The sequence below is a fragment of the Apteryx mantelli genome, chromosome 1, assembly GCF_036417845.1.
Source record: "Apteryx mantelli isolate bAptMan1 chromosome 1, bAptMan1.hap1, whole genome shotgun sequence".
Lineage (NCBI taxonomy): Eukaryota > Metazoa > Chordata > Aves > Apterygiformes > Apterygidae > Apteryx > Apteryx mantelli.
Window position 1 is genome coordinate 47,856,005 of NC_089978.1, and position 144,179 is coordinate 48,000,183.

A 144,179-nucleotide genomic window follows, 5' to 3' on the forward strand; every position below is an offset into this window, starting at 1 on the left:
TATTTAAGACATTGAGGGAGTATGAGATGGTGAGGAAAGGTGTGTCCAGGAAGATCTCCTAATGTTAATAGAAGGAAAGGGTTTTCTGTTGAAGGATGAAAAAAGGGAAAATAAGCAAGTTTAAACCTAGTTTGCTCTCCTGGTGGATGAATCTGGGAGTCAAGAAAAAAAAAAGAGCAGTACTTGTGGGGTGAGCTAATAGCCTTTATTAGATCAAGTGATTTAGCTGGAGAAAATGAACAAACAACTGTCTTGAAATGCAGGCAGAAAGTCCCAAGGCTATTTTGAGCAGTCAAGGCAGGGAAGAATCCATGAACTTTCATTTTATTCTTCATTCATTTGTATGAGGTGCAGATCTCAGAAAGGAGTGAATTTTGAGTCTCTACAGACCTTGTAAACTCTGTTTTAGAGACATGAAAAAGAGAGGGCAATGAAAGAGGAGGATAGAGGACTCCTCCGTATTCTCTTCCCTAATGCAGAACAAGGATGAACGTGTCATCTCATCTTACAATACCTTTCTGATTACATTACTTTGGCAACAGTTTTGTTTCATGTAAAGCTCCAGGTATTTTGTGCTGCTCTATGATTTGCCTGAACAAAGACACTCCTGCCGCTCTTTCTGCTTGTGGTGCTTCTGCTCATAAGTTCTCAGAGGTATGTTAACCCGAATAGCTTTATAAATGAGAGGTCTTGAAGGAGGTCTCTCGGGTAGTGCATAGGGCCCAGGAGAATGCATAGGCAGCCTTCTCCTGTATTCTCTCTTCTTCTAGCATAGAAGTTCCAATACTAGCACTTTCCCAGGGAAAAGGAGCTACCATTCCTGTTGTGCCCTAGGGTGAGTGACACATCACCCCACTGCTCCTGCTTTCATCATGCACTAGTGCTTGTACAATATGCTAAAAAGTACATAATGCATAGTCAGGATGTAGCAATACAGCTGCAGTGCCTCTCATATACTATGTTTTTGTGAATGAGACCTGGAGAGGACTTCGGGATTTGAGCAGATTTTGGGAGCTGAAGTCCAAAGCAGGGGAAAAAAAACACCAGGACTCCTACAGTCAGCACTTCCAAATTTCCTTAGGTGCCAATGTTTTGATCAGTAAAATTCTCTTGATCTCATCTAAAGATGTAAACTTCTGGCCTGATATATGAGGACCTTCAGACAAGCAGCTAGACAGCTAGACTTTGTCTGAGCTCCGTGGCAAATAAGGGAGGTGCCTGAATTACTGGAAGAGTCTGGTCAGCAGGCATGGTCAGGCTTCCCAGCTCCAGCATAAAAAACAGCAGTTATGGCCACTGGCATTTAGGAATATTGGTAGTATCTAATTTTCAGATACTATGAGGCCCAAGTTACATAACATAGCAACAGCTGGGATCACATCAAGCAGTATTCTGTCTCAGTCAATAGCTGAATAGCTTAAGGAAAGCGATGAAAACATGGAAAACACAGTGATACTTCCCCAAGTACTCTCCAGATTTTGGTGGTCTGTTGCTCAGTGACTTCCACAGCTAAGATGGTGCCTTTCTGTTTAATATCCTTCAGTTTTTATTCCATTAAATTATCTAGATGCTCTCTGAAATTGTATAAACTTGTAGAAAGAATGTTCGGTGGCAATGAGTTTCATGGTTTAAACGTGGAGTATAAAAATACCGATATTCCTCTCTTTCTCTTACAAACTGTTGTAGACTATTCAGAACTTGTCTGCCTGATTTATTTTTCAATTCCAATATCATCTGAAAGCAAACAAATCCTTGATACTAAAGTTTGTGTATAATCCTTTCACAAAAGTATTCACATTCATGTAGTCTTATCATCATACAGAATCCCCTAAGAAGATTTAGATTTAAAATGATCCAGAAAGAGACATGATTAGACCTCTAGCCTAAACTTGATCTGACAGTGTCATCTTTCCCTGCAGAGAAGCACAGTACTCCAAAATGTCATCTATGACCATGAGAATAAAAGTCTCCAGGATTTTCAAGTTGTTACTTTTCATGAGTACTTGTTTTGCCCCAAGCAAAGCAAAGAAATGCATTTCTTCTATGTGCAAGTAGCCATGCCAAAAGCAGAAACACAATTCAACCAGGACATATGGTGCAGCGGGTGCACTGAGATTTGCACTCCTCATTAATATCTTGACTACTACAAAGCAAGGAAGTGAGAGATTCCTCAGGCAAGAGAGGGATGCAGCAAGGAGGCAAAAGATGGCAGTTGCCTCCCTATGGAAGAAGGCTGCTGGATTTTTTTGCCTCCTTTAACAGGTGGCAAAGGGAGAGAATGCAGCTGTTTGCAGCGTGCCCAGCATCTACCCATCATCTTTGTATGGTGGTTATTGAGAAGAGAAACAAAAATAGTTAAAATGTTTCAAATGGCATCATTGGACAAGGCTTGATATTAAATCTATTGCAGGTGTGGGACTGATTTATTCAGTCCTTTTCTCCATGGAGCAAATCCTCGGCCAACTGCTGCAATGCCACCAGTGCTGTGGGATGATGTTTTGTGTTCATTTTATTCAGTAGCACTGATTTATAAATTGCTGACACTGTATGTGTAAGGCCCAGTATTACTAAATATTTACCCCAATTATTACCCCAAGCCTTCTCCCACTGAGGCTGTTTGAAAAGCTCTTATTGGTTTAAATAGGAACTCTATTAAGCCCTGTGATTGTACTGGGGAGTTAGGAATATTTTACGCCACCTACTGATCAATCAATAGTCTCAGGTGGTTTTTCTTTCTGTTTGGAATAATAGAACATAGAAGACTCTATTTAAAATGGTTTTACTGTGAGACTGCTGACTGAGATTCAGGTATGTGGAGTGTTTTGTGGCATTCTTATTTGATACTGGATGCTACTAATAATAGGACTTTCTGGTACCTTGTGCGCTTATTAAATTCTTTGAAGAACAAAGGGATTTGAGCTATATATTTGTGATGTTCCTGAACAATCTTATTTAAAACAAAACAACAATGTTTATCAATAATGTTAAACTTCTAGGAAAAATTCTGTCAGGTTATTTAAGAGAAAATTAAGGTTTTTCAGAAAAATGACTTTATTTTGATTGCCTGAAGTTCTACAGCTCTTCCATGAAGCATTTTAATTTGGCACTTAGCCTACTTTTCCAAAATCCTTCCTTGTTCTGAAAAAAAGAACAACCTAATCCAGTAGTTTCCCACATAAGCATTTTCCCTCCAAAAATATCTTATTGACTCATGCAAACTAATGCTATGGCAAAAATGTGCTTTAAAAAATCATCCTATCTTAATGCATAACTGTTGAGCAAGGACAAGAAAAGGTAAGGAAGTCGTAAGTGACCGAACGAGAGTATTGAGATGGCAGACAAGAGCTGTGTGTTCAATACACAGTTCTTTTTCAAGGACATTTCCTGACTGCATGTGATCAGCACTCTTCCTTGGCTCCTGATTGCTTTTTCTGCTTCTTGAAAGTCTGCCGAGGTATTCCTTTTTTTAGGAAGACAACTTCGATTAAGCATCATAGGAACGCAAGAGCACAGTGGTCAGGCAGGCTCGGGCCAGCAGCCCCTCTCGCTCGTCTCTCCTGTGAGAATAGCAGTAGTCCCTGCCTATTCCCTGTTGTATCTGTCTATGCATGTATTTTCCATCAATATGTCTAATCCCTTTTGAAGCTGCTGATACTACCTGCCTCCACAACCTCCTGTGGCAACAGATTCCAGAAGTTCACTGCCTGCTTGGTAAAGAAGGACTTTGCCTTTACATTGGTTTTGAAACTGATCTCTCTACTTTCAGTGATTGCCCCCTACTTCTAGTATTGCAGGATTTGGCAAATAAGGTTCAGCAATCACCTTATCCACTGCCTTCACGATTTTGCAAACCTCATTCACATCTCCTCTTCAGGCTTCTCACCTTCAGATTGAAGTCTCAGCCTTTTCAGCCTTTTCTCACAAGGCAGGTCCTTCATAACCTAACTCATTTTAACTGTCCTTGTGGTTGACCTTTTCTAACGCCATTATGTCTTTCTTAGGAGGTGGAGAGTTCTGTAGGGTTTTTTTATTTATTCAGACTGAACTTTAAAGACAGAGATCCCTAAATAAAAAAATTACTATTTTTTCTGAAGGAGGAGGTTTTTTGCAACTCCTTGCAGAACACCCTTCCACTGATGGATCTGGATCACTAAATAACAAGGATGACAGAAAGCAGGGCTGAAGAATAAAGAGAAGAATCTGAGAAGATACATAAAGGTGCCATACTTTTTGCTGCTTGGTTTTCAAGCTAGATTCAAAAGATGGTTCAAAAAATCCTTTTTGTGTATTACTTAGTGGGAAAAAAAGTTGGCAAAATGTTTTGTGACATTTTTTCCTTCCTTCAGAAAGTACAAGATAGTCAATCTTCTTTACTTAGGCATTTTGAAGGGAGATTGTTGTCACCTTACTACACAGTGTGTTGTGATCAGCAAAACTGACTACATGTCATATAAAAATGGTGTTCAGTTATGAAAGTCTGTTTTTATTTGTGTGAAGATATCCTTTTTTTTCTGTTCCCTATTCAGTTGAAAATTTGTTTGGAATTTTTATATATATAATGCACTGGTGATGAAAGTCGTGATACAGTTTTGGCTATCTAATCTTATTCTTTGTTTGCAGAAATCTACTATACTGCTTAAAATCAAATCAAATCCTGAAATGCATTTTTCTCTGAGCTATACATGACCAGAAGACTCTTTTCATTTGACTACTATTTAACTGACTATCAAATTACCACTAATTTGCCCTCCAAAATAATTCATAGGATTGGTACGGGTGTGCCTGAGTAACTGTGCACGTGTCTTGGAACACAACCATTCCCTGAAAAGGAAGCATATTAGACAAGAAGCAAAGATGATTTGAGGTCAGTTATAAGCCTTTTTAGAAGGTCAGTGAAAAGATTTTGGGGCTGTGAATGAGATTTTGCTCACTTTTTTTCCAGTCACTGGTGATTTATTCTGCCTGAATGCAGCACGCTGCACTGGAAAAGATACTCCTGTAATTCAGTGTGTTCAGCTAAACTAGCCTTCCAGTCTTACCTTCATCTGAACTTTCAGCTTCATATGCCACAGTTCTGCTTAGAGTAGTATGGCCATAGTTACATTGGTTACTGAGCAGTTATGCAGGTTTTCTAGCATTGTAAAGGAAAGTAAAAGTTGGCCCAAGTTGTGAAGGCTGCATTTCAACCACTGTCATGAAAATTGTATTGAACAGCATGCATCCCTCTCAGCCCACTGACAGATGAAGGAAATAGCTATAATACCGCACTTTTCGCATTGGGAAGGACTGGTGCTGTGTCAGGTAGCCCTATAGATCAAGAGAAAAATAAATCCCCAAATTTATTTTCAATAAAATGCTTTTCTTGAGAGGGTGTTTTATAACTAGTATTAGCAAGCAAGCTGCTGTACTGTTCTCCTCAGCATCTCATCAGAGAAATCAGCTCAGGAATACCAGTGGAACAAAGCCTGGAGGCCTTCACTCTTGCTATCTGTTGTCTCAAAGTCTGATAATCTTGCTCATTTCAGAGCACTAAGTCCACTTTAAAAACAAAACTCTTCAGTATGCCAAATCAGCCTCTGAATCCTTCTGTGATTTCTTCTGGAATTAAGAACCCTGCTGTTAATTAAGTAGGGCTGATACTCTGTTCTCCAGTGTTTTGTTTTTAGTGAAATATTGTTTAAGATCTTTGTGCTGAACAAACTAGTTACCCTATAAAGATCTGTTTCTATGAATTATTCAGTGAAGATGTTACTTTTTGACTCAGAAGGAAAATACACAAAAATCATGTCATCAGCTAGATGACATGTATTTTAGAAAAAGCTAACAGATCATGTAAGGTAAGCTAAATCAGTTCTCAAACTCCAGCTCCACTCTTGAAGCAAGAATTAATTAAATTCAGCTTTCTAGGATAAACAGTTGTCTGTGACCTTTTCTGTAACCATTGTAAAATCTCAGGAAATAACAATTAAACTCTTATGATGTGTGTGAAAAAAACCTCTTGTCAGCAGAACACCTATAAAATAAAAATAATCTAAAGCAAAAAAGTTGATTTTTGAGAATAATTTATTTTTCAGTTTGAGAGTCAGCTAGCCAGCTGTGCCAGTAAAATTTGGAGGGGGTGTGGCCTCCACCCTCTGGCCACCTCGCTCCCAAATATTGTGGTGTATTTGGTGTGAAATACTCCATTTATCATAGTAAAGTTTTCATTCTGATACTTTGCAAGAAAAACATGGAAACGAAGTGGTAGCTTCATAAATTGTTAACAGACAAGCTTGCTCTCTTACAGAGTTCCTCAGAAACGGGAGCATTCATCCAGGATGTGAATCCGCCTCACGCTGCTTGCTTGTGCAAGTGCATGTTATCAGATGCCACTATTGATAGCTCAGTATGACGGATAACATGTTCTACAGAGGGAAGGTAAGGGTAGGAGGCTATGTGCCCCTTGTGCGGAGAGGCTGGGGAGATGATGGGGAAGCGCTGGAGCTGGTGCTGAAAGAGGGAAGAGAAGGGAAATGTCACTTCCTTGACACACTCTAGCTCCTTCTTCCTCTCACCTTCTCCCTTTGCTATGCCCTTGCTTCTTCTTTTTGCAAATAAATTTACAAATGAAACAGGAGAACTGAAGCGCCCTTCCTATCTCCAAACTTGGGGGTCAAAATCACACTCTTGCTCATCCTCTCAGGGGCTACAGGATTATTCTAAACACAGTGGAATAGGTTAAAAAAAAACAAAAAACTATCGACTCGTGTAATGACAGCCAGCTAGGATGCTGGACAACTGTGTCCAACTATATGTTTCAATCAAAGTTTAATTATTTATGTGAAGTAAAAAGCATCCAACAGAGTCCCCCTCAGCTCAGTGCAGTGCTTACATGTCTCAGAGGAGAGACATGAGTTTAAATCTCCCAAGGTAAAAGGTGGAAATGAACTTGGTTCTTCCAAGTCCCAAGCAAGCACATTACTTGTATTTACCTGCAGAATAACAGTAGACTGATGCCTTATCCACTTTTATTTTTTTGGAAGATTTAATAGTTGTGTTTTGGACTGTGTCCAGCTGTAATTATAAATATGATGGAAGTGTAATGCATTACTTTTGTCAGGATCACTGAAATGCTTGTAAATTATGAAACCATGCACAGTGTTACTACAAACATTCAAGCACACATTTAAGTATTCTGCTGTGCTGCATATGGATTTTACACCAGAATTTTATGTTCTGAGTTTGAAAATTTCATCATAACTGGTGCAAGAAACTCTGAATCTGTCTGAAATTAATTTAAAAAAACTCCTTATTTATGGATTCAATAGGAAAGGAATGTAAAATAGAGTACAGACAGAGATTTGAAGACTTGAATAATTATCTAAACATGGAATTACAGTTCTGTGTAATTAGCAAAGAATAAAAGAAGTTTTATTTACATACTTACACTTCCATAAATCTAAAAAATATTACTGTGCTGATAATTTACATCATGTTTCCCCTAGATGGATCACTTCATTCAAAATGTGATTTAAGTACTGCTGAAAATACTGACATACTGACTCTAGTAAGTCATGTTTTCCTTTTCTTAATCTTAAAAGTTAACCTCTGAAGCATTAATATATTTGCAAAACTCTAGTCTGACTATTGAGGTTCGATACTGTATTTATTTTTATGAATAATTTGTTTTAACTTTAGTAAAATAAAAACATGCATTTATGCATTAGGAATATGTGTTTGACAGTTTAATCAGGCATTGTCTTGAAACATTAAGGCAATGAGCAGTTTACTTTGACATTGCTCAGGTACAATTCCCATTCAACTCAAAATTAAGGTCATGAATCCATAAATGTGAGGAACTAGTAAAAACAGAATCACTACATTGCTTTGCAGCTATACGAATTATGTTTGGCAGGTGGCAGTAGGTGGCATTATTATACATAGTCTGCCAAGCTTTTTTCCTAGCCTGCAAGTAATTGTTGGAGTTGGGAGAACACGTTGTCCTGTGTGTTTTACATTAAGTAACATTCCAGCTGTGACCATAGTCTTTGGAAAGGGGCTATGTAAGCAGCAGGAAAGTTTCCTTTCTTCTTTAGAATTTGAGAAAATTCTCAAATGTTCTCAAAAATTCTCTGAGAGGTTCTCTGCATACCAGGTGTTGTGTAATGACTGTGTGATTGATACCTGGGAGGGAAATTGGTCTCTTGCTGTTCACAGTCACCGTAGTTTTACGGGCTGCTGTGATGTATGTGTGCATGTAGATAGAATAAGCGAAGTTTCAAGTTTTTTCACACTATGTCCTTGATTTCTCCTCCACTGGGAAATTCATGTACAAGTCCCTGGAAGTCTACTGCTGAGCAATGAGGCAGGACCGTCATAAGAAGGGACTACTGACGCTGAAAGAAGAGTGTCTAGCATACAAGGAAAGCTAATCCAATTAAATTCTTACCATTGAAGTCAGCTGTAACAGATTAAAGTTGTGACTGATTACACCTTTCTAGGAGAAATCTTCAGATTTATTTGGAAATATATATTTAACACCTTTTTAGTTTTCCAGCTAGCTAAATAAAAAGGTATCCTCCACAGTGTCCTCTGGCAATGTTTCAATAAGTATTAAAAAAAATCTGTGCAGGAAACATTTTTAAAGAACTATAAACCTCTTTAGAAAATATTTCAATAAGCTATTATTCTGTCAGTGTGAAGCTTATAAACTACAACCCATTCCAACCTAATGTATATCTGTATCCCACACAGTCACAGTTATTCAGTAGCTTGCACTAAATTGGTAAAAGAAACAATGGTAGAGACTACAAATGCATAGAATGTATAGAAAATGATGAAACAATTAGTCATGAGAATGGGCTGAATATGTAGGGAATACCCTGCTAAGCCAAAGGGGAAAGATATATCTAGTGGACAAAATGGTTAGCCTCCAAATGTATGTTGGAGAAGAGATGTTTCAGTAAGAATCACAGATTCACAGAATGGTTGAGGTTGGAAGGGACCTCTGGAGATCATCTAGTCCAACCCCCCTGCTCAAGCAGCATCACCTAGAGCACATTGCACAGGCTTGCGTCCAGACAGCTTTTGAATATCTCCAAGGATGGAGACTCCACACTCTCTCTGGGCAACCTGTTCCAGTGCTCTGTCACCCTCACAGTGAAGAAGTTTTTTCTCATGTTCAGATGGAACTGCCTGTGTTTCCGTTTGTGCCTGTTGCCTCCTGTCCTGTCCCTGGGCACCACTGAAAAGAGTCTGGTCCCAACCTCTTGACACCCTCCCTTCAGATACTTGTACACACTGATAAGATCCCCCCGCAGTCTTCCCTTCTCCAGGCTGAACAGGCCCAGCTCTCTCAGCCTTTCCTCATAGGAGAGATGCTCCAGTCCCTCAATCACCTTAGTAGCCCTTTGCTGGACTCACTCCAGTAGCTCCATGTCTCTCTTCTGTTGGGGAGCCCAAAGTAATTGAAATAAACTTCTTACTAGTATTCCAAAATATCATGAGCTAAGTGAAGTCAGGATTAATTTCTACTAAAGGTGAATGTATTTTCAGTGGCCTGCATTTCCAGTATTAACTGGGAACTGAGTAGGGAACTTGAATAGGGAACACTGCCACTGTTAATTGCCAGACACCGCCATTTGCCTTGAGCTCTGATGAGCAGCACCAAAAATTTGCCTGTCAAGAGTATGAGTCCAGGACTTTCTGTCAGTATTGCCCCTAGTGCTACTAAATACAAGGGGTTCTCTGGTCCTGAGTTCGAATAATGTAGTGCAGCCACCATCCATACAACAAAACTTTCTCTATGCCCCAAAACAGAAAAGACTATTGGCATAAATCTCTACTACAAAGCTCTTTGAATGTACATGACCACCTAAAGATAAACTTTGCAACTGCATAATAGTTAGATACACTCACCATGTTGACATAGTCATGAAAAAAAGTACATTCATGCATTTTACACCCAAAAGATTCCTGTCAGAACAGCAGCCACTGAGAGGAATTCGGAAAGCACAAATCTGGGACTCTAAGTTTAGCAGCAGTGATGGCCAACTACAATTACCCATTTAGATACTGGCACTCAAAGATTTTGCCCATCTTTTGCAGATATTAATTTTCTGATGCTTTATCAGGATGACAGTTAATGCTATCTAGGGAAAATGTGTCAGTAATTTACTGTTTTCTTCTTTCATAGAGACAGTGGAACTGAAGGACCATTGGGAACTATGTGCTGTATTTTCTTGACAAATATTTATAATTTACTAGTTGAAATTTACTGCTAGAAAGATCATTTCCTGAGTAAGTCTCATTTCAAGTTTGTCAGTATAATGACTAGAAAAACTGAAGGCTTTTACTTACTTTGACAGCCGAGTTGCAGGGAACTTAGAGTCCTACATGATAATAGAAAGACAATAAATTCACATAGTTTCAGGTTTAACACTCTGGTTTCAAGATAAAAAAAGAGCAAATAGGAGAGCAATGTTTCGCTAACATTTTGTTTGTGGAAGTAAATCAGTTTCAAACAAAATAGCTTGTCTTAATTTGTGCCAGATTTCAATGCTTGTAGTAGTTTCTCATAATAGGCAAAACTCCTTGAATGAGATGTCACTCCACACACAATACAGCCAAAAAAGTAATCTTTTGTAGAAACTCAGCTTTTGGGTTTCCACTGACGGCACCAGAAGACTCCTAGGAGAAACTGGTTGTCTGCATCCTTGGCATGATGTGCAACTCATACTCGCTGGAAAGAGCCTCTTTCAGCAGCCCAGTCTCAATTTTCCTTACAGTCTCTGCTAATGAATTACTAAATCTTGTGGGGATCTCCCCAAGCTTCCCCTACATTCCTCTTTTTCCCCAGAGTATTTTCTGTATTTGTGAAGCTGTAAGTAGGGGGAATTACTGCAAGGTACGGCGAGCTCCGGCAGAAGTCTGAGCATGTCTGACCCTCCTGCGCTGATGATCTCCCATGCTTTAAATAGCCCTGATCTGTGTATTTGCAAAAGGAAAAGGGAGGATAATCTCACAGCAGGTTGCTGTTAGGAAGTTAAGAAGGATTAGTGTTATTTTACTGAATTTAAACCAGTTTCATGTATAGAAGGATATATTTTGCCAGAAGAAAGAGTAGATAAAATTAAATCCTGTGCAATACATTTAACTGTGTCTGTGTAAATTCATTTGAAAATAATAACACGCAACTACTATGTTTAACATGTAATGTGAGCTGAAGCCATAAACCAAACTTCACATCTCAGGCTTTTCCTTTTGTCTGTAACCCAGTCTTCATGAGATAGTCCTTTGAGTCATTACACTTTATCGTGTCTAAATGTACACTGCTAAGGACTTTAATCCACAGATTACTCCCACAACAGACTAACAACTCCAAAACATGTACTTGGCTATTCAGAAAACTTTAATCTCTAGTGCTGTGCTGTATTTAAAAAGCAATATATTGTATAATCCTGTAGAACGCTTTTCTGCATGCACATATTGCTGCATGTCTGTGTGCTAAAATCCTTACAAAAAATACTCCAAACCAACCTGTTTACCATTTGTTCTGCTGCAGTTTTCAATAATTAGGGGATCAATTAATTAAAAGATCAAAAGCATTAAATAGTAGGTCAATTATGATTTTCCTTTTAAAACATATTTTATATGCTTCTATATATAAACATAGAATAGCTGTTCAGATTGAAGCAATTTTGGGGCTTCAAAAGAACAGATGCATCTGAAGCCACATTTACCATTTTTTTTCTTCATTTTTGCCATACATAATTTTTAAATGAACACCAGACTTGACACTGTTACAAATTAAAAGCCTCTGAGTGCAAAGAGGCTGCGTGATGGCTGCATGTTTCAAAGTAAAGCTCTGAGACTTGTTTGATAAAACCTTGATAGCGCAAAACAGTTGAAGAATATGCAGGCTTGTAAGGGGGGAAATGTGTTTAAAAGCCATTTTTTAAAGTGCAGGGACACATTCCTAGCGCTGTTTGTTTTTGTTAGAAAAGAGTGTCTTTGACATGGCCAAGCTGCATTATAAATTTTCACATAGTCAGGACCCATCACCATTCACATTCACCCATCGTCCTGCTGTTCCCAGCTACATTTCCCCCAGCCGCAAACTCCCTGTTTTCCCTGCTGATACCATACAGCTTAACCCCCCCCCCAATCCTATTTTCTATGCCCCACATCCTTGCCCAGCCTCCACAAACCAAAACACCAACTGCAACACCAACTCCTTGCACTGTACCATCCCTACCATGGGTTGATCTGGAAATGCAATTTGTGATACTGATTGAACTTCTGTATTCCTGCAGGTTTTAAGCAGCCAGCAGCATAGCAGGTGGGGCTGGGAGCTTTTGCCATAAATCACTTTATCCTCAGAAATTTGTTGCATTGCGAAGGCAGTAGCCCCCCGCTTCTTACTGCAGCTGGGACACTGTTGTCAGGAATGAGCTCTGTCGGCATCCCAGGCATCAGTACCACTATTTGGTCAATGGGCTGCATCTGAACTGTTCATGAACAGCAGTTTGAGCATTCCTGTGCTGCACAGTCATGTTCCTCCTAATGGGGTTTGCAACTTGCGATGTGGCTTTTTGCAACAATTTGGACTTTTGTATAGTTCTGGTGCCTGAATACTTTGTGACATTTACCAAACTGGCAAAAAGCTGTTTATTTCACTCATGTTCCCTCATGTAATTAGTTTTCCTTTCAGCAGCTTTCTGCTTGGTCTCTGTTCCTCTTTGTTCTTGATCCATACTGTGTTATATATACTCAGAAAATGAACTAGAAAATTAGCACTCTGGGGATAACTAAATCATATTTTTCTGTTACATTTCTTCTTTCCATCCTTCCTTAGCAGTTTTTTCAGGGAAGTCTGTATTGCAAACGGAATTTATTGTTGGAATTCACTTTGTTTCATTATCCCTAGCAGACAGAAAATCTAAACTAAAAAGATTTAAAGTATCCTAACTTAAATGCTACTTTTTTTCTAAGGATATTGCTTTATAGGAAAACTTGTTAGAGAATACCCATTTAGGAGGGTTTTCTTTCTTCTGTTGAAATGCCACAGTGATGAGGTTGCATTCAAATACCATTCCATAAAGCTATCAACAGATAAATGCCTTGATCCAGCAAAGCATATGACTGTACAGTCACACTTCTTCAAAGCTAAATGTTAAGCACCACCACAAATGTTTCCCAAATTCAGACTGCAACATGGAATATGTAGGTAAGATGCACTGAGAAGAGGTGTTTATAGAACTTCTCTTATTGATGTTGTTTTAGAGAATCTGAAAGATGAATCTGGTATCTGTAAGTCTACTAAAGAAGAAGGAGTTACATCCACACAAATAAATTAAATGTTACCAGGGAGCATTACTGACCACTGGAAAATGTTCTGTATAGGATTAAAATGGTATGTTTTAGACATGGGCCAACTAGCATTCTCCCAAATGACTCCCGGGCACGGTTTGGAAGTTAGCGTGGGTGATGGACTGTTTTTAATAGTCATTTTGGAAGTGACCACATCATTTCAGAATGTAAATGTCTTTGATATTATGCATTCCGTATTATGGGCTGTTCCATACTGTTGCATTCAATGACAGAGAGTGGTCCCAGACCTGTTTAATATGCTAGTATAGACATAACACAGGACTCCTACCACTGAATTGAGAAGTCTTTGGATCTAACCTTAGTTTTCAGAGATGGAAATAAATTATAGCCACCTTAATTCTGTTGGTAATGAGAAATCTTTTTTTTTTTTTTTTGTAACCTGACATTATATAATCAATCCCTGAATAGTTCCCCAAATTTTATATGGTTATTACCCAATCATAAATTCAGCCCTACTTGCAGGCACTTTTGTATAAGTGCTTTTACATTTTTTCCCCCCAAAAGTATGCTAGCAAAGAAAAAGCTGTATGTATGCCTGTCTATATATATACATGTCTTGTCTTTTCTGCCTGCCCATTCCTTGCAAAAATTGCGGATCACACTGATCATCTCTTTTTGACGTGTGTTGCACAGATAGTGTCTTTAACTAAGTGCATTAGGACCTTGGATTTTTGTGGGATTTTTAGCATTATCAGGAGCTTCTAACCTGACATCAGCCATGAACATACTCCCACACTGAGCCAAACTGTACAAGAACTTTGCCAAGATACATGTGGATCACAAAATAATGCAAAATCATCATGTTGTTCATAATCCCCTCTGCCCGCCCAACAGAAAGCATTGCTAAATTTGGGCAGTAATGAAAGCTATGTAGTTACAAGGCATGGGGAAGCAGCAGCAGCACGGAGACTACACATCTCATCAGCTTTGTCGGTTAAGCTCATTGTGAACAAATACCATGTCTCCCTGTATTTCATCATTGTAATCTAGCAGCTCCCTGTCTGCCATCCCTCTGTCCCTCTGCATTTTTCTCTTGGCAGGGACAGTGCCTGCGTCCTATTAGTTGTTCTCTCTCGGTGCCAAGAACCCTCTTAACTGTAACTCTGGGTGCTGCCTCATCCCCTCTTCCCTCATATGTTCTTCTTCTTCTTTCTCTGGGTCAAAATCCTGCTCCCACTCTTCCCCAGTGGCAGGGAGATCCATGGGCTTTGTCGTTTTCCTCGCTTAATTGAGACCAGACAAGACCAGTTTGTCTGCTCAGCCCCCAGTACCATGTCTTATTTACTGGCTCATCCCAGTTATTTCCTCCCCAATAGCAGCATTCCTTATTCTTTTCCCAGACCAGGACCTGTGTGTATTGCCATGGGTCCCATTCTCTAATACTATTCTGCATCCATCTCTTCTCCCTATCCCGGGGGCTATTGCAGCCTTCCCCCCACACACACCCCAACCCATTTCCCCTTCCTGTTCTATAAACTATCATTTGTTTGCAAAATACCTTATTCAATCCATTCTGTTCTATGAAGGGAGGGGAGAGAGGTACTTTGCAGTTCAGGATAGCCTTATCAAGTGTAAAACGGCGCAGTGTTGGAGCCACAGAGAGCTGAAGTATTTGAGCCTGGGGTTGTGCTAAACAGGCAGCAAGGAATGCATGCATGCCCCTTTTCCACCTCGCTTTTTAAATGCCCCCAATCAATATTTCTCTGTCCATGAATCATTAGGATATTCCCTAAAATTATGGATATGATTGACTATAGTCTTCAAAAGTGTTACTTCATGGGTAAGTAGACAAACTGACAGCTAATATTTAAAAAAAATATGCAAAACTCTAAAACTAGTGCTAGTAGGACTATTCTACAAGTATTTTCAGCTTTCCCGAAATCCCCCTATCTTCATAGTTCATATTTAAAGGTATAGCTAAATTCATTCCTTTCCTGCTGACTCTTCCTCCCTTTGGAGCTATATAGCTTAAAGGTGTATAAACTGAGAAGAGTTCTCATATTCACCAAAGAAAAGTGGTTTAAGGATTTGTTGAACCATGTACCCTCTGAGATAAAAGTGTACTTGTCAAAAAATACAAAATATACCAGAAAAAATGTGTTACCAAGAAGAGAGACTTCAGTTCCTGTCTTAGCATATTCCCATATTTTTTCTTAACAGTTTTTTATTTTTTGTTACTAGTTGTATTTTGATAATGACCATCAAATCTACTACATGGACTTAATCTTCCCATTATGTATAAAAGAACAATGCTACATGCTTTAGGTTAATTAGAGCATGATTCCCAAAGGAGCATACATATGCGCTGGCGCTAAAATGAAAACTTTAAGCTGGTTGGCTGATTTTAATGCTGCTTTATCATTTACCATCTGTCAAATACACAAACTAATAGGCTAGTGTGTTCCCTTCTGACCCCTTGTACTGATAACACTCACTAGAGAAACACATGATTTTATCAGAAAGACTTGAATTGTCACCCAGAAAGTGGAAGTATAGGCCTAGTTTTGCAAAACGTTAAGTACTTCATGTAAGGTACTGAGCACCTTCACCTACCATTTGGGCATGAGGTTTCACAGTACTTTGCAAAACTGGGTACATTTAATAGCTTTCTGTAATTTCGGTGATAAATTTCTGTGTAACTTCTGTGCTAAACTGGCAGCAATCTGTATTCTTTTCAATAAGTAATATTGCTTTTCCTTCAGTAAAAGCTGTGGCTCAGAATCCCACATGAGCAGGGAGTATTTAATACTTCGGCAAATTGCCTGCAATAAAACTATTTTGAGTTGTCTTATAGACGATCTGCCCTTTAGATTAGTTCAGGTTCACACAGCTGCACAGCGAATAGAAATATTTCACAGCTCAAAAAATGGGGCAGCTGGTATTTTGATTCATCTCAGAGCAATTTCACTGGGAATCAATAAAATATAGTGCTCAATTTGAACAAAAGAGCACGTTTGATGGGATATCATCATTGTCATCATGGTCAGCTTTTAGTAGCCTAGAGACGAATGAATGTGCCTCTCAGAGTCTTACCTTTTCTCTTCTTAATGTACACACTGGTGTTTTACTTCCCTATCAGTTATTAGCTCACACACATTTGTAACAAAAAAAAAAAAAAGGGAAAGAAAAAAAGAAAAAGAAAGTATTAAGAATTCCTTGTATGGAAAACAAAAACTGGCTGGAGTTTCCCCTGTTTCCTGGGAAGAATTACTGTCTTTTGGTTACCAAATATTATCAACACTCCAGCAATGCCCAGCCACTTTAGAATCAGATTTCCATATTATATTTTCAGCTCAAAGGTGACAGCCTTTCTGCTTTCTGCTCTGTTTTTAGCCTGACGTGTTTTTCACTGGCCAGTGCCACTCCTATCTCCTTTTTTAATGTTTTAGTTCAGTGGTCTCTGAAACAAGGCTCTAGTCAGTGTCAAAAGATGTATCTTGCACTTCTGTCCAAATAAATATTTTTTAAATATTAATTTTCCTTTTCAGTTTTCTGTGTGCTGGTGATATTTCCTATCTTTTCTGTGAGATGTTGCTTGAAAGGCTATTGACAGCATTTCAGAGATTTCTTTGTTTGGGTAATGCAACAATAATTCATTTGCTTTGAGGAGATGGAACCAGGCACCATCTTTCTCAATAAAATGTCATCTGAAAGTCACTGAAGGCCGTTTCTCTGGCTATTCAAGCTCAAGATTGCATTTCTTTTTAAGCAAATGTTTATCACATTTTTTTATTGTCTTTCCCCTCATCTGCTCCCTCTGATTTAAATAGATGTTCCCTGCATTTTTTTCTCAAGCCTAATTTTCATAATCATAACTTCTGTTAATGCATAATATAGCTAAACTTGTAATTCAACCTCTGCGATGACACAGTTTTCACCCATATCTCTTTTTAGCCTGAAATTTTCTGTGCTTGGTCTAGCCCAAAATTATTTCTTTTTCTGAAACATGAGTTTATTCATCCTGGCACTTCAGAGTTCAGACAACAGAACTTGCTCTTAAAAATTTTAAGATGATTCTGTGTAGGAAACAGTTGATCACTGAAACCTTGTACATAGCTGAAGAATTTTTTCTGAGTAAATAAATTAGTAAATAAGAGTTCGAAGCCCTTTTTTTCTTACTTGATATAATTGGGCATATCACCAAGAGAATACTTTGCAAGATCTATGTTGGCCAACTTTTCTTTTTATTTAAAATCAAAACCTCACAAATCTGACCTTGATGCTGTGTTAATATCTCATCTCCTCATCTCAGTCCATTTAATGCCTTGTCTCTCAGAAGATCTATTAAGCCAACATATTTTTGAATACTGTGTCCATCACTCCCATCTCAAACAAGTGGAGGATTAAACAGTCAGTGAATTTGGCCTTTTGGCCATTGCTGATGGTATTACTGAAAGACACTGTAGATGTAGACAGTAAACTTCATTTTTGAAGCCAGACTCTTGAAGAAGGGTATATATTGGCAAGGATTAGAAGATTCAATACTCAGGATAATGTGCATTTTAGAAAAATTAGGGGGAAAAATTAAAAAAAAATCAGTGTTCCATCCTCTACCAAGGAAGCTGTAGTTGGGGCGCTAGGCACAAGCCCACTGGTTTAGAGGAAAGCCAAAAGTATTAACCAGGGGTATTTTACTTTTGTGTAAGATGTTCCCATTTGTACCTTTCTGCTTCCTCAACAAGGGGCTTGGTTTCACCTGTGGACTCTAGGGGCTATTGAACACATGGGGCACACAGCATATAATTTGCTGAGTGTCTTTATCTAGTCTGTGGTTTCCTTACACCAACAGAAGAGAGTTGTGTTGCTCTGTTCTGCTAGAAATTTCATATCACTGTGATTTTGTCAAAGAGTAAGCAAAAATATTGTGGAAAACCAAGTGTATTTGTTGCACTGAAGGATCTTTGTCTAATGTATTATTACCAATAGGAAAAAGGTTCCTTTTATTTCTCAGAAGCCCTTTCAGCAGCAATTTTATCTTGATTGTCACTATTCCCCATGCCCCAAACACTTTCCATTTTCTAGAAGGCATTTTGCTGACACAGTTAAATGTACTTAATACAAACAAACAATACAGTTGTAGGAGTAGCCAGCAGCTAAGAGAATAATATTTTAAACCTATACATGTAGAAAGGAAATACTAATTTAGCATGATGTTAAAAGAAATTAAGTCCCCTGGGATTTTCCTTTTTTCCGTTTTTTCACGATTGAAAGAAGGCCAAGAATCTTAAAGGTATTTAGGTGTCCAGCTGTCTTTGAAGCTAGTGTTAGCTGACACTGCAAACATAGGCATATAAGCCAAGCTAACTGTCTCGATAAATAACATCTATGTTTAAGAGGTAGTCTGTTTGCAGCTCAAAAACTTTTGGACAGAAGCCTGATATCTGGCTTTTCTCATTTTGACAGGATTATGAATTCACTATTTCCAGCTCCCAGGAGAGCAATACAAAGCTGTAGAAAAGGCCAAGCAAGTCTTCTCTCCTGTTGAAGCTGTGTCACTTTGTAGAGAGAAATGCAGGACTCAAGGGCCAAAAGAAAGCATTAGAAGAGGCAACATGGTTCTACCCAGAGGTGAAAGCGCTGGCTAAGAAGAATCTATAACATCTCTAGGTTCCACCTGGAAAAAAAACCCACAGCTCTCCTGATGGTGGGTCTGGACCTACAGCCAAAAAAGTGGCAGCATGGTGGCAAACTCCTCTAAGCCTTCCTGTTTACGCACCATCACTAACTCCTTCTTGACTGAGTTGAGCCTCAGCAGCTTCTCTTCATTTGGGATCTGATCTCATCTGACATGTGAATCATTAATGTTTTTAGTTGTAGTCAGTAGCAGACAAGCTTTTGCAGGAGAGATTTTATTCTAGACCTGACATTGCATTCCTTGTGTGCCAGGGCTTTCAGGGGAAGTCTTACCTGCACAAGGAGTTCAACTCTACATTCATAAATAGCCCAAACACACAGTCTTGATACATGTTGCCATAATTAAAAATGAACATGTATGGCCATTTAAAAACATTAAATTCCATGCATTTGTATTAGAGCCCCCTTAAAATATAGTGGGACTTCCTTTGCCACAAGTCACTAAGAACTATGTTTTTTTAACCTCTGGACTACAGCTTATCATCCCTGGGTTTGTTTTTTAAAGTGCTCTTTACCCTGGGGGAAAAAAAAATTAGGGACCTTCACACAGAACATGGGAACAATATAGTGGACTTTTTCCCACTGTCTAAAATTTAATATATAGGAAATTACTGTCTACTACTGGTAAGGTGGCCAAATGTATGTTCTGTGCAGCCACCAACCAAATATGCCTTTAGTTACCAGCAAAAATATGCCTTTAGCTATGAAAGAGAGAGAGAGAGAGAGAGGCCTGCTTAGTGTGACTTCAGTAGAAAAGCAATATAGCTGCAGTATAATTCATCTCACTGTATTTCAAGGACCTTTTTTTATTACTAGACACAGAAGATCAAATCAAAAAAAGAAATAGGCAAGTGTTTCTTCAGCCATTCTGTATTTGCTTTTAAAAAAATGGCTAACTTTCTGAAATTGTACAGCCATTACAGCAGGATATTGCAGCAGGGTATAGGATGTTACAGTAGGATGGTACATGAGGATATTAAAGTAAATCCAAGGGATAACTACGGGACAGAAAGCAGGTAAAGCAGTTAAGATGGATGACAAATTAGGTTTTTCCTATTCCTGCAATTTGACACATATATATCACCTTCAGTACGTGATGTCTGTGTCATCTGTAGTATGCATGCAATTTTTATATTGCTATAAATTCTTATGATATCTGAAAATGCTTTTCCTGTAGGCCTAATTCTCCCACTGGGACCACTGGCAAAATTCCCGGTGACTTGAGCGAAAAAGAATAAAATGCAGAATAAGGGAACAGGGCTTAAATCAAGAGTGTAAACCAATTAAGTATTTTCATGGTTGACTTTTGAGCTTCTAAATATAATGTCTATTGTTCTGTTTCCAAAGGTACCAGGTCTGTCACCCTCACTGACACCTTCTTCAGGCCAGCACTGAGGGTTTTTACTTTCATGCTGAGATTTCAGCCACATGCAAACTAGTTGCTTGTGTGCCCTCTTTCCTTCAGGCACCAATGTTCTTAGACTCGTTTTTTTAATCAAATGTTTTAACAGATGATAAGAGCACAGAACGTATGCAAAATATCTTAGTGAGGTGGATACTAAATATCTGGGTCAGCAAAATAACTTCCAACTACTGCACTAATTGATCTCTTATTTGTGACTCATTGTCAACTGTATATTTTTGGAGTGCTGACAGATATAGCTGGCATCCAGCATCAAATAATGTTTCAGTGGTCTCTTACAGACTTGGATGTAATTTAAAGATGTCAAAGACTCAAAATAAGACATGGCAATGTATAAACACAGACAGATAGAAATATTTTATTCCATCTTAATTACTTCTTTTTATTTATTTTTTATTTGGCTACTTCTGTATTAGAAAATTGAAAGTGTAGGATATCATGCTCATTTGTCATGTACTTAAAGATGACCTAAGCTGTTGGCCCTTGCTGAATGATATGCATTAAGCAGAAATGTTTGTCAGAACTATCCTCATTACACAGCAGTAAATGCCATTCACTACGTCTAGGCCAAATCTGTTCCCTGGGATGATGCACAGTTAAGTAGATTCCATTATTAAGTGCATCTGGTTAAGTAAGATGTAGAAAGCTACCTATGAATCACAGTTCCATACTTTCTTCACCAAACTTTCAACTGGCTACAATTTTAGGGAAGATTTTCCTCCCTGCTCTGTGGAAATTATTCTCAGTGAAGCAATGAAACACTCTGAGAATGTGCACACTAGAAATATGAGACATGATTAGATTAGACAGATCTTTTCTGATGAAACCGAAAACCTACTCAGGGGTCTTAAAATTGCTTTACGGGGGTGGGGGGAGAGGGGTGGGGATGTTTTTAATAATACAAAAGTACTGTGTGGATGCTGTGTCTTTAATTCAGCCTTTAGTACAATTGTTTTGAGTAAACAATCAGAAAATAGAGTCACTGCTGGAATGTTCTCCCTAACTCTTCTTATCATGCCTGTGTATAGCACAGTCGATGCCAGGCATTCAAAACTAAGTTTTAAAAGAAATAACTTTAATGTCCTTTTTAAACATATACATTACTAGCCAAAGAGCCTGTCTGAATAGCCCTCACAGTTGGATTTGTGGCTATTCCTCCCACCAGTGAGATAATTTCTGTAATAGCACGAGGGATGGAAGGAAATCCAGTAGGGGCCTTCTTACTGAAAATAAATATGTTTAGATAATAGTTATGTTAAGAAGAGATAGAAGTAGGCTTCTTCAGAAAAGATTCATGACTTTGAAATGAAATTAATTACAACAGTGAAAGATGAGGAAAACCTGTCTAGCACGCATAGCAGTGAACTCAGGGAGGACCTTATCAATACCTCCCTGCAATTCACAAAGAAAAGAGTCTGCAGGTCTAAAAGTCTCCATTCATCCTTTCTCTGGCTAAAGCTGTTTAGCCTTTTTTGTCAAGTCTTCAAATCAATCATTTTTATTTGGTTAATATTTGCAAAATATAGGGCAAAATTAGTACCAATATGAGCCAGCATTCTGCTGGTATGCAGCTTCCATTTTTGAGACATTTAAGGTTGAACTGATCACATCTAACTTGAGCCATCTAAAAGCTGGACCTTGCCAAAGCTAGTTGATATAGCTCCTTTTATAGTCAATGGCAGGAAAATATCACTTTTAAAATATTACTCATCCTGTCTTAAAATAAGTGCCCAAGACAAATGCGATGAATCTCCCCGAGGATTGCCCATGTCTCTTCACTGATTACAGAGAAAGCCAGGATAGCTGGCTTACACCAGAGTCAAACTGATTCAGTTAGCTGTGAAGAATCACACCCATGGAAATGCAATCATCTCTCTCAACACAGAAAGATGCCATAGTTCTTAATTTCTATCACTTGGCAATTTTAATCACAGAGTTGAAAGTTAAGTGGGTAGGGACAAAATGGTGAAAAAAGATAAAAGTGTATTATTCTTATGAAAAATGTTTCACCAAAAACTGTGTTTTACAGTATTAACTTCTGCTGTTCTACAGTAACATCCACTTTCATGAAAGAAAACTAATAAAAGCTATTAGGAATATTATAAGGATTGATTAGCTAACTTAACAGCATTTATTTTTTTCAAAATACAGGAGAAAGAGAACAGTTACTGGCACAAAGAAAACAGCCCTCACAGATAAGGTAGTTGTATATTCTGCTGTCCTTCAAATCACAATAGTTTTCCAAAGCAATCATATAGCTGCTGATGCAATTTCTTTAACAAACCTTTGTCTTTTCATAACTTGCCTGCACATGGATGGTGATTTTTTCCAAACAAAATGTTTTCAAAAGTGAAGGTATTTGGATAAGAACAAATTGACCATTTTTTTTTCCTTTCTACACAGCAGCATGATGATTTTCCACTTTGAAACAAGCTGCATCTCCCTATGCTATATCTAAATAGTATTTTCTATATGTTAAATAAAAGTTGTAGATAGAAAAGAAAAACCTTTTCGGAGAGCTGTCATTGCATCTCAGCTTTCTACCAAAGCAGCTGACATCCTTTCCAACGCCTATATCAAAGACATTTTCTGTTTTAAGCACTAAATACAAACCCTTAAGCACTTTGTCAAGAAGTTTGTTTGCCTTAGGGGGATTTTCAGTGATGTGAAACTTGGGCAACCAGACAGTATTTACTAACAGAAAGCAAATGTTGAACTTCTGTTCAAAGAGACCATCAGGAAACTGTTTTTATCTCCTTTCAAGAACTGACAGATAACACCCAATATCTTATTTATGCCTAGAAAAATATGGACTGTAATTCCTCTTGTTATCTGTGAATCCTGTAAAGAATTAAGAGTTCAAATGACTAAGACTTTCCAAAATGTCGAAAGTATGCATTTCCTCCTGCTTTAAATACAGGTCAGCAAGAAAGGTTGTAAGTAGTCTGCACAAACAAAAGTAACTAATTTTAGATACTGTTGAGCTTTTGTAATGTCCTATCATGTTTACCTGTCCTCAGTGAAAACTGCTTTTCCTGAAAGAGATGTCTAAACTCAAAGACAAATATTGGACCCTGGGCTATAAACACAGTGGAGGAAAGTAAAGGTTTTTAAAGAGAGGTAATGTGTTTAATTAGATCTGCATAGTGTAGAAACATCAGAGTAAAACAAAGTAAATCAATATGCATACAGTCACTGTGAAGGTTGAATTAACCATCAAATGAATATGAATTCTAAAATAAGGTACATATACTTATCACTCAAAAAAATAGAGAGAAATTTGTCGTCCTCATAGTAGGGCTAATACAACTGTTTTTTTCCTTTTCCTCTGCAGATTTAGGTTTTGGGAACTTTCTTGTCTAGACACAGGAAAGAAAACCTGATGGTGAATGACATGATGTGGGATTCAACAGACTAGACAAGGTGAGATAAAAAACATAGGTTTCTTCCCCACAACAGTCACGCTTTCCTGTATTCCTTCCTTATTCTTTTTTGTCCATTAGTTTTCACATTTCCTGAATATCATTTCCTTCTTCCCCAAACCAAAGCATCCTCTGAAGAATGGGAAAATGATCTCCTTCTAATGGCTGCCTATGGCATTGACAGGTAGTTGGTGTGATGATACTGGAGATGTGCAGTCTTCAGAAATCAGCTCCAAGCTGTCGTCCCCCAAGATTACAATGAGCACCGCCAAGCCAATCTGCAGTTTTTGCAAAGGAAGATATATCTTGACTATTGCTGTAAGGAGAAACATTATTGACTCCTGTCTTTCTTTCCATGCCTCTCTTTCTACCATATTCCTTCCTTTTCCTATGCCCCCTACAGCATGAGTAAATTTGCAGGATCAGAAGTGGTAAAAGCAGGGTTATCTTTGGGGACAGCTGGTCTCTGTTCCATTTAAAATATCAGTAGCCCTGGGATATGAACTAAGACCATGGGTTTCAGAACTATTGTTCCCCTGAAGGATTGTTCTCATATCCTCCTGAATTCAAAAGGATGCCACTGAGATCAGATTCTAAGAATTCTTCTTTTCTAAGATTTCTAAATGCAGAAGTGTGTTTCATAACACAGCTTGATTTAAATCTACACATTAAAATCTCCTTTGTTCCCTGTAGAGTTTTGCAAATTAACCCCAACCACTGCTGGATTAATGACTGGTGGCCTTTTCTGTTCAATGTAGGCACAGAAGTTCAGGATCAGCACCTGGAGTGGGTTTTTTTTGACATTTCTGGCCAGGTATCCACACACAAATTTGATGATGGTACATTGTTCCTTGGCACTGGATACTCAAGTCCCCCTGCAAAGATGTCATTGTTCCTACCTGCTGACTTGAGAATGCCTTTGGTCCAAGATCGGCGATTGGTTTAATTGAGCAGCCTATGTTGAAGTGAAAGTGCTATTAGTTCTCCAGCACCCTCTCATGTGCCACAATGAAGTCATGGTGACACCTTCTTTAGCCTTAGAGTCACATCTTGATATTTATGTAAGCCTGAACAGCAGAAAAGGAATCAGTCACTATTCACAACTACCACTAACTGCCAAAAAGATATATTTGTATTGCAGTAGATGATGGAGAATCTTTAAGTACAGGTGAGTATGAAAGTATGTATAAGAAAGGGCTTGTTAAAAGTTCTCTGCGTGCAGGTCCGGAACATACATGGGATTTGGAAACACATTAAACCACTGAGGAGAATTTCTGCCTGTTCTTGGGAACAGGGACACACAGTTGAATTGGAGGGAGATACTCTTGATTAATTAGCAACAAGGTAAAGAATTACTTTTATTCAGCAAAGTATATCACTGTTGCCCAGAGACCATGCTATTCAGTTAAATACAAGACTTAACTGGCTATATCACATCAGGAAAGAGTGAGGATGGGCACTGGCATCTGGAGTTTTAAAGACATTAAGTGCTATTAAAGTCAGCACTGAGTCTGGCAAGGTTCCCATCCACTGTGCTTCCCCATGAGCCTAGAACTTGGCTAGCAGTGTGTAAAATCAGGGTGTCCTGTGTGTATTCCAACAGTAGAAGTGTCAGAACAACAAATACCTCTGTGTAGGTAGACTCCTTATACCTTCTGACCCAAAGCAAGCAGGAAAAAAAGTATTTTTCAGACTTTTGCTATCATGCATCTTCAACTTTGGAGCTCCACCATTCAGAAATGTGAACTTTAGATCTTTACTATATAGCTGCTTGTTTTGAGATGTGCTTAAGTTTATAAATACATTTTTAAAAGCCTAGTGCTTTTAGCGACACAGAGGTTTCAGCTGCAAGAAATGAGACTACTTTCACGATAACAGTCTGCTTGGTTTTGGTTTCTCTGCATTCCTTCAAAGCTATATATATATATGTATCTGTCTTGCTTTGATTTATTCTCCTTTTCATTTTACGGAGGCCTCATTTAGTTTAACTACATTTTTTATTTGCTGATAAGGTGATTCCATAAATTATCTTACTGAAGTAGGTTTTTTTAATTATTTCCTCCTTAACAAGCTGCGGTTTTCAAAATTCCTTATTTCCACTACTGGGAGAAATCTTTTTTTATAGAACTTATGCTGTCAGAATTAATTTAAATATTATTCATGCTGTGCTCTGATTTTAATGCTTTATTTAAATATGCTGACTTATACATTTTCTAATTAATTTTGGGGGAAAAAAGGCTATTACCACTAACTGTGATTCTTGAATAATACTGCTGTTGCATATTCATACTTGTGTATATATTCATATTCATACTTATGTGTATTCATACTCATTCATACTCAAAGAGCATTGAGCTTTTCTAGGGAAATAGGCCCCATACTAATCAGATGAGCACTCCTCCCAAATCTGAATGTTTATTGCTGATATTATCAAAAGCTGTGAGATTCCCAGATATCCCCAATATCTCTATTAAATCCTTGGGCACTAAAGAAGGAAATTCTATGGATGCCTGAGAAGTGGGGAAAAGGGACCAGCTATAGATGGGAAGATGTTGGTGCTAGGGCACTCTGAGGCCAAGCCTACGCAATGAAGTAAAAGCATGTCAACGACTGGTTTGCATCTAGACTGCCTAGGAGGAGCACTCATCATTGCAGATTTGTCTTGAAGAAATTTATTGAGAAAGCCCCAAAAAGAGAGAGGGAGTAAACTAACAGTTAACCAGTGTATCCATAGAATAAACACATTGTCCCCAAACCAGACAGACTTCAGAGAAGACCTAAATCTCAGCATTTGTGAAGGGTATAACTAGCTATAAGATCAAGAAAGCTAGAAGCAAGGCTGTTTCTGACTGCTCATGGCCTTCCCTGGACTCATGACATTTCTTCTTCCACCGTATTATAGGAGCAGGTGCTATGGGCCTTGCCATGCATTCGAGTCTCCTATGCTGAAAATGTTCACTTTGATATAGTCACAACTTTATTTTTCATGCTTTATGTTTTAATAACTATTTTGTAAGTCTACCAATCTATGGTCACTAGCCCTAAAACTGTAACTGGCAGTGTCCCTTTGAAGCTTCATGGTAGGGGAGAAGTAATGTCAAGAACTACTTTAGGCCAGAAAAACAAACACCATCAACTGACAGGAGATGTCTCCAAAAACAGTGGTGGGGATAAGAGAATGTATTTTGTTCATTACAGCATCTGTTTCAAATAACCTCTATTCTCTCCTGAGGGGGGTGAATTATTTAAATACTACATTAGAGATACTAATCATGTTTCCAACCCTTTTCAAGATATTATATTTGTATTTTAATAAGGTCTTTTGATATAATAACAAAGCTGCATTTCTCAGAGGTTTCTTCTTTAGGGACTGTTTCAGATTATGATTACTTGTTTGCCATTTAACATTGAGCAGAAAAACAGTTTTGCCAGGGTGATTAGTAGCTGTAATGCAGGTTAATTTCCTTTGTTTCATTTTCCTGTAGTGTGATGAAGATCGGGAATGTTGACATTTATTTTATGGCCTACGGTGAGGGGGCAGAAGGCAAATTCACCAGTTTAGTGAGGAGACAGAGTCTTTCGGGCGACTTGCTCCAATTCAGTCCAGAGTGGTTTTGAATGAAAGTCATGATTATCCTCTATAAGAGCCAGGCCCAGAGCGAGGCAAACAGAGGCAGCGAACAGAGGCAGCAGTTTGCACAGCAGTGTTTGGGCTCTGACTGGAACTTGAGGATCTTGTTGGAAGTTGCGGGCTTTCTGAGGACCCCCGAGGAACTAGAAGGTGATTGCTGTGAACAGGAAAGGGGAAGCTAGGCAAGGACAACTGCAGGTGGCCTTGACTTCTCCTGGGAAAAGCTCTAGCTAGGAGTGGCTGCTGCTAACGAGCTCTTGGTTGCCCCTGACCAGAGGGAGTTGGGGCCTTTGATCCAGGTGGTGCTTGATTAGGGTGGGTCAAGCACCCTCTTAGCCAGTGCTAGGGAGAGGCCTAGATAAGAGCCAGGCCTAGAGTGCAGCTCCCAGAGTGCAGTGAACAGAGTACAGTGTACAGAGGCAGCAGTTTGTGCAGAAGGGTGCATGAAGGTACCTTCGTTTCTGTTCCCTGTGGTGTACGCTTCCTCAAGTATGGTTGTGACACGCTGCAGAGCGCGTTCCCCAGCGGCTGTTGGAGTTGCTGTGTCAGAGGCTTGGACCCAGACAGACCCTCTGACAGCAGATGCAGCCCTACAGGTCTCAGGCTGCAGGGAGTGCTTGGGGCCTCTCCGGGAGGCCTGGGCTGGCAGTCAGCTCTCCCACAGGAGGTGCGCTGCTGTTGACAAGTTGTGTCGTCAGGTAAGGGAGTTACGGGAGGAGGTCAGTAGGCTGCGCAGCATCTGAGAAGATGAGCAAGAGATAGACAGGGTATTCTCGGAGACTGTGCAGCTTTGGGAGTCCCAACCCCCCGCAGCAGTGGAGTTGCCAGAGGGCTCTGTGCCGTGTGAAACGGTACATCATAACACCATAGAAGGAGGCTGGAAACTGGTCACTGCTCGTGGGAGGAGAAAGGCTCCTACTCCTCCTGAAGACTTGCAGCTGAAGAACAGGTTTAGTGCCCTCCAGGATGAGGAGGAGATGGGCATGGCTGCAAGGGAAGTACCTGGGACAACAGATCCTGTGCCCTGCCGGAACGCCCGGAAGAAGCGGTGGGTGATTGTTGTGGGGGACTCCCTGCTGCAGGGGACGGAGGCAGCTATCTGCCGACCAGACCTCATGTCTAGAGAGGTTTGTGGCCTGCCGGGGGCTCGTGTGAGAGATGTCATGCAAAGACTGCCAAGGCTCGTCCATTCTTCGGACTATTACCCACTGCTGCTCTTCCATGTGGGCGCCAATGACACCAAGGGCAAACTGGAGACCATCAAGCAGGATTTCAGAGCTCTGGGGATGGTGGTCAAGGGTCTGGGAGCCCAGGTCATCTTCTCCTCAATCCTGCCAGTGAGGGAGATGGATGAGAGGAGGAGGAGACGGACTTTCCAAGTCAACGACTGGCTGCGCCGCTGGTGTTGGCAACAGGGTTTTGGTTTCTACGACCATGGGACCCTGTTTGAAGATCGACAACTGCTGGGGAGAGATGGGATCCACCTCATGAGGTGGGACATGTGGGTCTTTGCCAACAGGTTGGCCAACCTGGTAAGGAGGGCCTTAAACTAGGAAAGATGGGGGAAGGGGAGAGTTATAGTGCCAGGGTAGCTGGCAAAAGACTGCTCAAGTCGGGATGCCTCCAACAGGTGAATGCAGCCAGGGAAGTGCGCATGGGATGTGGCTATGGAGGATCCTCTTGTACCCCTCCTGGGAAACCTGCATGCTCGATCACCTCCCTGAAATGCCTGTACACCAATGCACGCAGCATGGGGAACAAACAGGAAGAACTAGAGATGTGTGTGCGGTCGCAGGGCCATGATCTCATTGCCATTACAGAGACATGGTGGGATAGCTCACATGACTGGAGTGCTGTCATGGATGGCTACGTGCTTTTTAGGAAAGACAGGCCAGGAAAGCGAGGTGGTGGAGTTGCTCTTTATGTGAGAGAGCAACTGGAATGTATTGAGCTGTGCCTGGGGGTGGATGAAGAGCGAGTCGAGAGCTTAAGGGTAAGGATTAAGGGCAGGGTAGCATGGGTGACACTGTTGTGGGTGTTTATTACAGGCCACCTGATCAGGATGAGGAAGTCGATGAGGCCTTCTACAGACAGCTGGAAGTAGCCTCACGATCCCAGGCCCTGGTTCTCTTGGGGGACTTCAACCAGCCTGATATCTGCTGGAGAGACAACACAGCTAGGCACAAACAGTCCTGGAGGTTCCTGCAGAGCATTGGTGACAACTTCTTGACACAGGTGGTGGAGGAGCCAACAAGGAGAGGTGTGCTGCTGGACCTGGTACTAACAAACAAAGAAGGACTGGTGGAAGATGTGAAGGTTGGGGGCAGCCTTGGCTGCAGTGACCATGAGATGGTGGAGTTCAGGATCCTGCAAGGAGGCAGCAGGGCACTAAGTAGGATCACAACCCTGGAGTTCAGGAGAGCAAACTCTGGCCTCTTCAGGGACCTACTTGGAGGAATCCCATGGGTTAGGGTCCTAGAAGGGAGGGGTGTTCAAGAGAGCTGGTTAATATTCAAACATCACTTCCTCCAGGCTCAAGAGCGGTGCATCCCTATGAGTAGGAAGTCAAGCAAAGGAGGGAGGAGACCTGCATGGATGAGCAAGGAGCTCCTGGCAAAACTCTTCCAGAAGAAGGAAGTATACAGAAAGTGGAAAGGGGGGACAGGCCACTTGGGAGGAATATAGGAACGTTGTCAGAGTATGCAGGGATGCGACGAGGAAGGCTAAGGCCCGTTTGGAATTAAATCTGGCGAGAGATGTCAAGGACAGCAAGAAGGGCTTCTTCAAATACCTCAGTAGCAAGAGGAAGACTAGGGAAAACGTGGGCCCTTTGCTGAATGGGGCGGGTGCCCTGGTGACAAAGGATGCAGAGAAGGCAGAGTTACTGAGTGCTGCCTTTGCTTCAGTCTTTACTGCTCAGGCCAGCCCTCAGGAACCCCAGACCCTGGAGGCAAGAGAGAAAGTCTGGAGAAAGGAAGACTTTCCCTTGGTGGAGGAAGATCGGGTTAGAGATCATTTAAGCAAACTTGACACTCACAAATCCATGGGCCCTGATGGGATGCACCCACGAGGGCTGAGGCAGCTGGCGGATGTCATTGCTAAGCCACTCTCCATCATCTTTGAAAGGTCCTGGAGGACAGGAGCGGTGCCTGAAGACTGGAAGAAAGCCAATGTCACTTTGGTCTTCAAAAAGGGCAAGAAGGAGGACCCAGGGAACTACAGGCCAGGCAGCCTCACCTGCATCCCTGGAAAAGTGATGGAGCAGCTCATCCTGGAGGCCATCTCCAAGCATGTGGAGGACAAGAAGGTGATCAGGAGTAGTCAGCATGGCTTCACCAAGGGGAAATCATGCTTAACCAATCTGATAGCCTTCTATGATGGAATGACTGGCTGGGTAGATGAGGGGAGAACAGTGGATGTTGTCTACCTTGACTTCAGCAAGGCTTTTGACACTGTCTCCCATAACATCCTCATAGACAAGCTCAGGCAGTGTGGGATAGATGAGTGGACAGTGAGGTGGATTGAGAACTGGCTGAATGGCAGAGCTCAGAGAGTTGTGATCAGTGGCGCAGAGTCTAGTTGGAGGCCTGTAGCTAGCGGTGTCCCCCAGGGGTCAGTCCTGGGTCCAGTCGTGTTCAACTTCTTCATCAATGACCTGGATGAAGGGACAGAGTGCACCCTCAGCAAGTTTGCTGATGATACAGAACTGGGAGGAGTGGCTGATACGCCAGAGGGCTGTGCTGCCATTCAGAGAGACCTGGACAGGCTGGAGAGGTGGGCGGAGAGGAACCTCATGAAGTTCAACAAAGGCAGGTGCAGGGTCCTGCACCTGGGGAGGAATAACCCCATGCACCAGGACAGGTTGGGGACTGACCTGCTGGAAAGCAGCTCTGTGGAGAAGGACCTAGGAGTGCTGGTGGACACCAAGTTGAGCATGAGGCAGCAATGTGCCCTTGTGGCCAAGAAGGCCAATGGTATCCTGGGGTGCATCAGGAAGAGTGTTGCCAGCAGGTGGAGGGAGGTGATTCTCCCCCTCTCCTCAGCCCTGGTGAGGCCACATCTGGAGTACTGCGTCCAGTTCTGGGCTCCCCAGTACAAGAGGGATGTGGCACTACTGGAGCAAGTCCAGCGAAGCGCTACAAAGATGATTAGAGGACTGGAGCATCTCTCTTATGAGGAAAGACTGAGAGAGCTGGGCCTGTTTAGCCTGGAGAAGAGAAGGCTGAGAGGAGATCTTATCAGTGTGTACAAGTATCTGAAGGGAGGATGTCAAGAAGATGGAGCCAGACTCTTTTCAGTGGTGCCCAGCGACAGGATGCGAGGCAATGGGCACAAACTGAAACACAGAAAATTCCAGCAGAACATGAGGAAAAACTTTTTCACTGTGAGGGTGACAGAGCACTGGAACAGGTTACCCAGAGAGGTTGTAGAGTCTCCTTCTCTGGAGATATTCAAAACCTGCCTGGATGTAATCCTGTGCAACGTACTCTAGGTGACCCTGCTTGAGCGGGGGGGTGGTACTAGATGATCTGCAGAGGTCCCTTCCAACCTCAGCGATTCTGTGATCCAGTGGATTCCAGACATTGGTGGAATAACTGCCGATCTCAGGGTAAACTCCAGTTGCTCAGGAGGAAAGCCATGAATTAAACGTATTTTGAGAATGTACTGCTTTCCTATGTCCAGGGGTGGGCAGTAGAGCCTCAGTTTGAAAGAGCAGTTCAACGATTTAATTCAGGAAAGGATTAGTATAACTGATTTCAAGACATATGATGGGCCAACTCACATGCTTAACACTAAGCATATCCTCAAGGATATTTTAATTTTTGACATCTGGAGTCATGTTAGGGTTAAGGCACTTTCATAAGGCAATAGAGGAAGTTAATGTGCTTTTCCCAGTGTATAAACAGAGGACTTTGTTTTGCATTGATAGCAATGAAAAATTTTTTGCAAGCATTAAACTCACAACAGAAATGCTAGGAGTAAAGGAATAGTAGTGTCTAGAGGTGGATTATCTAATGACAAACAATCCACCTCATATTAGGTGTACCTAAATTGTAACTAATGTACCCTGGCACTGCAGAAACCAGACAAAAGGAAGCTATGTAGCACAAAATTGCTTTAAACATCTGTCAAAAGCAAACTGAGTTGACTACATTCTGTTTTGATTTGCTTTAAACACAGAGGTTAGTTTCTGAAAAACAATTTCAGAGATGTAATCACATTTCCTTGACACTGTGAGACAAAGTTCTTTGCTAATATAATATAGGAATTAAGTGGGCCCAAGGAGGCCTTGAGTAGTGGTTGGAGCACAGAAACATTTTGCATTTGTGCAAACAGTGGTATGAATCAGTTGAAAGGGGAGAAGTAGACAGGTGTGGAGATCAAGTAAAATAGCTAACCTTCAGGGAGCGACTGCCAACAACAGATCTCAAGGTGCTTTGTAAAGGAGGCAAGTCCCAATATTTCTCTTGGGGAAGGTGAAGGACAGGGAAGAATAAGGGCTTTCTCAACACTGCTCAGTAGAAGAGTGACAGAGCAAAGCTTTGCTCAGTTTGAGAGCCAGGTTTTGTCTACTAGACTGCAAATGAACCAAAGGAATAACAAAACTGTCACAGAGAGATGAGGGTATCTCTAGTTACCATGAACTAGAGTTTCCCCTCTGTGGTGGGAAAATGCCAGTTTCTCAAAATGTGATCTGAATAAAACAGTTTCAATGAGCAAGAATGACAGAGATGTCTCAGGACAGCATTTCTGGCCTAAAGTAGTCAGAACTTTGTCAAAATAATCAGTAAAGAAATGATCAAAGTATTCAGCTGGTATGTGGAAAACAGTTTTAAATTTCTGCCTTGCTGTTTGCTTGCATCGCAAATGAGGGCCTGAGTTAGAGTCCATTCCTCCTTTTGTGCTCCTCCATTTCAGTTAAATATGTAAATATAGATTAGTGAATGAGATCTTGATTCAGTAGTCTCCACAGGCTTATCGGAAAATACTAAATCCTCGCCTGATTATTTGATTATCTTAGAGCCCCTGTCTTCTATATCTTTGTGTGCCATACTCTCCATTTCTTTCTTCTCTGCCAAATATTTCTCAGATTCAAGACAAATTCTGTGCTCAAAACCTGTGAGGATTATGTTAGAATAGTCAGTGGCCTGCAGGAAATTCTATGCATCTTAGATTAAACATAGAAATAGAAAAGCTTAGAAATATTGACTTGAAAAATTCTTTTGAAGAATGGGAAGATAGTCTCCTTCTAATGGGGAGCCACAAAAACAAGCCTGCTCTTTCATGATAACACAGTAACCTGACATCAAGAAAGCATGCTCAGATTGTGCAAGTGTACAGGCTTGAAGAACAGAGAGAAAGAGCTTTCCTCCAGACTAGTGACTCTTTGCACAGGGCCCTGTCTGTTTTTGAGCAGAAATGACAAGACACAGTTTATATCATAATACTGAGCTGCTGCTGAGGTCAATGTTTGCCTTTTAAAATCATGGTGAAACACTCAGAATTTCTCTATACTGATGATAATGGAAGTTGTAAGAAGCTTACAATATGGACTGACCTTCAACCAAACTTTGTTGAGATGAATCCAACACATGGAAGATGTAAGGATATGTAGGAAAGAAATGCAAGTGAGGAAATATTATAAGCTTAGTGTTATTTTGCCCTCAGTGGAACAATTTCCATTCCTCCATGAGGCCCAGGAGATGAGTTTGAGGATGAAAAAGAAATTGATGGTATTAGATTCATTCTCCTTCTAATATTCAGTAAGTACTTATGCTGTAAACCACCACCAGGTCTGCTGACCTTGAAGGTCAGTTGTTCTATATTTTGAGCAAAAGTTTATTCATTACCTTCTAAACAATAAAATCCCCTATGCAGTACAATTTAATGAAATGATTAAAAGGTCCTCAAGCTTTTTCTACCAACAGCTTCCTATTCTTCCTTTTGTTAAAGTGGGATGTGAAGATGAAGTCCACGCTATTTGGTCAGTTTTCCCCTGATATATATTAGGAGATGTCTAGGGCAGTAGTGCAAAGAAATGGTCTGGAAAGTGAGATGGCACCGACTGTGACTGCCTGGGCAGAGCTGTGGGAGTGAAGGCAGGTTTGGATCCATGCCATGTTAAAGCAGCCCTCTGAAATTGTAGCTTTCCATGCTCTGACGCACGGGAGTCCTCCGAGTATGCTGCCACCACCCCTGGACTAGAATTACTTGTGAGCGTGAAGTCCAGCACATTTCAATGCCCCTGCTGAACTGGTGCCCAAGTGTTTCTCAGGAGTATGCATGCACAACTCTCAGTGGCAGTGCTCAGATGGACCAGCCAGACCACCTGACCGACAGTTAAGTGTTTTATCAACTGTTGTCTGTTTACCTTCTACCCAAACCACCACAGACATCCCTTGAAGTTTTCAGAAAGGAGTTTCCATGGGAGTTTTCGAGAAAGCATCTCTATCTTGTAGTTAAACTTTCTGAAGATAAATAGCTGGTCAAGGGAACATCCATTTGGTTTCCATTACAAGTGGAAATAGCCTGGAGAATCAGCCATCGCTGGTGTTTGAGACTTCCTGAACAGATCCAGACATCCACAAGTTTGCACACATCTTAGTTTTGCAGCATTGTCCTCAGTTAGGATCTGCCTTGAGAAGTAAGTCTCTCGTGCTTCTCTCTGACATCTGTGGACATCTTACTCTGTTCCTGTGTTCTACTGTGGATATCTTTCAAAAAGAAGTCAGAATGTGAGTTATTGCAAGCAAATTTGGTGAGACAATAGCTGTAATGTTACTGTTTACAATATGTCACTTTGGCAGCATTAAAAAGTGCAATTCAGATGAGGCTGATAACTAACACACAGCAACAGTTTAATGCTTTGAATTTTTCAAACGTTAGTCCCCCCCAAAAAACTTGTACATTAGGCTACAGACAGATAAAAGTGGGACAGAGATATTTGGTTACTGAAAGGATCATGTTGCTGAAAGTATGTTCAGTTTTTCCATTCTGCCATTTGGTCTAATGCAAATTATTTCTTCCTAGAAAATTTATACCTCTTAATTTCAGATCATGCAGAAAATCACTGACAGAGCTGGTATAAGAAGTAAGGAACTTTTGGCAATCATCCCTAAGTTCATACATGCTGAAATCTCATTTTTCCATAATGTGTTTATTTTAATTTTCAGCTTTTAATCACAGGGTTCTTATGTAAAAAAACTATTAGTGTTTCCATTCAAAGTGGTATAATCTCCCTCACAACCTTTCAGTTGGCTTTTTTTCTGCTTAAAATAGAAGCAGTTAGTTTAAACATATTCTAAAAGCATGATTATAGTACTTTTTATAATTGGAGAGCCTTACCTGAAGTAGTATTGAAATACTTCTGTGACCACCATGCATTATGAGGCATCTGGAACTTGGCTGGCCAGGGAACTACACTGTTGAATGAAGGAAGTAAAACTGTAAAATATCAATAAAACTATCCACCCTCGGCAAAGGGTGACCAGACGCAAAGGCAATCTCCCACCAAGAGTGTCTCGGCCAGGTTGCTGTAGGCCTTCCAAATCTCACAAAAACTTTGCTACTCTTCTGTTTATGTAAAGCAGGGAACAGCTTGTCTTTTTAAGTAATTCTACATTTGTAATCTTTTTTTTTTTTTAATAAAGTCGTCAAAGACAAATTTGAAGAGGAGACTTGAGAAAAAGGAATCTAATATCTTCAATAGATCTAGCTATAAAACAGTAAAAAAAAAAAAAAACCCTTTGTTTTGATTTGCTTTGCCTATCAACTGTATCAACAAATGGTGAAAACACATAGAAATGCCCTGCTTTATAAAGAGATCATGGAAGCAGTTTTCAGGATTTAAAGGGTTCCAGTTAGGTTTTGTATGAAACAACTCAGGACAGTTTATATGAACATTTTCCCCATCTAGCCTTTATAGTTCACATTTGCAGACGGCATTGGCTATGAGGATACTGTAAAACCTGAGTACTGAAGTGCTTTGAGTGCAATGGCTGAAGTCTCCTCACCTAATCACAAACCTTTCCTCTACATATTTCTTGTAAATAAATGTTCCTTGCAATTTTTCATACTTTTTTAAGCCGCTGTGCCTGTTCAGGCACTATCTTTCTGTATAGCATGTGTGGATACATACCCGCGCTTATGCTGACACTCCTCTGTCTCAGTGTGTGATATGTAGCCTTACCCCTAAGCATCAATTCCTTCATCTAAAGAGTGAATGGTAAGTTTTCTCTGCATACCATTTATTTCTGTGATTTTCTTGATACAGTACTTCATGGATAGCTTCAAACACAGCTGGTTTCACTTAAACATTGTTTTTTCTCTACAGATAATATTACTCTCTTGATCTACTTTCCACCCTTCACTTTTTCTCTCCCGCACTCCAAGATCTGGATTGTATGAAATCTTTAGACTCAGATTTTTACACCAAAATCTCAGGCAAAGAAACCTGAACATTCTTCTGTACAGTCTGCATGCCCTGTCCAGCAGAAAGGTGGTTCAGACAAGAAATGCCTGGCCAATATTTTGAATCAGTTTGTTGTGAATAGGCTTGAACTCAAACAGAGCTTTCTTCACACCTATTCTGTAAACTCTCAATTCATGTGTAAGACCTAGTAAAACAGGAAGCTAGACTAATCTCCAGACACTGCATTTTTTATCTACAGTACTTCCACATGTTTGTACTGCTGCCAATAACTCTAGATGATAGATGAAACAACCTATGCAGACAGGTTTTGCAAAAAATGCAAAGTATAGCAGATCCCTCATGGATGCTTCTCAATCATTACTCATGCCTTTCTTTTTTTTCTTTCAAAAAATAATTTAAATTAAACAGATTCATTATATGCAGCAAAGTGTTGCCATGTGAGCCCTGAACACTTTGTTCAAGAGCTAGGAGGCCAGCCAACTGCTTTAGTTCCTTAAAGAATAACAGATGTGTCCTTCCAAGTCTCATGCTAATGGAATTTAGGCTGTGGTAAAGAGTTTAAAAATACTGTCAGTTGTCTGCAGACTCTGCTTTGACTCTGCTCTGTTGGTTAGCTTGTTTCAGGCTTCTATTTTTTTCCACTTCTTTCAGAATCATCAGATGAATTGTCCATTTGAGTTGAAACCATTAGTAATTTACTTTCACTGACTTAAAACAAATAATTAAAATTAAAAATCTGTGGATTCAAGTTGTATATGCTATTGCTTCTACTAGCCTGACTGTATAACTACTGCATTTAAAATATGTCAGGTGAAATGCTCTCTCTTTGTTTGTATACAATAAAAATTGTAATCTTTATTCCTTTAGTACCAGTATGTGTTTATTTGTTTGCCTCAAAATATTAACCATAACTGTGTAACCATGTAAAAGTGAATCAGAAGATTTGGTGTTAACAGGCTTAAGCAGATAATGTCAATGAATCGAAAGGGGAAGTGAAGCGAGGTAAGAGATCCTATGCATTGCAATTCATGTTTTGGATGTTGTTAAGGCTCTAGGACCTTTTTCTCCAGCAGGAACGCAGTGACAATGCTGGAGAAAATGTTCTTCCACTGCCAAAGCTCTTACAGCTTTCTGCACTTCAGCTACAAGTAGACTAAAGCGAACGCTGCTTGCTAAAATTTGATCTGCGCTTATCTCTCTTGTCTCTCTGGGCTTGAGAGTGTAATGGAGAGGGCTCCTGAAGGGAGGAGTGCTGCAAGCTGCTGTGCTCAACTCTCTGGCTTTTTATTATCATCATTTAGTGTGAGTAATGGGAAGCAGGAGATCTGGTGGGTAGGAAATGGGAGGAGAGAATGGAAGAGAAGAAGCTGGTGGCACTGGAAGGGGCTGGGAACAGGAGGCTCCTGTATGGCAAGCACTGAGAAAGGAAGTTCTTTATTTTCATCTTTTCCCTTTGCTTGTTCCCTCCTTCCAAGCTTATCTCCCTTACTCCCTCTCCACCAACTACTATTGGTGTAGTGTCATCCACTACATCTTTTTTCCATACACTGATTTGTCATCTCCTGCATGCTAGTCATGTCTTCTTATGCTTGTGCTTTTCCTCTTCCTTGTGTGGTCTTCAGTGCTAGCAGAGCTCAATCACGGGAACACAGAATCACACAGGCTTTTTCCTCACTCCACCTCAAATCCCACTAGGAGAGATCTAGGGAAGGAAACAGCCATCTTGCATCTTACTCCCTCTCTAAAATTGATGTAGAAACAGTTTTTTGGTCTCTTTATCTCATACTCCCTTCGAGAGAAAAGAAGAACTGGAAACCCTGGAGCTCTTTGTCTGAATATCTAGAAGAGAAGAAAGATAGCCATGGGTTGTCTCCTTCCTCCACCACACCAGGTGCTCTTCACAGAAGAGCATGTGATCTGCAAGGCTATATTGCCCATTTTTATGAGACAACACAGGGAAGTGATGCAATATGTCACCTTCCAATACAGCCTAACTTGTAAGAGCTGGACAAAATCTGTCCTCAGCTGACAGGAGCTGAGGGAGAGGGCTGGTGGGAAGAGAAAAGATAGTCAACGGCTGATGATGAGGAAGGGGAGCATATAGAAGATTTTGGTGAAAGGGTATTTAACTAGAAATGTGCTGAGTGGCAGGAAAAAAAGATGCAAAGAGCGGCTGAAAATGATAGATTTCTTCAATAGTCCCATCTTACTTCCTTAACTTTACCTCAGAATTGCCATTTCCTAAAAATTATTCCTTCCCCAGTCACCATCCTGTCAGAATTCTTCTAAGCCAACATTCACACTCTATTTCCCATTTCTTTCCTATTCTATCCCCCCCTTCACTACTTTTTATTTCCTTTCACATTTTATCTTTCCAAAACTCCCAATAGGCTTCCTTCCTTTGCCCTCACTTTTGTACCCTTTCCTTTGCTAAAACTTTCCTGTTTCTGACTAACATGCAGTGACATGCTCACTTTGCATTCCTCTTCAGCCCAACTCACTTGCCTGTACTTCTTTCTCTCTGTATTGTTTATTCTTTTTTCTTCTTTGCCACTCAGAAATGTTCTCCATTAACAGATTTTTTTTTTCTTCTTAAGCCTCTCTATCACCTGCAATTTATCCCCTGGGAACTCCTTCATTACCCTTCTCATGCCTTTCTCAAGCAATTTTTCTTTAGACCTATTGTTTCGATTTTTTTCTATTTATTTTGTTTTCTTCTGATCTTTTTCAGTAGAGGAAGCTGTGCCTAACGTGGTGGAGCTATGCACAACTGTTTAAAAATCAGCAGAAAGCACAAGGCTTTCAAAGATATGTGATTTTTTGCTGAAAATGCTCTATATGAAGGTTTCTTTGAGCAGAGCTTGGCTTCCTTAGCAGCACAAGAAAATAAGCAAGAGCAGGAATCTTTGATTAGAGATATATATTTTTTGCTCTCTGAAGCAGGATACTGCAGAACGTGGGTGTATCTGAAATTCCTTTAGTAAGCTAAAAGACTGTTTTCAATCTGAGAAGGAAAAAAATATGTATGAAAAAGTAAAAATGATCGGGACCTATTTGGTTTCTTGGAAGGTTTTTGCAAATGAGTATACCTGAGAAATCTAATACAAGGATTCCCAGGTGCTACTTTCTTGCCCAAATTCTCTGATTACTCTGACAGTAAGTTTTTCAAGAAAAATACCGACGCTATTACAAAGATACCAGTGCATGAGTACCAGCCTCAAAAGAGCGTTTATGCACACATAATCATAAAAAAAACCTAATAATAATCTTCCTATAATCAGTGTTTGTGAGCCATCTGAGACAGATCATGGAAGATAAGAACCAAACATAATTCTGTTTACTTTTACATATATCATTAACAAGCAAAATAAGTTAATTTGAAAGCTTGCTTTCTTCTGGAACCCTCTGAACCTCTGCCTTATCTTCCTCCCCTCTATTTTCAAAGCCACAAGGGGGGAAAAAGCCCTTGGTTAGGTTTATTTCTGGATGATTCCAGTGATTAAACTGGAGTATGAACTGCTTTTAAGCCCACACTTTTGCAGACTTGTCTTTTCCCTGCTCTCAGCTGGCAAAATTTTACACAGGCAGTAGAGCTGTGCCTGTGCCTGCCTCCTCTCTTACTCCAGCCTCAGCATGTGTGCAGTAATCCCGGATCATTTGAGCGAAAGACTGAAGGCAATAGAGACCATGATGAGCTTGGCACTTCATCCCTGCTAACAAGCTTCTTATTTGATCTGTAAGTTTGCTACTAGGGGTTACAGATGTGGTGATATTTTCCTGACTTCTGGGAGTGGAGAGGACATATCAACACTTGCCGAGTTGATTGAAGAGGCATCTGCGAGGCACTTCTGCTTCTGTTGAGTTGCAGAGCGGAGCAAGCACCGCTGAAGAAGAGGCAGCAGTAGCTTTAGTCTCCGCTTCCTCTCTGCTGCTTCCCCCTCACCATCCTTTGCTGTCATCTTGTGTGGGACTGAACCAGCTGGCGGTGGGGGAGCGGACAGGGCTGGTGATGTTAGTCAAGTGTTAACGCCATTAAAAGGGGTCAATTGCAAAACAAAGGTTACTTTGATGAGTATGACATCAGTGTGATATTATTAACTGTCAATATTGCGTGTTCCCTGTGAGTTTCTTTGTAAAGGGCTCTGGCAAAACTCCATGATAAATAACTGCTTAAAAGTTCCCTAAATAAATAATAAAAAAGAGTAAAAGGCCTATTTCTGTGATTCCAGAATCAATAAAAAGGAAAAAATACTCCAAGGAGGTCAGAGGGGTGTAAAATGATAGAGATCTCAGGAATCTCCTTACTTTAACTGGGCATTAAGTCAATGCCAACAAAGGCCTGAATTTATATTTCTTTAGTCTGTCCCACCAAGACTTGCTTGTATTAGCAGCTGAGAGCCTAAAAGAAAAAGCTATTAAGATCTAGACTCAGACAGAGTACAAAATAAGAGGAAAGCATCTGTATTTTCTGCCAATACACTACAAACGTGTTCCTACCAACATTTGGGTTTTAAATCTAATAGACAGAGAAAGTTCGAGATGTTAAAATAACCACTCTTGATCACTCTTGGAAGCTATTTATATTTTTCTATTTAAATATCCTATTTATTAATAGTGTTCAATATTAGCATAAAGAACCCCCTGCATTCCCCAGTCAGCAGGTAGCAGACATCTCATGTCAGCTATTTTTTGAGCAGTATAATTAGCAAGGCAAACTGTACAACTTCCAGTTTGATTCATTTGCTGATGCTTATTCTGATTCATTTACAATTATGCCTGTAATTGGCATAACTGTTTAGATGTATTTGGAAAACGTCCATAAGCGGGTATCCTAATTATAGATTTATCCCAGTGGCAGAGATTCACATTGTATAACAACCACTTTCTTCAACTATCAGAAAGTGCCATGCCGATTTCTAAGGTAGGAAACTAGTGAAAGCTGCACTCTATTAGGCATTGTGGACACAACAGGAAAGCTCAAAAGAGGTAGGACTACTGGACCTCTGAAGCTGAAATATTAGGGTCCATTCAGATTCCAGGTGCTGTGAAAAGCAAACTCCCTGCCAGCTCCAATAAAAGCTGACAAAGCCTTTTGTTTTCTTGTATTCCCACTCAAATATATGAGAGAAATCCAGGTCCAGTGGAGCTTAGATCAAAGCCCTCTGTACCACATCCAAAGGAGCAGTCCTCAGACTAGCGTCAACAAAATGAGGTAGTAGGGACCTGCAAGGACTTAAAACTCCAGCATGTAGGGAGCACCCCAAAAACCATAAATATCCAGTTTTTAGCCAGACCTTACTTTTCAGACACCTGTGCATGATCTCCCTGCTTTTGCATCCTTGTGTTTCCCTGTGGGCAATAGGATTTGGCTGATAGGAACCTGCCCCTGGCCTGTCTTTACATGTGCTGGGACCAGGTGACTCCTGCTGCAGCACTGTCCATGCATCTCCCCGCCCCCATGGATGGGGCAGTGCATGTGTTCTTTACAGTGACCACAAGAGAAATGGAAGAATATCTGAAGCAGAAGATGGCACTTGGCACTAGAGGACTCAAGTCACTTTGGAGTAATGGTTAGACATCTAACCTGCAGGCAATATAAACCAGCTCTTTTCATGAAAGCTGAATTAGTGAACTAGTTAAAGACATGATGACTGACTTTGACTTTGAGGTGCTTTAATTCACTTCTGATTATCAGAAGTCAGGACTTTATTAGCTGTTTCATGAAGAAAGGAGTTAAAAGGGATTTTTTTTTCCTTTATATCTCAAAAGATCAAAAAGCCAAGAAAATAAGCGAAACAGCCCCTCCAGTTCTTTAAATTACACCAGCCACTTATTTCACTGTAGATCAGCTTTTGCACAACAGAGATGCTTAGAGATGTTTGCCCCTCCAGATAAGTTAGAGAAATGTCTGAGTTAATGTTTCCACCAGAAATAGTTTTTAAAAAGTCAAAGGGAATGCAATAACTATTTTCCTATAACTATTTCCAAATAACTATTTGATAGAACATTCTTGTCAGTTTAAAAGCAAAGTTATGTTTGTCTATCCTAGATCCAAAACGGCTCTGTAAGGACTAGCTTAGCACTTTCATGTCATCTCTGTACATATCTATACATAAGATAATCACAAATATTTGTCATAATTTTTCCTTAGCTCATTCTGATCTATTAAAAGTGCTGCAGATTTTGCAATCAGCAACATATATTTGAGTGCTTCCTAACTAACCCATACAACATTTTGTACCATAGCATATTTCCATCTTTTTCTCCTTTTTTTATAGTGAATGAACTTTGTAAAATGAAGAAAAACTTTGTCATCTTAGGAAAGAATGGTTTTGCTTTCATGAAACAGGAAGAAAGCAGCTTCATTTTACATAACACAGTGAACTGAAAAATGTAGGTACCAATATTTGATGTGTCTTTCACTGAAAGTCAATAGTAAACTTTAAAACTTGTTTTAACTTCACTTACATCCATCCAAAAGTCTAAACCACATGTTTCCATTGCGTAGCTAAAGCTATTTCCTGCTGTTGATTTTTTTCAACTTCATTTCTACAAAATGAAACAGAGATAAAATAACAACTGAATTTATCCAAGACCATATAAATGACTGTCCCTGAATTCTAACATACTTTGCCATCTTGTGGCTGTCCGTATTTCATAATTTCATGCACAATGTAAATTACGTATAGCATCTATAATGTGACAGTTTTCTCTAAGGGCTCAAAAGTATCTTGTCCAGAAGAGTTTACAGACAAAGTGTTTCTGGATTCTGAACTCGTCTTAGCCATGGCAAAATTCCCATTTGATTTTAACTGGAATGTAGTTAAGTCCAAACTGTAAATGCACATATAGTTAACACTTTCTCTATTTTGTGCACTGAGGTCCATCATTTAGATTTGTCAATATATCACACGTTTTTGGAGATAAACCCTCAAAAAAAAATGGCTCCTATCTTCAAGGCGATGGATTCTTTTTTAGAATTCACAGCCACATGCTGTGGCTTATGTCTTGCATTATAATCTGTCAACAGTTGTAGAGAATGAAACTGTAGAGATCATTGAGACTGTAACAATGGTTGCGTAAGGATATTCAGAAACAATGTTTTCAAGATACTTTATTTATCCCAAATCATAGATCAGGTAGAGAGAAGGGTTAATATAGAAAGAGAAAAAAAGACCATCTACACAAGTCTTATCTACATTGCAATTTAGAATATCCCTTCTGGCCTTTCAACTTCCACAGTCTCTAGCTTGGGAGAGGTAGGGGCTAGGTGCAATTTGTACATGCCTTCCTTTCGAAGGCTTATTCCAGTCAGTGCTGATAAACCCACTGAAGAATAAATCTTATGCTTTTAGTTGGAACCAAGCAGCCCAATTAATAACTTCTGCATTGTCCTCATTGATTTATTTTCTCCTTGTTTCCTCCAACAGTCTCCTCTGATTTACTTCCTTGCATTTAGGATAATATCACACATGTAAACTGAGGTACACATAAACAAAAATGCATTTAACTCTCTTATTTCCCCCCACTCCCAGCCCCCAGCCCCAGGATCCATTTAAGCATCCACAACAATTTTTACTGATGCTACCAGCTGTCGTCTTACCCTGCTTTCACTATTCTTTTGTGTGTCTACCCTGTCATGATGTGTATTTTTTGTCATAAACCAGACAGAATTCAACCCTTTATGGCTGTCCAATGGTGAATATGTAATATGAGAACAGCTATAGGGAGCACTCAAGAACACCATGAAAATTATGATCAGAGAAAACATTATGTTCTTCACTTACAAAAAAATTAAACAAAGCAGTTAAGGTTTATATACCTTTTCCTCTGCCACAAAGCAACTCTTGGTTTAAACAGAATAATGCATTTTTTTTATTGCTTATTATTGTTTTATTACATTGAGCTACATTTCAATGTATTATAGATTGTCAGTTATTGTGCCCACAGGCCTTTCCGTAATCTAATAAGCTTCATTTTGTCTGGGGAATTTTGTCTGAAAATTGACATCCTCTTTTTCTCTAATTCTTATTAATCTTTTTATTCTGAAATTAAAATGCAAAGGAGTCTCTTTTGGGAGTTTGCCTGTAAAATAAACACACACACCTGTTTCTTCTGGTGAATACCTAATTCTCCAGGAGAGATTTTTTCTTGCAAAAAAATAAGTTATTATGAAGAAAATAAGTAATTTATACTATATAGTCTTGTGTCTTTCACTTTCTGTCTCTCTTGCTTTTGCCTGCAGTAAAATTCTTAAGGTAAATCTGTGAAATCCTTAAAGGTAAACTTGGCAGGCATTTCAAAATCCTGTTTTTTGTATGGAAGCTTGTGAAAGAAAACTGGAACGGAACCAGGGCTGGGGCAGCTGACAGATACAGTACAGGGCCTTGGCAACACAGTGTAAAAACTTAGATGCTTCATAGCCCTAGCAAGAAGAATTAGCTTTGTAGGTAATTAATGGAAATATATTTAACATATTTGCTAAAGTTTTGCTATTGTTTTTGCTACTATTTCTTATTTTGCTTTTACATTCGCTAAAGTTAGCACATTACACTACTTGCAACAGGTAACCGTGGCGGCATGATGATATCTAGAAGGGACCAACGTTAAGAATGCCTGATTCAGCCCAATATGCCTCGGTGATTCTGATTTCCTTAGATTAACATTATATCATGCTTTGTGCTTTGGACCTTATTTCTTCTGAGTTATAGATGGCTAACAGAGAAACACAGGTCTGAAGGAGTAGAAGACACATACCAACAGTTGTGGTATTTCCCATGAGTCCATAGGTATCACTATGTTCACATCTGTCCTGATCAAGATAGAGCTCTTGCTTAGAGATAAATTAGACAAAATAACATTCCCCAGAAAATCTGTTATGGATTTTTTTTTTTGAAAATTGAAATTGAAATTGCTTCCATCTAAAAATTCCTATTTAAATTTAATGTCTTTGAAAATATATCCTTTTTTGCTCTCTCTAGCAAAAAAAAAAAAAAAAAAAAAACCTCCCCCCCAAAAAGTTGGATTGCCACTTGGAAAAAATGATGCACTTAAATATTATCCAAAGTCTAAAACATATGAACATATACATTAAAAATAAATGTATTCATAGTATTCACAAATGGACACAACAGAAGAAAAGTGATAGAAGAAAAGGTCAAAAGAAGGTCTGATAAGGATTTCTTCATTGAGAAAAGTTTCATTGGAACAGGGTAGTTTGTCAAACATGAAACTTTTCATGAAGATGTGTCATTTTAGGCAAACCCTCATTGGAAAGTCTGTGTAGTTGCAGGATGAAAGATGAGGAGAGGAAAACAACAGTTTCACAAATTTACTGATAGGAAAATGAGAAGGAAGTGTCCCGAAGGTGTTGAAGAATTATACGCAAATCCCCTGCTGTTTTGGATCGATGGGGAGTACTTAATCCTTCTCAATCCCTTCTGTTTAAACTGTTCTTCATTATTTATTGCTCCCAATAAAGAAACTAATGCTATAACCTGCATGCTAAAGCGCTCACTGGCGATGTGGCATGCCAGCCCTGAGTCAGTTAGATCTGGGAATTGACCCTTGATCTCCCATGGTTCAGGCGAATGTTTTAGCCGCAGTATCATGGTGGCATCTCTCTCTTGGTTTTTCTTGTTTGTTTTGTTCTTTTTTTTTTTTCCCTAACTTGTTTTCCCCAGGGAAGAATTTGGAAATATCTTGGCTCTATTTCAGTGAAGAGTAAAAACACATTTTTGAAAAAGTAATTTACTTTTCTGAACCACAATTTTTGTTGTTTTCCAGACTTCTGAAATCAGAAGTGGCTAAAATCTGAACACGAGGCAGAGACCAGCTCAGGGTCTTGTACTGCAGACTGTCCAAAGCAAAGCTAAAGAGGCTGAAGAAGAGATTGTGCCTTTGGCAGAGAAACCAGTAATTCAAGCCTTCAAGGTGTTCAATCCTTCTTCTGTTGATGATTGGAGACTTCCAGACTATCAGATTCGTGCTTATTTACACCAAAAAAAATTAATATTTTCTAGCATCCACATATCCTAATTTCTTGGGTTGCCGTTTCCAAGAACTTGCTTCACTAAATTCTCCTTTGACTTACCTATATAGTTGTACTGAGACAGAAATGAAAATATTTAGTCCAGACGTTAAGAGAGCCCAGACACATAGCCCAGACCCTTCTCAAGCAGAGTTCACCAATGTCCAATATAGTACATTACCAGACTTTACACCCGCCAAAAGTAACCACAGACTGTCATCGCAGCAATTAACTGCTGTGGTTTCATCATGATGAGTCAGGTATTAAGTAAGTTAGGGTTAACTTGAGAACTAGATCCACTCTGCATTTCAGGAATCCAAGAGCTAACTGCTAAAGTTACCTTTTCACATAGTCACTTTTAAGTGATTCATAATTAACTAAGAAGCATTCTTTTGTTCTTTTTAAGTTTTGAAAGTTCTTGGCAAACTCCCATTGCTTAGCGGCCCTGAAAGTTTCCCCAAGACTACACTGGAAGAACGTGCCCAGTTATGCAGCCATCCAGCGACGCTCTTTTAGTATTGCTGAGAATCTTCCAACACATGATTCCAAGGCTTTGAAACAGTTTTGTTTAAATAAAGACATATTTTATTCTTGATTCCCCAGTGACACCTCCTTTCAAAAAGGCACCAGACAATGTTCACTCTTTGCATATTTATTAAACACTTTCCACTCATTTAAATGGATCCCACAATTCACAGGGAAAATATTTAATTAGTCTGGAATGCTCTTGCCCAGAAACTGTGACCTGGGAAACAAGCAGATCCTGCAGATACAGCCCCTGTGCAGTACAGCCATAATGGGGCACAGAGCACCAATTATTTCCTCTGCAAGATGCATCAGGACATTGTGCTGTGTACAGTACCCACGTGACTGAGACACAGCTTTGAAAATTGTCATTGCTGCTATGAAGTTACCCTTTCAATTAAGGCTCAGCACATGGCAGAACTAAGATGGGTATCATTTGTCTCCTATAAGTATATGGATTATGATACAGTTTTGATATGTATGATTATAACTTCTTTTTTCTATAGGATGCGTGTTTCATTGTATGCACAGGATAGGCAATGTTCATTGAGGGTGAGTCTTTCTATTCTACTGTATGTATCAGTCATTCAGTGTATAGCCATAGCTACTATGTAACATGACAACTCTAGGCATTTCTGTGGTGTGGACTCTAACCCTCTATCATGCTGACAATAACCAAAATAAATGAATGACTTCATTTCTACACTAAACTTGAGAGATGAAGAAATAGAATTATCTCTAATTTTCAGTTAGGGAACTATAGCAGGGAAAGAGTAAGGGCAAAATTATCTCCGTTACTTGCCTAGGATCACATAGGAATACTGTGACAGAGGAAGGGACCAAATTCAGTTCTCCAGGATGACTTATTACCGCGTATACCATAAGATCATTATTTTTCTTCTTGCAGTCCTTGCTTCATTCACCAAATTCCTGGCAATCTTTGTAACAAATGAGGCTGTGTCCTAGAGACAACAACTTCATTTGCTGTGCAACTGATTCATTCTCTGAGCATGATCTGCTCTGAGAAATAAATGAAGTACTGTGGAAAAGAAATATGTGTTTGGAGGGGTTTGGTAACTCTTGCATGCTTGACTTCTCTGCCTTCAGACTCCAGGTATGATGAGGGGTCAACACAAAGGTTTTACATGAATTGTCAGAATCACCAAAATAGTTAGACCTGTAGCAAAGAATCAGTTGCTTGAATTAGAAGAGTAAATGGCAGCCTAAGCAGGCTATTATTTTCCATGTACACCAGATTACAGTGCAGAGGGAGATGCGCTCATTGCCCTTTAATGGGCAATGGAGAAATGGAGAAAAGATAGGAATGAGTCCTATATTTCACTTGGATGTTTATATATTCTTATCTCCTTCTATTTCAACTTCTCCTTTCCCTCAGCCTCCATCTCTTTTTCCCATTTCTCCATCTATTGTTTGTGTCTATTTTCCCCCAAGTTTTCTTCATCCTACTCCATTCTAATCCTAGGTCACTTTCTCCTCCTGCACTGGAAGGAGCACTGTCCCACTCTCCATCCTGACAGCTGGCACCACACAACCCCCGGCAGCCGCAAGCAGCACTTGCATAAGAAATTCCTCTCCTGTTTTCTTCCACATCCCAGCACCAAACTCCATCCAAAATAAGTGAGATCCAGAGGACTTGCCTGTCAAACTAAGAAATCTCTGGTGATCAGACATGGGCTGGCATATTTGTAACCAAAGTCGAGTGGATTTCCAGTCTAATGCTAAAAATCAAATCCCTATTACTAGGGCGGGAGCAAATGCCTGGTCCGTATTCCAAAACACAGAGGTACCTGTTCTTCTCTATGCAACAGCTGAAGTGGGGGGAGGAGGGCAGAGACGGGATAGGTACGTATATATTGTTCAACCTGTTTTTGCCAAAAGATACAAATACAACTAGGTGAACATCTCATGCAGAAATAATTTGATAATGCTATAAGCAGCCAAAGGAATTTCTTAAAATTAGAAGGTGTTGGAGAACTTTAACCCTATGCATTTCTACTAGCACTGTGTGTCTATAGCCAGCATACACTGTTGCATTCTGATGACATATGAGAAAGGTTCAGGTGCATAGTCCTAATGTAAGCTCTTGTATAGGGAAAGTATCCACTCTCTTGGGGCTTGCTGAAAAGGAGACAAGAAATTGGAATCTAGAAAAAAATCGTGGTACCATGTTTCTGCTCCTCATCTGGCCTTGAAGACAGCTTTAACATGATGGAAAATATAACCTCTTTAGAGGTTCCACATAAAAGGGCCCTTAAAGCACAAAATGGAATTCCAAAAACCATGCTGGGCCTCCTCAGGAGTGAGTGATTAATCCATGTGATACACTTCCAGATAGTCCAGATGTCCCATCATCTGTAGGCACACCAGCTCCTTGTCATGATCAAAGAAATAAAAGGTGGGTTATAGATCGTAGGGAAGTATTAAATACTTGTTGCTGAATCTTTGCAAAGCATTTCCATTTGTAACAAAGCATAGATTTGAATTTGAGCAGTTATTCATTATAGGATCATTTTATTCCCAGAGAGCCACAGAAGTTGAAAATATTTAAACTCTAATGTATTACTTTATCTTCAGTGCCTTGAGCATCTGCTCTATCTGTTCCACAGTTTATGCCGCATCACTTACTGAAGTCACTAGGCAAAGGTCATTCAGTGACTATGATCACTCAAATGACCAAGATTATCTAGTGCTAGAGGTGACCAAGACTTTTTCTTTATGGTGCTCTGAAAGGGGTTTGGCGGAATATTCAATGCTTTCTGCAGCCTGACCTTAGCTGGCCAGCCAGTCTAATAGGTACCCTATATATAAGTATTAAAATCTATTTAGCATTTACATCTGATGTGTTTTTCAAGTATTAAATAAGCTGCATAAATAGCATAATTAGAATAGATAAGGGCTTTACCTGTATCCTCAGTAGTGGACCAAAACATACCAAAACGTGGAGAACTGAGGATAATTGCTCTAGATTAAAGTAGGAACTGATGGAAGGAAATGAATGAGGTCTAGGTCTCAGCCTCGAGGACAAGGTCATCTTTTGAGGCCAACTGGACAACGTGTTGATCTGTGCAGTTTCAGTAGCTCAGTGGGTGTAAATGGCCGTTAAGGTTTGCCCACTGCAGCAATGAACATGGTTTGAGGGGTAATTGGCACTGTTTGTAGGTTATTTTCGTGGAAAGTGTCACTAGATGGCACTATTACAAGCACTTTCACAAGGTCTTGTGGGTGAGCAGCAAGCAGTCGCTATGTGCCTCAGGATTTTGTGCTCTGGTTGATTTGGTGGTGGTAGTGGGTGGATGGGTGGGAATGTAAGTGCTGAAATGGCAAGGAAACTTGTTTTGTTACTCTTCCTAATATAGTAGGATTATTTATGGAGGCAGAATTACCACCTCTAGGCAGGTACTGCTGTCAGCTGAGTTCCTGAAATACTAATTTGCCCGTGACTTGACTGTGCCCACCTCTGTTCTAAGGTACCTCTGCTCTGTGGTAAATACTCTGGATAAAGAAGTTACACTAAGGATGTGTATTTTGAGGATTTGTACAGGAAGGGTGCTACTCATTTCCCCTCTAATGAGAAGCTGCCTTGCAAGGCAAGGCACCCAGAAATCAGGTGATGGCAACGGTATTTCAGTACGCAGATGTCACCTAAAGGGGATAGCTGTACAATTAATTGCACAGGCATGTGAGAAACTAATCTGTGCACTAAAATCTGTCCTGTAATCCATCACAAACCAAACTTATTCTGCCCATTCGAACAGCTAGCCTAAAATATTCCTCTTGGTGGGTTACAACACCCTTTTCTTTTCACATATGAATTTTCTGTCAGTCCCTCTCCCCCCAAAAATTTTGTTTTAATGTAAACACTGTTCTGGAGTGAGTCAGTATTCAATGAAGGTCTGATATTTTATCACAGAATCACAGATTATTTGGGGCTGTCAAGGACCTCTGGAGATCATCTGGTCAAATCACCCCGCTCCAGCAAGGTCTGCTAGAGCAGGCTGCCCAGGACTGTGTCCAGGCAGGTTTTGAATATCTCCAAGGAAGGAGACTCCATAACCTCTCTGGGCAACCTGTTCCAGTGCTCTGTTACCTTCACAGTAAAGAAGTATTTTCTTATGTTCAGGTGGAATTTCCTGTGTTGTATTTAATGATCTTTTGAACTAGGAAAAAGACCGTTTTTTAACCCCGGGATTGGGCAACTATGAAATGACACATAGCTTTCACTTTTAGCCCTGAGACAAGCTCTTGAAATCTGCATACTTGGTTAGATAAAGCAATTTTTTGCCATTTTTGGAGGTTTTAATGTTTTCCTCTGAACTAGAAACATATTTATGGCACACGTCACAGTGTAAGCAAGTGGAAAAAATAACTAGCCCTAAGAATGTTTTTGAAATTCCTAAATTTGTTTTTAATAACTCTAGAATAAATCTGGTGGTATAGTATGGTATAATGGCTTTACTGTCAGGAATTTGGGATGACTGTATTAGCACTATAGCAAAGTCAGAAATGAATTGACCTTCATAATCAAATATAATTAAAACCCTTATACACTTGCCACATGCCATAGATAAAGTATGCTGGGTTTTATACACTCTCTTTGAAAGTTTGTTACTTAGACTTTCTTAGAGTTTTTGGACTCAGGATGGTTATTATTAAAGCAGCTTTCTTAGAGGTCTGCGCTTCAGAGTTGTTGCTCTGAATGATCTTTTGTTCATCTGGGGATGCAGCTTTGACAGAGTCAAGGTGAAGCAAAGTCTTTGTTTTAGACACGGACTATTCAAAGTGAGCAAAAATCCATTTCTAAATAAATATAAAACAAGACAGCATCTGGAAAATGCAAAAAGTAGCAATGCCTGTGTTCTCGGATGGGGAAAATGATGAACAGTGTTATTTCTACAGTGTTTTGCCTTATACTGTATACATGCTGTGCTAGAAGACTTGCCTCTTGAGCAGATCACAGAAAGCGGAAAGAAAGCAGATGCAAAGGTCAAACACAGCTGAAATCCCTGCTAGTGCACCTGAGGTATATGGTGAAAACAGCAGGCAGGGACTAGGCTAAGCAGGCAAGAAACTGTAGCCCCGTGAAAGGTGGCTGTTTCCCCCTGTGTTCGGGAGGATTCCCAGTATCTGTTGATCCAGACCTGTATGAGGATTTATGCACAGCTTTAAAGAAATGACGCTAGTTCACATTTACAATTTCCTCCAAAAGGAGGAGACCCTTTTTCTCTAATTCCTAATCATATTAAAAGAGTGAAGTTTCATTGTTTCTAAAATTTACTGGAGAGTGAATCAAAATCTCTTTTTTTGACTCTCTAAGTATTATTCTTTTGCTTCATTAAAAAAATAAGTAAAATTCAGTTGCTGGATGTGTTGCATTTTCAAACACTTTCAATTTCCAAAGCTAGTCACAGACTGGATTATTCCTGTTTCTCACTGTTGGTAAAATTTCCCAGTCATATATGCTTCTTTTTTTTCCACTTCACTCACTTTGGTATTTGCACACACACAAAAAAATCCAATATAAATAAACAATCTTTTTCTTGGACACTGACACAAAAATGATTTGTACATTATCAGCTTAGAGTGAAATACATCCCATTCCTGGTTACTAAGAGCTATATCCCTTAGCAGATATCCAGAACAAAAGTGAGTATGAGTCTGGTCCCTTTGTCTGGAAGGGATGAGATTTGGACTCCTGTCCCCACTTCATTTAATAACTATGCTAAAATATTTTGTAGACTTAGGTCATACAGCAGCTCTGGCCCTGTTACTAGTTAGGCCATGCAGGCAAAGTGAAACAATTACAATACATCCCATCCTACCTACTTTCTCTCTACCCTACTTTTCACTATCCTTAGAAGAAACTGTAACCATAAAAAAGGGTATTTTCCCAGAAGCTGGGAATTACAGATTCATGTTTCTTAGAGAAGGGCCTAGCTTAAAAGAAGCTTAAAAGAAAAGATTGCAAGTCAGAGTACAGGAGATATGTTACCTTACTTCTGCCTGTTATTGGTGAAAATAATAGATTTCAGATGGCTGCTAAAAATAATAGATTCAGTTCTGGCAAATACACCAGAAGAAGGGCATTGAATTGGTCTGTGTTCAAAGAAAATCTAGAAAAAAAATGAGTCATATTTTCTATTAATTCTAATTTCTATTTCTATTCTTTGGTAAAAATCTCTAGGCACTCTAACTATTTAGCATACTGAAGGTAAAGCTGTAACTTAATCTGAGTAAGAATCAACATGATAGAAGGATTTTTGGTCAATCAGTTAAATATATAACAAGATCCAACATTTGGAATTTGAAGCCAGACAAATTCAAATAAAAAATAAGGTGAATATGATTCATTGAGTGGGTATCTGACCAGCCAAGCCATTTGCCAAGGGCTACATGGATTCTCTCTCACCTTAAGTTAAGATGGGATATTTTAATAAAGGTAGCTTTCATCCAGATGGGAACACATTCTGTAATGCCTCATTGGGGCAGGTGGATTGAGGCCAACAACAGCTCAGCCAGCTCTGTGATCCACATACAATAGAAATGAACTTAGAACTGAAGCTAACACATTGCATGTCAATGTATTAATCTCTTCTTGATAGAAAGGGCAGGTCTCCTTCATTTTTTGGAAGAAAGGTCCCAGGTGTCTAACCTCAGGAGCATGTCCGAGCTGCTTCTCTCCCAAATGGAGAGGAAAATCCAAGTCATACCACTGTTTCTGCCATGCTTTTCAGGGCCTGCAGGCATGATCTGCTTCACATGGGTGGGAAAAGGTGGTGTGCCACCAACTGAAAAGGTGGGAAAGAGAAGGACAGCCCATCTCCAGGCCTTCCGCTCTGCTGGGCTGGCCAGCGAGAAAGAGACAGTGGTAGGGGAGATAAGGGAGACCCAGAAACAAGTCTAGATTTTGTGATATTATCATCATCTAACCAATTTGACCTTGTTTTTGCATAGAATCAAAATGGATAAATTACCCATTGGTAATTTAAATTTACCTGACTTTTAATATCTTTGGACCTCACAGAACATTTAGATATTCCTAAGCCTGGGCAGGTTTCTGAAACTAGACATATCAGGCATGATCTGGAGGACTTCTCAGAGGTCAGATACAGGGCATGGTCCCTGACTCAAGCAGGGTCTACAGTATCATTATATCTATTCCTTATGTCATTCCCCTATAATGTTAAACTACACCCCCACCTCTGAATGCTTCTGCTCCAGGGCTTTCAGGCCCAGCAGTAGTAAATGACTTGCATCCCCACTGCTCAAGCTGTTCCCCTCCGAGGCAGACTGAGCACAACCGCATTGCATGGTACAGGGTCTTCCACCTTCCCTGAGCCCAATGCACTGCCCCTCTGGGACATGTTCTTATTCTGTGCAGTTTTTCAGTTCAAAGCATGACATAATGTTAGAGCTCTGTTGCGGCCCACTGGACAGTTTTATAGCATGTTACTGAGAAAAATATGCTCCTTACCGGGGTACTGGAGGGTGCATACAGGATAGTGTTGGCTAGAGGGAGCCAAATGTACAGTTTGGTCCACTGTGCTTTTTGGGAGCAGACTCTGTAGTGAACTGTTCCCAGAACTGTACCTTGGTTTTGTGAATTGACATTTGTGTTGTGTGAATCGTCAGGATGCAGAAGTGAATGGGGAGCTGAGAGACCTGCCTCATAGGGAGCAGGAAGGACCTGTTTTCAGTAGGATGGGCCTTCTTTCTGTTGAAGCTCATCCCTTTTGTATTAATAATTAAATATTCATTAGAGCCAGGACTTTAACAGGGTAGATTCACATCACACTTGACTTCTCTAACCAACAGGATATACAGTTAATTTGTCTCTCTCTTCTACCTCCTCTTTCTTTTTTCATCAGCTCAGTGATTCATGTTCATAATTCCTTGAATTTTTAAAAGTCTAGCTTTGAGTCTTTAATAATTGACTTCTTTTGTCTCACTGGATATATTCTGTGAGCACAGCAAGGGCTTATAACACCGGTCAATAAACAATTCAACACTCCAAAGTGATAAACTAGAAAAAATAAACCAACTCTTTCTTCTGTGTAGAAACCTTGTTTTACTGATGTCCTTAGCTCATTGTAGCTATGACAACAATACCACAGAAACTGATAACACCTGCAAATGCATAACTTAATGGAGCTAGTCATTTTTACCAACTGAGATCAAAGTTATTTCCCCAAACTCACGATTTAATTTCTTCTACCAGAGTACTTTCTGCTTGTAACTTCTAAAGAGTTAAGTAAACTCCAAGAAAATCACATATATGGCATTAATCATACTGAGAAACTTGTAATAATCATAATATTCTACTCTCCAGATAAAAGTTCTGGAAGTAAATGAAGTACTGTTCAGCATATGCATTCACAGGTTCATTCTGTGAATAAATCCAAGTAAACTTGGCAATCCTCTTCTTAGGAAAATCCTAGATCCTCAATACTCTCTTACTTAAGAAAGAATCATCTCTCACTCTGAATTTAATGAATTCAGTGAAATAAATCATAGGACACTATACAGTGTAACATAAATACTATTTATTAGACTAAGCTTTCCTGGCTATCATTATGCCCTTTCTCCAAACTCCTAATACTTGCAAAATCAGACTCAGAACAAGTTTGCCTATATTCCTGATTGAGGCCAGAATCAGTAACAGGAGAGGGAAATAGGGTAAGAAGAAGGGAAAAAATATTCCCTGCATTGTATACTACATATTTTTTCAAATAAAATGCAAAACAAAACATAGTCACATTCCTGCACAGTCACTTGGTTAGCTGTCTTGTCAGGTTTATTGTGACTCATAAGCAAATGTCTCAGCAGACACTTAGCAAGAGCTCAATGAGAGACCTAGCAAGAATTATTTATTCTCTCTAAATTTCCTAATCTGCAAAAAATAAAATTAACAATATTGTTTTTCTGTCTTCTGATGATAAAGTCCTGACTTGACTGGAAGTATTTTGAAACCCCTTAAATAAATCTTGTTATTAATATGGTATGGGAACATAGGCAGATGCAAATATGCATATAAATCTTCCTTAGCTTTCAGTTTTCCTATAGGCTGTGTTTTAACTTCTGATCATTTCTGTTCTATCATCTGGACTGTCTCCAATTGAGCTATGTCTTTGTTGAACTTTGGTACTCAAGGGTGGACACAGCCTGTCAGCTATGCAGTTACCATGTTGGGAGCATGGAAAGGCTCCTCCAAAGTTTAGGCAGCACAGGGAATTCCAAAATGTAACCATCTCTGCTTATCAAGATATTTTTTTATGAGTTGAATGTGAGGTTTTGGGAAATCAAACACAGTTACTTGTATCAGCCTGTGTGTCGCATGCATCCACACCAAGGTAGGGTGACTAAGTGGACACTAGTCCTCACCTTCCCCTCCCTGGGCTCCAGTCAGCGCCACAGCTCTTGGATGGTGTAGGGTAGTCACAGTTGTATCTGTCATAGCACTCTTTAAAGTTAGAGACACAAACCTTTTGCTATTGGTAGGGATCAGGCCTCCTACTTCTAAATGGGCGTTCTGCTGCTAATTGCCTCATCTCTCTCTACAGTTAATGGAGAGTAATAGATGTTTCCAGAGGGTGATTCAGCACACCTATCTTAGACATCCACCTTGGGCGGGATGAGTCATCACTGCGAGATACCCATGTCTATTCACTAACTGTAGAAGGAACCTAGCTATCTAGTTTACAACCTAGATGACTAAGTTCTAGATGGCTTAAGTTAGATGAGATGAATCATTCCTGGTAACTGCAGAAATAAGTGAGTCTACGTATAACAGCATTAAGAGGGAGAATTTTTTCATTTAGATGTACTGCTGCTGTTTGACAATCTTTGCACAGCAGCCATCTATGAAGGGGTTGCTCCCCAGAGTTAGCTGCTCTTCTAAAAGGGAACCTCTAGTCTGGCAGCTCCAGGCCTCCTTTGGGTGGGAGACTAGATGGAAATCCTACACTTCCTTTCCTCCTGCTGACCAAAGACAGGTCAGCAGTGACCTTCACTTCACGGAAGGGAAGATTATCACTCCAAATCTGTTTTCAATCCTGGCCAAACAAGGTCAGCAGACTGGCTGTAGGCCACCAGAGACAATCAGTGGGCACTATGATGGAGCTGCAGAGACCATCATGTAGAGACTGACAGCAGAACTGGCATATTTTGGAGGTGCTGCTATTACTGTATGGAATTGGCAGTAACACAATGCAAATCCCCAGCCAGGATTGACTCCAGTTTGGCCAACAGCACAGCAAGACTGTACAGGAGCTCAAGAAGTGCAGTAGTCCTGACCTGCACTACTACCACGAAAGGCAGGTGCTAGCCAGCGTAGTAAACCCATACTCTAAGACAGCACTATAGCTAACCACCCACAACCACTGCAAAAGTTGGAAGTGGCCCAGTTTGGGGTGGAAGGACTTGAAGACTCTCCAGGAGGAGCCAGTCTGAAAAAGTCATGTGATGAGGGAGCTAATGTTGCTTGGTGTCAACTGGCCAAATGCAAATAGGGGATAAGGCAGGGCTCTCTGTTGTTCAGTGCTCACTCAAGCAGGGAGCCTGTCAAGGCCACCCCTGCCAGCGTCTGCGCTCTCACCAAACTGCCTTGCATAACATTGGCTTTTGTGCAGTATAATAGCCAACACTAACTACTAAGCACTGTGCAAAACACAGTCAGTTCTTGTGAAAGTCTCATAAAGGAACAATTTCCTATATCATTCTTGATCTTTCCAATTACAGTTGTCTCCTGGAAAAAGAATGTCAGTGGATTAGAGAATTTCAAATGCCTATAGACAATCCATTACTTAATAATACTTAATTCTCTGAAATGGTCTGTGCTGTTACATGGATGTGTGGGCCTCTGGGAGTGTCCCTAGTGAAGGCAGCAAATTCACTAGCTCTGTCATGTCTTAAACCTCATTTGTGAACTGGTTGTGATTTCTGCCGACTGTGGAGTAACCTGACCAAGATGGCCAAGCATGATCTTTCTCCCCTTTCAAATTATGAGAAGGTATCACCCTCCCCTGCAAAGTATTTGGATGAAGTGACAGCTGAGAGAGTTATATTATTGATGCTAATAGTCATTTTATTTTCCCTTGTGGGTGTGCACAAGCTAATTCTCATGAAGAGCTGACAACTCCCAGGACTTTAAGATTTGAAGGCAATTCTTCTGCCTTATTTCTACACAGCTGTTTCTGTATATCTGTAGTACTGTACTAGTACTGCTTTGTTGCAATATCAACTGTATTTTCAAGTCTGGAATTTAGAATCATGCATAGTTATTTTTTAAATGACTAACTTTTCCAGATAAGTAGATGATGTACTAACCTGAGCAAAGAAACTGTGCTAACTTTATTTAAAATGAACTGAAACCACTGTAGGCTTCTTACTTAGCATTCATTAACCAAAACCCTTCAGCCCTGGTGGCTGCCTGCTCTTCCTGCTGCCAGCAGTGTTAACAGTGTTAACACTTTCACTCAGAGATCCAGCTGCCAGCTAAATAATATAGCTTGGCTTGGAAACTGGAGCTTTCCTCTGATTTGCAACTGACGCCCAGCTGCTGACATGATTTGGAGATCTAGTGCTATATCCTTTACTGCAGATGCTTGCTTCACATAATGCAGCATCCCAGGCCTGAGGCTGACGGCTGAAGCATCCAGGGAGCCCAGCCATGCTTACTTCTAAAAAAGAGTTTAGATTTATTCTCACAATGACACTTCTGAGCAGCATAAAACATAAAAAGGGCAAATACTAACTAGTGACTTTCTTATGGTCTTGGGCAGTAGCCCTGCACTAACAGCTTAGCTGTTCTTGCCTTTGTCCCCCCTGCCTGTACCAGGCTAAAGAAGTGCAAGCGTTCATGCACGTGTCCATGGTGCAGCAGTCTGCTCGAGTCCCTCTGTTTCTACCCACTGCACCTCTGTGAGCTGAAAAGGCCTCTGGCTCCTTGCAACCCAGCTATTTCTTGAGCTCAGAGTTCAATATCCTCTGACTGGCTGCACATAAGCTTGTTCCAAGAAACTGTAAGCATAGGCCGGCACCTGCAGATTGATAGTTAATTGCCTATTTGCTCTCAGAACTGCCCTTACTTACTTCCCAGTCACTTCTCATTTGCAGTATTATCTTTCTCCTCCGCTGTCCCCCACCCTTTTCACCCTCAGCTGATGTCAATGTCTCTTCTCTCACCTCTACGCACTCTTCCTTCCCATAACATTGCAACAGCTTACATCCCAAGCTGTAAATTTTCCACTTTCTTTTCCCAGTTTTTAGAGGAGGTCTTCATGTTAAATGAAGCAATGAATTCTGTCACCATGAGTTGAAATGAGAACACAAACTACCTTGACTGAAAAGTACCAAGCAGTCAGAAGGATGTTAGATTTATTTTTTATTTTAGTAACTAAAACCATAGGGGTTTTGAAAGGGAATCAGTGACCTGAAGAGAGAGGCCAGTCAAGGACCTGCAATGTCTTGCCTACCTTGTTATTCAACATCTTTTCCAGAAGAAGTAGAATAACTGCTATACAAACTCACTTCAGTTTAGCATCCCCACCTCTAGACTGAGCAGAGCTATGGGAGAGCACTGCATATGTATGGCAGAGCTACTTCACCTGAAATTACAACCAGTTATGCTTTGTGCTAATTTCCACCAAGGGCAAAATACAATCCAGAGCCTGATCTTGACTCAAAATATCTTTACACTTACGGTGAAAGAGGACACAGCAGGAAGCTTTGTATTTAAAATTTTATACGAGTCCCTGTGTTACAAGCAGAACAAACAGCGTGGTGACAACAACATCCCTCCCTGCTTAGACAGCTACAGGCAGCTCAGATGTGACTTGCCCTCTGCCAAGCACTAAACTTTTGCTTCAGTTTTGCCGCTGGGTTGATATAAGAGAATACTAGCTCCCTGCTCCCGTTAATTATCTAGCTGCCAGCCATAGGAGCCCTCATCAGTGACACCCTGCAGCAGCAGAGCAAGAGCAAGCGTTGTTGGAACTTGGGAGTTAAGAACAGTGATAGTGACAGCAGCAAATGTAAAATAAGATCAGGTGTGCGCTCCCCTATTTCATATTACACTCTACCCTGCTACAAGTGTTTCTCCTTGTTAGAAGAAAGTATTAGAGCTTTGAATTAATAAATAAAGCATGTGCTACTCACAGCTACTTCCTGCTTACAGCTATATTTCCTCTTCTACTGAGAAAAGTCTTCTGATAGAGCCATTATCCCAGGTATTTCTTTCAGTACCTCATCACCGCCTTGGTGTTTTAGTATTGTTGCTGTCTGATCTTGAATATGAACTGCTTTTCCCCTCTAAAAGAAGTATAATTTAAATTAAAGCAGATATTTTATTGATGTTTCCTGTTCAGCGCAGAGTAGTTCAAGACTGAAAACTAAAACAGATGAACTAGTGGAGCAAACAGGGTACGAAGAGACTGAAAGGTCACCTAGTCCAGCTTGTGGCCCCCAGGCACATTCAATTACATGAATATGGTTCCTAGAAAATGTTTGTGTAACCTGTTCTTTAAAAACACCAGAGATTGTGATTCTACAGCCTCCCCAAGCTGTATACATCAGTACTTCACTCTCCTTATGATTAGAAATTCCTCTTTTAATGTCTGAGCTCAATTTCCATTTGCTGCAATTCATCCTTTTATTCTCAGTGTATATGGGGAACAATTTACAACTTTCCTCTCTGCAAAAACCATTTGAAGATCATTCATTATTGTGCCTCTCAGTCTTCTACAGACTGAGCAAGTTCTTTTGGTCTTTCCTAACTTGCCTCCTAACCTCCAATCTTTTATTTTTTCACTCCTTTTCTTTCCCCATTTCCCTCTAAATGATCTACATCATTGTCAAAACTAATTCAATTCAGCACCAAAAGGCATAATTCGGCTCTAGGTTTAATTCCAGCTTCAGGCACTTAGATTTAGTTGCTGCAATGTGTGTCTTCATAAGTGAGGTAGGTTTCCAAGTTCGTCAGTCTGTGGAAATCTAGTCAGTCCAGGCAGTGGAGCCTAGAGAGTTACTCAGCTCATCCTAAAGTAAACAGATTTAGTCAGTTAAATAGCTCTGAAGACTCCAATGGGCTCTATGCAGTTGCCTAAACATGGATGTTTATTGCTATTTGATTTGCCTTTGAATATCCTGCCTGGCATCCAGCTGTTGGTCCAGAAGGACACGGTCTCCTATATAGTCTCCATGTCACATCATCAGCCCCAGGTAGAAGTCTATGATGCCCTATGACATCTCAATGCTTAGAGGTGGCCCCACATGTTTATATTTAGGCAACCAAACTGAGCCCATCATCAACATGTAGATACATACACTGCAGAATCAGATCCGGATTCAGAGTAACAGGAAGAGTTAGATACGGCATCAGAAGCCATTCACACAACCTAAAGACAGTCATGTCTCGTTTATTTATGAACCAAATTGTAGTAACCACAAATTTTTGATCCTGGCAGAAAGTAAGAATAATGTGTTTTTCATTACTGGTATTATTTGCTAATTCTGACATTCTCTGACAACTGGAGGGTTGTTCAGGCAGGGGTAACCATCTTCTAGGGGAGTGCTGCTGTATAGAGGGAGCACAGACTTGCACACAGCCTAAAGTAGTGGTCAGGCTCCTCATGACTCTCTCTCTCTTTCAGGGTTGTTTCAAGTGATTTGTCCTCACCATTCTTCCTTCCTGACCTGAGAAAAGTCAATCCTTGTTTTTGTTGAGCTTTCTGAGCACATGGAGTAGTTACAACTACTCAGGCAATTCAAATAAGTATCATTCTACTTCACTTTAAATAACTCATTTCAAAACAAAAAAATTGCCATGAGAAGCTAAGCCATACCTGACATTTTTGCTGATGCTTGAATACTAGAGAAAAAAAAAAAAAAAAAGGCAGAACACTGATTTCTGGCCAGATGGTTACTGACCTCTTTCTGTTTCCTAGTCAGCCTATCAATAAGATTCAACTCCATGTTGCAGAATGTCCATGCATATTTTGGGGGTTGAATTCCCGGCTGTTCGCTTGACAGCCCTTCCTTCCTGACACATTGTGCACTACTGCTGGTTAGTTTTAGGAAGAAACTAGATGTGAAAATATCCAGTGAAACTGATTATATTCCTGCCATTACAGAACAAGAAGCATGTTCTTCTGAGGCACATTTAGCTACACTTTGAAAAATGTTTCAGTCCAAATTACATGTTGCAATCCCTTCTTTTTTGACAGATGAAGAACAAACAGGTAGCAGCGTAGTATTAATTCAGTAAGTTTTAGAACAAGGTTCTAAACCTTTTTACCAACAGTATTGTTTCTTTTACTTTTAACTAAATTCAATGCAGTGAATGTATCAAATTGCTAATCTATCCTAGCAAACGTGGCACCTGGAAATGAATGCTGTTTTCAATCCTATTGTCCTTCTGTCCAGAAGCATGTCAGCTATACATTACAAAACTGAGTGATATGACATACAATGGGAACCCACCAGATTAAAAAGACTTGTTTCTTTAATTCAATTGTGTAGTTAATCTCTCTTTTCCTCTCTTTCTGCCCAACCCTTCCCTCAAAGTGCTCCAGTGTTTGTCACAGGTGTGCTGAAATTCAATATATGAAAATATTTCATTTATTTTCACTCACCTACATATACATTAAAATACAAAGCTTCTCTTGGAAGTTAAGAGATTCAGGCGAGTAACATTTTCTGATGTTGATATTTTGTTGTTCTGATGCTGCTGTTCTATACACACAAAAAGAGTTAGATAGTGTTTTACTAATTACGGGTTTTAAGGCCACAGTGGGAATTCATAGTGCTGTACGAGGTCCCCAGAAGCCTGGAGCAAGAGGCAGCAGTAGCAGCCATTGCCACAGCCTTCTGCAAGGGGAAATACTTGCTCCCAAACCAGCTGTGCCAGCTTGGTTTGCTGATCAGCAGAGCAGGCAGCAGCAAGGCCAAAAGCTGTCTTGCTCAGGTTAGAGTTTTATCCACCTCAACAGCTAGTTGGCAGTTCCTCTCTGTTTAATGGAAAAGAATATCTGGGTTTAGCTAATCCAGGCTGTAAGTTAAGAAGGAAAGAAGGAAAGAAGGAAAGAAGGAAAGAAGGAAAGAAGGAAAGAAAGAAAGAAAGTCTCTTGTGCTCAGTCACACAATCATACGCATGAGAAAGAAATGAATTCCTGTAGTTTTGGAGTAGGACAAGCACTTGAGCAATGCAAAATGCATTTTTTGTTACAACATATTCTACATCAATGGTTTGGGAGTGCTAGGACCCTTCTGCAAGACCCTACATGTCAATGTATTCATACGTTCCCTCACCCCCAATCTATTCTAGCAGACTTTGTGCCAGGGCTCATGTAGTCTACATGACATGAGCGATGCTTGCAAATCAATGACTTCTTTAATTTGAGTTCATCTGAGGATTCACGTTTACACAAAACTTCTAAGATTTTACATTATGGCATGAACATTTGTAGTTGTTTAAGATTATTGTTGTTACTTAAAAAGAAATATTATATATGTTCCAGCTGAGAACAGACTTTTCTATTTCAAAGTCATAATAACAACATGTCCCAGCCAAAGAGTGTAAAATGGAGTAAATGATCCTCTACTCATCCTTATCCAGCACTTTGGGGTCTCTAGTGAAAAGTCCTACAGAATTTCCCATTGTGATATTTACTGTTAAGAAAAATGAATTGAATTTAGGTGGAGGATACAGTTTTTGAAGCAAAGTTGTACCTAAATAAAGGTGAAGTTGTGTTAGTCCCCCAAAGCTTTTCTAGCCACATCTAAGAAAGATATCAAGAGTTTAGGTTGTTAACTGTGGAAGCACATGTTATTTTTGCTCAAGAGCTTTGCTTGTCATTTTCTATAAAGTAAATAAATTTTTTATGTTACCTCCATAATTCTCACTTACCATGTACTCTTAAAATATTTCCAAGTGATCTCCTAAAAAATAAAAATAAATATTTCCTAAATTATCAAGAAAGCCCTAAGATTTATGTGTGTTTTTTTAAAGTAAATGGATTTGCCAGGCTTCCACCAGATTGTTCAAAATATCTATCATATAACAGTTCTTAATTAACTGACTAAAACTGCTCCCTTCACTTCTAAGGAACTCTAGAGTCCATCTTCTGGTATGTACAATTCCTCTTTTCTCTTGGCAGGAGTCTCACTTTTGTCATCATTAAAAGAAACATTTACTAATAAGATCATTTTCTTTGTGTGGGAAGACATCTGTTTCCAATTCAGCTTCTGAAAGCCTGGCAGTTTCTCTCAGCTTGCAATGATGTGACAATGTTCATCTTATTCTGCTTCACAGAAAGAATCTTTCCAACAGTTCAGTACATTAAGATGTATTATAAATTATAATTTTGTTAGTTCCCAATCTGATGATCTCACAGTAATACCACTTTTTGACAGAAACCTTCTTACATGTTTTGTAGAAGAATAAGCTATTTTTATTGTATCATTTATTCTGTTTGGCACTAGAAAAACATTCAAACACCTTAACATTGTTAAAACTCATCTCCTATAATGCTTGTGTACAAAGGTCATGTATATATATATATAGTTTCTAGTATGGATCTCAATAGAAAATCGAGAAAATTGAAACAGAGTTAGTGATAAAGGTGGTGCTGGAACAGATGCACATCCTCTGGAAACTGACAGATTTATGTTTCTTGTTTTCCAGATAGTATAGTAATTTGTAATATTTCAAAGATTAACTAAATAAATCGAGGTCTTCAGAAGCAGAGAAGTGAGGGAGTAAGCGAGTAAATGAGCGCTGGCATCTCAGCAACAACGCAGACAGATCCCCCTTCTAATGACTATAAGTAAACTGCAAGGTATGCCCATACCAATACAGTGTTTCTTCTTTCATTGGTTTTGGATCTTACTGTTCCTTTCCCACTATTTTTATTAATTTTCTATGATTATTTGATGTCACCTTCCCATGAGACATGGGAAGCCCAGCTGAGCAGCCTAAAGTGGGTGTTCAGTGCCTTTTCAGGCTCCTTAGACATCCCGATGGGGCTCACAGACATCCTCTCACCACCATACCAGAGACCTTCGCCCACTTGCAACAGTGGCAGAGGCTTCCAGGATACCCAGAGCAGCTCTAATGGCACTAGATGCCTATATTTAGGGACCTGAATCAAGCCTAATGTCTCCACTGGCTGAAATAGGTCTATCCTTACTGTATGATATGCTGGTACCTCAAAGATGTATATTGATATTTTCCATGATTGAGAAATAGGGCTTTATTTCTTTCTATCTCATTGCTTTTACTCATTTCTAGTGCCATTTTTACTTATGGACATGGCTCTAGTCTTTTTTTTAATCTGTCTATGCTGACATATTTTTGAATTCTGTGCAAATGTTGACAATAATAATGACCTCTCTGAAAAATACTGTTACAATAATTAATACTGATAATTTTTTATTATAATTAAGATCTTCTAAAGTGCATTGAGAGGAGTTTTCTGCAGCTCCAGTACATTCATGCAGAGATTTCTTCAAGCTGAATGCCTTTGGATGAGATGTTTTTCAGCTAAGCAATGCTGAAGAGCTTGGTGTGCCAACTTTGTAGTTAGGGAAAGGAATTTAGTCTGCAGTGTCCCAACTCTGTTCATAAACATTACATTCACGTGAAAGAGATTAAACCAGTTTCAGTAACAAGCAAATAAACTGGAAGCTGGAGAAGCTGAGGAATCAGCTGTAGGGGACACATTGCCTTAAAGATGGCACTAGTGGTTTCAGAAAAGCTATGCAAAATGTATAATTATGCCATGTTTTAATGTACTTTTCCCCTTCTTTATTTAGAAGCAACCAAACAAGAAATTTTGCTTGGATTTCTAAATGATTCCTCATTCTTATCTGAATAGCTGGGTTTTGCTACAGTAACAGCTGTGGCCAAAACCATGACAATTTTTAAAAGGAAAAAAAAAAAAAAAACAGCCCTTGAATAAAGGATCAAAAGCAAAACGTAAAATATATTCAGTCTTTTCTAGGTCAATTCATATTCTGCCCTTATTTTAAAAGTTAATATAGTTTCTACAGCAGCAGTCCAGAGATTTCTAACTTACAATCACTGTTACTTCAGATTTTTGGCTATTATATTCTTATGTCTTTTAAAGATGGTATTTTCTGCTAATCAATTTATTTTCATTAATTGCTTGTTGATTCCAGTGGAATCAGCACTTATGGTACTGAGCGAAGCTGGAACAGGGCAAAGTGTTATATTTACTTCCATTTGAAGTATTGTTTTTCCTTTGGGGAAAAAAACTCTTAGGCATTGATCTGAAAAATGCCTATAAAAATATTGTTTTAATTTTGGTGAAAATAAGCTGAAGAAGTTTGGAGCTCATTCTCATAAGCAGAATTTAAAATAATCCTCAATTACACTTTGCAGCCTGTAATATAATACAAGCTTGGAGTACTGCTGGGTAACAAGCACCAAGGACTTCACTGCATTTGTAATCATGTTGAGTCAACTAACCCCCCCCTCCCCAAAAGCCCAGTATTATGGCAATGTGGATAACACAGAGGTAAAATAATCAACATTTCCTTTTCATTAATACATTGATATAGAAATTAATGCATAACAAGGACAGCTCACCCCGTGTTCTGTTTCCAATGGTAAATGTTTCAATTAAAGATGAATCTCATTAAATCCTAACTATGCAATAAAGTAAGATGGAAAATAATATTTTAGTAACCCGGGCTGATGAATATCTGATACCTGAAAGCAACAGCTCATGTATGTATCTGCCTTGATACTGTTTAGTCATAACCACTGTAGAATCTCTCACGCAGTTTGCAATTAACAGGAAGCAGCAATCAATAAGGATGTTCTCTTTTTGATCATTGTATAGCACAGACCATCATGTTGCCTACGAGGAGTTAATTTGGCATTACATATCTCTTATGCAGACTTTGATGATGGGTCAAGAACACTGTGCTGTCACAGGAAAGGAATATAGCAATGCTTTCATGCAGTAGGTGTCTGCTCATTAAGAACAGTCACTGCTAAAGAAGTCATTAATGTCATCTTCTTGATTGGCATAGCAAAATTCCAACCTCAAAGCTATTTTTTGCTCTCAAAAGACCTTAATATATGATTCTGTAGAACTCATTTAGTATAAGGATGGAGGAAAACAGAAGAATGTCTTATCAGACAAGACAGTAATTTTGTGTTCTTTCACTTTTTTCTGGTTCTTATTCAAACACTAGATGGTCTTTAATTTTTGACAAATGACTTCTTCATAATTTTCGAGGAAACTTGTTCAGTTTTTTTAAGTCACTCTATTTGGAGTAAATCATCACAGAAGAATAATGGGCATTTCCTCCATTTCTCTTATCCTTTGTTTGGTTGGTTGTAAAATCTTGGTTTAGTCACACACCCAAGTATTTCCTCTGTCTACTAAGTTTTCAAGTACTCTGTCAAAACCTAAGAGAGAGGACACAACAAATCTCTGCTACAAGATCTTCTACTATGTTATTTCCATTAGGAGTAATGTTCTGCACTGCAGCAAAATGCATTAATAGCATTGCATTATAATGTTATAATAGGGCTACTGATGCATGTCACCACTCAGCACAGTTCATTATCTTGTTATTAAGTCATGTGGCAAGATAAGCACAGTTTTACAGATACTTTCCTAAAAACTGAAGTACTTCGCAAGAGTAAAAAACTACATTCTGCTAAAAGGCTTTGCTTGCATTTTCTGTGTTTTGTTTCTGAAATCCTACATACTCATTATATTCTTATTTTGAGGCTTGAATGACAATCAACATTTTCTACAAGATAACAAGGGAGTAGAGCAAAATAACAGTAAAGAAAAAGGCATGTTAACATTTCCTTCTCAGGAACATTACCCATTAACAGCTTCACAGCATTCAGAACTATTTTGACAGGAGTAATCTGTGCTCCTTCTTTTTTTCATGCATGAATTAAAATTGTAATTAGTGCATCTGTAGAAAAAATCATGACCTAATATACAAATGTCTGTCCAGAGATGATAATTTTTCTCTCTCCCTTGCAGTTCATTTAATAGTCTCAGTTCTTCCGTGGCGTCAAGGAGACTAGTGAAATTTCATTACAGTACCACTTCATTTCATTGTTTAAGACTGTGGCTAATATTAGATAACAGAGTATAACATCAAATTTATCCTTGCAGGCATAGAGTCATTCAGAGTGTTCAGGCTTGTTTGAAAACACTGGAGACCTCTTCTTTGTCTCTTTTCACAATTACTCCAGAAAATATGTGGAATTTTTCTACAGTAATGCAGGCTACATCCCCAAGAACAGGGATGTACTTTTGCTGTTCCTGTTGATTAAAAAAAGAGTGACACCTAAAAGCAAAGGCACCTAAAATGATGATGTGCACATTCAGCGCTGCATTTACAGATGCAAAGGTCAAAGTTTCTCACAATATTATCTTATGCCTCAGTTCCCAAAGTGGACCTAACCTAGATGGTAAGAGTCTTAGAGCTCAAGGTCATGTTTTCCAGTGAATCTCACAGAATCACAGAATGGTTGAGGTTGGAAGGGACCTCTGGAGATCATCTAGTCCAACCCCCCTGCTCAAGCAGGGTCACCTACAGCACGTTGCACAGAATCGCGTCCAGGCGGGTTTTGAAAATCTCCAGAGAAGGAGACTCCACAACCTCTCTGGGCAACCTGTTCCAGTGCTCTGTCACCCTCACAGTGAAGAAGTATTTTCTCGTGTTCAGATGGAACTGTCTGTGTTTCAGTTTGTGCCCGTTGCCTCCCATATATCGCAGTTGGTAGAAACTGTGGGAAATGAGTGCTGACCAGACATTTAGTGGAGCAGAAAAGATAATCAAAGATAGCCATAGAAAGTTCCCTAACTATATGATATTGCCTACTATTAACAAAATTATAGAAACCAAGACAATCTCCTCTCTCCTCTGTCAAGACAATCTACGCTCTCCAGCTGTGTAGAGGTACAGCTGGCACCAGTTTCCCTGAGCACTTAAGGTATACTTGACACTGAATGGTTTCTTCACACTAAGATATCTTAGATATCTTAAGATAATAATAACAAATTCCCAGGTGTCTCTCCTTTTTTTTTTTTTTTTTTTGAGAAATAATGTGTAAGGAAGAACTCATATTTCTTTTGCTTTTTGTTTGTGACTAAGAGGCAAAAGGTGGATAAGAGCCCAGTACATCCTTCCACTTCTGGGAGGATCAGGCCTAACAGCCTTCTGGAACTGGCTCTTGACATAGGCCGGCTCCGCTGCGACTCCCCGTAGCTTCCAATTTGCAACAGATTATTTATTCTACAAGACTGAATATATGCTACAAAAATCCATATAAGAAGGTATAGAAATGCAAGACTGGAAAAAATACCACAGATATTGAGATAAAATAAAATCACAAATAGTAACAAAGGATTAATTAATGAAGACCTAATAACTTGTAATTGCAATTACGATGCTATCAGAGATTATTAGACAGTATTTTATTACCTGAAAATCTGAAAGAAAACAGAAAAAGAAAGGCAGAAGGTTCAGAACTGCACATTTTAATACCAAAGCACAGCAGACATCTGGATCTATAGTTATATACGAGTATTTGTATGGCTCACAATACTTGTATGATTCTTAAATATGCAAAGATATATATTCATAACATCTCTAATATCTGAAGAAGGCTCATCTTTGATTAAGCACCTGAGGGTACTAAAGCCCAGGGCAATGAAGGCACAGACCCATAGAGATATTTACACATTTTTCTCCTAACACTCCTAGCATCTAACATGAAAAAATGGAAGGTAGGTATTTAAATATATTTTTATGTCTAATGTATTTGTCCTAAGATCTGTGACTGAATCAGAAACTGAACATCAGTTTGCTAAATCAAAGTTAAATGACTAAGTACAAGATTAGGCTCTTTCTTTACCTTCACTCCCTCCATGCCCTGCCTCTGCTTATTCATGGGGGGGCTTACTCTGCAAAATTACAGAAGTTACTGGGTTTTAGTGACTTGGTTTAACATACCCACAAATTGAAATCAATGCTCCAAAAAGCTGAAGGGTAAATTAAAGTCTTCTACTAACTAGTGAAATATCATTACCACAATACTAAAGAAAGATGAAAAACAATGCAACAAGTTTGTCTTTTTGTTATTCTGACCATGCCTCCTTTCTCCAGCTAAAGAAAGAAAAATATTTCAAAAAAAAAGAGGCAAATTAATGACACATGAAAGGAAAGGGATGACCAAAGTCATTTAGAAATCTGTGCTTGATTTATCTACGATGCTCATAAGTATGCATTTATCCAAAAACTTTGTCTTGGATCAGGCAATTAATTAAATTAGAGAAGATCTCAAGCAGGGAGAGTTGAGAGATATTAATGGTATATGGCCGATAATCAAATTTGGCTCTGCTATTTTGTCTGGGACGCATTCCTTTGTTTGCGCTTCTGCTGCACTAGAAAGGTATGCGATCCACAGCTAAGCGATACAACAAGCAACAAGCAGACGCAGCTCTTCAGAGCCCTTGAGAATATGAACATTTACCTAAAGTATTAGTAATAATATTTCTCAGCTCTAGCAAAAGGATGATTGCACCTGAGCCTGTCTTCACTCTTTTGAACATATGCAGGCAAGGACTTTTATCCAGTCCATTTTACTCAAGGATAAGTAAGGGCTTCATCAGTTTTACAAGGAGAGGTTAAAGCTGAAAAAGAGGCATAGCAGAAATTGCAGGACAGGATGGAAAGGAGATCAGGACTGGGCAGAAACTTAAGGGTGAGGGCAAGACTTGGCTTAAAATTGACACAGAAGGTGGTGGGGACCACAGGAGAAATCAAAATATGACAATAGGAAGGAGCAGGTTCCAATCTTATCCCCATAAGTTTGATACAAATCCTTCAGAGTTCCCAAACCATTCGCATGTTCCGTCATTTTGGAGGCACGTTGGAGCTTTGTGCCTGTACTGACATTGCCAATAACAGGAAGAGATGAAACATTCCTCACAAGATTAGATCGTTTCTACAGTACAGACCAAATACTGGTTTGTTGCCCAAGGCACTGAGACCACAGTCCTGTTCGTTGCCTCTGTGGACTGCACAAAATCAAGACAGGCTCCATAAAGCCTCTTCTGGAAATACATATCCAAGCAGAATTTGATGCCAAACGCTCCCTTTGATACTACAGGACCTTTTTTCAAGCTTGCTGTTCAGAGTTATGTGTCTAAGTCAGTACCAAGGCATCTAAATGTTAGAATTTGTTACAATATTTAGAGAGAAAAATATACTTGATGTATTTATCTCTCTTCCTTGTTTGGCAGTTTGAATCAACAGGCTGCAATTCTTAACAAAAACAGACCTCTCTCTGGCAGACCCAAGGGAATTTGCCTTTTGTGGAAATCACTACTTCTAGGCAGGAGGACTTTCCTGAACATTTTAACTAAAGGGCCTACATATCTCAGGACACCCAAAACGGCTGTTTTTTCAGCAAACCCCAGTGCTTGAAATTCATTAAAACCCTCTTGGTTCTCATTTATATTGGTAATTCCAACAGTGAAATGCAGTCAGCGCATGTCTTCAGTGCTATTTAGATTTCTGAAGATAGAGCAAATTAAGTGCTTACATAAGCAGATACTGCCCTGCATGGCTACATATGCAGAAGGCAGCTACACAACCATATACACTGTGGGAGGTAGTCTCAAAATTAAAGATAGATCACAAATGAAGAGAAAAATGCTTGAAACTGTGGTATGGTTATAAGTGAAAACCAGCGAACTCTGGTTTTATCAAATTTGCAGATCTTAAAAAAAGTCCCTTTCTTCATCCAGCACTCTTTCAAATGTATCTTGAAAGTATCTTATGAAAGATATTTTTATTCCAGTCCAAAAATGCAAACTACAGTTTGTTCTTTTGCACTGCTTATACTTGAAAATGTGTTCAATCTCTTCTTGGCCTAACAGTCTTAGAGTTTTACTTTAAAAATTAATGCAGATACAAAATTAAGTAGACTTCTCAGCCGCAGGGGTCACTCACATTTCTTGTGTGTTGCATGGGGAGAACTGGTTCCTAAGTTTGGGACTCACAAAGCCTCCAAGCTGAACCTCCTTCTGGGATAGTCATCGGAAACTCTCACTTGCCTGCTAGCTGAGTTGACAGAGAGCTAAACCTGCTAAGTCCTCCTTTTGGCTGTTTTTTGTGGAAGCTCCAGTCTGATAGATTCTTCTCTGAAAATGATCAGTCAAGATAAGTAGTGAAGATAATAGTCTGTGAGGCCCACTGAGCCTTAGGCAGGAGCTAAGTTCAATGCAGCTCAATGGCATCAATGACGTAGGCAGGTCTGTAGATGTCTGTTGACAGAAAGTACACACTCTGAGACTTGAAGATTTAATTTCAAGGGGAAGGGAAGTGGCTCAGGCGGTAGCCCTATGCCTAAATCTCTTTCTAAAACTAGCACCAGCACTAAAACTGTAACCTTTCTTCCACCCTTTCTTCTTCTTCTTCTTCTTGTCTGTCTTTTAGATGACTTTTAACCAGTTTTGGGATGAGGACTATTTTACTTCGTAAAAGTACAAGTAATACTTTGTTGTAAGATACCAAGTATATTCCTGCCCAGATACTACTTTGAGATTTCCTGGTAACCAGAATATTATCTTGGCCCAGGACCTAATTTGAGCTATACCAGAGTTACAAATTGAGATGTGTTTATCATTAGTGATACTCGTTCAGCAGCAAGTGGCATACAAAATACTGCTGGACCACTGACACTCTTCATGTCAGTAAAAGTGGTACATGATCAGAATAAGTAAGAGGTACCAACGATCTGTATGAACTATATACATTTTTGTCAACTACATTTGATCTCATTTGAAATTGTGTTTTGTGCTAATGCCTGAGAAATGTGGATGACTTCTGGGACATCTACTAAATCATTATTCTTCAGACAAGAACAACAACTTTATTTCCAGAATTATTGATGCGATGACAAATTCGGTGGCCATAGAAAAACAGCATGGGAAATAACAGGTTAAAATTCTTCAAGATGACTGCTTAGTTTTTTGGCTTATGGTAAAGTCTGACTTTTCTGTCAGCTTCCTAAGTGGGAAAACAATCTGCCCTGAAGCACTTTCTTTGCAGATATGTAACAGAAATAGACACAAACTATTTACTACTATGAACAAACTTACTTGCCATTCCATCCCATTCTTGCTAGAGCAGGACTGACCTTGTGTACTGAGATAAAGAAATATTTACTAGCCTCACTAGTGGATAGGTTATTTGGTGATATTGACTCTGACTAATACTATGGACATGTGATAACACCACATTTTTTGAATCACTGCAGAAAAGTAAATGCTTGGATGTCAGAAGAAGATAGTAAAATCACTAAACAATCAGAACTGTTTTTCCCCACCAAAATATTTGTTATGAATCAATATTAATTACAGAAACTTCAGTCTTTAAGCTAAAAGACACTACACAGTTTTGTACCTTTCTGTGAGTCTGCCACTGAACAACAGCTGAGTCCAGGACAAATTCAGTACTGAAAAAGCATTTCCCTTAACTTTTCCTGTAAGGAGAAGCTCTTCAGCGGTAAAGAAGAGTTTGGCACAAGCTGGATATAAGCTTATTTTTCAGATAAGTAGAGAAGTTAGTCCATATACTACTTTGGAAGTCAAAAGCATCCCCCACTCCTTACTCCACAGAAAGCCAGAGCAGAAAAACACAAATAGTTGCTCAGGGAGCATAAGAAGGGAATGAAATTTAGGGTAAGAGTCAACTCAGAGATAAAGATGCCTAAATTTAGGTGTCGGTATGTAGGTGTCTACCTGTGAACTGGATGTCTAAGCTCCTATTATAACCAAAGGAGATTTAGGGTTCAATTCATTTGCTCATATATAGGCATCTAGGGCATTTGAGATGCCTTCAGCTATCTCACTTGACCTCCAGCTGCCATTTCAGACAGGCAAGACTCTCCTGAAAGTCTTGTGTCATCTGCCAGCCCTGTGAAGATGTCTGTTATGTGCATGTGGGACTAGGTGCTTCTGTCTGGGAAAATGAGTCAAACCTCAGGTCTCCATCAACTGCAGCAGGAGCTTAGATGCCTAACTGACTGACAGACACCTACGTTCTGGGGCTGAACCCACCCCCAAGGAACTTCAGGGTCTGCAATCTGGAGTTCAGTCCCATCTTAGGGGGAGGACTCATTTGCCTAAATGTGGGCACCTTGTGCCATTTGTGAGGCATATCCAGGACATCTATGCAGGGCTGGTAGATACAACACAGGACTTACAGGAGACCTGCACTCCTCTGGAGCAGCAGCCAGAGGCCAGGCAGGATATCCTACAGTGCTTAAAATAACACTAAAATGCCTACTTGTAGCAAATGCATCCCACCAGAGTTGTGTGCCTTGTATGATCACAACTCCTTTTCTGTATTGTCTGATAGTGGCTGAATTATTTCTTGCTCCCTAGATTAGGTACCTATAGCAGGTGGCTGAATAAATCCCAAAGACTGCATGTGCCTGTGTTTCTAAATTAATGATTATGGTTCTGTCCTCCTTCAATGTTACTGCAGAGTGATTCCAAGAGAATGCATTATCTAGGCACCTGGCACAGTTACACTGCCGATTTTAGGCCTGGCTTAGTTGAATTGATATGCTGCACCTTCCCTCTATCCTTTCCACACTGAGAACATGAATCAACTACATCACTACAAAATCTTGCAATGTAGAAAACACTTAATCATGCTGTACAGGATTTTCCTTTTAATTGATTTCTGGTGCCAGTAAGAAATACCAAAACCAAATTTTGCAAGTCAGAGGAATTAACTAAAATAATGCTGTTCCTGATGTCAGCATATAAAATAACATTTCCTGGTCAAAATTAGGTGTAATATGAAGAAGATGACCTGTGTTTGACCTTCCTGCGTAGGCACAATCATCTAAATTTCACGTTTGTTCGAAAGGACTGTCCCAAGCCTAACATACATACCTTGCCCACACATGGCTATCATGATGGCCTGAAAGAATTGTAATGAATTTAATTTGTTAAGGGATCAAGTAACTTTGAAGAGAATTTGCAGTTTGAGCTGGCTCTGGGAGACAAGGCATAACATTAATTTCCTCTGTCATAACTGAGAATTTCAGAATCACTAGCCTTCAATATTATAAAAAAAAGGTACGATCTAAACAGTATGAAAAGATAAGGGATGAGAGAGTTTTCAGAGCCAATTGCACTTTTGTGTGCTGTTCCTGATGTCTGAATTGTCTTAGAAACTTAGCAACATTGCATCTGTTTTTCAGCACATCTTTTCTGTTCTCATATTTCTCACCTGGTAAACTCTGGTGATATGAGAAAAGCAAGGATGACCTTCCACATAGTCATTTCAGGTAAGGCTAATATTTTTTACAAGTTTTCATCTTTCTTGATATGATTCTTCGCTAGACTTGTATGTCATGCCAGTGTGACCAAGTTCCTCAATCTTTTAATCACACATTGCAGAATAAACTGGTCACAGAAACTAAGGTTGAGGAAGAACTTCCTCTCCTCTGCCTTCTCCCAGGTCAGTAGAGACACATCTTTAAGCAGCCTAACCCTAAGAACCAAATGGCAATGATCTGACAGGATGAAGAGGGCACATCCCACATATGTGATTCCTGATCACAGACACACGGTAGATAGCATTGCTTTATCTTCTGGTTCTTTTCGGCAAAAGCAACAGCAGTAAATCCACACATAATAAGATGATTTCTTGAAGTATCTTCTGCTCCTGAAAGAAATTTCTATGTGAGGATCAAGTCACAGAATTAGAATAGAAAATATATCATATTTTCATGCTGCCTGTGGGTTGCTTGTCAAAAAAAGCAATAGTGTTGCAAGTAGTAAGCACACCTAAGCTGTATTCATTGATACAAAGGAAACTTATCAAACAGAAGTCTTTTCCTAAGCCTGGAGAGCAACAGGATCCTTGAACCTTGCATCAGCTAAAACCTTTTCATTCCCACCCCTGAACTTTTCATGTCACAGAGTCCTTTTTCCTTGGGAGAGAGCAAATATCTCTTCTGCCATACAGTATGGTTCACTCCTTCCCAGTGGTGGATCATCTGTGGACATGAGTTATCTGAGTCTTTACATACAAGGAGCAGTATTTATTAAGTGCTGGGATTATCTGTGCATGAACATAGTCATATCAATACCAGGTCCACTGGAAAGAAAGTGTGCCACCTGGCCAGGAACCAGTCTGGGAGAGCAGCGCACAGAGACAAGCATGCTCTGGCCATGCCCACCCAGGCAGGCAGCAGCAATTTGTCTGTTACAAGGCCACTGAAATTTATTTTCTCTCCATGCAACCCTTCTCATACACCCATACACCCAGCTGGGGAACCACTTAGTAATTAATGAGCCTAGACACCTGTCTGAGATGGATTGAATCCCCCATGGGAGGCCTTCAATACATCTCCCTCTCACTGTTGAGGAGGCACTCAAGGAAGACACCTTCACTAGGCACACTGAAAATTGGGGTGGAAATTCAGAGGGCCATCCTGTGATATGCACCTTTCTCTCTGTAAGCAGTGGCTGTTCTGCTCACCTTGAAAATGGTCCAAAATTACTACTAACAGCTGAGAACAGTATTAGCTACTTGGCAATTACAAACCCCAGATGCTGAGATTTGGAGTAGCTTCCTACAGCTGGCTAGCTTTGAGAGAGATTTATCGGCTCTACTGCCAGAGATGGAGTTACTAGGAAACTCCTGGGATTTTTGTGTTGTAGGTCAGGCTGTTGATAGACAGATCTTTTACTTCCTTTAATTTAGCAATAATAGTGATGAATTTGCTTATCTCCTTTAAGATCTGGCCCTTTTCAAAATCTTATTCACATTTCTTTTGAGAACACTTTATTGGTAAAAAGATCATTTCCCCACATCTTACTTCTCTGTCAATACCTGCATTTCAGCATCTTCCTGTGGAATGGAGAAACTGAATGGAGAAAATTTAAAATTTGATCCCTAAAAGCAGATTTCCTGACCAGACTAGAAAGTCTGGCTATCAGTCCCTGCTACTGAATAAGTCCAATACTATTTTTATTTGTCTGCATTCATTGCATACTAGATACAGTTTTATCAGGGCAGTACATGTGTTTATCTTGACAATGTGCACATGTACATTACCCTGGCTTAATACCAACATAGTTGGATAAAAATCTATGCTATAATGAAGGTCACGTTAACTGATCTAATGACCCCTTCTTGCTCCCATGTCTATGATGCTCTAAGTACTTTACATGTAGCTTTAGTGAATCTCACATTAAATCTACAATAGAGGTTCTGGCTCTTGTTCTCTTTTCCATTGGTGGTAAAGTACTGGTGAACCACTGGTTCTCTCCAGACAGGAACTTACCACAGGGAAGGATGCCACTGTAGCACAGATAAACAGCTAGCTTCTATCTCTGCTCTCTGCTCCTCACAGTAAGGGAGGCAAAGGAGAAAAAGGGGGTGGGGACCATTTTTTCTTGGGTTTGGGTCTGCTGTAACATTGTCTATTGGAGCGCCAACCCTTCCTCCGGTCTTGACTTCTCTGTGCGTTGAGGATACAAAGCACTTCACCGAATCAAGAACTTGAAGAATGGGAAAAAATAGGCCATACAGAGTATAAGGAAATAATAAAGCTATAGCTTGCAAGAAAGAATTCATTCAGCCTCTGTAAGGTGGATGGAAATGGTATATACAGAAACCAACATTTCAGAAAATTGGTTTGTCTCACTACTTTATTGAACCATATCCAGATCATTACAGCCCTGTCTCAAGTGAAATCTTCATTTCTCTAGATGTCAAGCTAATAAATGAGATTTTAAGGAGGGAATTATTAACAGGTTATCAAAGAGATGAAGACAGATTCTGTGTTTTAGCTAAACTGTGTGCACAGCTCAAAGTAGAGGGAAGATGGTGGGTTAAAACCAGCACTGTACATCTTTTACACATACCATTTCCCTTCATTCAGACATACAGAGAGTTGCTGCTGAAGCAGCTAAATTAACTCTCAGAATCAACATCTCCTATTGCCCTAAGCTTACAATAGTCGCAGCAGATCCACTATGTCTTGTGTAGCAGGTTCAGTATGCTGGCAATATCATGTTTTTCCCTTCATCTAATGCCACATTTTGATGCTGAGATCCTTGGCTGCTAGCAATATAGGAGCACTAAAGGAACTGTGGAGCTCTGTCTGGTCCTACAGTGCTAATTTCCAGGCTCTTCATTTTATATTTAAACTTTTTTTTCCTGACTGATTGAGTTACTTCAGTTACTTAATTCAAATTTCTAACAGCTTTTACAACTGGCAGTGATAAAGTCACTTTTAGAAAACAAATGGTTTAAAAGGACACCCGCAGCAATGAATTTGATAGCGGTATGCATAGGTGAAGTCCTTCCAGGCTGGACGTAACGATACCAGTCAAATAAAGATGGCTTGTATAAATATGTGGCTGAGGAAAAAAGCACCCTGAAGCAAACATGAAATCAAGCTGACGTGAAAAACATCCACACAGGCCTGTATGATATATTTGCAAGTCACTGTCAAGTGACAGTGTACACTGTTTATTCCGTAGAAGCTCCCATAATACTACACAGCTCCCGAAAGCAGTCGGCCCTTGTGTTTTGAAAGCAAAGGGTTTTGGAGAACAAGGATTGGAAAGGGAATAAACTGCTTCTGTATCCTATCAAGGTTTTCAACCTAACAGAGGAACGTGCTATGGGATAGTAAGGTTCTGCCATGGACAAGAGATTCTGTGGAGCTCAGACAAAAACTTGCTCCTACTGTCGAATTAAGTGGTAGAAACCCTCTGCCTTCTGGGATGACTTCAAAAATAACCATCTCTATTTAAACAATAAGCCAACAATTGTCCAGGTTTCCTTCCCACTATTGAAAGCATGTTGCATTTTCCAGTGCTAAGGTTTCTCAAGTAAATCATTAAAAGTTTGCATTAAAAATGTTATCTACATTGTCTCAGAGAAAAGAGTTATTGGATTTCATGGTATATTTGTGTTGTTCAAGATACTGTACCCTTGAGGAAAAAGCAGGTTGTTAATTTTTAAAATGAGAAGTTCCTTTCAGGATTTCTGTGTTTCTTTGTAAACAAGCTAGAACACTTTACTAGGTCAGTAACTATATATAACTATATTTTTCTGATGCAGTTAATTTAGAAGTTCTATGACACAATGCTTGAGTATTTTGTTATGTATAACATCTTTTCTATAAACTGCCCCCTAACTCACATTGTAGAATTAAGCAATATATTAAGTGAAATAGTAAGTGATAACAGCATGAGTCAGAAATTAAGTAGTAAAGAAATATGTGAAAGAAATATAAAGGTCTAAGTTAAGGGGGTTGAATCTCACTCTTTTCTCTTTATACCCTTGTCAGAGTGTGTACTCGGAGTCACCTAATACTCAGAGTCACCTAAAGGAATACATATAGCTTCAGAGAAAAGCAGCATTTATCATTTTTAATGTGATGATTGTGTTCATTAAACTTTCTAGCAGGAGGTTTCCAAAAGTATGAAGGGAGACGGGATGCGAAGGAATGTCGTCCAGCTGCCAGCAGTTCTGAAAATCCCCCTGAATATCTAAAGGTCAGGCTTTCTTCCTGCTGCCTACTGTGATCAAAGACAGCAATTGCAGGTGCATTTGTGTCAGTAGTAGCATTCAGGACACTTGAAAAATCAGATCCTCATGGACTAAGTGTTAAAATAAAGGTTTGAGAATTACCTGGTACCTCGTTGTCTGTAGCTGATTGCTTTGGCCTGTTAACACACAGAAAAAACAGGGAAACCTCCAGGACTCAGTATGGGATCTGTTGCCTCCATTGTGAACATCAGAAGACCAAATCCAGTGGCAGATGCGAGGCTTTGAATTAAAGAGAATGAAGCTTTAAATTAAACGAGAGTGAATTTCTCCGAGAACCAGGGGAATGTGGACTGGCAAACACAGCAGTCAGCAGTTCTGAAGACTGCTCTTCCACAGCTGCTCTGTGAAATGGTAAATGCTGTGTAGAAACAATACGTTTGCTCTTTCACATCTCGGGGCAGGGGAAGCCAAATGCATATGGAAAATAGTCTAACTTTTACACCAAGACCTTCAATCCACAAACCCATGTTACTGATTAGAGCTGAAAATCTGATTCCAGACAAGCCTAAGAGCTTCAAATCATGCTCCAGTGTGATTTAGAGAATCTACCTAGACTATTGGTTTAAACTTCAGATTTGCCTGTTTCTGTAACAATAATCTATAATGCTGTGGCTGTAACTGAAGCAGTCCTGCACCTATTAGCAGAATATTAAACAGGGAATGCAAGCACTGTTGCAAATGTCAAGAGTGATGTTTGCTTTGCGACTTTAACTACGTCTTTAACAAAAAGGGACTTGAAAAAGGTTTAAACATTTATAACACAAATTCTGTGAAGTCCACCATCAAATATCACAATGCTAGCCTACAAAAAAGCTACTTTTCTGTAAAGCTGCAGCATTGTCAATCTCTCCCTCTAGAAAGGTGCTCAGTTTTCATCTCCCTCCTCTGTTCCACCATCCCCTCTTCCTCCGTCCTTGCCCCTACAACCTGTCAGATCCTCTGAGTAAGTGCACCTGCAATGTGTGCCAACATAATGGTGTCTGCAAAATTCCTTTTGGTGACCATTCAGACTCCCTCTCTTTCTAATACAGTACAGTCTCTGGTTGTCTTTCATCTCTATCCCTGAGTTTGTAGGTATTCTCTCTCCTCTCAGATCACCCTCCTGGCTGACAACAAAGCATTGTATAACATGCTAATATATGTGAACAAGATGGATGTTCATTTAGTCACCTATTAAGAGTCCTGGAAGAGCTGGATTCTGCTCTAGATCCTTTCATGAGGCTGAAATAGGCTGGGAGTGAGTCCAGTTTATGTGACCACTGGTCTTGAACAGCCAAGGAGGAAAAGTACAGTGGCTTGTACATCTCAGTGCCTCCAAAAAGAGGAAAAAAACATACAAAATATCTGCTTTCTAATTGAAGTATTCAATTAGGCTTCTTCTAGTTGCTGCTGCTGATGAGTTTCCTTTCTGTTTCTGTATTTACAAAAGGAAAACTAACTATCACAAGTCAAATTGTCCAAAACAGATAGCCATATTTTCAGATACATCTCCTTATACAATGCTTAAATGCATCTCATATTATATTATCCATTTGGATCCTGCTCTTAAGTCTACTGCTTAAACAGACCTTCACCTGCTTTATTGCATGGTTTGAGGTAAGAGGTTAAAGATACTTGAACTAGAACTGCTTTGGTAGCTGTAAGTTTGGTAGTGCATACAGAAAACACTGTCTCCAACTGGTTGAGCCTTACTTCTTTTGCCCATTTTTTGTTCTGCCTCTTTTCATGTCTCAAAGCTGGTTCCTCTGCCAGAATAATGAGGGATTCTTGGTCCTTTTGTTTTCTGAAGCAAGGCCTCGGTGCCACATAGCTTGTTGTGTGCTGTATCTCACCAGATGACATTATGGGCATGCTACACACTCCTGATGAACCACCTGCTCTTCTACTAAGAAAAAAAATGTTAGGTTTTGTACATCTATTGACAAGGTGACTCATTTGTACAAACGAAAAACATACTGTATCTTACTGATGAAACCTTTTCGAATTGTTATCTTATCTGTTAAGAAATAAATTCAGACCTGGCACAGATGAAATTTATCTGTTAGACCTAACTATGACAAGCTGGAAATGCATTATAGAAAGGGGAAGAGATTAGAAAGGGGTTCTGCAATGCAGTGACAGAGCCATTTTGCTGTTGTGTTACTGTTTCACCTTCCTACTACCTCAGAGCTGTATTTTCCTGAAGGACGAAAGCAACAATGAAAGAAGAGAAATTTAGGTTAACGCAGAAGACAGATCAGATGCAGGAATCCCCTTCTCCACTAGAAAGAAATGAAATTCTTACTCTGCATTTACTGTACACAGACTTTGAACAGTTTCTGAATATATTCATCTCTTTTTAGATTTTCTAGACTACTGCTGTATTTCAAAGAAGCTCTGAGTCTTTGAATCTGTTCAAGAGACCAAAAGCTGAACGTTTCCACCCTGCAGTGAGCCAGTCCTCACTGCTCTCGTGTTTTGTCAGAGTTTTGTCTCAACTTCTTCTGCTTAGCAGAAATTTGGAACAGCTGTGTGAGGTGTAACTAGCCTAAGTGATTTCAGTGCAACACGGTAAATAAGCAAGTATGATATTAGGGATCGATATTATTGCTATGTAGATAATGAATAGGGATGTTTTGGGGTCTCAGTTTGCTTCTAACTGAAAGCAAAGAGACTTGTAACTTAATGGAGATCTCCACATCTGGAGGAGAAAAGCACAAACTAGACCTGACCAAGAACTACAAAACTATCCTCAGGCCCAGATTTACCAAGTTGCCTAAGGACCTCAGCTTCTCATCATTAGCACTGCATACTATGGTATATTTGCCTGTGATTTCTAGGCAACCCTGAGCCCAGATGGAGGAGAAGTAGCTGCAACCCCGCCAAGAATACCTGATATCCAGAAGGCCCAGACCGATGGCCACAGTACAAGTGCACAGCAGATATGCAGTAGGTTCAATATATTGGGGACATGCCAGCCCTGCTTTGCCCTCTCTGTAGTCAGTCTGCACTGCTGCATATCACTAATGCATCTTCTACACACTGTGATATGGACATGTTCTGCACAGGCTCAGTGAACCTAAGAAAGACCTTGAAGTTTTGTCCTTTTCCAGTCTGCGAGCAGTTGCTGCCACAGGTACAACATCTCAAAAGAGCATCTGAGTGATGAAGCTATGAGATAACCTGGGAAGGAGAGAGATTCCCACCCTTCTGGTGAAGATGTAGTACTGTGCAGTGAGGAAGAAAAAGCTAGAGGGGCCAGAAGGGGAGAAGTAATAGGAAACTTAATGCAGGGTTTAGGCCACAGACTTGAAGGGAAACTAAAGATCCAAGAGCAACTCCCTATAACGTACATACATTTTGCATTAGACTCTCAATGGGTGAAGACAAAAAGTGTCTGGGAGCTAGAAGAGATCTGGGTCTCCCCCCTTCTGAATCAGTGCTCTGACCTTAGCCTATTATGCAAAGGATGAGCACCTCCACTACAGAAACTGTTTTCTGTAGACTGAACGAGAAAAACAAATGCCTATTGTAAGTAAGTGAGCAGTATTTTCCCTCTGTACGTCATCAGAGGTATCCTACTCAGTCTGTTGACTAGATAGGTTGCTTGCTCTAGGATGCTGATTAGGTGAAGCAGTGCTTACACTAAGCACTTCATTGTACCTTCAAGTAGATTGTACCTTCAAGCCTTTCTCAGCGGCACTAAGCCTGAAACTCTCTGCCTTTCTACAGGATCTTCTCATATCACTAGGGATCTTAAGATAGTTTAACTGAAGTAGATGACAGATGTAAAAAGAATCAACATTTTTAAATAGTAAATATCAAAACAGTTTGTCTGCTTGTACAAATTAGGTCATTAAATATATATTTTTTAATTTTAAACCTGCTGCACATATCACTTTTTCCATCCTATCCAAATGATATTTCACCCCGCATGGTAAGATGTATGCAGAGGGATGTTTCATGTAATCTGAATGACTAATACACAAAGCATTTGCTCTCTGAAGTGCCCTGTATCTGAAAAGTAAAATTGCAACTCTAATGCATCTAAAGGGGAGGGGAATTTTATTCTTTGTCTTACAGTTTCAAGGAATTATGACTAATATTTAGTTAATGTTTGCACAGCAGCTCTGAAGTGCTATATTAGTACAACACTATAGTGTTTCTGTGAAGCCTTTTCATGTAATTTCAGCTGAGGTGTAACACCATCTTCAGCTTATATTTGAACAGCACAGAGAATTTGGTGAGTCTTCATATGTCACACATATATAATAACCAACTCGAATCTAGAATGCTGCTTTTTCTTTGGTTCTGAAAGACCAGCACACTGTTATTTCTTGATAACTAAGAATTATTAGAGCTGTGCTTTTCTCATCATTTTTTCCAGTCACTTATTAATCTTTTGCACTGCTGCTGTTTTTGTTTAACAGAATAATGGCTTTGATATTAATCCCTGCCACTTTATAGGTTGCAGCTGACAATGACATTTACTGCAATATCTTTAGAGAAATGAGTAGCCTAGAGTTTTCCATTTCAGGTAATAAAACTCTGAGCAACATCAGATTTCTGACATGAACTTCAGATGCATGTTGTATTCCTGAGAAAAAAATAATGATTTACATTCACATTAACATTATGTTGTCTCTAAGCTCTCTAAGTGGTGCTCACAGGGTATGGATAAGTAATTATGTTTATTCAATTTTCAAATTTTCTCAGTGGTCATTAGTCCATGAAAAAAGTTACACTAACTCCAGTATTAATTCCCTTCCAGAAAAAAAAGTGATTGTAATGGATTTTTTCTTTTTCTTTTTTTTTTTTTTTTGGCTGTCCATTAGAAATCAAACTGAGATAATAAATGATAAAGATATCTCTCCTTGAAGAATCACTTATGCATAAATTCTCTACGCAGTGTCTTGGTAGGTTCATAGAGGAAGGGCAGAAAATCAGTTCTTTGGCCTGCAGGGGATCTGCAGAGCCATCCAGAAGTTGAAATATGTTTCATAGACCTTCATGTAACCTTCCCCACATGCATCAGGAGCGGGAAAAATCTCTGCAAGGAGGGATCTGTATCCTAACACTAATTGCATGGCCAATGAAACTCTTGGAAACTGAAGCTTGGCACCATCTCTGAATCTCACCCTCCCCTTCCATAAGCCATGGCAGATACATCGTGAAGGCAGACTCAAGAGAGGGTTCAAACAGATTTGCTACTTAGAGAGAAATTATATGAGATCATTACAAGTGTCCTGTGATACTCGGGATTCCAGGGCTGTGAAATCTGTCATGGAGCTCACCATCTGCTAGAGCATTGAGCCCTACAGTCTCAGTTTTCATTCTAACAGAATCAGGAGAAAACACTGAAAAAGTAAGCATGTGAGCACCAGAATTAACCAAGCTTTGTTTTCTGTGTATTGGAGTCTTAGAGTTGATTGGGAGTTCTGATAAAACCTTTTTTCATGTGTAAAGCAATCACATTGTTCTCCCTTGTAGATTCACACCTGTCTGGTAATACACATCCTCATTTAACAGCATTTCTCTTAGTGAGGGCAGTTACAGGGTCTCTCTCCTCTACCCAGATGTTTGTACATCTTGTAGATCATTAGATTCTGCTGCTTTCGAGTCAAGTCCAGTTGAAATGGCCAGTCTCTTTCTCTCTCTCTCTCTCTCTCTCTCCAGACAGACAATGATCACATATGCTTCATTTCTTTAGAACATGAAGATACTAAAAATGTTAACATTTTTAAACTTGCACAAAAAACACTGAAAATATGAACAGTATAAACCAATTAAACGTTGTTTCCATGAGTCAGCAGCAAACTTGAGCCAACGATTATTTCATTGCTGGTTGTGTGACCATTAAAAGAATGTATTTTTGTCTAAAATTTCAGAAGGCCTGTTCTTTCCTCATCAGATGACCTTACTGTGTAGAGCAAAACATCTAACTTTCCTTTGATCACGTCTGCAATGGACTTATGCATTCAGAGAAAGATCTTTGGTCTTTTGAAAACTGATATTGTCAGGACAAATACAGCAAATAGACTTGAATATCATATTGATTAATACAGAGAGTATGGTACTGATTGTGATATTTATTTGATTTATTAAAACCTACTATGTGGTTAATCCTTAAGGTTTTAGTTTATCACAATTGAAAATCTGGGCTCCTCCTTTACATGAAGAGTATACTAGTTATTCATCAGAAGAACCAGTGTCTTGTAGTCACAACACGGAAAAAAAAATGACTTTCAGCTGTTTTGGAGAACTTCATGATTAAGCAATAACAGCAAATGCTTTCTTTGCAGCTAGATATTAAAGAAATGATTGTACATGTATTACCACATCTGGGATCATTCTTAAAGCAGTTAACGCTTTTATATGTAGTTGGTGCTAATGTAGTTAATAAAATTTACGTTCAAAAAAATCATTTAGATGTCCTGATGCTTTTTAAGTTTCTGCTCAGTTTCTTACTATGCAACACTGCAAGCCCACTAACAGAAGCCAGGTCCGGGCACCATTCCCTGATGACTTAATAGATTATGGAATTATGCAATACCTCTTCAGCCTCTGCAATAACTATAGTACAGAGTCTGGGGAGTATTAGGCAATTATACCATTGATTCATTTATTTATTCTCGTGTCATTAATTCTGGCTACAGAGATTATACTAGCATGGAGACTTTGACATTCATAGAAATGTCATTTCTGTGGCATCGCAATCACAGAATCACTGAGGTTGGAAGGGACCTCTGGAGATCATCTAGTCCAACCCCCCTGCTCAAGCAGGGTCACCTACAGCACGTTGCACAGAATCGCGTCCAGGCAGGTTTTGAAAATCTCCAGAGAAGGAGACTCTACAACCTCTCTGGGCAACCTGTTCCAGTGCTCTGTCACCCTCACAGTGAAGAAGTATTTTCTCGTGTTCAGATGGAACTGCCTGTGTTTCAGTTTGTGCCGGTTGCCTAAATTTTGCAGCATATTGCCAATTGCAACCAGCAGTTTTCTGGAAACGCCAAACTTCCTGTTTCTGCAACATACGGTAATAAACTGAATTAATAGTGCTGGAGATGGGGAAGGCTAGCCCATTTATCACATGTAAAAAACATTGCTAGAAGCAACCAATCACTGGTCTGATAATATCTTAAATGTCCTTGCAATTATTTGCTGCTTGAAGTTGAGAAGAAATCTCTCAGATCATTTTAGAACTAAGCATTTCATAACCAGAAAAGTTTTCTTGGATGTAACACTGCTCTACTGATTGTATTCATTGTTTTTTGTTATAATAAAGGTATTTCCATGCTGTTGAATATTGGCTTATGAACATTTATGCTAATCTACCATATTTCCTATATGGGCCAGAGAGTTGGATGCCTACCTAATAAAATATTTGAGTGTAGAGACTTTCATATTTCTTGGCTACCATGGAGGCACCAAGCTCTAAGACCATTTGGATACATGTCTAGGGAGAGGATGTACAACATAAAATATAAATGCACAGTTATACAATCAGTATTAGCACAGTGTAGCTAACAGAGCATTTACACAGACCCACTGTAAAATGTGGTACTTGATCTATGTGGGAGTGCAGGATATTTGCTTAATACATAAGTATTTTGCTTAATATGTAAGTATATTGCAAAATATAGTTACAAAGAATAGTTTATATATGTAATTCTTGAGACAGTGCTGCCAATACTTTTCCTGGCTCATTTCAGGTAAGAATTGAAACATCACAGAAGCCTATACAGTGGTCTTCAGTTATTTCCTCTTTCTTCTACCATGATAGTAAACTGTGTAAACAAGTAAAAATAAAACTGTGACTTGATTAGAGGTCCCCATATCTACCATAGCTTTTGCCTGTCTCTCCAGTTTCCAGTCAGGTACACACACAAGTGGTGTCTTTGTGTCATCTCTGTACTTTGCCAGAAGTAGCAATGAAACCCACAAATGGAACCAGAACTGACACTCTGCCCTTCCACATAGTTAAAGTTCTCTGAGGAAAAAGAAGGGGCTAACTATTGCCAAACTAAACAAGGGGAAGGCCTTGAAGAGATATTATCTTTAAAAGAAATACTGACAAGAATGCTTAAACTTGACTGTGTGTCTAAAATGACTGAAGAGTAACTAGCATGTAACTTCAGCTCTTGAGATTACTACAGCCTTTATTAGGTGCTTTGCTTTTGGGTCAAACATCTCTGAAAGATGTTCAAATGAGCACCGACCAGCCACAAAGTGCTAGCTGGGATTTGCGTGCTTCTTCGGCATTCCACTTGCAAAGACCTGGAGCCCGACAAGTGATCTTACAGAGAGTCCTACTGTGATGGAAATTTCTTTCCATATTTCTTTCCATAGCTCCATGTTTCTACATAAGCTGTCTGACACTGAAGCCTTTGTCCAGAATTCACTTTTTTTTTTTCAGATTGTAAGAAAATTTTGAGCAGAATTGGTTTAAGACTGTATCATTTTTATATTACAAAACAAGGAGGCCTTGGAAATCCAGAAGGAATATGCCTTGTGACTTTCTGGAGAAACAGTAAGACAAAAGAATGGGATCTAAGATAAGGATTCACTAAAAGACCATCATATAGAGATCTTATCAGCGAGAAGTAGAATATTGCTGCACTTGCCTGACTGCACTTGTCCAATGTCCTGGGACTCAAGGCTTATGAAAGCAATCGTACTATGGTTATAGTTATCCATAGGTTTAATACATTTCTTCCTTTTGCCCTGCGTTGTACCAAGACAACTTCTTCCCTAGGGTTTTCCTGACCTTGCAGGTACAACATTGTTTACATCAATGGCTTTTGATCCTAAACAGCATTTGTCAAGCTAAACAGGTTAAGCTTCAAAAATCTGAGACAGCAGCTCTAGCTTTTCAGATAACACAGGATTTCATTCACTCTGAAGAATGGGATTATACCTAATACAGCTTTGCATCAAGCTAAAAATAAGTGAGCTCAAAGACATCAGTTCTTTTTTTCCTTTCGACAGTACAACTGAGCAACAGCTTATTAATTTTACAGATATGGATCACTTGGGGCCTCAGCACTGAAGACAAAAGTCTCCCTTTAACTTCTTTTGGCTTTGGATTAGGCTCTTGGGGCAGCTATCTACCTTTTCTTTTTCCTGAAATCTTGGTATTGCCTGTATAGTTGCTTTCTGTTATCAATAACTAATTGGTTGCCTAGTTTTACGTCTGTATCCAGCTGACGTACCAATGGGGGAACATAAACACCTAAACACTAGGGTGAATTTGAATGATTGTGACTGAATGGGCTAAATGAACTTTAACTTTGTGCGTCACTGCTATTAGTAATTCTACAGTGGTGTAAGAAAAGATTTAGAAGTTGCAAATTCAGCAGTGTAGGTAGCTGGGATCCATGCCCATCAATACACGTAAGTTTTGTGGAGAAGTTAACAACCTGAGCAATGTAAAATTTGAATGCTGACTGAGCAAGAGGGAAAGTCAGTTCATGTGCAGCATGCTTAGCAGCTATTGGGTCTAACTACAATGATGATGAAACACAGGAATTAAAAAGATAGAAAGAATTCTGACTCCCTCAAGTCTATCAGCACTTCTGCTTTAATACCATCTATAGACTTAGGCATTCCAGTAGTTTGATAGCATTAGTCAATGAATTTGCCACTGACAGTCTGTTTAGCTGCTCTCAAAACAACTCAAAGCTTTATGTTGTTTCTATGTTCTTAAAGGTCCGTCTGGTATGCGATGCCAGTTTGGAAGGATTCTGTTTAGCACTAATGATTTCAGTGTCCTTTTCGCTTCTCTTTGTATTGAATATCCTCCGATTCTGATTTTCATTGTGACTTGTTTTATAAGACAGTCTACAGCTGTTATTTCCAAGATAAGGTCATGACTGCTTTTGGATTGCAATCCTGGAACTGTAAACTAAAGTGGAGTGACAAAAGAGTTTGTCTAGAGATTTCACAGTGGGTATGCATACATGGCTCATTAAAGTTATTCACAGAAGAAGTCATATTCTAGAGAAGACACAAAGGGAAGGGGAAATGCAATATCTCATCTATGTTGTATAGACTGAAACAAAGAGGGATAAAATAACTTTCATAAAGTTGACAAGAAAGTGAGTTATGAGTTAAATCCACATCTCCTGAGTTTTAATCCATTGTCTTCACTACAACGTTGGCTTCCCTTGTAACTTGACATTCACAGCTTTTCTTTAACTACAGAAAATCTAGACAGTGTCAGAATCTGCCAGAAGTCCTGTGCTGTGTTCTTTCACAGTTTGGAGCTGTTTTCCCTGTGTTTGCACATCCTCCAAGGATATCCAAAGGCCTTCCTTTTATAGTTAGAGAGATTTGGAAAGTGGAAATGTTCATTCTTGAGAATGTCCTGATGAAATTAATTGCAATTCAAACACACTTCTGTGGAGGCCTCACAAACCATGGCAGTTCTGGCTGTTTCTGACTTCCTAAATCTATTGTGCATTGTTGGAGATAAGAGGGGTCATACTTATTTGTAGTATGATTGCTTGTTTCTGGGAATGAACTCTGTAAAAGCTCCAAACATTTTAACATCCATCAGCACATCTGCTTACCAACACAGTTTTTCTTGAACATATCAGCGCATTTCTCAGATCCTTTCACTAGGTTACCTCCAACTTGGGCATACCTAGGGCACAACTCAAGGAATCTGTGTTTGCTCTGATGTCTGAATCTCTGAATGGGACTGACTGACCTTTGCTACCTGTGGGAGAACGTTTTCTCCACCAAAAAAAGCTTTTCCTGGAGACTACCTGCCATGGTTTAATGAAACAGAGTGCAGGACAATCCCCTGGGGGCTGATATTCAAACTGAGGTGGTGTCCCACTGCTCTTCAGAGAGAGCAAAATGTATGGGTCAAAACGATGGAGGCTCTGCAGCCTCTCCCTCATCATGTGATCACCCACACATCCACTGCATGACCAAAATGCAGACATCCTGTCTTGTGATAGACACATCCAGTCCTGCAGAGGAATAAACAGGTATGTCAGACCACATGGCCAAATACATATATGTATTCCTCTCATGTAAATAGGCATGCAGTATTCTCCTAATGGATTATGCCTTCAGTCATAGGACTGAGGAGAGATAAGGTCCTAGAATAATTTATCCCCTAGTCCCTGCCGATATCTGAAGGCCCTCAGAAAAGGGAAGAATGGGACATGAGCTGAAGACTAGATGAATTGCTCTGGTGAATGGCGTCTTCCTAGGAGGCCGAGTTTGCACTCCTGATCTACACTATGGAACAATTTTTGCAAACAAGAAAATGATAGGACTACATAACTTTAAAAACAAATGTAAATGAATGACTTCAGTTCAGCTTTCTCTCAGCAGTTTCACACATATTTGTGCAGAATTCAGCAATTCATTTTCATGCATAAACATAAATACAACTAAATAAATCTATGTCCTAATCAAGCTATTCATTTACAGCAGGAGAGCAAGACAAAGAACAAAAGAAATTGCTAAGAACCATAGGCAACTCCAGTTAACACAGAAAATGGTCTCCTATCCTCTGCTCCCTGAGCTGCCTTCTCAAGCTGTGTAAACTCATTCTGTACTCAAGTGGCAGGATCCACAGACGTATTTCAGTGTTGTGACTCTCAGTACCAAAGCACATAAGATTTAAGTGGACATGAGCACAAGCCAAATCCACAAAGTTCCATTGACACACATATAGAAAAGTTACTTAATATGTGAAAACCTATGAATTAGGTGAGTTTTCTATGTACTTCCTGATAATAGTTGGGAACCTGAAAAGACCTAAATGCTTTTATGTATCCCTGTGTTGGCCTTTTTTTTTAAAGGCATTCAGGATACAATTGCAACTCTACAAAAAAGTCCAAGAAAGAGTTTGAACATTGGACTCTGTATAGTCCACACTGCTTAACTGCTTGCTGGCTCCCTGATTACATCTTGGATGACTCCAGCAAATTCATCTCAAGATAAAGCCTGGTCTTTCTAGGTATAGTTTACTCCAAGGATCCTTCCAAAAGGCAGCATGGATGAGAGTGCACCAAATTTGTCTGACTCCACCCTCCACAGCCCAACAACAATACCCCAGGAGGCTTTGAAGCCTTATATTTCTTGTAAGAGAGTACTCCATGTACCTTCTAGCCACACCTGAGGGCATGAAAAATTCACTCTGAGTTTAATGTCATGACACCACTGATATGCGATGCAACACGGCCATCACATTATTTCAGACACTTCAAAGTAATTAAAAATGTCAGTTATGCCTTAGCATTACCAGGCAATATCCAGGGCCAAGTTCTAGGCTGTATGGAGATGGCTATTCTGTGTGTCACTTGGGCTCAGCAACGCCACAGTTTCATCAGTTAGTTTTATCATTATAGATAAAACCAGGAACCATTGCATCCAGCCTCCTTCTATTACCAACAATAGATGTTTAGTTAAGAAGTTTTAACATCCACTTCATTCACTGATGCACTATTAAATGCTCTATAATGTCCTAAAACAAATAAAGGAATTAAAAGCCCTAGAAGTGGCAATATAGGAGCAGAAGAGACTGAGGACCTCACCAATGTCCTAAGTCCCTGAAATAGCAGCTGACTGAAAAAGCACACCCAGGTGATCCTATGAAATGAACTATGACCTAACCCTCAGAGGAAGGTGGAAAACTAAAACGAAAAAGTAATCACCACTGCCAGTTTGGCTGAGGAAGAAAGTCTTTTTTTGACTCCCCGGCTGAAGGTCACTTTAATCCTGAACATGTGAACAAGACACGTAAGCCACGTTCATCAGACTTTCAGTACCATATGGTGCGCTAGCACATCTGACCAATATACCGTCTCTGGCCATAGCTTGTCATCATTGTCTCAGAGGAAGATGAAAAGCACTTCCAGAAGTCATAGTATTTATTGGAGAAGAGGGGAGGGAGAAGAGTAAACCTCCCTGGCCTTTGCAACACAATGAAAATCCTGTTGAATGAGACTAACACAACAGAAACAAAGTGTTTCATTATGTTAAAGCGAAGAAGTCTGGCTCCGTCTTCTTTATGCCTTCCCATCAGGTATTTATACACACCGATAAGATCTTGCTGAGTCTTTTCTTATCCAGGCTGAACAGTCCCAGCTCTCTCAGCCTCTCCTCATATGAGAGAGGCTCCAGTCCCTTAATCATCTCTGTGGCCCTTCACTGGTCTAGTTGGTCTATTAAATCCATGTCTTTCTTGTACTGGGGAGCCCAGACCTGGATCCAGCACTCCAGATGTGGCCTCATCAGAGCTGAGTAGAAGGAAGGATCACCTCCCTCGACCTGCTGGCAACAGTCTTCCTAATGCAGTCCAGGATGCTGTTAGCTTTGTTTGCAACAAGGGCACATTGCTGGCTCATGGTCAACTTGTTCACCAGGACCCTCAGGTCCTTCTCTGCAAAGCTTCTGTCCAGCTGGTCACCCCCAAACACAATCAGCAAACAGCAGTCAAATGTCTTTGACCCCTTCTTGGGATACCAGTAAATCAAACAGTGAGTAATCCCTCGCATCATTTAGTTGCTTTCAAAAGGCTCATAGATATGACATTGATGAATGTTACATAGACCCTCTGTAATACAAACTTGTTGTTAATTCTATGTTTAAATATATCAAAGATGTTCAGCTGAGGGAGGATAAATATTTCAGTAAATAGATAAGATTTACTTGTTCCTACTTTGGTTTGGCTACATTTTCATTTCAAACTTTTGTCAGCCACTGATTTCCTTGGGACCTTAATAAAATAAATAAAGCTGCAAACCAAATGAGACTTTACTTCTAAATCAGAACGTGTGTAATAAAAAGGCAGGCTTTTTGTGTTTGCAGCTGAACATTGTCAGTGTTAGAAAGACTCTCCATGAGGTTTGTTTCTGATAAAGACTAACTAAACTTTCAATAAGGGGATGAATATTAGCTCCCAGAGAAGGAGCTTTTCTATAGCAAAGGGAATGAATGGTGTTATATGACTTTGGTTACTTCCAAAACAATAATTGTTTGGATCACGGGAGACTTATGTTAACTTATCTTCATTGCAAGTCTGATTACTCTGGAGAAGCTACACCATGTATTTGCATTTTATGGGTAAAGAGATGGCACCTGCCATTCTTATATAGATTCAATTGTATCTCATTCTCTGTATTCTTCAGTATTTATTGGCACGATGCACAGAATAAGATGCTTTTCATACTAGAGGTTACTCTTTACAATTAGGGGTAGATTTAAGCCTTCTGACAGAAAATAATAATGACTGCAAATGTTCAGGAAGTTGAAAACATTTGATTGCTTTGGAAAAAATTTCAGTGTATTTGAAAAAAATAACAGGATAATCAAGCAAGTCATGTTTTACTATTCTACTCTAAGAGCCTTTTGAGCTTCCAGTACAGAAGGCATTTTATGGATCATCACGCTATTATCTGTGGAAGCAAAAGGGAAAAAATACTTTTGTCTAGAGACAATAGGCTTGATTCTGATGTCTTTGGAGCAACAAAAGTATAAGTGAGTCTGAATTACATTTTTGACTTTTATACTATACGCACCATTTTGGAAACCCAACTTACTGCTTACAAAGCGTTATTTGCATATATCTGTTCGATAAACAGACATCTGGCTGTTAAATCTGCTGGGTCATTTGGAGGTGCTGAATGAAGCTTTTAGAGCTAGTAAATGTAGGGTTATTGTACTTCCAAGATCCATAACATGTCAGGTCCTCAGAGTTCATAAGATTTGTCATTTGTAAATAATTGCTTTTGAAGTGGAGGTTGGGAACTGAAGCCAGAAATGAATTGATGCTGGCTCTAGTTTGTGAACAAGACTCCCTTGCCATGCTAACTTGATTGCCCCTGTTGTTATTTCCTTTGGCTTGCTGTTAATCTTGTTCAATTAAAGTAACCATAGTGAAATTAAAAGGCTGATTGGATTTGGTGAGACATATATTTTCTCTTATAAATCCAAGTTCTTAACAAGACAATCTAGGGCATTCAAAATTTTTCTTGTACAGGGCAGGTAACTTTCTATTCTAAGGTAGAATGTGGTTCTATGTGTCCAACAGATATGTTAGAAAAGTTTGGAGTTCTTTATTTCAGTATTTAATTATGACTTCATTAGAAAATTCAGAAGTGGAGCAACTATAGAATGTTGTCCTCTCTAAATGTTCTCATACTGGTCATCTATTAGCTAGATTTTTATAAATAAAACTGTGGTTGCTAAACATAAAAAGTAAGGGAATAAGCCTTCATTCTCCATTTCTGATCTTTTAGGTCAAGCTAAAACTTAGAGAAAACACTGACTCCAGGAACTAGCAAAGATCATTTCTACAAATGGAAGCAAAAGGTTTGTGGATCAGACAAATGGAGATACACACTGTTACACCCAAAATCTTGTTATGGTCAAAAAGGAACATACCCTCTGTATGGAAATAAGATTTCCTTGATCATCTAATCAGTGTAGTAGTTTAACAGTGTAGTAGTCCAAATTATTAGGCCAGTTTCAAGGACGTACACTCAGCCCAAGCTATACAAAAAAGCCTCGTTAATAATATTCTTAAAATTGTTATACCAGAAAATTTACTTCTATCATCTAGTGCTTTTTCCTGGAGCTATGTTCACGCTTCCAATGTCCCTTTGGCTTCCAAGTTTGACAGCACCATCCTCTTCCTTCAGCGGAGAGGGGTGTATTTGACACCACGTCATCACCTCCCTGAGGCCTTCCCTGGGAGGGGTATGACATCTGTGCTATTGGGGGTCCATGGTAGATTTACTTTGTCATAAAATGCCAATCTGTCAAAGTGCAATCTGTTTAGATAAAGAGAGACATTTTGAAAAAATGTTTTGGGAAAATATTTCGACATTTAAATCCTCCCAAAATTCCGGGGGGGGGGGGTTGTTTTAAAATTATATTCTTTTTAAGGTTATACTGGGTCTTATTGAAAAAAAGTGCACGAATTATTTTACAAAGTAATGAAAAGAATAATGAAAATCAAAGAAAAATGTATTGATTTATATTTAATGTTTATATTTAAGTTTTTAGACTGCTGATTCATAAACATTTTTGATATTTTGCTTATTTAATCTCCATTAAGAATGGGAGCTTTGTGTAATGAGAAAAAATATTTTCCTACAGTTCTGTTCCACTGGGAAATTGCAAACTCAGATATATCCCATCCTGAATTTTATATTTCTCTAGAAATAAAAAGAAGTTTAGGGAAAGACATTTTCTAAATTCAGTTATTATTCTAATTTTAACTATTTGCCTTCTGTCAGTGACAGAAGTCCTTGCCTTTCCCATCACATGAAGTAACCCAGCCAAGCCACGCCATTCTAGCTGGCAGTGATCAGCTTTGACGCTGTTCTGTCATCTGCTGTAGGAGTCTGCTTCTGATTCATCTCAGTTTGAGCCATGAGGCGTGGATCCAAGCACACAGCTTGTTCTTCACATTCTTGATCTGCCTTTGTTACACAGATGTTGCAAATGGTACCATATATGTATGTCAAATTCTGAATTATACCCTATTCTGCAGGCAGTTTGAAGTTGGATACAGCATCACATTTTCAATTGCATGCATGTCTTTATTCCTCTGCTCAGTGTGTACTGTACGCTGAATCCAACAGATAGTTTTCTATGTCTCATTCTTTCGTGCATTGTCAGAAAAAAAAGAAAAAAGACCTACCCGGGTTGGCTGAAGCTGCCGGATCTGGGATACGCTGCCCAGCAAACATGAGCTGGTTCCAGGCGAGCTAGAGAAATGCGGTGATGAAAGGAAGCTGAAGGGAGAAGAATCTCTCCACCCTCCAGCTCTGCCCAGAGAAGGAAGACACCTGGACCTACACTCAAGCCTGTTTTTCAAGAGGAGCTTCTTGCTAAAACAGATGTGCTTCTCGGGACAAAGGATGGCAACCATAGGGAGCAATGGTTTACTAGATGAGCTTTTTAATAGCAGGTTTGGAAAGCAGTCCTGATCTGTAACAGCCAGCATTAGCAAACTACACCAAATTGCTTCCAGTGCGATTCTGCTCCAATCTAAGATGAATAAAGAACAAATCATTCTTTCTCATATTTAAGATCTTTAGACAAGTGAAATTTATTCTGCACCCTTAATGAGGTATCCCATCATGATTAGGCTCAAAATGAAAGCATCCTATGTCTCTTCAGCAATTAATATAAGTGCCAAGTAATCATTTCCCCCGTCTGATAAAAGTCAAGTAGCTTTATACAAATGTCAGCAATCATCTTGGCTCCTGCTATTTCCTTTCACAAAACTCGTCCTTTCTCACCTAACGCACAGTGTCAGTTGGGAGGTTTGATTCTAGTGCAGCTACTTCCCTTCTGCTCATTCCACCAGGAGTTATCCACTGTCCCCTTACTCTCTTGGAGAAGGAGGTTTTACCTGATCAAAATAATCAAAATCCCCCGTTTGTCTTATCAGTTGTTGAATTAATATGACTTGCTCTACTCTCCTACAGAACCAGTGGCTACATGAACCTTAAGCCTTCTTGGACAGCAACATGAAGAAAAGGAAGTGTGTACCCAGAGATGGTGTCCCTCATGGCTCAAAGTATTCTCTAACACATACGCTAGTTTGGCTTCTCTCAAAATACTGAACTCTTGCCCTGACCCTTTCTGTCCTATTCTTTTTGCTCATCATTTTACTTTCATTCACAAAGCCTCTTGCAGTGCAGCACACAATATATGGCCTTTCTAGTCTCTGATATTACAGGTGGTACACAGGTTCAGAGGCCTTATATTTGAAATTTCTGGGGATAGGATCCTTGTTTCTTGTAGCTGTGCACATTACTTAGTCCAAAATAGGTGCTATTGCATGAAGAGCAAATGAGCACATATCTCTAAGTGTATTATTCACTAAGTGAATAATAATTACGGTCATTATTTACCACCAGTGTCTTTAGTGTAGGAGAAGATGCTTTACCCTGCAGAAAAGAAATAGACGACAGTCCCAAGCACCAAGCACCAATGTGACCATGACATTCTCTATCACTGCTCACAACCAAGTAATCAAGCAGTTGTTGATACCATTTTGGCTTAGGGCCATCTTCTATTGGATGTGCTTACTTTCTCTGATGGATTTTTATTCAGGGACCTTAGTATTTATCTATACCATACAATACCATGTCATGCAGAGATAGCTAGAACTGATATTTCTGAAAATAGTAGCTCTGGAATTTGAAGCAGTGGTAGGTTATTCCACCTGGGCTAGTTTTCAGCCCATTTGCCAGGATACCTTCTCTGTATATCACCAACAGTGCTGTGTAGACAGAGGCAGCACAGCTCTCTGCCCAATCCTGAACCACCGAATGTAGATAAATCCAAATGCAAGCAATGTATGGCATTGCCTGCAACATGCTACTTGCTCATTGTTGTTGATCATGCATCAAATTTTAGATGGAGGTGGAGAGAAGTTATTAAACCCTAAAGAGCACATCATTCAAGAGACTTCTGAAACAGTAAAAACAAAAATATCAGCAATAATTATTTTAATCATCTTCGCCAAATTTAGAAGCAAGTTTCAAGACATATTTAAAGGTAAGGAACAAAGCATTCCTTTAAAATGCTGGCTTTCCATAGGTTCTTATAATTACTAGAATTATGCTCAACAAAATAGCTGTGCGCCTATTGAAACACCTTCACAAATGCAGTTTTGCAAAAATACTTTACATTGAAGTACGCTTATACCTATTCATTTTAAAAATCAAATGTGTGAAAACGTTCTTCCAATTTGTAGCAGAATGTCCTCAACATACAGAAAAAATGGTGTGGGGGGGGTACATACAGAGAAAAATATATGCTGGATGTACTTTAAAATCAAAAGCCACAGTTCACAGTTATTCTAGAATAGCAAAGAGTTTTCTTCACACTGGTCAATATTCATGTAGCTTAAATCCCACCTAATTCCTTGTAGTTAAATGAGCAAGAAAGATGGCACCTTTGAAGACTTTTGAAGGGTTCCCATATTTTAATCACCTTTGCCAAAGGATCTTAGAGGGGAACCAGATAAAGGCAATCAATTGGGAGATAAAAGGCTTAGGTAGAACTTAAACTGTCTAAATATGACCTGCACAGAATTTAAATAAAGTATCCAGCAAATAACATTTTGATCACAAATGTCCAGAGTTTCCAGAGGCTTTGCAAACATTAAAACCAGTATTTCCTAAAGACTCACAAAGATTATTTTACATTACTGTGACTCAATGAGCGTCTGGTGAATGGGGAAATTTGCCAGTTTTAAGCTTTGCATCTTTCTAGCAACAGCCTTAACATGTTAATCTGATAACTGTGTCTGCAAAAGCAAAAGGAAAGAGCTAAGCAAATGTTCTTCATTGCAGTATTGTTATTATAGTTGGAAGGAATAAGTAATTCGTGCAGTTTTGCAGTAAAAAACACATTCCACTAGGTCTATTCCAAGAATATCTGGAACTGGGTGATCACAACCAGCATTTGCTTGATACATTTAATAATGAATAGCAGATACATATAAAATATTTTTGATAAAGTTCAGTTTCAGAATAAAAAGGCATTAATAACTTCTCTGATGAGGTGCTAAGGATCATTTTATTTTTACAAATACTTTAGAAAAAGAAAACAGTTGGCATCTGTAGCACTGTTCCAAGCAGATTTTTGGTTTAGATTGCATCAGTTCTGTGGAATTTTCATTTATATTACATATTATTATATGACTGGATGAAAAATGGATGACTTGATCTGAATGACTGGTGATTGATGTGTCCCAAGGAGCACAATTTTAGCATTCCTTATGAAACAGCTGTATACATGGACAAAGTTAGGCAGTTTCCCAACCAGCCACAAACATGGGTTACTATTATAGAGGTAAACAATTAACTTACAGAACTTTTTTTTTTTTAATACAGGATCCCAATGGTAACAAGAGTTTCTCTTCCTTATGAAGATTCTCATGAAAACTTGAAGTAAACTTCATGGCACTGTGTCCCTGCCACCTCCTCTATGTGTAAGAGAAAAAGAGACAGCAGAGAAACCATGGTTAATACTATTTTACTAGCTAGACTAGTTAAACTAACTAAAAAGTATGGAAGGAAATCTAGAAAGAAGTGTTTGGGGAACAATATGGAATATTGAAAACCTGAAAGTTTGATATTTGGCCCCCTAAACTAAGTGAGAAATGATGTTATTTAGAAAGCCTCTGAAAAGCTCATACATGGAGGTAAGTACAAGCCAAGTTTTCCTCCTTCTGGTTCCACACTTTGATAAGCAATTTTCCTGATAAGCCTATTTGTATTTCATTTGTCATCCCAAGAGATGCCAGCATACATCATAAAACATGACCATATGCTACCAAAATAGCATATGAACATGTTTTGGAAACAAACAGTTCTCCTCTGGAGTAAATTGAGATCTAATTTACTCTGCAGTTTTTCAGCTATAATTTTGTCAGCTAGAACATGGAAAATATATACCCAGTAACCGGTTTACCTATGCCAGAAGGTCCCTGGGTGCTGGTACTGTCAGGGCATGGCGCTTTCGTTGGCTTAGCCTCTGTCCTTCAGGAAGGTGGTGTCAATCTGCTGGCAGAAAAGAGCTCCTTCTATCAGTTTACATGATTCTCCATGATGGGACCATGACTTGGCAAGCACTCGTGTAACAGGATCGGCCCTAAGCATGGAAAATTCCAGTCCTAAAGTAAATGATTTGATCACGTTACAAGCTAGTGAAATTTCAAGATGCACACTTAAGGAAGGGATCAGAGCAGAAGCTGGAATTCAGCATTTATTATACAGCATGCTGGCTGTCTGCATTACAAAAATGGGCTTCAGAGACTTACAAATACATTATTCTATTGAGCATCATTAAAAAAAAAAAGATTGACTGGTATATAGTATTGCAATGTAATTATTAAACTTGAAACTGACATAGTTATTAGAAATAAAATGCAATTTTTTACCAAAGAGGAACAACTTATCACTGAAACTATATCAAGGGCTGTATTAAAATCTTCATCACCAAAAGTTTTTAAAATTGAGACCGCACATTAATCTAAACAGCTATGCTTCAGTTCCAACAGGAATTAATTCAAAGTCTTACAGTCTCTGTTATGCAGGTCAGATTACATAATTTCAAGTGTCCCATTACAATCAGTTAATCTATTAATTCAATTTTATATGATGTAATTCATAGAAATTCTTATTCCCAAAGAATGGAGTTGCAATGAGTTATTTAAATTTTTTAAAAGGTTAGAAGAAAACTGAAGGGTTAGAAATACCATAGAAAGCATAAAGAATAGAACAGTAGAAAATGCAAAGGATTGAAAAATTATGAACTCAACAATTAACACTAAGCTCTATTATCTAATAAGCAGACAGCTAACACTGAGTTACATAGCCCTAGACCCACTAGCCTTCCTCCCCAGGTGAGAGTCCTAAGTGCTAGGCTATCCTGTCATTTTGGGTTCTCAGCATTGTATTTGTGGCTTCACAATAATTCTGTTTTAATGGGAAAAGAGGAAGGTGCTCCAGCTTCTCTAGCTGGGTAGGGTATTTCTCTGATGGGACTTGAGGCATCTGTTTCCTCCTCTCAAGCAGAGAAAATCAAATTAGGCAAGAGATGGTCCTTGGCTTCTCCTTCCACCCAGTTTTTAAATGAGGTCTTTTGGCTGCCATGATTTGCAATGGACTCAGCCAAGCTGATGAGGATCAGGTATATTCTGATTCCTACTAGAGATAATGGAAGGCAGTGACCATTTTGAAAAAGGGTACCTTAACTATGTCAGCTACATGCACAGGCCATGGAAAACAAAGGGAATTAGAAACCATTATTCAAAGAAATATATTCTTGTTAGTTTTGCTAAAGGATTGAGTCTGCTCTCATGCAAAAGCTTAAAATGTTTTCTCTACACAGACACAATTTTCAAGCTTGTGTTCTTAATGAGAAGCGTCTACCTAAGATAGTATGGACACAGTCAAATTTTGGCAAACATTCTTAAAAGTTTAGCTTTCTAAACTATAAAATGCTACAGTATGAAATATATATTCATATTAAAAACATGTATGTGTTGAATTTTTACTGATGTAGTTATGTTTACTTAAAAGAGCTGCTCCTTTTTAAGAAATGAGAAAATTGTCTGGAATTTGCAAAGGAGCCTATCAAAAATCAAAATTCAGTAGGACTGGTGATCTAAATCCTTTATGTGCAGATTCTTAAAGGACAGAAAGTACATAATCTATTCTGAAGACTTGTACAGATTAAGGACTACAGGTTCAGGCAAAACCCACCACAGAACATTATTTAAAATGTGCACAAGACATCTGTTTAATGCCAAACATGTTTTTCAACTTAAATTTTAGAGAGTATTTTTTCTGCCAGGGCAATTTTTAATATACTGGATTACTCAAAATATTATAGAAACACAAGTATTTACACATACAGTAAATAAAAGTACAGCATCTGTAGCCATGATTTAGCTTGAAAACCTGTCAGGAAGCTATGTATAAATGTCCCAGTTTGAAAAACATTTGTTCAGAATGACAAAAGTTAATAACAATGAAAGTTAAAAATGTGAAAATATAGGATGAGTTCAGTTCCAAGACTCTCTCTATTTGCATGAATTCTGGCCAAGAAACACTATATATGAATCTGTTTGTTCAAAATGAATTTAAATCTTGATATAAAATATGCATACAGAGAGGGTAAATCTTCAGACAACGTAAATTTCCACCATTTTTTTGGCTTCAGAGCTGTGAAGTATGACTTACATATTGTCAAATGTTTCTTGCCTAATACAACCAATCATTTCTGATTTTTCCTAATTTCTGAAATGCCACTATCTTCTGTGAAAGTACAGAACTGAATAATTAGAATAAAAGCTTCATGTGAACAATGTTCACTAATTCACATTTTCTAAAATAGCTTCAATATAACTTCTAAAGTTCCATCTCTTTTTAGCCCCATTTAAGTACATTCTGGGGAAAAAAAAGAGTTGTAATCCAAAATTCAATCAAACAAACAGCATTGTTGTATCTAATATCCTAGGGTGATGATGAAAGCTTATTTTAAATGTACTCATGATAATTTCAGACTAATCTGAGCAAGTAACAGCTTAGTCATTTTCAATGTGATCATCGCCTGTGTTCAATGAGTGACTATTATCAATTTACTGTTTCAAGGGGAATGGAAAACATCTTAATTTTGCTAGTGCTTCTCTTCACTGTTATAGTCTGTCTTTTTTTTTTTTTTCCTCAAAGAGCAGAAACACATGCTCGAGTGTTCTGTTCTAGAGAACATTTCCACATTGCAGTCCTCATTAGCCTTCTTTCCCCTCACAAATACTGCAGCGTATGTGTGAAGGAAGAAAACCAAAGTTTTCCCTTTCTCTGGAAATCACAGAGATGTCTCCAGGAGAAGTGGGAAGCAGTTAGGAAACTGTGAGATTCACCGCACTGAAATGAAGTGTGTGTAAAAGCTCATACTGGCTTGACTCCATATTTAATGTAAGTGAGGGTATTCTTCTTGTAACCGTTAAGCAAGCAAGAAAAATCTGATAAAACCCCAAAACATCAGCTGGTATAAATTGAACACCTACAAAAGCCTATAGTGCTGCTACCCTCAGATCCACTGCTCTGCCTCAAGTACTTTCTCTGGAAAGAAAAGGAAAAGTGAGCAGCAATGACACTACCTTTACGCCCCATTTCTAACATTCTCCAAATTCCCCCTTTTCTGCAGAAGAACAACACCTGATTTGTGTAAAATTCACTAACTGCTTTAATTGTTACACGTAATAATCAGAAGCCATCTGGGTACTAAGAGCTGTTGTGTGACCACCACAAGTTAGTGGATGGGTGCTCCTAAATTCCCTGAAATCTACTTTAAACCTGCTACAAACCAGGCATAGGCCAAAGAGTTCATCCACTGTGTATTAGATAGCCAAAGTCAATGGTTCACGTGCAAACACATTCATGTACATCAACAAATACAGCTGTGTGGATTTTACTAAACTGGTTTATTAGAGTAAATGACAGTATTTTCTAGGTATAAACTATACCATCATAGGGCGTCTGCTCATAGGAACTAGGTTAAATTGGTGCTTCTTCTGCATATACTTCTTTTCTGAGTTTCTTCAGTTTGTTCCATTTGGACTGAAAGCATTAGACTCTGTGAAATGAAGTCTGGAAACATCATTTAGTCCCAGGTGGAGGCCAGCAGTGGCAGTGGCAATTTTAAGAAGTTGCTTGCTGCCCAGGTGATTGCTGTTACCTGTGTCCTGGGCGTCATCCTCCTCCCCAAAGTAATTTAGGGAAACAAACTGTGATAGTGTCCCTCTTTTGCTGCAGTTCAGTTAGCCACCTGTTTGGATAAGCCAGGTGAGATGCAACGAATAAGGAGCGCTCAGATCCCCTGCTCTGCCAGCTCTGCTGCTGGGTAGCAACCTGTGGCCAAGAGGAGCGAGCAGCTGTGGGAATGGAATGCAACCCCTGAAAACTGCCAAAGCCATTTCTGTAAAAACCGCCTGATGACAGCCCTTGGTCTGTTTTCATTTCGTTTGTACTCATGTAAACCAGGGGAAACCCTGTTGAATCTAACGTGCCTTTCAAAGGAGGCTCCGAGTCCCTACAGGAAGATCGGGATGTGCAAGATCCAGATTTTTGCAATATCTGTGCAAAGCAAGCTTTCTGAGACCCTTCCTCCATCTCTGAAGGAGCTATCATCAGTTCTTGTATACCTGTGAGTCCTGGTCCCCTGTCTGTCTCTAGACTACAGCATTTGACCTTACATGTAAAAACTGCTATGCTAGATCAGATCTGCAGCAACGTATTGCAATTTCCAGTCTATTCCTGAATCCCCTAAGCAGGCAGTTACAGAGCAGACTTCCCCTAGCTAATTTGTAATTGACACCCAGCAGTTGCTTTGTTTCTACAAAAATGCACTAGGGCACACAGCTCAGGCTTTTCACTTGGAGATTTGATATTTTTTTTATTACATGTGTGTATGGTTTGTCCTTTTTTTAAATCTGCTAACTCAATTATATTGGGGGAGGCAGAAGAGACGAATTTCTCATAGTGATTGTTCGGAGAAAAAAATCAGTTGTAAAAGTCTCACTTTCCAGCTCTGCTGGAATTCCCCTAGTCTTTTTTGTATCAGGAGAGAATAATTGCAACACTTTCTGTACAATTTATTTTTTCTATAAGGTCTTATTGATTTCTTCTTTAATGATACTGTTCAGTTTGGCTTCACACAGAGGTCTCCCATGCTTTTAATCATTTTTGTAGTTCATTTTCAGATTTCTATTTATTTCTATTATATTTGCATGCATGTGTTGAAAGGGGTATAATAAAATTTTGCTCAGCAGAACACCAAGAAATTGAGAGAAATGGAGTGGAGTGACTTACAGTGCTCTTCTCAAGTGAGAGACACACCTTCAAATATATCATATCTGACGGTCTATCATATAGAGGAACATCTGGAGACCAGAATCCGTGGACAATGTTATACAGCACTGCACTAACAAAGAATTTATATAGAATGAGCTATTTGGCCAAAATTTCAAAGGAAAGAGCAAAAACCCAGGAGAACAAGAAGTTTTCTTTCCTTGTAGTTTTGTGTGTTTACTCTTTTTCATGCTCTGTTGCAGTATATACAGGAATAGGACATGACTGCCAGTCTTACTCTGCAGCAAAAATTAGATGCTCACCTAAACAGTAGTCACATAGTTTTTGGTGATTTCAAACTCACTAACAAAATGATTTTTGAGCAAAGGATAAGAATAATTTGAAAGGATAATTTCCCATAAATAATGTATCTGATTTTTTCAGTCTTTTTTTCTGCCCATAGGATATCTACCAAAATTCTGAAATTGTTCTATTTTCTCTATTCTTTAATTTTTTGACAATTTTTCAGTTTCTTTTAATCTATGAAAGCACTGTGGCCCACTCAGACCTTAACCTACCTAGTAACTGCTGTTGTTTTCTCAGCATGGTTTCTTAAAGATGCAAGGATGTGCTGCCATGATTTAGGTATGTGCATACATCTGTGTCTCTGACGGTCTGTGAATTGTTACTTTCAACCATAGCACTTGTGTTTTGTGAAAACAAGAAGGCAGGTAATCCAGCCACTGTTGGAAAGCTGGTGGGCCCTATCTTCCCAGTATTTGTGCTTCATGGTTAGTCTTAAATAAGTTGGGCTAGTGCAGCAGAACACTCTCTCCCCTACCTCCCCCATAACCATCGTTATTCATAAAGTCCCTCTCCCATGTGAGCACTCTGGTAACTAATAAGGGATGAGCTCATGCTATATCCTGAGTAGAGTTTCATTTAAAATTTAATCAGACCTCATGTTAAACATAAAGTGTCACTTAGCAGTAGCACTCATTGAAAGATTTGCTTGGAATACTTGTCATTGCATGAAAACTATACCCAGACTATATCTACTACTTCTCTGTGGAAATCACCTGATATCACTTACTGTGAGAATGAAAGAGCTCCCCTGTAAACCTTTCCTACATGTTAGGCAATTCTGAGTTAACTGACTGTATTTTCATGATGTAACAGGGTATAACAATAAATCAGAGATATATCACTCTTAATTGCACAATGTATTCCCTCATTAGAAGATTTGGAGTGTAACATTTGTTACCAGATGACTAGGACCGTATGGATTCTCCATAAGGGAAAAAAAAAACTTGCTATTCCTTTTTTTTACGAGCACCACAGAATAAAGCCTTTTGTAAAAAGTAGCCTACTACCATCAGGTTTTACCATCTGAACTTCCATCATACAACTATAATTAATGTTGGTCAAACACTGGACCTTATCTACTCTCTTAAATGACTCTTGCCTGTGAGAAAGCCAGAGGCACAGTTTAATTTAAACTTTCTGAGATGAAAAGGAAAAATACTTTATTCTTTATTTTACATAGTTGATGAAAAACTTTAGTCTTAGAAACATGAGTGCAATGTCCTGTGCCAGTGTGATGCTAAAGAAAAGGGGACAAGAAGGGCTGAGCCATCAGAATCATTCAGCCCCTTGTCAGATTGGTCAAGGAAAGCTGGAGGGTTTTTCATTAATTTTTTTAAATAACTGGCTGTAAAACTAGTAATAGACACCAGTGTAATTTCCCCACATGAATAGACATGTGAAGCAAAAGCAAATTCTTGGCATGCATTTAACTTACCTGATATGAAACAACAAATAAATAAGAAGACTGCTCTTGCAGTTTGGAAAAGCAGGCTTAACTGAAAGACCAAGAGCAAAATTCACCCTGCTTAGCTTCAGCCACTTCAGCTCAGCTGAGTGCCTAGGTCATCCATAGAGGACAGGGCAGCAGGCACCACCAGAGAGCAAGTCATCCATCCTGTCGGCAGTGTCTGTGTAGGGCCTGGTTTGGTTGAATTGCTCAGGTGCCTCCTTGACTACACAGGGCACCGAAGCAAATGCTTCAGAATAGACACCAAAAGTCTGGACAGCTAACATCCTTATGTAGGAGCTGTTCCAGAAAATAGGAATGATCTTTACAAGAAGAATTTCCTCCAGGATTTTCATATCATCTCCAGCGAAGACAAAACATAGCCAACAAAAATGAATTGTGTCAGAACACTTTGTGATGCAAAAATATCTCCAGAAAGAGCAAGTAATATCTGAATATTTTGTACCAACTCTCAGCTGAGGACCTGACATGCACCTATTACAATACTTCTCTGCTTATATTTTGCTCAAGCCATTGTTGAACTATTCTTGAACATCTCTTCCAACTTCATAATTATCCATAATCAGAAGTGACACTGTCTCAGTAGTTCACGACCAACGAGAATTAGAAAATACAAGTGGGAGAGTGATCATTTTTTTATTACAGTAGAATACTGACAAAGAATAAAAAGCATTTCTCCACTAAAGTCTGTAAAATTCATTTAAAAGGATAAACTTCAGGGACTCCACTAAGACTTCCTTTTCTTAGAAAGTACAAGAATGTTAAAATAAAATAAAGTTAAGTTAAAATCCAAACATCTCATAAAAATGCAATTATATTTCAATTACTCTCTGGGGAATACATTGAAAAGAACATTTTGGTTCCTGTTGCCCTTGGCTCCAAAACTGAATAAGAAAAGTCTTGACAGTTGCTGTACATAAAGGTAAGTGGCAAAGCCCCTTTTCATTCAAAAACTATACAATATCTTGCTTTTTACTTATTTAAAGATTTCTTCAGATTTTTTTTTTTTCCTACTGCATTAATTGATGTTACTTCTAGAGCTTCCATCTGAGCATTTTTGCCCATTTGCTTTGTACTTCACCTGCGGGACATCTCTCCTTTAAGCAGAATCTTAAATCCCAGTCACTCCCAGTGAGGTCCTTGACCCAGGTTCTCCACCTTCATGGTAGGAAATGGTCCAAATGTTGGGATTTACTTCAGCGCTCTGTGTTGAGGGGAAAGAAGAGCTGTGAAGGTTGGACTGCAGCAGTTTAACCAACAGGACTACTAATGAAGGTTATCATAACTTTCCCAAGTTACTTCCTATTTAAATATTTGCTGAAGCAGGGGAGACTTGATTTCCAGGCTGTTGTGCTCTGTTGTGCCATTCAATCTATGTCTTATAAATCATTCTCTTACTTTATGCAGTATGGAACATCATCAGTGGGAACAACTGAACAAAACTCGTCACATACCAGAGAGTCCAAAATTCAGGGATTGCCAAAGGCTGTTACTTGTAACCGCAAAAGTTTTTGCATGCTATCTTGAAGGAGGCATTTTAATTGCAGCTGTCCTTAACTAACAAACAGTCAAGGCTGTTGAGTCTCACCTGCCTCCACTAGGACTGCAGTGATTGCCTGAGCACTTGGAGATCCTTGGCTGACAGTCAATCCAGCTATGTCCAATACTGCTAAATAAAAGAGAGCCAGCAGCTGATCCTTGGTTCTGAGGCTTCATAGTGTGGACTGGCTCACATCTGTGTTCGTGTGTATATTCACAGTGTAAGTGTTTATACTGGAGTCGGTCACCTCAGTCCTTTTTTGTACTCACTGGAGAGACACCTGCCTTTCTGAATGTGACTTATCCCATCCTAGAGTAAAGGCCTAAGATAGGTGAAAGAGCGGGACAGGCATTTTGGGTCACTGCTCCTTGCATCTGTTATACACCTTTATTTCAAGATGAGTCAAACTCAGGCACGTATCCCTCCCCTGAGTATAAAGGGAGCCTAGGATGGCTGATTTAGACACCTACAGTTAAGTTATCTGAATCCCATTCTGATGGCAAAGAAGCAGTATTTGAAGCATTCATTGCATGGACTCAAGTAAATTTGCATTCAGGAGTGGCAGAGAAAACAACAGGCAGCTTGACATGCTGCCCCGGGGTCTGGGGAGCTGAGAAGAATTGTGGCGTGGGGTCAGAGACCCAGCAAGTGATGTGGATTTTTCTACAGAGACACAGGATGATCCCCCTGCCTGTTAAAATTCCTCCTCTTGAACAAAAAATGGCAGGAAGCCTTGGCCTATGATGTCATGGTTTGCTAAATCATGCAAGTGGAGGGAGGTTTAGGGTCTAACCACCCAGAGCGCTATGGGGACTGAACTGAGGGTGAGCACCCTGTCTCGGGTGAGCGTTTCAAACTCCTGGATACGGATGTTTTGGAGGGGATCCTACTGGCAATGCTTATGCTGTGTACCCCTCCTTCCTGCTCAAAATAAAAAAAGTTCTAGTTTGCAAATTTTACCCCAGTTGATTCTGGGCAACCAAAAATACATTCTTCAGTGAACTGAGTATTAGAAAAAAATTGCTTTAACCTTAGCTTAAAGTCATTGTCACCCAACTTTCCCCCTAGGTTGTGAATTCTGATCTGTGGCTCTTAGAAGAAAGAAACTCTACTTCTGTCTTTTGCAAGGTTTAGTTTTGCGCTCACTTGTTTTTAGGTCATTAGCTTTGATATCTCTTATTAGAGATAAAATATTTCACAATATGAGATGACAGTGAAGAATATCAAAGAGCCCCAGTGAGACGCCTCTTGTTTTGATCATTTGCAGCCTCTTGAAAGCTTCACTTGTTCCTTCTTTTTGCCCAGAGATAATATATTGAAAAAGCTTAAGAAAACTTTACCACTTCTGACTCTAAAAACAAATAAAAATTCATTTTTACACATTGCAAAACATTTTTCAAGAACTGTATACAAACACAGTTGTATATAGAAAACAGAAACTTGTTCAGTATTCTGGTATAAAGTACTGTGATGATACTTAATGTTCTAATAATAGAATAAAGAACCTCTTCAAAGGTGATAAATGTAAGAGAATCTGATTTGGGGAGAATCCATAAAAAAGCAATACTTGTTCCTCCTGTATAGTATTGAAAGCCTTCAGATTGGATTTCTTGGCAACTTTCGATGGGCGTAGAAGAAAGAAGTCTCAATAGCTTCTTTAGCTCAACAAGGAGAATAGCTCACTGAACTGAGATTTAGTTGCACTTTAGTTTTGTCACTGGGGTTAAAATGCAATTAATTTTTGAGTCTGAGAAAAATAAAATATTCAAGAAGTTTCAAAAAATGAAAGAATAGGATGCACATGAATTTAGGAGTCACCTAGTTTGATGAAGACACACAGTAAGGAGTTGCTGAATGGGTTGACTGGATACATCTGAGGAAAAAAGCCACTGCCCAGGCCGTGGTCCTCGTGTCAAGGACTCTATTAATGGCTCCGTATGGCACTGGTTCATTCCTAAAGAGCTTGTACGCTGTGGAGGCAATTTTACTGTGTTATAGACAGCTGAAACAGCAGAGGCAATTCTGAGGCAGTCCACAGAGCTGAAAGGGTGCAGAGGCAGCTTCAAAGGAAGCAGATGCACTGAGGAGGAAAGAGCTTGAGCTAAGGTTACACAAAGCGGTAGGAAGCTGATAACCTCTGTACTTGGCATCAGACGTATACTCCCCATAGCATCGTACATCCAGGGGATGGAGCTGCCGAAATACTGGGTCTTAACATGAGATGAAGTGGAGGAGGGGAGTGGCTGACTTAATACACAATTTTGCTAGCTACACAACACTAAAGGAGAAGTAAAGTGAGTACTCCCAGGTGATAGTCTCATTAAGTATTATTGTACAGTGTTTTTTTGTTAGTTTATTCTTTCCTTCCAAATATTTTCTCAGTCTCTTATACTCAATGCTTGTGAGCAAGAGCTGTTCATGAAGGCAGCCCAGCCCTGGAACCCATCCATCGAGAGTATTCCCGCTGCAAGCCTCCCCCATCACTTAGTTTCCAAGGGTTTTTTGCCAGGGCTCAGGACGATTTCTACAGAGAGAGAAAATTAAACCCAGCCCTTTTCCTTCTAATAGACTTGGCAGGAAAATTGCAGCTAGAACTATAAAGCGGAAAAGCACCAGGCACACAGTGTCCAGAGCAGGGAGCAAGCTAATAAAAGAACACCAAGAAAAAGTACACCAGAAACTTAAAAAAAACCAACACACACACACACACACACACACACACACGGACTGTTACGGAGATTTCCACACAGAAATGCAGCTGAGATACCATTACAGTTACTAAACACAATATAAAGGAATGACTAGTAACATCAGCAAAAACAGAAAATCTGGGGAAATCTTGTACAGCATGTACATAAAATATTCTGTCACTAGCCTTAACATCAAGGTTGTGCACATTGATTCTTAGTAGTACTAAGCACTATTAATAACCAAGACTTGAAGTTTGCATTTAGACAAATATTCATAACCCTATGAATTCTTCATGAATTTTTCCATTCTCTTGAGAGCAAGAGTTTTGCACCTTGTGTTGGGACCCACAGCTTGTGGGTTTTGGAGATTTAGGAGAATGCCAGTGACCAAACCATGCCTGTCAATCACAATTCAATTCACTACACTATATCTCTGTCAAGCACATTATAAGCTCACTTTGGCCTGTGTTTTTTTTTTAATAATTATATAAAATAAGTAATCTAAACTATATAAATGAAAATTATTTGATTTGACTCCAAATAAAAAAGAATTTGAATCAGTTGTACCATCTATCAAACACACAATTTCAAATATTATAAATCCCATTACTTAATCTGCAGATGACTTTAATGAAATTAACTTGATTTACACTAGCAAAAGGAGAATCAGGAATATTTTTAGACTTTTCAGAGCCAGAATGTGATTTGAAGTTAGGCCACTTTACACAGCCATGCCAGTTCCACTGGCTTAGAGAGGGTGTGAATGTAATTTTAAGGCCCCTTTATCCTGGCAGGATGGTGCAGTGTCCTAGATTCAGTATCTTGTTTGGTATTAGCAAAAGGTATTCAGCTCACACATTCAGCTTTCTGAAAGTCCATGTCAAGCTTCTCCCTGCTGCTAACATTTAATCAATATAAAGCATTACTCTGGAGTTTCCCACTGGGTAGTGTTTATTGCTTGCACTATATAAAGCATTTCCAGGAGTGGCAGGCAGGAAGCTTCTGGTAGCTTCAGGGCTCCTACAACTCAGTCAGATGCCAAACAAAGTCCCTTTGCAGGCGCTTTTCCAATAGTGTCTCCTTTTCTGGAGTCTCAATGATCTGACTATCAATGAGGAATCTATTTTATCCAGGCAGCTTCTCTCAAATAGATGATCCCACTGAGTCATTTTACTTTGAATTTTAACATTAGAGAGGACCATTTTCTAATAATTCTCCTTTCCTAGATCTTTTCCCTTTTCTCATTACTCTGGTAATGATCTTTCTTTTGCCTGTCACCTACCAGAAGTCAATCTGATTGATCCTGACTGAGATGCCTGGATCATGGCTATATGCTTTGTTGCATATAAGTGTCATGTTTAACTTCAGTGAGGCTTGACATGTGAAAAGCAGTTGCGTACCTGTGTATGAATTCACCTCCGTGGTTAGGCTCATAGAATACATTTTATCCTGCTTAACTAAAGAGGGACAGGGAGCAAACTCCAGCTGGATCCCTACCTGTTCACACTGCCTGTTAGCTCACTCACTTGCTCCATTTTGGACTGGTCAAACTAGCTATCTCCAAAACAAATCTGCTCCAGAGGAGCTAGCCCCAAGCAATGCAGATGAGAGAAAAGCAGTGCTACTCGTCCTAAGGGTTAGGGATTGATCACAATAGACATAACCATAGAGTCTATGAGCAATGCATGAGGACAGATAGATGCACTGGTATGGGAACTGCACATGTCAACATGTTGAGTTAGCTCCAGTACATGGTCATTGGGTAAAACAGACTGATCCCTCCTGAAAGAAGCACAAGACTCTAGTGGTCTCCTTACACATAAACCCCAACACATCTTATAATCACACTTACCCTTTTAAGGCTTTTTTTTCTCTGGACCAAAAGAATCATGATTTCCTTTCTTCTGCACAATGATACTGGCACAACAGGCAAGGTGGCGGCTGGCACCCTCAGACTCACCCTCATACTAAAGTAGCCTGTAGCTTGTTGACTAAGGCATTTTCCTTTCCAGTGAGATAAAAGAACTAAACATGATTTTCCCAAAGTCTAGGGGCTGCTCTATCACATAGAGGAGCAACCTTGGCAAAACCAGTATTTTTAAGGAAAACAGCTGGTGAGATTCTCTTCTGTGCCACACTCCCAAAGTATGCCCTCTTCCTTGCAAAAGGTCAGGAGAATAATATTCTGGAAAAGGGTTGGGAAAGCATGTTGGTAGAGTTGGGGGCAATGGCTGTAAATGTCACATTCAGGGAAAAGCTTCATCAAACAGAAGATGAGAGAAATTCCTGTCTTTGTCAAATCTGAAGGTCAGATCGCTTTGTCAAGAAACTCTTATGAATGGCTCCCATGTGGGCTTTATGAAGATCCAGCATTACTGGTACTTCATGAAAAGACATAGTAGAGTGGCTTTAATATAGTAGAAGCTGATCTATTAATGGCTTTGAATAAAGCTGAATAAGCTTTAGAAGCTGAAGCTGAATTAAGCTATAGAAGAGAGATCATCCTTAAAAAGCATCCTTCTGTTCCTTGATTTACAAATTCAGAAGTGGATGATAAATAAAATCTCTGTTTTAGTCTAGGTTTATTTAAAGTTTTTGTATACTTTTCATACTGTTAATGTTTCCTCTGGTAAGCCTTCGGCTTTTTCTGCAGATACGTTTTTGTCTATATCACCAGAGCAACACTGTAATGTAGGAGTTTTCCTTTGTACAACTGCAAAATACATTAAAGGAAAAAGATATGCTGTCTGCATGTTTTAGTCATTCTAAGCTTAGGCGCTCAGCTGAGATTCCCACTTAGGAGTGTAGTTAGCTGCTTTACGCTTTATTTATAGTCTATAGAGAGACAGGCACTTCGTGAGATTGACTAAGTCTGCTTAAGAACTGATTTCCTCTCTTAAACAGGCTATTTTGCACCTTGATGACTGTAAGAGAACCTCGGTAATGGCGTGTGAGTTTGAGCTAGATATTCCAGTCCCCAAGTGCCATGAATCACAATTTAAATGTTCCTCATTTCATCTTATCTATATTTTTATATCTATCTCTATATAAAAAATGTGTGTGGGGTGTGTGTGTGTATATATATATATATATAAAAATATATATATATTTCATCTTAGATTATGAGAGACAGAATGCCACTGCAATCATTGTCACTTCAAATGTTCACGTGAAAGATGGGCATGACTACTCATTCTTCTACATTATACTGTACTGTAAATTACTTTTACTTGAAACTGAAGACCTTGGACTTGCAATATAATTATTTATAACAAAGAATCATAGTCTTCCAGCCCTAAAAGAACTGAAATATTACATTATTTACATAAGACCTCAAACTCCAAATAGAGAATCTATCTGAGTTAGAAACAGAAGAACATTAAATACTATGACTATTTCACAATACCACACTTTTTTTGGAAAAAACTGTGGGTTGCCATAACAGTTTTAAAGGCTGAAACTTTATATAATGTTGAGGAATGCACAAGATGTACAAAAACAATGCCCCAAAATAATTTCTAAATCATAAGCATTCTGACTGTGGGAGAAATATAAATGTATGGTCCAATGCCAATTAAAGCAAGAAAATAATACAATAAAATTGCAATCAGAGTTACAAGATCTTCAGTTAATGCTTGTAAAATATACCTTTGTTTGAACTCTGTTGTCCTCTGTAGCTCAATCCTTTTTAATTTGTCATGCCCAAATAATATGATTTTTTACTAGCAGTCAAGTCATTAGCTAAGGAAGAACATGTTTTGCATAAGGAAATATATGTGGGTGGCTTTCATTATTCATATTCTTCTGCAGAACCATAATCTGTTCCTGAAGGACTTCTGCAGAAGTGCAATGAGACTAACGGTCCTGTGAGTTATGGAAATACAAAATAACTTTCAAACACCAGACAGTGAAGATGAGGAGACTAGGACAAAATAAGGGGTCATCAAAAGATAATGTCACTTCATGTAGCTAGTCAGAAATTTCCGTAATGTCTTTTAAATATAATATCTTTTAAATGATTCCTCCACTCTGTGCCCAACTGCCTTAACAATGAAAGCAATCTCTTCAGTAAGAAACCTATGGAGGTTGATAAAGGCCACCAGAGATGTTTTGAGCTTATCAAAAGCCAATATAATTTCCCTAAGGGAAAAAATCCTGAAGAAGAACATCTCTGAATTTACTGAGCTGACCAAATGATATAAAGAGAAGTGGGATTCTCAACAAGGGCTTCTAAAATTTTGAATAACGAGCTCCTGTATAAGTGATTCTCACATACATTGTGTTAGACAATAGCTCTGTGGGTGGATACCAAAATGCCTTAAAGTTATAGGAATGGTCTGACTGATCCCACAGAGATTTAGGCAGTTCAGGGGCCTAATTTAGGAGTTCAGTCACCCTAGGATCTTTATGGAGTCAGTGGTGAAAGAGAGACACCTTCAGTGGGTGATACAGATATTAAGTAGTCCGACTTTAAACAAGCTCTAGGTTTACCTATACTTGCCCTTCAGCTATGAAGGAAACCTAGTTCATCCTATATTTTAAGGCTCGGTGATTCTGATGAGATCTCTGCTCAACATAATTTTATTTACAATGTCTTTACAACACCTACGGTGTATAACATCTTTATCAATGGAACTTATTGCCTGCTAACCAGGCAATGGTGCCTTTTTAGCACAGAAGGAGCTTATTATTCCCACTGAAGATCCAAATCCCCTAGACCAACACTTTCTAGGTTGGAGGGCAAGGGAATGACAATATTTCCAAAAGAGTAACTGATTCAAGGCATATAGAGAGTATTTAATATGATGTCCTTTATCAGTTCCATTCAGTGTTGGACTGAGAATCAATGAAAGTGGATCTAACCATTGTCCCAAACTCTGTATCCCTAGAACGCACTCTTCAGTGAACATCATATCTCCAGCACTTTTCTAATAGAGCAACAGGGCTCCACAGAAGAGCTGCCTCTAACTCTGGAAGCAGTGTCTCTGCCATCCAAATCATTCTTTGCTTCCACATGACCCCTGAGGTGCCACTTAGTGCTCTGACCCTTCTGAGTTTCCCAACAAACATCCAGATCAACAAGCAAAAGAACAAACCTCAGCAAGAGGTACTTGTTAACTGCTGACATTTTTACCCTTGAGGAAATATGAGACAGTTTCAAGGCTTTTGGCAAATAACACAGACCTAAATTTCATACCTTTCTGAATCTCAAGCCTCCCTTTCAATGAGTCTGGCATCTAGCCAGACCAGGGGTGATTTTATCAGTCTTTTCATCCCATCTCTTTGTCATACTTTTCTGACCCGCTGTCATGCTGTCTCCCTACTAAAGAGTCAACTGCAGCTTACCTTTGTGTTTGACCCTTGGGGGATGCCCTGCCTGACAAACTTCATTATTTATGTGGATGCCCAAAAAGCTGGAAGACTGTTAGTAGCTGGCTTGTGACAGGTCTTCATTCAAACCTTTCCAGAGGTTGTCCCACACTCTTACTGACCAGATCCATGAACTGTACCTTGTCAGGGCTATTTGTTGCCAACATCAAACACAACTCCTGTAAGATTAGGATACGTCCTCATTTGAAGCTGGCAGAAGTCCTCTTGCATCGCATGTGTTTGCCAGACATCTTCTACAATTTATTACCCTCAGAAATCCCATTCTCTTCTTTGACTTAATAAAGCCCCTCAAGAACAGCTGCATTTCTGCCTGTTTTGATTGCTTATTGTAGGAAAAAGCCAAACCATAAGAATTTTTTCTCTCTGAGTTTTGCAAACCTCAGTTAGGTTTTTTTGTGTTTTAGCAAGCATTCATTTAAGGTAAAATGACTGTAAGGAATGATAGAACAATCATTGACATGATAAGTTATTTTTCTGGATAAATTAACCTTTTTAGTGTTATCTTTTTACAATAGTGCTTTAAAGAATTCAGATATCTTATAGGAATGGTTCTACTTCTTTTCTACCGATTAAGGTCCTATATATGGAAGATTATTCTGTGAATCAGACAGGAATAGTAGTTATTTTAAGTGTGATGCATACTGTGAAGCTACAATTTATTCTTCATATTTACTTGTCCTCAACCAAAATGGAGCAAAATTCACTTTCTATTTTCATTGAGCATCTAAACATATTGCTAAAATTAGTGACTAATCTGAGTAAAAACAAAAATGAAAGGCCCTATCAGTATGCCAATGTACAGATAGATTTCCTATAATTATAAAACCATTATTATATAGTCCTCTTACAGTCCAAAAACACCTACACACAAATGAAAATGAAACTCTTGTTAAATCGTTACTCACATTTCCTCTATCTATTCCTGATGTTTATGAATGTCCATGACTTCTTAAAAGGAATCCTCCATTTTTCTTCCTACTTCTATATAATCCTTCCACACCACTCGTTAAATGACATCATTCTTGAGCAAGCACAGGTTGGGAAAGGAACCAAGAACGACCTGTTCCTGATGGTTTCTGGTGCCATGGCAGAGCTCACCTTTTGTAGCCTTACGACAATTCCAAAATAAATCTGCAGGTGAAAGGAGAAACACTTAAATGACCTAATGTTATTGGTATTCAGGCTCAGAATTCACTTTTAAAAATGGGACTTGAGCTGTAAGTGCTCTAAGTTCTTTGAAAATTTACCTAATATCCCTCTAATAAGTTAGAGCCACTAACTGTCAGACAAGAGAGCTCTCCAGCTATCCTCTTCCTTCTCTGCTTCCCACCTCCAAGTTGCTATGCAAGAGCTGAGCTGTCTCAGTAATAGCCTCATACTGCTGGAGGATTTTGCTGAAAAGAAAAAAACCCTCAACTAAACCATTAAACTGGCTTTCCAATTTCTTGCACTGCTGTACTAGCAAATAGCATCAGGACAGATCTGGAATTTACATAGGAGTTCAAAAGCAGTAGACAGTCAAACTGCAGGGAAAATAAATCTGTCCAAACTGAAGGCCAAATTTTGGCTTGAGATATGTGTGTGTGTGTATATATATATATGTATATATATATATATATGTACACACACATACATATATATATATACACATACAGATTTATATGTGTTTGTGTATATATATACACACATTTGTATGATGATTTCCATAGGCATTGTGCGTTAGTATACCTGAGAGCAGAATTTTACCCTTAATTCTACTTCATTGTGTGCTTCTAGCTCACTTTTATGTGCCATATCATCTTTGCTTAGCTTATCCCTGAAAAAAATCATCTGTTTTTCAAAATAATGCAGTGTTAGTGTCATCAGCAGAACTGGTAAATCAGTGTGACTTTGAAAAAAAGTGAGCACGAGGTATGGTTCCCAGTATCTCTCAGCTGCTCATCTGCACAGACCCACACAGTTGTGGTACAAACATCTTAGGCAAGCAGACCTTCAAAACAGTAGTTCCTTTAGGTGTGACTCACACTCTGAAGGCTAACAGCACATGGCCCTAACAAGCATTCAGTTCCTTTTTCTGAATCTAGACCTTAAAGTAAAGGAAAGGAAGACAAGTGATGTAGGAAATACAGGCCAAGCCACAGCAGCACAAGAGTATGAGTAATGTATGACTGGTGGAGATAGATGAATAATATCTATTATGATTTTTTGTTAGGAAACAGGCCTTCAAACATCCCTCCTACCTCACTAAAATCATAAGAACCAGGTTTTCCTGAGGACCATCACAAATAAACAAATGTAAAACTTTCCACTATATAATCAGAGCTGTCAGAATTAATGTTCCCGTAATAGAACCATGAAAATCCCTAGATCTTACACGTGCACTTCCTAGAGCATAATATATTCGTCCAGTGCAACAGATGTCCACATGAAAAAACACAGATGAAATTAAGAGCCACTACACATCAGAACGAGCACACCCAGACAACTGATAAAGGATTGAAATACCCAATAAACCAGGAGGAAGACATTTCTCATAGATCGGCTTCTCCAGCCCTAACCTCCCTATTTTAATCATCAAGGGAAATGTCTCTCCTGTTTAAAAAGTGCCTCCAAAAGATGATCTTGAGAACTAAAATTAGTAACTCCACTCAATATTAGGAATCATAACTGCAATAGAAATATAATCTCTCCTTCTCACATTCCATCACTAACACCACCATTTTCAACAAATTAGCTCAAAATAAATAAATAAATTTTCAAATAAATTAGCTCTCTCTTTCTCCCATAGGACAGAACTGCTTTATCATGTCCTTCTTTACCAACCCCCTGCTTTACTCGACACACACCAACTCCTTTTTCTGTTTAGATAGTCTGACTGACTAATTAAAATTCATAATTTTATTCAGAATAATTGTTATTAGCTCATATTTAGTTTTAAAGTTTTCTGTTTCTATTTCATATTCAGAGGGGCTTTGTGTACCTGAGAGTTTGTCCTTTTTTCCCGTCTTAAGAGGTATTACTTCTTCCTACAAACTTTGCCTCATTTGTGTGGTGATGATGAATGTACCCAAAGAGGGTTCTCTAAGCACAATGGTTCTGGGGCAAGCGACCCTTCCTATGCTTTTGACCCCTTCCTTTTTTACATGGACTGACAGCACCAGATTTAGTTGCAGCTACATCTCAAAATAGGTCAGATGGGAACTGACCTAAGGTTGCACAAATAGAAATTGAAACTTGAAAACACAAACATTATGTTAAAAGAATATTTTTATGGCTGCAAAGTTGGTGCTGAAAAGTGCCAGTCTCTGCTCAGCCTGTTTCCGTCTGTCCAGACAGGTTCTTGACCTGATTTCAGGCATCCCTCCATAGTGCTTCTTCTCTGAATTCCTGCGGAGTCTCCTCAGCTTGGCTCTCAGCACCACCTTTCTTACTCAGACAGTCCCTCTTTCATCCACCCTGGTTTCACCTAGATGCTTCTCTTCAGCCAGTACCAAACCCTCACCTATCCCAACTCCCTGGTCCAAATTTTGTTCTTCTTACCCACCTGAAACTCTTACCCCTATAATCTTCATATTATCTTTTATTACTATGTATAATCTTTAACTCTACTACCCAGCATCAAAATCCTGTCCTTACTGGTTTCAAGTCAAGAAGATCTGTCCACTATGATACTAGGGCAAGAGAATTCTCAAAGTACTATTTTCATTTCTGGTCCCTTCCCTTGTGCCCCATGCCAGTTTGTGAGTCACAGGAGTACTGAAACACGGGACACTGCCTCCTACATTCAGGATCATGATTTCAGCTCTAGAGGTCTTTGCTAACAGTCTGCAGTCTGTCAGTAGGTCTACAGCCACCACTCACTGTCCCAAACACTCATTGTGACCAAACCTTTTTTTAACATTTATCTGCAAAGCATTCATAACTCTCTGATGTGTCTGGCATTCTATCAATCATCCTTTTTATTTTCTTCCTTTTTCAAGACGATATCAACTTTGGGCCAGTTTTATTGGAATAACAAGATGTCTTGAACACAAAGACTACTCTCTCACCAAATTTCATTTTTATGCTTTAAAACATGGTGGCATTAGATCTTTTGAAAGAAAGGATCATCTGAATGTTTGAAACTAGCCATCACAAAGTACTTTTCTTTGAGCACTATGCTCATCTCCAGATGTAAATCACTGGATAGCAACTGTCACCAAGAAAGGGGAAGAAGAGCCTATTGGCTAGCAGATCAATGCATCTGGCATTCTGTGTGATTATAATTTTACCACAGTGTTCTGGGGAGATGCTGAATCACCCTGTAACAGGAGGTTGTCTACTTCTCTGTGTACAAAGCAATAAAACAGTATACAGAAGGAAACAGGCAGCTGTACTCCTTGGACCGATTTGTCTCACAGTCACACTACACTAAATGAGAAATAACTCCACAAACCTCTGTAGAGCTATTCCAGATTTATGTTTGCAGAACTAAGAGCAGAATCTGTTCTACTCTCATGCTATCAATTTACATAATCAGCTGCTGAAGTAGTGACTTAGGGCAGGAGTTTCTGAATAAATATCCGTTGTCAATGTACATTCATTTTGGCAATGGTTTTGACAGCCAAAGCTAAAATACAATGGAGTAGTGAGAATATACTAATCATATTTGAACTCCTTGCTGGCTGTGTTTGTATATGAATCATAGTCACAGGGTGCATTTATTGCAGTACAGCCTAGATATATGTGAACTTTCTTCATGCATTTAGCATGCAAGTTAGGCAATGGCACTCCCTGCCCATGCTGATCCTCCCACTGTGCCTACTTTGTGCATTTTCAGGGAGCAGCATGGCCTCCTTCCCTCTGGATATCCTACAGAAAGGACATTCCAAAAAAAAGCCACAATAAAATGCATACTCCTCTTCCATTCTTCTCTACTTCCACATGAGCTCAGTTCTTCTGGCTTTCCCAGAAAGCCAATGCACTACACAGGTCCTCTTTTAAGTGAGCAAATAAGCCATGGTCTCGTACACTGGAAAACTATTATTTGAGAAGTCTGACCCACATTGTAACATGACAGATTTCAGTGGAAGGGACAGCTTCTAAATGCTACATGAAATTACTATTGATTTCATCTAGGCTGAGAAGCGAAAATTTGTAATTAGTTTCAGTGAAACTTATAGTGGGGTTGAAAACTTAAAAAATTCATTGCATTGTAACAGTCACCATGTAACTATAGTACGTGCTTTATTACATATTATACCCCTAAAGCAGCAATCATTTTAATAGTTATCATTGACATATGTGCACCAGAGATGTTGTGATTCTTTAATTCCAGAAAAAAACAGCTCTTTTCCATCAAGATTCAGCATTTTTTTCTAGCTACATGTAGTAGGCGAAGACTGTGAAAGCTGACAGGCAGCAGATAATTGCGTGTTTGTGGGTGAGTGGGTGAATATCCAAAACTGAACTTTTGAACTCTCAAGCACAAGCAGGCTACTTTCTAGCTGCAACTAGTATGGGCTAGCTGTAAATTTTGATAAAACCTGGACTAAATGAATGTGGCACATCCTGAATCCTCGAGCTAATAAAGAAACGTGAGACAGAACCACCAATTAGAAGGCTGATCATATATTTGCTTCTGCACATCAACTATTTGGACTGGGAAAACTGGTTGCTAGGGAAGCCATGGAAAGAAGGTGAAGATCTTGGCTGGAGGAGAGAGTCTGGAAGTGGGGCAAGAACCTGGAAATCAGAGAGCTGCATGGAGACAAGTGCCAGGGGACGCCCAGGGACCTTTGCTGGTGATGCCCGAGACTGGTATCTGCAAGCAGCAGCAAGGCAAGAGTCAACACGACTTTCTGCCCCACCTTCATGAGCCAGCAATGATCTCCTTGCAGTGAGGGAGGCTGAGACCTAGTAAACATGGCACTGGGGGAGAGTGAGTGAGTGAGCATGTGAAATAATCACATAGGGTAAAAGTTCTAATCTTGCTGGTTCTTAAATAAACCCCAGTGCCCTGATCCACTATGGGTTGTTGTTACTCTGTCTCACCCATGACAAGGTAAAATATCATAATTTGCACAACAATATAATTACATCCCCAAAAAACTGCATACCTATGTATGCGAGACACAGTATATATTCATATCAGAAGACCATGTTATTTGTGCAATGATCAATGACTCACCAGCAGCGTAGTCTTCTAAATTTAGTCCAGTGCCCTTTTGAGTAGGTACTATGACAATTTACCATGGTAATGCTATGCTTATGAGCTTTTACCACTATATTCATATTCTCCCTGACAGTGCTACTGGAAGATAGTCACAGATACGAAAACGTTGTTCTCGTTATCAGCTGATTTTCCTTCAAATTCTAACTTCTAAATTGCACAAAAAGAACCGAGGCATATAAACTGAACAAAGATCACTTAATCTTGTTAAATACGGCAGCAAATCACAATTTATGTCAGGGTGGTGCAATGAAAAAGATACATCCCAACACAAACTCCTGTAAATCTACTACCCAAGTATTTTCATGTGCAGTAAATCATATTTAATACCAATATATTTGTATATGAAAGAACAGATTGGCTGGGAAAACAAGGAGCTTGTACAAAATTATGTGACTTGTATTTGAACCAAATTCGGTTTGAAGTCATCCTTGTTTGGTTGGACTTTTTTAGGTCTTTTTAAAAAGGAATTGAAAATACAAGTTCTTAATAAATATTTTAATATAATTAGACTGTGGAAGAGTCTTGCAGTAGAAATAGTGGAAGCTCACTTGAGGCATTTAAACAAAACTGGGCAAAACACTACAAAACAGTCTGCATAACATTAGTCATGTTAGTAAGTAACTGAAAATGGCTGATGTCCTTTTTCAGACTCTTGTCATAAAATATAGGCTCCGATTCACAAGTCTGTTTTCTCATAAGAGAGAAAAGTGCCCACTCATACCAGTCGTGGTTATTGAATTTCCTCCTGCAAGTATGACATAATACAGCCAACACTGACAATTGTAAAAATAAGGAAAGAGAACTGGGGTCAAAACATTGGACTGCTGTCAAATACCATTTCTGCACCTCATCTGCTTTCTGACCAAACTGTCACTTAGTGTCTTTAAATCAGTAGCTACTCACTGTTATCATTTCCCTATCAGTGCCCGGGCAGGCATGTATTTTAGCTCTGTCAGTAAATTCTGAGCGTCCTTAAGAAAGGGGAGGTGATGTCAGCCAAGGTTTCTCTGAGACATTTTCAGCGCCTTCTGAATCCAATTGCACCAATCTTTGGCAGCGTTAAAACATCAGACGTGGATACGGATTGTACTGTGCCAGGTCACAAAGCCACTTTCTGTTTGAACTCTCTCTCTCTCCTTTTAACTTCTCATCTGTTTCCCAATACATAGCTCTTGTGTAATTATTTCAGGATTGGGTCTCTTTGGCTCAAGAAGCTTGACAGAACTGGGCACTAAAATGTTGGTCTGTCTGCCCTGTTGCTTGAAAAATTGTCGCCGACAACAACCTTTCTCCTGATAACAGGTTTTTTTCCTCCTCATTTCTTAACTAATAAGTATGTTACGTTGTGCTTATTTCTTTACAAGAGGTATTTACATCATTCTAGACATTTTGAAATTATCTAGCTAAATAAAACAAGCACACATAGCTTAATAATGGCTGTACCACTGACCTCATCTTTTTCTTTTCCACACGGATCAGCTTATTCCTTAAGTACTTCCCAACATATTTATTTAAATAGGCCAAAGTACACTCTATTTATAAAATAGATCTTTCCAGATGGATATATGGACTGACAAAAAGATAAAATCAGAGCTATTCACAGGTGCAAACTGTGAAACTGTGGATTCTGATACTACACATTCACAGTGTAAACCACTTTCTTCAAGAAGCTAACAGTGTATGAGATGAAAACAAGAGCATTAAAGAGACTAGAAGCTATAGATGGGCCAGTTCTAGGAAATCCAGATTCAAAGCCATTAGAATGGTTAGGATGTTTTTCCTCATATCAGAAAAATCTTTCCGTGACAACCTCTGATGAACAAAAAATTGAACTACTGGGACAGTGATTAAGCAAGAGAGGAAATATGATGAAAGATAGACACATTATAGAATATATAGAATATTCTGAAGACTGCCTGGCATGCAGAGGAAGCAAGAGGAAAGAGAAGTTATTAATCTTGTCAGGCAGCGTTCAAGGGCAATGTTTCCAGGCTCTGTGGATGGCTGGAGAAGTTGGGAAGGGAAGGAGAAAGAGATAAAGCATCAAGGCTGGTTCCAGCAAATTGAGCACTTGCAGTCTGTGATCCTTTGGAAAGGAGATCTGGATTCAGGCACATGATCCAGGGAACACCAGCTGCTATAAGGAATAGTACTTTTAGTTATTTCCTGGGATATAGTAGTGTGGAATGGCTTCTGTTTGGCACCGTATCTAATTCTGTCTAGGAGGAATTCTGTGTACGTGGCATTTCTATGTTTCCGTTGCAGAACTGCTGCTCTGATTGCCTTGCACCACCCAATTTCCTTCCCTATGACTGTTCCACCTGTGTCCTTACCTGCAAGTATATCCAAATCTCTGGCTCTCAGCAGGTTCTTCAGCTAACAAGCCCCGGCACTATAAATAGAGTGCAGACCTGGCTCTGCACCTACTTCATGTTGTTGAGCTAGTTTTGTGATAGTCTTTTTATCTTTGCTTTGCATGTCATTACATAGCCTTGTGCCTTTGTGGTTCTAACAGCAGCAGTTCCTTAAAGCTGATCTGGACTGAGCCAGCTCTTTTGAGGAGCATCAGGGCAAAGGGATTTCCTTGCATTTCCTCAATACTGAGTTTCTGTACATGAAAAACCTTGATTCAACCAGTTCTCTATTTAGTTTTCTAGCTTCTTAGTGATGTCCAAGAGCTGAGCTGGAAGTGACAGCATTCTGCTAGATGCCATACAAACAACATAATAGATATTTTTGGCCTCCATGTATCTGTAATTAAGACAAGACAGGCAAATGTGAGAGAAAGTTAAGACATACACCCCAATGATTCTTCTGAAAAGCTAAAATCTGAAGCACTAGAGAATATTTATCCTTCCTACTCTAAGACTAGCTAACCACTCTTCCAAGATTCTTTCTATAGTCAATGGAGAAACATAAGCTCATAACACTTAAAATTAGGGCTTAGGAATCTATACCTCCTTATTGGCTGTACATAGAGCCTCAGAAAAACAGCTAGCTAAAGAGTGAACCTCCACTTGTGTGACTGGAATATTCCTCCTCATCACACTGTATTTTTTATTTTAAATTTTCACTGAAAAAGGTGTAGAACTGCCTTATTCTAGAATTTCTAAATCCTTGTCCTTTTGTAATCAGCTCCACAAGTAAGCAGACTTGGTAAGTGGCTTGCTCGAAGATCACATAAAATTTGCACATATTTTGACAGCCCCTCATAGGTGCTAAAAATGATTTTACTGTTGGCCAACCTGTTAGCACCATGCCTACCTGTTCCTCATTTACACATAACATTGGTTCTGGTTTGGGCCTCTGGACATTGTAGCAGCACAAACAATAACACAGCATTTTGTGAAAACAAACAGCAAGTTTGGATGGATCTGTCTTCCAGCTGGGCTAATCTAGAGTTGCTGCTTTCCTTTTTACCATCTGCAAGCTGCTTTTTTGCATTCAGTTTCTAAAATTCACTTGTCTGGCAGCTGCCTTCTACCACCTGTTTATTAGATTCCTGGCATGTATGGCTGTTAAAATGTTGTATAAATAATTTGGGACCTGCTAACCTGTCACTCAAACTGGGGTCAGTTTTCATTTTGTGTGACAATAGTTGCAATTATTTGTGCACTTTTTTTTTCTGGGAAGCTTCCAAGCACATGTTGCTAAGCAGAAAATGATTACTTTTTAGCTATAAAGAAGTAATAAGCATAAATATGATGAGAAAAGCTCCTAGATGGCTGCTACCTACACTGTCCTCAGATAGGGCTATGAAAAATAGACTGTCTTGTTGGAAACAATCCAGAATAAAGGAATAGAAATGTAAATGTAAAAAATCAGTGTCATGACATATCTGAGGGGCTTGGGCTTTTACCTAGTGAGACTGGGACTGTTCAAAAAAATCTACTAAAATTAGACTCCCCACTAGTTTTGTTTTTTCCAGGTTTCTCTGCCCTGGTGGGCCATGGAGTTCCTCACTTCATTAGCTTTTTCTGCTGTTGCTCTAGGTTTTTTTGGAGTGAGGGCTTAAAGAACATTGCTTGTGTTTTCCTTCCTAAAAAGGACAGAGTCATGAAAAGACCATGTTTATCCTTCAGTGGCTTGGTGTCTCTAAGGGGACAGTTATTTAGCACACTGTGATGCAAACAGCCTCCTCCACAATATATGAATATCCCAAATAGATGGGGCTTATGCAGTGTCCATTACTTCATGGTTGAGATTCATGAGTATTCCTGGAAAGCAGGAGCTAGTAGTAAATCACCTACCATGTATTATATGATATCAGTGGCTACAGGGAAGAAAAATCAGATTCAAGGTGTTGGAGTCCTAGGCCATGAATCTATTCACTAGATTATTCCATCTTTACAAATCCTCAGTGTATTTCATTTTTGCAAATCTCAGAAACCAATAAATAAACAGAGGTAGACTGTAGGTAAACGTAGTTGATGATTGTCTATAAATACAAGTAGACTGAAGCCAAAATCACAGGAGAGTGAGACTGTATAGGTGGAAGAGACATTGAGTAGGCTGAGATTTTAACTAACTGGCTGCCAGAAAAGGTATGGAGAGGAAAATCTCTGGTTAAAATCTTTATTAATACCTCAGAACAGTTTGAGAGTGCAGAGGGATGAACTCTAATCTAAAGCTGTAATATTATTATACTCCATATGGATATAAAGTATTTGGTCATTTTAATAAAGGAAATTATATGATTCTCATTGATATAGTGTTAAAACATGTAAATTGTTTTCATGCTGCTTTGTCTTTCTATGTATATCTATCTATCTGTTTTGTTTCTCATTTCTAATGCAAAATTTGACCCTAAAGTCCGAAGTGATTGATGTAGACATATTGATCAGAACACATTCCCGGGTTCCTGTGCTCACATTCTGCAACAGACTTTTGGTATCAAACTCCTGTGATATTTTGTACGTTTTGTGGGTATAGTCTGAAGGAAGCCGCTGCTACATGTAAGAAATTATTTAAGCCACACATTTAAAGATGGGCTTTTCTAGTGATACGTTTTGTGTCACAGCTCCCAACAGCTACCTGCAGACAGAGTTTGAAATGCTCTTTGTATCAGCAAAATGGGATTTGCATGTCCTGAGAGCTGCTGAGCACCTGCATTCAGCAGCAGCACCCAATTTCCTGTTGTGATCCTAGGAGCATCTCAGTGATGAGTAGTCTGCTCCAAACAAGACTGAAATTTGAAGGCAATATCTCATGGCTGCTTAGTTGAAAGTCAAGGATCCCATAGTGCTTCTCAGGGCAAACAGCAAGCTATGATCTTGGCAACTTTGACCAAAATCTCTTCCTTCAGCAGAAGACTGCTCTGTTTGCCCACGCAGGACTATTGGTGGCCAGCTACCGCAGCAGACATTCCCTATGCTGCCCCCATCATTAACCAACTCCTTTGCTGCTGAGGTCTCTTTCTTCCCTTCTCCCCATTCCTAAGTTGTACAGGAGATTCACCAAACATACAGCTATTTTAGGTAAAAGGTCAAGAATTGGAAAAAGCTTAAAGAACAAATACATGCGTGAGGGTAGGAGCTAGTCGAAATACGTACACATTGCTCATCAATGAAGTAATTATTTGATTTATGTATTATGGAGTCAATTCTCTTCAGCCTTCCCTTTAGAGCACTGTGTTGATAAAATCAGCAAAATATAAGAATGGCACAAAGTATGCCCTTTTTTCCCCTTTCTTAATAATACACCATGTTGCCAAAAATTGTGACAAGTTGTGAGGAGGAAAATCTTGCCTCATCACTTCAGAAGCATATTTATGAACCATTTGCCCTTCTCTGGCCCCCAGAAGGTATTTGCACCGCTTGAAATGCTGGCAAGGTTCTGCACAGCTGGGAGTACGTGAATGTTTCTGCTAAAATGTTCTGCAGTGAAATAGTCAGTGATGTCAAAAGTTAAATTGTTAGCATTTGGCATATAGTTTCAGGCTATCTGTATATTTTGCACAGTGGTGTTATTGATCTCGAATTTGGGGCACTAGTAAATCATGTTAAAAATCAATCTGAATGAATTTGTACAACATGCAGTGGGTGTGGATAAACTGCTCTAAGATAGTATAAATACATCCACATTGCATATTTGGTTTAAATGAGTTACATTTTTCAGAAAATTTGTGAAATAAGGAAACAAGAGTAGAAAGTTTTTAGTGCAAAGGATGAAAAGAATGTGGAAGGTCAAAGCTTTGATGCGGAAGCACAGTTCTGTGGTGTGTTGTAAATTTTACAATTATAAACTGGTAGCATTAATAAGGCTTTGCTGCAGAGCAATTCTCTCATCTGTGGCCAGGCATGTGGACCAGTGGTTTTCATATTAGGCACATACCTCCTAGGAGGTTGGGAGGGAAGTACAGAAGGTCTTCCCAAATAGCATTAAAAAAAACAAGTCCCCCCCATGTGTTCTGCTGGAAGCCTCAGTGCAAGATGCCTTATGGGTTTTTGCTAGCCATAAGGGCTAGGCTTGGGAAGCTGCAGGAGACAATAGTTTCTACCCTGCAGCACCCCTGGGAAGGCACTTGCTCTGGGGACAGGTTTTGCAAACAGAATAGTGAAAAAAATAAGACATTTTGCTCATTCTGCCAGTCTTAGAGAGAAAAGCCATGCCTGTCCTTCACTCTGTGCTGCCTTCCATCGCACACGCCAAGCAGACTGGTCACCTAGCTCAGGCAGGAGATCAGCAAGGACTGAGTCAGTAGGAGGTCTCCCTGCAGGAGGCCTGTGACTTGAATCTTTCTAGGTCCTCTCAGCCCTAATTCCCATTGCTCCCAGAGCTCCTGGCTAATGTATCCACAGGGTGGAAGTCACCCAGGGCTCACACCAGCATCCTGAAGATGGTGGTGGACCTCTGGAGCTGATATCAGCTGACACCTGAAGTTGGGAAGATGTTATGGCCTGGCATTTGAATTTTAAAGCTACTGTTAAGAACCATTTCCAGTTTAGGCTTTGGAGTGGGTTTGTCACACACACACAAGTTCAGCATCCTGAGTCCTTAATTCACCTCCAGCTCCTTGGTACTACCCTGGGAGACTGCAGACCATGGGTGTTTGAGGAGAGAAAGGGTTTTTCAGCCCACAGCTCTCAAGCTGGGAAACGGCAGCAGGAAAGCTGAGGAAGACATTGAGATAGTACAAGCATGAGGAAGAAACTAAGCTTTTGAGTTAATTGCCCTTTCTGCAGCTAACTTGTACTATTGCCAATGGACATCATTGTTTTTCTACACAACAAGAATGTATCCTTCCTTTTTCTCACAAAAGCAGTTCATTGTTTCCTCTTCCTGATTTAGTTTCAATATTAGACCTGGTGAAAAGAAAAGATAAGACTCTGTCATAAGTTAGCAACTGCAAATGAACTTACAAATGAAGAACAGAAGCACAATCAAGTTTGAAAGGTCTTTGTAATAATCCAAAATGCAAGGGCTGGAGAGGAAAAGGGGGAAACTAAGAAAAAAAGAACTAAAAGAAGTACTGTATGGAGAAAGGTTAAGCTCTTCATGACAAAAGCAAGAACAAAATAAAACAGTCATTATATCAGTACAGGAAATAACAAAATAACAGAATTTAGGAAACTTTTAGTAGATCAGAATTCTATTTTAAAAAGTTGCTGGCCAGAGCTGTAAGAGCTGGAATTAGGTTATGTCATTGCAGTAGCAGGTCTGACTGCTGCATGGAGACAGACTCACACTGACGCTGCTCAGGTATCATCATGGTGCCATCTCATTTGGAGCATCATCACAAGCGCCCAGCCTACCACAGACCCCAAGTACTTGTGCATAGACTGGCACGCCAGTTACTCTGCATCTTGGTATCTGAAATGACTGCATTTAATGTAACCTGGGTGTGTCAGCACAAAACTCTGACTGCATATCTATGGAGCTGTATTGGCTTCAAACACTCAGCGAGTTCAGAGTGTTTCTTAACGCTAACAGGAAACATTGCATTACACACAATAAAAACTCCCCATAATCAGATGCTGTTTCTTCCCATTGAAAGGGACAAAAGCCTTGTATATTTTTATGAAAAATCAACTGAACTGAATGCATTTTCATTTAGCCACTAATTCTCTAAATGTCTAACATGGTAGATTGGTGGCACTTTGTTTGCCGAGGAGATACACCAGTATCAACAAGTCCGGGAAACCAGATGAGTGCTTGGGAACAGAGTACAAAAATATCCCAAGGAAACATTGGCTGAATTTCACTGCTGATGTAAAAGAGTGCAAGACTGTTGAGCCCAACTGAGCTGTACTTCCTTATGAGGGCTGTAAATTTAGACTAATATCTTTAACTATCGAAGTTAATCCAACACATACTGCAACCTTTCTCTTATTTAATATCAGGGCATTTGCCTTAATTCATCCCAGAGGACATCAAATGATGGGAGCAGCACTTTCACTACTACAGTATGAAATGCACTAACAGCTTCCTTTTGGGAAGAGTATCAGCAAGATATTATTCTTTTAGAAGATGGTATCTTTACATTCCAGCCTCTAGAAGCTGCTCAGAAATACACTGCATAAACCTATCTTCCAGGTGCTCTGGCTTACAACCTATTGCCTCTGGCTTTGAAGGTGTTTTAAACCTTCTGTTCAGTGGGAGAGCTTTTTGTACAATGATGCACGTACTTCATCAGCTCTTTTAGCACAAGTTGGTTCTGACAAAATTCTTATGACTAATGCAAGGCAGCTTGAATGCTCTAAATTCTCTCATTGGCTCACAAATATGATTTGTCTGGATATATTGATGATAGCAAAGTTTAGCTCAGAACAGCAAAGAAACACTTCTGATACTAAGTGCACCAGCACCATAAAGAAACAATTTGATTGTGGCTGCAGTTGTGTTGTCTTTAGATTTCAGAAAGATTTGAAGGAAACTAAGATAGCTGATTTTGACCAGATATTTGTTACCAAGCTGCATTTGAGATATCTGTCCAGAAAGACTACTATTCGTGAAGTCATTCTGAGCCAGCAGATATAAATGCACCTGACAGCATAGCACCTAACTCAAAGTATCTAAAGAAAAAGCATAAACTCTCTGAATGTGCTGCCTACTGTATCTCCCACCCTACCTGAGGTACCCATGGCCAGAGGGCATGGCAGCTGGATTGATAGAACAACCCCTAGAAAGCTGATATTTTCCCCATGTCTCAGTTCCATCCTAAATTCAAATGCAATGCATTTTTAGGCCCTTCATTTTTTCCATGCTTTGCTTCATTCCACATCTAGGCAGTGCTGCCAGCCAAGCCCAGATAACACAAGATGTCATCAGGGAAAGCAAGTGTTACTGCTGACATAGGGAGTGCTTGTCTTTTCAGAGTAGTTTATGGCTAAATACATGTGTAAGGATATATTCTGTGAAAAGGCTACTTTCCCCCTTACGTAAACCCATGCTTAGGGTCATGTGTAATCTATGCTGACATTTCAAGTGGAATAACATAGACCACCAGGGCAGGGGTTCTGGCTTGGGATAGATTCCCCAGGCTGTCATGGGAGATTATGGTTAGTTCCACTTATGTAAAACTCCTTGCAGAAATATGAGACTCAGATGAACAGGAGCCAAAAAGACTGGGTCTCAAAAACAGATTTTTATTTTCATTTAATAGTTAATTTAACTAGAAATATGTATTTCAGTACAAAACAGACCTTCCCTCTGGTTTAAATTATATCTTTAAAGCCTTTGGCTCCAGGGAGGATCTTATACTTTAAATCAAGGTCTAAAATATGCCCAACCATTTTAGCTCTACTCAGTTACAGTACTGTTCTTCACTGAGTCCTCTGCTCTACAACTCAACGTGCACCTCTTCTCTTCACCATCCTTCAGATCTGGTTTTGGTCTCACAGCCATATAAATCAAGAGATAGTCCTATGAAAGCAGCTCCATCAAAACTGGCTTCTAATGTATCAGGTTTTGAAATGGATATGTCTTAGCAACAGATTAATAAAAAAAGCAAGTGATCATCAAGAAGCTGTTTTGTTTACAGAGTTTTAAGCTGTGCTGGATTTAATGCTAACTCAAAGCTTCTTGAGATCTGTTTCTCTTTAATAACTCCTCTTGGAAGAGGTTTTTGCAACCCACATTAAATTCCAAAAGTGGGTGAGCTCATACTGAGCAGAGATTAAATTTTAAGAAACTAAATGGGTCCAAATATTAGTATAGTAGGCAAGAGCTGACAGAGGCAGAGCACATTTTCCCTTCTCAGCAAGATTATCAGCCTAGAGTTAGACTCTTATGATACTGTAACCCTATCAGCACAGACTCAGCAGCTGCTGCTTAACCTGCAACTGGAAGGCCGCTGAAAGGTGACATTTCTTAGTCAAGAAGTGGTGCCACAGTGAAACAACCATATTGCTTTTGAGTCCCAGGCCTTGTGCCTTTCATGGCCCTGCTGTCTGGATGTGAGAGCTCTGGTCCATACAAGGTCAGGGAGCTTTCGACATTATATTATTGCACGGCACATACCTATCCTCAAGCCTTCAGAGGACTCAGTCCTCCACCTCAGAACTTCCTACAAGGTGCCAAAAGCAGTTCTGTGCTCCATCAACCACCTGTGAATCACCTAGTTCTGGTGGCAATACAGACACTTCAGGGCAACACCAGATGAGAGCGCTGTGGTGAAAATAGCTAACCCAAGTATTTGGTTCTTTCTGTTGCTAACAGCCAGTAACTCTGTATGACCCTGCAAAAGGTCATGCAAACATGCTCAGTTTCTCTCCATTCATTCTGGCTCTTCACTTAGGTCTGAGATTGCCAAAATGGGGTGAGAGGCCTAAAACCAAAATGCTTTTTTTTTTTTTTTTTTGGGGGGGGGGGTGCTTCTTTTGCTTCCTTCCCTAGCTTTGTGCCATAGCAGAAACACTATTTTGGCAAATCTTCCCAGGGCTACCATGATGTCCAGTCAATTCTACACTTCTCCTTTGAACTTGGATTTTTCAGAGTTAGAAAGGTTTGGGATGTGCTGCCAGAACCATACAGCATAGCTATGGGTATGGTATTTCTATTTTCAGAGCTGGAAACACTCTTAATGACACAGGGTGAGGTATAACCACATGTCCTAAAGAAATGAGCCAGTAAAGTGAAACAGGGTTGTGCATGTTTGCACATGTACGCATGTTGTGTACCTTAAATATATTGCTGTGACTAATGGTCTGGTTGTCAACCTTCCTTGAAGATCTTCACTTTTGAAGTTCTCTTCTAGAAAAGGAGAGAGGGAAGAAAAAAAGAAATGTGCTTATGAAAAGTCTATTGAAGCCTGTGACTCAGATCCGTGAGGGCAGAGAAATATCAAACCAAATCAGGCACCATAACCTTAACTCTTACCATTGATGAGGAGCTGTCAAGGCCTGATGCTTCAGATCAGTTATACACTTGTGCCCAGTTGTGGATAAGTCAAGGTTAGAGTTTTGCACAAACAGACAAGTTGGGGAGATATGGCATTTATAATTCTCACTCAGAAGATATCAGGTTACATGAAACTCAGATCGGGGCTGTAAAGCCTCTGTCTGGAAAATAACAGAGCAGAAACAGAGAAGTACAGTGCAAGATGAGGCTGAAGAGATCAAATAAACTAAGCCTGTAATGGAGGATGCTGTGCACTATCAGTCATACCAATCTGTGCACATGTGTTATGACTGTCACTATCCATACCAAAAATACCAAAAATAAATTCTCATAAATAATGAGAATAAACCTGAAATATTTACCATCTGGCACACAGCTGGATAACTGGACTATTACCTGAGCATATATAATAAAAAGTTACCAGATGCAAACTTCTAGCTACAAAAGAGAATAAAAGGAGAAATGCTAGTTCAGCATTAGAAATTGGTTAAAGTACCTTCCTAATAAGTAATTTTACAAGGTAAAAATCAGAGAAAATATGCTTGTAAACATCTAAACATGTGTATCTGAAATCATGAAACATATCACATGTCCACTTAAATTGTGAATAAAACTATAATTTCACAAATACTATTCTATTTAGAGAAAAAAATTGTAAGGAAAAGCTGGGCTTTTAAATCTAAAACAGGATTCTAGAGTTAGACTCACAAGTTTTGTCTATGCTCCTAAATAACAACCGCAAGGGAGAGATCTTGATCACTTCACTCCTGATCAGTCACACTGCCTAATCGTTAGCTCACTACCTGGCTCTGCTTTGGACCACACCAGCCAGTTCCTTTCTTTTATGGAGAGAGTTAGACTAAACATTGTGAATGAAGCTCAACTCATGCCTCTTAGACTTCTTTCATTTAGCAGTATAGACTTAGGCATAATTTTTTACTGCAGCCCCTGCTTGGTCTTCTGCTCAGTTGGACAGAAGTAAGCAGCCACCCAACAGTGACTTGAGTTGATGGGCATTGTTGGTTGCGCAGATATAGCCAGATGCCTAAGGTTAAGCACAAGGTTGCACACTCTGTAGATTCAGAGCCTAAACTGCCTCTATAGACTCAGCTCACAATATCTGTGTGCTCAGTGGTGGTTTATTCCCATGCCACCAGTCCAGATTGTCATGGCACACAGGCATGATGAAACTCACTTGGGAAAAAGGACAAAGACTCAGGAACCAATTTCAGAGCCACAGGCCAGTGGATAACATTGAAAACTGCATTTAAAATCACATATAATGTCTGGCATAGAGGTGTGGGGTACAGGAGGGCAGCTTTATTTCACAATCATCTTTTGGAGACTCTGGCCCTGCCACTCCATTTCATGGCCCAGAGTTTGGGCAGGTCTGCTCACTCCCAGGATGGTTAACTGCTTTTCCTCCGTCCGTAAATTGGTATTATTATTATAAACATACCTGTTCTTGTAAGGACCCAGGCCCCACTGGTAAAATTAAGCAGAGAAGTATTGTGTCACTGAATCGTCTTTAGGAGAGGGAAAGAACAACAGACTCCCATGGAGCGGGCAGTCATTCAACCTTTCTCAAGCAACCTTTTCTTTACCCTGCCCTTGATAGCATCTCTGATATCCTCCCTGGTGCAAAACATAGCGACAAGGCAATGCTGCAGCAGACTGAAACCACTTTTTATCTCTGTCAGCTTGTGTTTTAGTTTTTAAGCATGATTTAAAAAAAAAAAAAAAGTGTTCTCCTTAATGCTATCTGCTCTCTCTTGTGCCGGACAAGGTCCATCACCTAGCATCAGCAGAACATTTTAAAGCTCACAAGCAATCAAGTTCAGCTTGGCACTGAGACTGCATGACATTAGGAAATGAAGGACAAGATTTTACTATGACCTTTGCTTTTGCTTTGTATGGGTAAAAGCTTACTGCTTTTCATTGTGGCATCTTCGTGTCCCCCAAAACATGCCACACAGGAGAGACTGCACGTCTGTCATGTATCAAAGCAATAAATTGCTGTATCTATGATGGCAGGTGAAAACAGTCTAGAGCTTTCTCTGCCCTTGCTACCTCTGTACCTGCAGGCACAAGAGTGTGTTTTAAAGACACCAGAACTGATTGAACACGAACCATTTCAGCTCTGAATGTGACCTTACCTGGTGCTAAGCCACCTCAGCAAGTGAGCCTTGCTGACAGTAATGGTTCAGTCACTCACATGCAGCACTAGACTAAGGGAGCTAGAAGGCTCCCAGACCTCATCACTGGACTGTAGCCTAAGGTTTTTACTATATCTGTATCTTTTCCAGAATAACTGAACTATTTTTAACTCTTCTGAGTGTGCTATAAATTTATGCTCGTATGATCCTAAGGATCCTTTTTTCCCTTTAGAGATGTTTGCTCCTTGTAATATTCCCCCAAATGAAAAAACAGTAGTGGACTGAGGGGAAGAACTTTGCAGTCTGTGGGAGTCAGGTGCCATGGTCTGACAGAGCAAGGGCTCTGCTTCACCTTCAGGAACACAACAGGAGCCACTGCCAGATGGAGAGCCAGTGACCAGCTAGTTTCCATGATTTCTTCCAGGTACTGCTCTTTTGAAAGCAACGTATGCCTGAGAAAGCATGCCTGTAAGGCCATTTAAAATGCAGAAAGGGGCAAAAAGGCATTTCATCACATACCAGCCCACACAGATTCTTAAAATCAAAGAGTGATCTACTGGTTTCTATAGCAAACTCTTAGCTGCATAGAGTTAAAGGTCCACAGCCTATCCTAGTTGGGGTAAATCCAAAATCATTGACCCACATATTTCCAAGGCTTTTTCTGTAGGGAATTCAGGAACAGTTTTGCTACTCTAATAAAGACTTTGGGTTTGGTTGGTTGTTTTATTTGTTTTGTTTTGTTTCCCCAGATAATTCATTTATCAGCAGAGGAAAGCAGCAGTTGTGATTCAGCAAAATCTCGACCTGCAAAATTAGTGAAATGGATAGGGTCATACATTGAGGGGAATCTTTTAACTCCAGGGTTAATAGAGACTAGTTGACCTTGCTCAGGCATTGACAGAGCAAGGAAAGCCCCCTCGTTAACATCACACAGAAAAAAAAGTGAATTCCAAAAAACATATCTGATATTTGGACCCACTCCTGTGAACTGAGATAAGGGTAAAGCTGAGGCCAGCTCCTAACAAAAGACAATTCTGTAAGGAAACACTACACTGCTTTGGCTCTTGAGTGGCCTGTAAGAGAAATTGTATTTTACAAGGCTTAAACAAGGAACTTGATAGCATTTTCTGATACAGAGATTACTAAGTAAAGCTTCTAATAGAAGTGATGGAAGTAATGGAAGTGATCAGACAAAGATGCACATGCAGTTCTTCTATGTACCTTGGAATGAAAGTTCAGGCTGTGTCAGACTTTGAGGCCAAACTAATGGGGCAGTGTGCAAGACACATGAAAGGTTTTAGCATGGAGGCTTCCTTTATATGACACTTTTCAGTTCATGTTATTTTCGACCTTTTCCAGTCAGACCAAGTTTCAGAAAAGTAAGAGACCCTGGAGTATTTAGTCAGAGAAATTCTCCACTCTTTACATTCTCTGTTTCTTTCTTCTTTGACCGTGAAATATTTCTTCCATATTTAGTGCAATAATGCCTTTCTTTTACACATTTTCTGTATTAAAAATAAAAAATACTTGCTGCTACCACAGCAAAGCAAACAATATTCACATATCAAAACCAAAAGCGTGATCAGTTTATGAAATTGGTTATTTGGCAAAACAAACTGCAATTGCTAGAGGCAGGATTTAGTGGTACAAGAGGAGTCCTTCCAATTTGATTTTTAAGGTTTTCATGAGTTTCAGCTGCCATAAATCTGCGCTGCTGTCTGTGGAACTACTTGATCTATACTGACTGAAAATTTACATTGGTGATTTCATACAAAACCTATTCAAGTAATATCCAGAAACATGTCTTTTCTTTTCTTTTAGAGCTAGTGTGTGAGAGAAACTGAGACTTTTTGGTAGTGTTATCTGTAAAAGTGATGCAAAAGAACTCTCAGGACAACAAAGACCAGGAAGGCAGCTTTATTTTCTTCTTATACCAACATATATTTACAGTGGTTCTATTGCAGCTAACAAACTTCCATAAAGATATGCAAAGGGGAGGAGATGTGGACCCACCATTCAGACTTGAATGAAACCTCAGCAATGGCTATACAGGGGAGAAAGCTGGAGTGCAACACACTAGAGAAGCAGTAAAAGAGAGTCCTGGCCTCGCCCTGTAAGGCTGAACTAGATAGATTATTGGATTACTGTGGTACGGGAATATTGTGTTGTTATATCACCTCTGTTTGTTATATTACTCCACCTTTTATCCGCTCGGATCCTCCCAGAGATGAACGGGGCAACCATAAAAGGCCAGCTCAGGCCTAGGGAGGCTCTTGCCCCTTCAAGAGGCAATGACGAGCAAGATGTGCCCGGTGGAGAGGAGCAGTGGGCACACAACAACATGGTTGGGCTCCTCTTAGCCTGATCTCCATCAGGGATGTAGAAAAGTCAGAGTCTGGTAAGCAGGGGTTGATCTTTGGGCCGTGTGTAACAGAAAAGGAGAACTCAAAAAGAAACCAGAAGGATAGGAGGTTTCGTTAGGAAAGAGAAGATAGCTGACTCTGGAAGGGCAACGTGAGCAGCTCCTCATAAGGGAAGACTGAGTCTGATAAAAGAGAAGCTGAGGTGAAACTCTTATCTTAGGTTTATTAGCTGAGATGATGAGCCATTTGTCTGCCTCTTGCCCCATGCTGCTGTGTGTCATTTTGAACAAGTCAATACTGAAATTACGTGACAGAAGCAATTTAGCTGGGAGAGCATGAACAACTGTCTATGCCACAGCATCAGTGGAAGAAAAAGTTGTAGGAAATTTTGAAGACAAAAAAAAAATCAGATATTTAACAGCTGTTAGGAAAGGAATTTCCATACTGTCACAGCATGTGACTGGGACAGCTTGTCTTCAATGCATCACTTGAATATTCTGGTATAAAACAACAGTCGTTTAGCCCCTCCTTTTATGATGGAGGAAAAGGAACTGATTTCTTATTCATGCTACTCGTTGCTGAAGCAGGTTTAATAAATGAGATCCCAGAGGGACTCTCTGATGGTTTTTCAAACAAACATAGTGAAGTATAGCTTAACCTCAGTGGCCTTTTATGCTATTTTTATTATGCATGACATTAGAATAGATAATTACAACCAATGCCTTCCTCACCCCATCAGAATTGTTCACAATAAATTTGGGTCTTATTAAAAGGCATTCTTCAGGGGAAATATGCAATCTCATATTTTAAATTTTGAATTTTTCTATAATTTTTGACTTTTTAAGGCTAGCTACAGCAAAGAATTTTCATTTAAACCCCTTTCAGTCTTCACTTGTTTAATTTTATTCAGCTGTCTATGTGCAGGCAGTGATGGCAATAAATAAAAGGTGCTGGGTAATGCTGGAAGGGGATGGTGAGCAGAACTGACATGAGTAGTAAAAGAAGAAAACGAATATTGCCTAGCAACCTAAGGGAAAAAGCATGCCTGGCAACAGAAAGGAAGGACCTAGCTGCAAAGAGAGCATTTGCAAGAAAGAAGAGAGAGAAAATTCATAATAGCCTCAAAAGTGGAGGATGGGCTGGAGCAAGACTTACTAGTTTGGGAACTAGGAAAAGAAAGCCAGATAGAGCTTATCTTGCTTGGAAATGGCAAACAGCTCTACAAGAATGGCTCCTGGCAACCATTCATTTCAACTTTATATGATAATGAACCAAAATGGGAGATGTAACAAATATGTGGTCACCCTTATGGCTAGACTTGGAACTTCAAAAGAAAAACTGAACTCAAACATTTCTGTTCTGAAGAGACGAGCCCCTTCACCTTGGCTAAAAGAAAATATCATTTGTGTTCCTCACAGAACAGGGCCTTATCCTACCAAAGACACCAGGCTTTTGACAGTATAGACAATCCAGCTATTAAATGGCAGCAGTGCAATATCACAAAGCTAAATTTAAATTAGCTCCCTTGGACACTAGTAGCAGAGCTGCTGGGGAGCTCAACACAGGCAAATTGACCCTGCCAATTAGGTGCACCTACAGTGACAGCTTAATGGGCTTAACTGGCCAACAGCGTAGGGCTGTTGGCTTTGCGCGTGTGGGAAACAAAGCGAGGTGCTGACCGTCACGGCATGGCAGGGGACATCTGCCCTCAGTCCCATTAACAGCAACGGAATTGAAAATCACTTTGAAAAGAGAGTTCTTTGATAGCTTCACTGACAGAAAAACTCCACATGGAGATGAATTTTCAGCTATGCAAATCTTGGCACCAAATGCCACTAAATTCTAATTCTTTCTTTTCTAAATTTTACTCCTTGCAATGATGGTAACAGAGGTTACCACAAGAGAATTGAAAATAAAACATCAAAAGTGAAAAAAGCAATTTGTTCTGCTCTGAGACTGCAGACACTGAGATGCTTTAATTATAACTATACGGCTATTGCGCTATGGGACTATGGGGCAGAGTTAAAGTTGTTTCAGTGCCCTAATTGTATGTATGTGGGGATTTTCTATAATTTAGTGTAACTGAAACTTGATAATATACTGTGCTATCAATCATCATGTGTTATTTTGGACCCATCACCTTAAGTCTGAAAATCCTTTTTCTTTTTCTTTTTTTTTTATTTAGCTCTGGAAACAGTTTATTAAGCAGAAAATTATTAAAAATATTCCTCAGAAACCATAGTTATTTCTTCATTTCCCCAGGAAGGTTGAAACTTTAACATCCTAAAAATTTTGAATGGCACTCTTAAATGCGGGAATGAGGGGCATGACAGGACTTCTGCTAGACTTAGGCCATACATAAGAGATTAATAATTTATTTTAGCTTCAGATTAGTTAGCAATTTGTAAAATTGAAGCTCCACTCCCCTCTAGCTGCTGGAAGGAAAAGGAGCTTGCTGCTTTTCTTCCAATTACAAGAGACTCCTTTAATTAAAAACAGAATTTCATTTTCTATAGTCTGTCTCTACTTTGAAGTTACAGCTTCACTGCTATCCTGAGTTCATAACCAGCTTATTTGACCTATATCTCAGGTCCCTCCTTTGCCATTAATTTATATGGGTATGAGATGGCTGAAGTTGTGCGTAGCAGCCTCTATTTCTGCCTCTTTTGCTGTAGCGGGCTCTCTGCTTAGCTATATGTCATCTTAAATATTTATATATACACCATCTATTTGTTGTGACAGAGTGCCTTTTCCAGGAAGCAGAGCCTTGATTTTCTGACACATCTCTGCTGATCTATGGTCCTGTGCATGACAATGGTGGTGCAGGCAGGTAACCTCCCTGCCTCTTTTGGCCTTTACTGTCAACTTCTTGGCTCTTTTCACTTTTGACTCTTCTTTCTACAGTTTTGCGAGAGTGTTGGGAAGAAATGATGCACTGAAGGAAAAAATGCTAGTAATTTAAATGTGATGGTCTCCTCCGTTTCCTGATTTCAGACTAAAAAGAAGTGTGTGATTAGGGTCATGGTTTTCATTTAATGCATTATTAAAGTTTTATGCAAAAAGGAAGGTTCAATTATTTCTGCGTAAAAGTGCTTCAATTTCACAGATGTTGGAAGCTACTGTTATGGATTCCAAGTAAATAACTATTTTGTTTCTGTTTCTTCAGAAAAAATATTACTATTGTTCTTCAGCATTTCTGGGCTTTACAGCATATCAAAGGTTCCCATTTATATTTTGCTACAGCATACTGAAGCAGCACGTGAGAATTACACACCCTAACACACCTTTCACAGTATGCCTTCAGCTTCCTGGATCACATTACCTGCTTGAGTATCTTTGAGATAGTCCATATTCCAGAGAATGGAGTAAAAATCTTTGACCATATTTTTCTTGTCAGTAAAATTAAACAAATCTTCTGACCTTTTCCACAGATGGATTAGGATTTCCAAAGGCTATCATGTTTTTTTCTGTACTTGAATATCATAGTCTTTACACACCTCACCATGTTCATTGGACATTAATTCCTCAACAACATGCACATTTCCCAATTCACCTACAGCTTTTTAGTACCTGTAGGTATGTATATGCCCATTTTATAGTGTCAGTTTATAAACTGCTCAGATTTACTGCCTGGTCATCAATGCACAGGCTGTCCTCTACCTATTAACAGAAATATATTTCTATGTCACCTTATGGATTGGACAGTTCGGATGCATAAACAATTTTCTTTTCCAGGCATTCACTCAGGATGATGTTGTTCAGCCTAGAGCCTCTTACCGTAAGTAGGAAAATATTCTAGTATGATGACACTCTATATCTTGTTCTATAGAGCCACTTAAGTTGCACCAGAGAAATATGCCTTCTTCAGTTTATCTGTCAAAGGGGTATCTAACTTTCTTGGGTAATATTTGGTCAATGGTCTCTATATAATGTTTTCCATTGGCTTGTGATGGGTTTCTACCTTTACAAACAACTGAGGTCAAGTAAATTGCTCCATGCTGGAAAGCCAACAGCCAGTAGTTCCTTTTTAATCCAAACTTACCATTTTTCCATGCCTGTCAGGATCCTAATAGCGAATGCTATTTTCTGCTAGCTTCTGCTGCTCCCACATTTCCTTCAGAGGCACTGTTCTGTTGCTCCAGCTGCTTCACAGCTTTGTGGTGCTTTAGCCTGTCATTTGGTTTTCTTTATTCTTGAAATAGATATTTTTGAGTTTCCATGTATTGTTTCAAGGGCTATAGCAGCATCTAAGAGATTCTAATAAAACCTAAGAGAATGTCTCGCAGTATTACTGGGTTTTCCATACGCTTTGATTTAGACATTCCCTTGGAGTTTTAGCTTCTCTGGGGCTGTTCAGATTTCCTCAGAAGTCAATGGATGTCTGATCAAGAGGATATCAGTTTTTCTCAGCTTTAACATGCCTACATTCAGTCTGATATTCTACTCTTAACATTTGCTTTGGCAGTGTTACAGTTGGGCTTACCATGGTACTACCATGTAGAATGGTCTTATCTTAAACCATACAGTAAACCTTCATCTTTGGTAAGGGGATGGCCTTTCTTTCAAGTCTTATATTCCATGATTTTATACAAATATGAGCTTTTGAGACAAAACTTCAGCTTACCCCAAAATTTTCTTGGCACTTATAGAGCTGCCGATCTACTCAGCAGCAATATGAGTATAATAATTCATTTTCTTTGCTGGATTGCCAGTAATTTCATGATCTGCCCATCAGGATCTGCATGTCAGCACCCTGAAATGAATATTTATAGTCTGTTAAAATGCCTAACAGGGCCCATAATGATTATATTCTTTCCTCTCTCAGCTTTGTTTTGCAGTCAAATACGTGGTGCCAAGCAATGAATAGAAGAGCTATTATAATTTCCAGAAATGTCTCCGTCTGTATTTCTCAGCAGCTTACGTTTGCTGGTTGGCATTGTCATAACTGCGTTGTATCTCACCAGTAATTGTGTTTCTCAGGTCAGACACTGCTTATGTCCTTGCACATTCACACTTCACCACTGGATGCTCCAGCCTGGTCGGCACATACACTCCTGACTCAGCTTTGTTTGCTTGTTAATTACATTTTCTTCCTTGCTATGAGCCTCTCTAGTCCCACTGTCCATATGTTTCACATACCGCATGCTGAATTATAACGTAACAGGCCTACTT